The sequence below is a fragment of the Scedosporium apiospermum genome (assembly GCF_000732125.1).
Source record: "Scedosporium apiospermum strain IHEM 14462 chromosome Unknown SEQ_SAPIO_0090, whole genome shotgun sequence".
NCBI classification, from domain to species: domain Eukaryota; kingdom Fungi; phylum Ascomycota; class Sordariomycetes; order Microascales; family Microascaceae; genus Scedosporium; species Scedosporium apiospermum.
This window is the reverse complement of record NW_015971791.1, coordinates 1,030,054-1,166,567: the sequence shown is the minus strand read 5'-3', so window position 1 is coordinate 1,166,567 and position 136,514 is coordinate 1,030,054. Positions and strand designations below refer to the sequence as shown.

Below are 136,514 nucleotides of genomic sequence, written 5' to 3'. Positions count from 1 at the left end.
CATTCAAGATTCCGCAGATGATTGGAAATTGGAGGCAGCTAAGATGGCCGAAATATACTCGAAAGCGGCTGTTACTATTTCTACCCTTAATTCCGACAGGAGCACCTCGGGATTTCTCAAGCCTCGACAAACTAAGGCTGCTGTCGTGAGCTCTGAGTTCACTGTTCAAGAGCTCCTCCCTTCACTCCTCGACACTCTTGAGGATTCCTGCCTTAACACGCGAGGATGGTGCATGCAGGAGCGTCTACTGAGCATGGCATTACTTCACATCGGCGAATCCCAAGTGTTCTGGGAGTGTCGCGCTGGTTACGGGTCGGAAGTCGGCGACTTTAACACTAGCAATGATCGCGTTGGTGTGAGTTTCAACTACGCGACAAAGGAGTTCATCGAGCTTCGACAAAAGTTCAGCCCAGCTACCTTCCAAGGATGCAACACGTGGTATAACCTTGTCACGGAGTATACTGCCCGCAATCTCACCTTCACCGCTGACAAGTTTCCTGCGCTTGCCGGTGCCGCCAGAGTATTTCAGCAAGGATCTTCTACCGCCGAATATGTGGCCGGGCTTTGGAAGCAGGATTTAGCCAATGGACTTGTATGGGGAGCTCTATCTAAGCGGGCTCCCGCGCAGAAAGCCGCTGGATTTAACTTTTGCTACGACCTCGCTTCCCCTACCACGAAGCGTGCTCCGAGCTGGAGCTGGGCTAGTGTGGATGGGCCCGTGCAATTCTACGGCGGCCGCAAAGAAGACCCGGGCATTTACGAAGTTCTTGATGTTACTATGAATGGAGGTTTGGATAACCTGGAGGATCCTCCTGTTGAGGGAACTCTGAAGCTTCGAGCCCGAGTTGCTCTCATGCATTACAAGAAACCCGAATATGGCGACCACGTGGGTTCTTTGACTTTTGAAATTGGCGGTCCGCGTGTCTTTTCGTTTTGCGTGATGGACTTTGACCGGAAGACGGATAGGGAGTGCTGGGTGCTTCTCACGGGAGGTGACAAGCCAAATTGCTTGATGCTCCGGAAGATCCAGGACGATCGGTTCTCTCGGATTGGATTTGGAGTTACATATATGTCGATAGATTCTGAGTATCTCGAACGGTTTACTGTCCAGGATATTATCTTGATCTAATCACTCAACATTGGGAACATTCCCACACAAAGCACTAGGTCACATTTCTACACAATCGACGGATCCGCGTCCCCCAACACTCACTGTTGACTTCACCTAGGGTCTGTACTCTGATCGACGTACTACCAAATCCACAGAATCTTATTCAGTCACGTCAATGAGGCTCTTCAAGAACTGTGAGTTTAAGGATATTGCAAAAGAATATTTTATTCCAAAACTGCCCCGTTCTAAGCATCCTGGTCCCGTGGACCTCTAGAAAGTAACATGAGGGTTCTCTTGGAGCGATCAATTCAATACATGAATGAGATCGGTTAGGATACCCATTTAGAGAACATCATTGAGGGCAATGCAGGGGAGCCCAACGTTGATCAGACCGTTCTGGAAAACACTCTTAGTATGCAGGGAAAGAAGGTAGCGCAATGGTAGTGCATTACTTACCTGGGAGACGGTGCCAGAGTCGCAGCAGGCAGCAGTCTGCTTGCACTTGTCGTTGAGGATATCATCAAGGCCAATAACTATTAAATGATATTAGCATAAGGATATTCAAGATGAAACCGATGGATGGGAAAGGAAGTCAACGCACGGGCGGTAACGGAGAGAGAAGAGCATCCGTTGAACAAGCCCAATCCGCCGAGAAGGTTGGACAGCAAGCCCAGACCAACAATCTCCTGCTCCTCGCTGCAGCAGTTGAGTTGCTTGTTGAAAGAGCCACAAACATTCTGAGCGTGGCCGATGGTCGGGTTCTCCGCATCATTGGTGGTGGGAAGAGCGACGGCAGAAGCCATGGCGGCGAAAGCGGCGACGAGTTGGAAACGCATTTTGAAGAATGTAAGGAGGAGTGGGAACTTGGCTTTGCGCAGAGGGCTGGTGGATTGGATGTGTTGCTGGCTTGGGCTGTTGGATGAGTGAGAGAGATGGAGATGGGGTGGTGTTGACGGTGGGTGTATCGCCTGTTATATAGTTCTCTCCAGGTCCTCGTCACGGACACTTGGCGGCTTGGAAAGAACTGGAGCCTTGGGTGGTCTGGGATATCTTGCGGTGGCGCCGAGATACGGAAACGGAGATGAGTGACTGACGCAAGTCCGTCGATCTCAGCTCCAGCCCGGGAGCGCCACTTCATTCTCCCAACAAGACCCAATTCCCCAGCCTAGTGGTAGCTGAGGGGCGTCAGGTTGGCCACCCGATCCTTCCTCGGTTGTAGTGCTCATTCAAAGTTCCTGTCGATCTGGTATACGCCCGTGTTGATCATTGCCGACTACGCTCGCATACCTCAGCCTCACCCGTCGGTCTGTTGTGGAGGGCAGACTCACTCCACACTTCACAGGGGCGGTGAGATCTTAGGCATATGCGAGTGCTCATGACGAGGCTAAAAAGCCCGTCGTGGGTGTATGGTGGCTTGTGATCTTCACTCGTCTTCACCCTGTTCCATTTTAATTGAGTGCCTCTTCCACACAGATTTCTTTGCTCTCTCGAGGCTATTCTCTGCCTGAAGTGTTGTCTCGTCTCTCAAGTAGGAACTACCGAGTGGCCCCCGAGAGGTCGGGACTATTCCGGGGGTGGCAGATTATCCTTGCTAGGAATCAGGAACCTTCCGTAATAATCCAACCCGGGAAGTTGAGAAGTCGATCACTCGAGCATTGTTTCCGTCGCCCTACTCTTACCGGATATTCGTACGAAGATCTGTCTCGGACTTACTTGCGGGCGGTTGATGTAATTGGTCCTGAATCAGTATCCCACATCCATGGATGCATCACATATGCATGTATATTGAATACCGCGACAAAGGAGCTGGTACTATGCATCGAGATCTCTGCCATGCGGATAGGGACGATCTGGCCCAACAAACTGCTGAACCAGAACAAGTCGTGCCAATACAGACTACACAACCTGCCTGTAGTCTGGACCACCAAAAGGTTAGCCCAAAAATCGACTTACCTTTCCGGGAGAAGGATATAAGTCATGTCCAAAACGACTTCATTTCTTCACCCCAGTCACAAAACCTAAATCAAATCAAATGGTTGATTCTTTCAACGCCCGTAATCACCGGTGTGGCGCTGACACAATTAACGGTGGCATGACTGAAGTCTCGGTTCCTGATCCATCCCCTCTTTTCTTGCCCAAAACTTGCGCTCCTTGCTTTTTCCTGCCACCGCACCAACCCGCGGGATTTCCTGGATTACTATACAGAGGGAGGTATCCCCATTTCAGCTGAGTCGGGCTTGAGCTAACGGAACTCCTAGCATCCCCGTCGGTTGCAGTACTCAACCACCCGGACTCCCCTGAGTGCATTTCCTTCATTCCTCTTTCCCACCGAAGCAATGAGAATTTTGAGACCTGGATATTCCCTCTTTGGCCACCGCCATATGTCCTGCCACGTTTCCTTGATCCTCATTCTACACGATAGTCTTTTTTTAAAAAAAAAATTTAAAAAATTAAAATCCTAAAGGTGGCTGTACGATCATATTGCACTCGCAGGTACTTTAAGACAAACTCATTTGCAGTTGCAGTGCCGCAAGCCGTAGTGAAGGCGTCTACCAGAGATGGCAGTTTACAGTGATGGGACTTACCGATGGAGCCAGCAAGGTGACACCGTTGAGAATGTCAGACCGCCAAGGTTGGGACCGACCTGAGAGGATACATGAGATACAATATTGTAAAAATTTTCATCCCCCCAATGCACCAAGCTTGGCCATTCAAGGGATTGACCACGGCACGCCGCTGCGATTGTCGATCCGGCCTCAAAATGGACAACTATCCATTGATCTTGCCTGGGCGTTAGTAAACAACTTGACTTTTGATGAGTATTTGCGAGACTACCCGTCCAAGACTGACTCAACCTATCACACTCAAAACTCGAGTCCTGGATGGCATTGTTCCCACGTGAGTCGATCCTCATATGTCGTCTCAACATCCAAGACGAAACAAGACATTGGCTCCGCCGAGGAATTCTCCGCTTAAGGGGTAGAACGTCATGGGGTCTAGGATTAAGTCCCCGTCATTGCCCCGCTGTTTCCGATGGCAAAGCGAAGAAGAGGAAAGACATGGACGCAAAGAGGTGGTGATCTTCTTTGGACACTGAAACTGTTTGAGACAAGACCGCAGACGCTGGCAATGCAAAGTGCCGACGTAACAATACCGACCAGAATGAAAGAGAAAAAAAAGAACGTGGGGATGGAAAGAGCAAACTCGCCTACACGAACATACATGAGTACCAACGCTTTACGGTGAGGGAATTGTCCGTCCCTCTCGCTCAACCCGTGGACGTCGTATTGCGAGCGATCAACACAGAATCGCCGAGATCATCAGAAACAATTGGAAATGCCCATCTTACAATCGACAGAAAGGGATGAGGATAGAGAGATGCCAATGTTTTAAGGGAAGAGATGAGTCCTTCCCGAGGTCCGCATCCAACCAAATGATCGCCATCAAGGCAAGGCGTGTGGAGCGAATGCGCAGTGCCGTTTGGCCACCACCATGCCCTCCCAACATCTTTGGCAAATTGGGAATAAGTTGGACCCCCTACTTTCGGCCACCCCCCCCTTTCGGCCACCCTTTTCCCATACAAAATAGCGATTTGCAGGGGTCTATATCTCCACCAATCCTGTATATATAATAATAAAATTTTATATATAGCTTCTTTTCATAGCTACTAGCTAGGAAAAAAATATAAACTTGAAATTTAGCAAAAGGGTGGTGTGTAGTAGATAGTTAAAGTACGCCTATATAAATTATATATAAATTAAAACTAATATAATTATAGTAATAAGAGATATTATATAATCAAAAAATATATAATTAATTTTATAAAAAATTATCTTTTAAAAAGTATTATTTTTTATTTTATAAGTATTTTTAAGCTAGAGTATTATAGTAACTACTTTTCCCTATATAAAATTTACTAGAAAAAAAAATTACTCCCTAGAATTAAATATTAAAAAAATACTATAGCTTAGTTCTTTCTATTATATAATCTTACTTATATTATAATACTATATTATAAATTATATTATCTATAATCTATTTATTATAAAGTTATTTAAGTTTTATATTTATATATAATTTATATAGGCGTACTTTAACTATCTACTATACACTACCCTTTTACTGAATTTCATATTTGAATTTTTTTCTGCAATAGCCTTATAAGAAATAAGCTATATACAAAATTTTATTATTGTATTTAAAGAATTGGTGGAGATATAGGCCTTAAAAAACTGTAACTTTTTGCTATTTTTGGTGGGAAGTGGGGTGGCCGAAAGGGGGGGGTGGCCGAAAGTAGGGGGTCCAACTTATGGGTTATCCGGATGTAGAAGAAGCCCATTGGCCTCCTAGCACTGGCCGGCGCAAGCCTTATCCACTCCAAAATTCTAGCACTGCTTATCCGGTTTGAATTCCTCCTCGGTCCAGTCGCAAGGCATATCTTCAAAGCTTTTGGCTGCCGCTGCCATGTGAGTCGAATCAGAAACAAAGGCGGTATACTTCGTGGTATGGTTGCCTCGCTTTCCAGCCACACCGTAACGGGCCATGCATCCGTTTTCCGGTGGGTGACAATTTTCTAAGAATGGGATATCCCTGTGTGCGTGACTTCTTGGGGATACCTTGTGGCGGATGGAGATTCGGTTGTCATCATAATGAATGTAACGACCCTTACCACCATCCTTTGCGGGAAAAGTTGGAACTGGGGTCCAACGGTCATGGTATGCATCTCTATGTAGACGGGATGGCAGTTTAAGCTATAGCCCACGATGCACGCCGCTCCGGATGCAGTCTTCACTTACACTATTAGGGATTCCGCCGACTCTTCTTCGGGAATTGATGGTGTGGCTGCCTCTTGTGCTGCCATCGCATTTTGGAGATGCAATATCAGAAGCCCGAAGCTGACTAGTTTCATGGACGGCCGATTAGACATCTGTTGCATAGTTATTCTGGTCAACTATAACCGGTTAGCGAAAAGGCCCTTGACGTCTGTGCACAAGAATGAGTGAACTGGGAAAGAAGCTGTTCAGAGCTTCGATGTTGAACGGGATATCTTGCTGTTATAAATCTAGAGTATCTCATACGATTTAATACGACGCACCCTTGGGGAATGGACGCATATATATCTACGATGGTGAGCGAATCAATGATAGGGCAGAAATAGGGCATCTCTCGTATGGTAATATTGGGTGCGGCGCGGCTTGCGGGGCCTCGCCAAACCATGCAGACCGGGAGGGCTCTGCCAAGGTCTGATGATGTTTCATTCCTTCACGGCCGTAGCATCAATAAAAAATTCTGTCATTTTTTGCTGCCTGATTCGAAATTTGCAACAACCTTGTTAGAGATAGAAAAAGGTAGGACTAATGTATGGAGGTTAACGTTTTCTGATAGATATGCACACCAGCAAGGCCGCTCACTACCCCACGAGGAGTGCATTATATCGAAGGAACGAAAAGAAAAAAGAAGATAGCCCCTGGCCTTCCACCCCTCAGCTTGGTCCATATGTGTCTCTCGTCCAGTGTCGGAACGAGCTGAAAACCACGTCGATGCCAAGGGGCAGTAATATCCACATCGGCACGATCTCGGCTACTTTTGTCGGACAGAACAGCTCGCCCGCCAGTTTCAGATATGCGACGAACACCATCCAACTTCCGACGTGAGTGGCTATCGTCATAGCTATCATAAGCCAATAGATATAGACAAATGCAGGCCTTGTTGTAGCAATGTACTTCCCCCAGCATGGGTCCCAAACCAATTTCTCTAGCCAGTCGGTCGGCTCAGTATCTTCCGAGTCGTTTTTCTTCGTGCGGCGAACTGTCATGATAGATCGGGCGATTGCCTCGAGTATGGCGATGAACAGGATGAAGGCGAGGAGGAAGTTGACGCTGATGAAGCAGAACATCCAAAACAAACACCCCGACACGGTGTGCCCTTTCCCGGACCTCATGCCCCCGAATCCGCAAGCTCGGAGTAAGACGATAAAAGCTGCTAGCATGGAAGCTATCATGAATAGTACGGAAGGAAGAATCATCATTACTGAGCCGACAGACAAGTACTTCAACTTGTCCGTTGGTGCCATTGGGTTGGCCGGAGAAGTGTATTGGTGCCAGTACTCAACTGTGAGATATCCACCGCCGAAGAAAGAGATCCACAAATCGAAGCCCATATCCGCAATTCCTCTTCGTGTCCATCTAGGAGATAGGCCCATAGACCGTAGAAGAAGGCGGGGCGTGGACGAATGGCGAAAAAGACGATTTCGAGGACGAGGTCGCCCTGGCTGAAGTAGTTGGATTTGTTGAGGATGTAGACAGTCAGGTAAGCGGTCAGAAGCTCTGTAACCACAGTCTGAGCAACGGAGATCGCGTCAAGGGCCCAAATCCTTTCCTCGGTGAATTCGATATGTTCGTCTGGTGGCGGTTCTACTTGTTGCATTACCTGGTTTGGGTGTTGGTATGCTGGCGTCCCGTAATATGGGTTCATGTTGCCCGTGTGGTATCCGGGGTAGATCGGATAGTTATAGCCTGTGCTCGAGCTGGTCCTGTAGAGATCGGCGATAGGGCTGCAATGATATTGGTTACCGGGATTCTGAAAGAAGGTGTGTTCCCGCAGCATATTCATATCCTGCATTTTAATTCCGCCACCCCCTTCTCCTGGGCTCTGTACCGGCTTTTTCAAAACCATCCTAGGAGGAGGGAAAAATTTGGCAATAAACAGCGCGATCATTATGCTCTGAAGTATACGTCCTACCTGTGTGATGATCCATGTGCGCGAGCTTGCACACTTGCTAGCCCCGGTGTAGTAGTGTATTTTGGGGAGCCAGTCAACGCGGACTGCGGTGTCAACGACGCATGGCTCTATCTCGCCTGGCTTCTTCTGAATCGTGCAGCGAATATATTGGATTGCTCTGTAAAGTCAGTCTGGTCAGTATAGCGCGACTCTGAAAATAAACTCGTCGTGTACTGCGGTTCATGGGCGACTTCTTTGCCGGCGGAAACCTAACACGTACGCTTCTGTCTGACAGGTCGTGATAGCATGAACGCCCAAGGGCCTCGAACCATTTGCACATATATCATCGTTTTGACCGAGGTCAAAGGCGCAAGTCTTTCGCATGATCTGCAGTAATTGAAGAAGAATTTTATCAGCATCGAGCCTATCACGGGCCGTCTGTATGGCACAACGCATGTTGACGCACTGGTAAAAAGCTAGGAAAGCTGCAGGTATCATTGACGTCGATGAACACTGGAGCTGTGTCAAATGGATCTGAAATACCGAAGGCGGATTCCCATCTAGAATCGTCTGTTAGCGAAGATCAAAGCTGTCTGTCAAGTTTGTCAAACCTTAGAGCCATCCCAGAGGAGGCAACTTAGAGTCGAGTCAGGATTGTGTAAGGAATGGCACTAACAATCGTTGTGAGCAAGATGCCGTCTGGTTCGCAGCTACGAGTCTATGACCAGGCGTGATAGAGTTTGCAGGGCATGCTTCAAGCGCTGATATATATGGTCCGCACACGCGACTAAGCTCCTATTGCCAGATGCGATCTCGTTAGTATGGTATAGCACACCGATCGATGAAACGGTAGTGTGGAAAACCGAACCTCGTACAGAACTGGAGTAGAGAAGCTGCAATTTCTATCTGGTAGTGCTGAAAGGGCCATGGTGATTTACATGAATCTGCCGTCAAATCGGCCTGTGACAGAACGGAATGATGGTCCTCTCGGTTTGGGAAAAAGAAGGAAGGAACAAAGTATAAATGCCTTGCCTAAGCCTGGATTCGAAATACGAGTATCGACGCCATACTTGAACGAATTGGCTCCATCCCTATAAATCTCCCTCATCCCTTTAAAATATAACCATGAAAAATACTTCGTCATAACATGCCCTGGGAGCCAAGTTGTGGCTTGTGTGGTGTGTAGTCTGAGGGCCAGCGATTCTCGTATGACGACAGCAGTGCACCTCAAACAGTCGAGAAGCCAAGGCCCTGGCGAGGAAATGTGTGGCAACCAATATTTCAAGCCGAAAACGGGGGTTTGGCCAACCATACCTCTTCATTGCCCTCTGCCCCAGTCATACAAGCGCACAAAAGGGCAGGACAGGTCTCGGCAACGAACCACGCTGTCCCAGAATATGTCCCGATCGAGATTTCACGTAAACTACCGCCTCAATCATAGGGCAAGCCAGAGAGTCTGCTAGAAAAAAAATGGACAGATAGTAATACGCCAAGAGCCAAGGCAATAATAATAGCGGCGCAGCCTCGCTAGTTTTCCATGTCAGCACAGACGTCATAAACTACCAAGTAAATTTAACTGATAACCTGAGGTCCAAATGGGCAGCAAGCCGACACACCACTCCAGAATTTGGCCGGTTTCGGAACAAAGTTACTCTTTTTCCTTTCGTTATTCGTGCCGGCTGATCAACTAGAGCCTCGGTTGAGCGATGAACACTCTCAATTAATGCCTTTATAACCCGTATATAAGCACGTCTGTATGGTGTGGTTATGCAGACGATTTAGTAGACCGGCCGTGGCGGTCGTCAGGGCTGGGTTTATTTTTTGGTATATGAGAAGCATAAAAACCCAGCCAGTTATAATCAAGCCTCTTTTGCTTCTTCCTTTCTTTCTCTTTTATTCCTATTTTCCCTTCCTTTCTTCTTCTCTTCTTTATTACATGCGACCTGGTGAGTAGAGATGAGATGACAGCCAGCAAGGAATTCATTCCCAGGGAGGTGTGATAGGGTATTTTTATCAGGTTTCTGGGCATCCTTATCTTACGGGGAGTGCTCTTTCTCTCATTATACTCTATCACTCTCATTTTTGCAGGTCGTGGTACAGCGGGGCCAAAGTGATAAGTAGGATGAAGTGGGCCTGCCCAATGTTAGCCGAGTAGTAACTAGTCTTGCAAACATCCCATTCCTTACTCCTTTTCTCATGCGGATTTAACTTAACTGGGCCCTGTCGCATTTTCGGTAATGCCGAATGTCTTTCCGGTCCTCGGGAATTCCGGGTCGACGTCAAAAGAGGGGCCGACTCCGACGACGCTTCGTCGCCGGGCCCCACATGCCGAGATTTATACGGTTTCGTGATAGGCCATGCCTGGTCTAAGTACTCCGGAAGTTCAAGTTGAGGCTAGCGTCCGCGACCCAAATCCTGGCTTGTTGGAAAGGAGGGATCTGGACTAAGACCTCCTCGTCCGTCGATTCCGGTTCACTTGTCATGAGATATATTTCGGACAGGTAAGACATCCACATGCAGACCGAAGGGAAGTCATTCGTCGGAACTTCCGACTTGGGAAGATGCAATGAGGCCGCTTGCATGAGGAGAAGTGCCCCCAAAGCCATTACGATTGACCCGGTACAAGCTCTGCTCACGGTATGGGCATCAATTTTCATTAAATGCCGATGTATGTATACTTGGCGATGGCGGCGTCGATGGCATATTGCGGCCTGGTCGACGTGCTCAAGCCTGCCTCCACGGAAGTGGGTTGTATCCCAAGCGGTGAGAGAATGTTTTATGCCGCGGATCAGGGGCTCGAAAAGAGGTAGTCTAACGCGCGCTGGCACCTCTAGAGGCAAGTTCATGAGCTCCAGCGTCGCCGATACCCGTGCAGGGTCTGCTGGTAACAGGAATCTTGCTACTCGGAGTGTGATGATTGCAATTGACCCTATGCGTTAATTGGCGAAACGGCCGCAAAAAGGGATGTAAAAGAGCGTTGAGGGATGTCCGCGGATGAGTAGACAACGGAAAGGAGCTACATGTGCGTCGAGGCGGACGGAATATTCGGATGGTGCAGATATGTACCCACCCCTTAACTTCTGTCTGGGAGTAAAGCTGATGGGTCACGGAAGTACGCCTATATTTTCGGAAGGGACTTGAGATGATGCGTTGTATCCGGTGTGCGTTAGTGACCAACTTGGAATCTGGAGTTTGAATGATTGATCGATGCAAGCTCTTTTCGGGAATGCGGGGGAGCGGTGCCAAGAGACCCGGCGGGAGGAGACAAGACCAAGGTCCCGAGCCTATCGAGTGGATTGCGGGTGAGAAACCTTAATCCGGGGAAGATGCAAGTTGCTAAAGGACGCGTCAGACGGATCCTCTTTCGAGGAGACGCTTTCATGTCGCTACTTTCCGAGTCTATTCTTGAATGATGTATCCACGGTGTCTGTCGCTGCAGGAGCTATCGCGTGCATAGCGAAAACGACACCATAGGACGGTTCAGTGCTTGAGGGGCTGGTATCCCCAGGCTCGGGGGCCCACACTTACCCGACCATGGCTGTCCGAGCGTGTCATGCCGAGACTTTGTCGGGCGTTAGCGCGCGACTCGTTCCAGATCCAGAGATTCCAGACACACCAAATGGCAGCTTACCCCCGATTTCCCCAGATTTCCCCGGATTTCCCCAGATTCCAAGTCTCCGGGAACTAGCACTTAATATATTGGCCTTCGTGTATCCACAACATTGTCGCATCCCGTCGACATCGCCACCACCTTCCTTTTTCATGGGCAACACCATATTGCACTTGTGAGATTAGCGGCACAAAACGGAAGCGGCACCATGAACGAGACGCAGATCGCAGTCGCCATGGAGAAGGGAGCACAGCAACCTGTCGTCGAGAAGAGGGTGCAGACCCTCGGCACAGTCCGCTTGCGCCATCATGAAACGAACGAGATTATTCGTATTCCCGTACCTTCTAATGACCCCAACGACCCTCTGAACTGGTATGCGTCTTCTTGCGTCTGTCCCATGCTTACTGACCCTGGACTGAGCATCTCCAAGGTCTCAATCGTACAAATATGTCATGGTTGTTGTCATTTGCCTCGCTATGATGATGTCCAACTTCCTTGCTGCCGGTAAGCAAAAAAATCCCCGCAATGTTTAAACAGCACGATACATGTGTCCTGACGAGTACGTGCAAAAGGACCAACCATCGCCATTGTTCAGACTGCAATCGACTTCTTTCCCGAGCTTCCCGTCCCGAAAGCCGTCGGTCGCGTTGCCTACTTTTTCACCACGACGGCCTTGCTTCAGGGGACAAGCAACTTCTTCTGGGTCCCCCTAACGAACAAGTTTGGTCGGCGGCCGGTCTACATTACGAGCTATGCCATCTATTTTGCCGTTTGCGTGTGGCTTATTTTCGAGACGCGCTACGGCGCTTTCCTTGCTGGTCGAATTCTTTTGGGTATCGGTTCAGGTGCAGCCGAAACCATCGCGCCGCTGTCGATCGCAGATGTTTTCTTCCTTCACGAGCGCGGATTCGTCATGGCGTAAGGCTGGTCATGTCAATTTAGATTGACGCAAACGAGCGCGGGATTGCTAACGACCTTTTGCCGTGGATGTAGCCTCTACACCTCGTTCTTGTCGATTGGCGTTGCCGCTGGGATGATTGTTGATGGGTAAGTCTTTGGCAAACCCCTAAACATCCGGTGCTGGTCAGCCCGGTTCTTTCTTCTCAACTAAGCATGCCGGCGGTATAGATTCATCGTCCTCAACCACGACTGGCGTGTCATCTACCAGGTTGCCGCTGCTCTAATTGGTTTTGTTCTGCTCCTTGCAATCTTCGCGTTTCCAGAAACTGCATACATTCGACCTATAGAGGGCATAGAAGACAGCGAGACGGCCACATCTGATACCGCATCAAAGAAGAGCGCCCCACCAAGACATCTCGAACTCTCATCGGCGGCCACGCCCCCTCCCAAAGAAACATACTTTCAAAGCCTCAAAATATACCACCGTGTATGGACCGAAGAAAGTTTGGTAAAAATGTTCGTGCGGCCCCTGGGCCTCATCATCCTTCCTCCCGTGCTATGGGCTGCCTTGGTTGAGTCCGTCACCATCGGCTTCGTGGTGGCCGTGTCTTCGAACGTAGCCCCTGCCTACCAACAAGCCTACGGCTTCGAGCCTTGGAAAGTCGGTCTCTGTTTCATTGCCGCCATTATCGGCTCGCTGATGGGAATCCCTGCCGGTGGCTGGTTGGCCGATGTGGTCGCGGATATTTTTACTCGAAGGAATGGCGGAGTGCGTGTCCCAGAGATGCGACTACCAACCATGATGCTGTGCTTGATCTCGACACCACTTTCACTGGTCCTCTACGGCGTGGGCATCGAAAAGCAACTGCACTGGATATGTCCGACGATTGGACTCGGTCTGCGTAAGGAAATGAATTAACCCTCCCTGAGTTTGCTGAGGTTGAGAACGTAAAATGAGAAATTAGACACTAACATATTCAAGTCAACTTCTCCATTGCGCAAGGTACCAATGTCTGTCTAGTCTACGTCATCGACGCATATCGACCGGTTGCGGGCGAGATCACCCTGACCGTGATGGGCTTCAAATGTAAGTTCCTTCTTGATGTACACCATCCTCGGAAGTGGAAAAAGAATGTCAGTAACTAAGTTGTGCATAGCTATGTTTGGCTTCCTGCTGTCTTTCTACACCAACCCATGGGTCGAGAAGTCCGGATACATGGATGCATTCGGCGCGATGGCCGGGATCTCTGTGGCAGTCCTGATTCTCTGGATCCCGCTCTACATTTGGGGCAAGGACATTCGCCACGCCTCCTGGCGCTGGCCAATCCTTTCGTATATCCACTGGGAGGAAGATAGAGAGGTTGGTGAATGATCGAAATAAGAACATGTCGTGGCTTAGTCAGCGATGTTTCAGATCAAAAGTGTCTTATCTATTCTGTTGTGGCTCCAATTCAAGTGCTCAGCGAATTGTCTCGTCTATTCTGTAAACGAACACTGGGATTCCGACAATCGCTACACAACGGGTAGTAGACAAGCAAAAGAGCAGATTTCAATAACAGGTTCGATGAGCAATAGCAGTGGGTCGAGAAGAGCAACGCTCACCTTCCCTCTTACACTCACAACCGGGTTCTCACATGCGCATGCTTAGCGCATGGCCACGCGCACTTACACCGGGGGGGTGTTTTTACTTGACGCGTAGGGGTCATCCGACATACAGCGGACTTGCAAACTTGCACCTTCCTCGACTACCAGGGTAAATTACGACTTTCATACTCAGCACCATTACACTTGATTACAAACTGTCTAGATGATCTATAGATGTGTGTCTTACTGCCTTCTCTAGTCGGCGACCGTGCGCTCTTCCCAGCCATCTTCATCAGAGTCTCAAGATAGAAGAGCTTGAAAAATGGTGATGCCGATCTGAAAGGCTACTCTTAAGTGTACCCATGCCCTATGTCTTCACTCTCTGCTCCTTCCTTAACCTTACGTCGCGAGCCGGCGTAAGCCATTTTCCGGCCGCGTACCGCTGTGCTTGATCACAAACTCTCTAGATAATCAGGACCTCCTCATGTCAGTATACTAGAGATCTGTAGATATATGTCTCGCTTTCTCCAGTCGACGACTGTGCGCTATTCCCAGCTTCATTTTATTATATAACAGGGTACAAAGATAGAAGAGCTAGAAAAATGATGATGTCGATCTAAAAGGTCACTCTTGGGTCTACCATCTACCCAGTCTCTATATGTCCTCGCTCACTGCTCTTTCCTTAACCTCTGCCAACGCAAGCTTTAGACGCGTTGTCTAGCAAGAAAAGTCGAGAGATGTCAACAAGAGATCACAATACATCAATCGAGCCCGAAATACCCGCGTTGGACGAAATATTGACAGAGATTTGGATGCATATTATCGACCGACTTAAATTCTCGATTTATTTTAGTCTGAAAGGAACTAATATGTAGTGGTAGGAAGAAACTTTCCCTCAGACTTATGTGAGATGTGTGTGTATGCCGCCGTGGAATTGAGGAAGGAGCATCTTGCTTGACTACGATCGCGACGCGTCTCATCGCAAAAAAAAAAAAAAAAAAAAAAAAAAAAAAACCATGATTCACGACTTTTAGCTGGTGTCCATCACGTGCTGGTAAGAAATAACGTGCCCCAAATGTCTTTTCGCGTCTCTTCATGGTCACAAAAGCCTTCGGTGCCACCCTCGTCGAAATTCCAACCCACCGGCTACATCTACCCACACTTTCCTTCTGTTTTTGATCACAGAAGCCTACATCCTCTCAAAACTTCTGTCAGTCTCTTTACACTCCCCCAAGGATCATGTTGGCGATCTGGCTAGGAATTCGCCACGAATATCCGATATCAGTGAACAGTTCTGTGTCTTTGCTGCAAGGCTTCAGATGTCTCCTTTCTTAAGACCCAGCCCACTCCTATCAGGCTAGGGAAAGTGGTAGGTATCTACCTCCGCCTCGAATTCATCTGGTATCGCCCGGGAGGCTCCTGTTGTGCTCCTGCATTCGCTAACGTTTCATAGGTGTGGACGACCAATCTCTCTCGAGTTTGGCACGTTGTTTGGTATCTCCCTCTGCGCTCTCCTTGTTCTCATGCATCTGCTAATCTTCGATAGGTGTGAACCGCCATTTCTCTGTCGAGTTTGGCACGTTGTTTGGTACTCGTGCTCTCTAACTAACTCTCTACCGCCCGTCATTGCTAATGTTCCTTAGGTACGATTAAGGGCTCTGTTTGGTACCCATTACCAGTCCCGCTCGACGTCTTTGCCTCCAGCTAATTCTGAATAGCTGAGAACCTTATTCCACCTCGAGATCAACGCTCCCCACTTGTCACGGTGTGCTTTTTCCACTGGCCCAATGTGCCTTGAACGACGCTGATAGCTCCTCTAGATGACGTCTTCCGCCAAGGCAGGTTCTGCTACGGCTTGGAACAACAGAACCTTCGTCAAGGACTGTGCCGTCTTCGCTAGCGACGAGTTCAGCCCCGTCCTTGCTGCAGGGAAGCCCCTAGGCACAAACCTCCCAAAGATTGGCGCTCGAATCTTTAGCTTCAGAGCTGCCGATACGGATCCGTGGATAGGCTTTGTCCTCGAATTCCCTTTGGGGAAGAGTCAAGAAAGCAACGATGACTCTGGTTTTGGCGTCCGCTACCACTGTAAGCCTTTCGTTCTCTTTGACTCATTTCCTTTGCGTCCTACGATGTTGTCTTGCTAACGAAGGATGTGCAGTTGATCGAGCGCCCAATGCAGGTGGCAAGGACGGCCCCTCCGGACCTGGCATTCGGCAACTTGACATGCACAGGATTACCGTCAAGTTTCCTCGCGGCGATGTCGCCTTTTCCTGCCACGAAGCGAAGCCAGAGCAGCTCGCTGTCTTCCCAAACGCCAAGAATGTGAAGAAGGGCTTGACAATAGTTTCGGCCATGCTGAGAAGCCCTGCCCGAGTGGATGGATTTGGCATACCATTCGCAAATCCAGAGGACCAGGAACTCGAGGGTTGGGTAAACGACAACCAGCCCATCGTCGACGGCGTGTCGCTTCTCGACTTTCTAAGTCGAGACACCTTCCATTTCCTAGTCGACTACCAGCTTCGGGAGACGAAATGGGAGCTAAGGGAGGAACTACTCCCTCCCTCTTTCCATTACCCGTACGGCGACCAACATGATTGGAAGCCGGAAAGGTATAAGCGGCTCTTGGAGACAGCAAAGAGCGATCGGCAATTTTTGCCTGCCTATTCGTAAGTGCCTCCAATCTTCCTACAATCTCGCTTACTGACTAACGATGACGATAGATATCCTGATGACAACGCTCATCTGGCGGTAGTGACACAAGCGAACATCCAGGATATCTTCTGGCTTCACCTAGCCGCAGAGGAAATCGCAAAACGCCGATTCCCAGCCTACTTTGTGCCGATCGGATTCGCTGGTCCCTCCGACGCCAAGACCTTCTACGCTATCGTCGCTCTGACGCCGCAATTCAAGGCAAAGTATGAGGCTCCTTGGCGTCGACTGGCCAAAGGCGGGGTGTTGCGCGTCAACCTCTACGGCACCGCCGAGCAGGTAGAGCCCGAGGCCTGCTGGGACGCCATGCTGGTTGAACATCCGGAAGGTGTTCAGCTCCTAGCGGCCCATCCGACCGAAAAATATGAGGTCGTGCTCAAAGTACGACGTCCCAAGGTCGGTCCCCAGTACGCGGCCAAGACGTTCGTCGGCCGCTCAGAGGCCAACCGTTCATCGAAGGCAGGGAGCAACCACTAGAACTGCGTCTCCCTGGTCTTTGATGCCCAATTGCCTGAGCTCGAACGCAAGGTCCATGCGATCTGTGACTTTCATCCCGAGTCCAGACCTACTAATCCCGAAGCGTTCGAGGCCATGGAGGATATGTCTGCGGCGTCAATGGCCAGTTTTTATGAGCGCCACGGATACCGTATGGATCTTCATCGCGCTCTCATGAGGGGGACGGGATTTTACGAGTGGATGACCCAGGGCGGTCCCGCCGGTGGTGATGTGAAAGGTCAACACTCTATTGAGGTTGACGATTCCTCTAGTATGTCTCGCTTACCTCACATCGTGCTCCTCCACTTACTAACCTTTGATAGTCATTAATCAGGTAGCCGAAGCTTTGGATTCTCGTACACTGGGCAAGTCGAAGTCTGGAGCGCTGCGATCTCTTCCGGTAGTCAACTTTCTCAACATCCAAGGCCAGAAATACATCGAGGCCTTAATGCAGGAAGTCCTACCTGAAGATCGTAGCAGGCTTTCCAAATATCTCAGTCATAGAGCACTCGGTCTCGGCATGGTGTTGGCAGTACGTCTAATGGCCTTTTTGGGGGGGTTTCAACGTCCTTGTATTGATCCTTCTGCATGGATACTAACATTTCCGACAGGGGCCTGGTTTTGGTAAAACGACAGTGTTATCTGTCGCAACACTCGCCATGCAGGCTAGGCTCGGTCCCATCCTCGCTTCCGGCCCATCGAACATCGCGGTAGACAAGTTCGCCGAACGCCTGGACAGAGTCACCAATTCTGTGTGTGACCGCTACAGTAAGGGAAAGCCCCATGACGCTGAAGGCCAGGCACGCCGAAGGTTGGTCGTCCGCGGTTACCGTCTCGAACACGAGTACTCCGCCTTTCTGCATTTGCTCGAGAAGCCTACCGATGCCGACAATGCAGCCCCGAGCCGAGAATGGGGTAACCCGTCACAATGGAAACTCCATCTCTCCGTGGCGTTCTGGGCCCTCGTCTGCCTTCGAAGTCAGGCAACTGAAAACATTCGTCAGCTTCACCCTGACGATTGCCTAGCCTTACACAAGCTCCGTCTCAAGATGGACAAGGACGTAGAGTACGAGCGTCTGCGAGCTGTGGCATCTGGAGGCATGGCCTGGGAAGAATACCAAGGAGGACTTGGCCCGATCCAGCCGCACCTCGTCAGCCATGTCTTTGAATGGATTGTTAGCCACGCTGACATTCTATGTACCACTCCCGCCATGACAACTGTGGGCAAGGCGTACCCGCGTTTTAAGGGCGAAACGGCAAGGGGGGTGGCAGTTGACGAGGCCGCCAACATGAACCGGGCCGACCTGGCTTGCGTCTGGGGGAATACCCTACTCCCCTGTTTACTTGGCGGCGATCCGAGGCAATTGCCGCCGACTATCATGACTGGCCATGAAAAGGACTCCACCGGCCACTTCATCCACCGTCTGGCAGATGACGGCAAGATTTCACCTCTGGCATTCTTCCAGGCCACAGGAATGCCCGTATTTCGCCTACGTAAGCAATTGCGTATGGCCAAGGGCATGTTTGACTGGATTGCTGAGGAGGTTTACCCTGAGGTGAAGTTCCAGTATGGTGCAAATTGTACCATCAATCTTCCCCAGTTTAATGTCGGCAGAGATCTAGAAGCCTACATCCAGGCAAGGCATCCTGGGGTAAAGCCCTGTCCTCCCGGGCAATTGCTCCCTGTCTTCCTGCATTGCCAGGGCTCTCGTGTGTTTATCGACGACATGACCGGGTCCAAGAGATGCCCTGGCCAGGTTAAAGCTGCTCTGGACTTTGCGACAGCCTTCGTGAAATCCAAGAAGGCTGATGCAGCTCGACTTGCCATCATTGCTCCATACGCAGCCAACGTTCAACTGGTTGGGCAGATGGTCAAGCATCCCGAATACTCGGCACTCAGGGCGATGCCACCCGCATCGACAGTGGACGGCTACCAGGGCGGGGAGGCGGACATTGTTATTGTAGTGATGGGTACCACTTCGGCTTCTGGCCCGGGCTTTACGAGCGACGCGCAGCGTCTCAACGTCATGTTCACCAGACAGAGATGCGGCCTCGTGATCGTCGGAGACCTATATGTCTGCGGCCCTGTCGACAAGCCTAACTTTTCGAGGAAGGTCAAGCTAGTGGACTACGATGGGCATGAGACCTGGACCACCGCCACTCTGCTCCGGAAAATGTACAACAGACTGTACAAGGCTGGTCGGGTAGTCCGAGTGAGCAGCACCATCTAGGCAATCTGATTTTGGTTTTGAACGTGCTGGAAGAACTGGGGCCTGTATTGTGGAGTAATAGTTACTTGAAGAGCCTAAGTAGAAAATATGCAATCGCCAGTGGATTTGAGTTTGCCAGCCAGGTGTCTAACAGAATGCAAACAGAAGTTTAACTTGAATTTGCTCTGAAATCAGTGCAACAATTTTGATCAATACCGGATCGCCATGCCTCCTGGTGCTGGCTGATCCTTTCTTACATCCACTGGGAGGAGGATAGAGAGGTTGGCGAATGATCCAAATAAGGACATGTGGTGGCTTAGTGGGTCATGTTTCGGATTGCCATTTGCCAGTGTCCAGCCGCTTCGATTGCGGCTCCAATTCAAGCGCTCAGCCCATTGTCTCGTCTACTCTGTAAATAAACACTGGAATTCCTACAATCGCGATTCTCAAGGTGACTCAATCGTACGAGGTAATGTCCTTTTACGCCAATATCCTCTAAAAGACCTGTCCAGCGCCTATCACAAGCCAGATGGAGCGTAATATTCCGCCGCTAGCTGCACCGGAGAGCCTCGAACGTGACTCGGGGCCAGCCTCAGGACGGACGACCTCATTTCCCACATGGCGTTCGACCTCAAAATCCTGGCGGATTTATAAGATCGGGGGAGTGACGGTTCTGGGAAATCAAAACAATTTAACTTACATCGGTAGAGCCACACATCTACAACCAGCAGACGGTTTTCAGTTTCAAGCAGTCATGGTCCCCATTCCAATTCTACGGGATGTCTTTGAACGAATCCACCTCGAAAGTACCACATCAGAGAATGAGATGTCGCCGCGAATTCATCCTGCCACTCTGGAAACTCTCCCCGTCGAAATGGTATTCCACATCGTGAGCAGCCTAGGCCCTGTGTCCCGTGCTTCGCTAGCCCTCACCAACCGCATACTGCTCAGAGTATTAGGAACAGACACCCTAAACCTTGACGACCAAGAGCGTCTGAAATTCCTTCAGCTCCTGGAAAGGGACGGCGAGCTCCCGGACCATATTCTTTGCGCCGCATGCCTCAAATTTCACCTCCCAACCGTCCCTCGAGACTGGGCGGAAAAGAACAATGATGAGATCCTTCAGTACCACAGATTCCCCGATCAACGAGATAAATCGAGAATATGCGAGGAGAGTCCCCCAACACTACAGCCCCAGGTGCCGTTTAGCGCAGTTGCAGCTGTCATGAGATCGACACGGCATGGCTGGGACACTTATCCCTTGTCGATGCTTGATTCCACAACCCCCTTCAGCCACCCAAATGCATCAGAGGGTCAGGTGAAGGTCACCACGAAGGCTAAAATATTTGATGGACACTTGATCCTCCAACGTGAAGTGTGGATAAGCCTAGGTTTTGAGGCTCAGGAAGCGTTACAACAAGAGGCATCATTAAGAAGGCAGATTCTGCGATGTAACAGCAAGATGGGCGAATACCTACGAAAGTGTTTTCCGCTCGCATATTGCTGCCCCCATGATGAATGGTACTCGTGCTATGATTTTGTATTCAGCTGCGATTCCGCGATTGGAACATGGACCCGCCACCATCTCCGCTGCCTCTGGTTTCACCCAATCGATTGCTCCGGCGGATGCGGCTGGGTCCCTGGCATGGCTCCTTTCCCTGCCTCTTGCTCCAACTGCTATACCGCATATCACATGGAGAAAAGAGATGCCAAGGGAACAGGGCATAGAGCTCTGGTCATCACATCGTGGCATGATCTCGGCCGCGGAGAGAGTCCCTACGAGCAGGAATGGGCTCTATTTGTTGATGAGCCATCTCGGATGCCTGAGGAGATGCAAAGATGCGATGAAAGTAGAACTCGGAAGCTCCATAACATCTGGGACTCAGAGGCACGTCCCGTGGAACATGGTACATGATGCTACTAATAATAGCCCATACGTTGAGTCATGAATATCATAGTATGTTGTTAGGAATTAGCGGATAATGGATATCTGCTTATCATTAACGCTGACGTGGTGAAGCCATGAGATGTAAGTAAACAATAATATACTGGAAGAGTGAACTGTGTGGGCACTGGGGATGATAGTCAAACTTCAAAAGGATAGTTTCGACCACGATGCCGGCGTCGTGTACTTCAAGGCACCTTGTCACCTTCAACCTGTCCGAAGCAGACACCTAAGCCTCTGGTGGCCACACTCCATCTCGTCACGTCGCGTGCCGCAAAACGGAACAGAGCTTATTCACGATAAATGCCAGAACGGGTATTGAAATTCAGGCGGTGTGTACGTGGGTCCAGCGTTACGCCACTATGATGTCTACAAGAACAAAATTCCCCAAGTGAAATGAGTGCTGTCATCTTCAGTCTATTCGCCCCCACAGGCTTCCAGAATCCCCTTCTCCTTCTTCCCCTCTAGCCTAGCTACTATTCAGGGTCCCTGGGCATATTCTCTCAAAAAAGCCTGTCGCATTCTCCAGGGCCCAGAATGCCCTCCACTTCTCAGTACTATCGTGTATGTTTCTCCCGGTGCCATCCTGTCCATCCGGTTCCCCTCCCTGTCGTGATGCCAGAAGTCTTCCAGCCATGCCTCGTCTAGAAGTCTCCTCACCTTCCGGCCCGTCCGATCACCGGTTCCGGCGCACCTGTGCAATTAAGCCCCCAAGACCAGAGGCAAGGCACATCCTGATCGTGGTTCTGGGAGTATGAAGTAAACAGTTGTGAAAGTACAACCCGCAGCAACCCAACAGAATCCCATATATTCCGAACTCTTTCGACCTCAAGCACGGAACCGTCCCAAAAGGTATTGTTAAATGAACATTGATAGCCTATCTATGTTTAAATATCTACAGTGAATCTAAGCGGTACATTTATCATTAATCAATCCGTTGCCACTACATCTCCCTTTGGCTCTCCTCTTACCGTTTCGGCCGCCCGGGATTTTTCCTTTCGCCAGCTTCCCCTCCCTCTACGCAGCCCGCTCGTTCGGGGCTTAATAGTAGAAAGTAATCAATTGTATTGTAGATTGGTGCGTGGGAGGTCGTCCATGATTGGGTGGCAGAAAGAGAAAGATTGAAGAGAAGTCAAGATGTGGTGGTCAGGGATGAACTGGAGACGGCTGATGGGTCCCAACACAGCAACCAAAGTCACCGGCGTGCCTAGTGCCCATATGATTGTTGCGAAGCTCAAGGTCGCAACACCACAGCACACGGGTTCCCAAGCCCCCCAATCAACACGGAACTTTTTCTATTTCTCCTGGCGTATTCGACAGCTTCGCCGCCGAACTTGGAGGCACGCCTCACATACATCGTGGGCAACCACGACCAAAAAGCAAACCAAACTCCCCCACAGCCACTAAAACCACCAGGGTGCCCGGTGCCCACATGACCGTCGCCGAGGATAGATGCCGAAACCGCAGCGTACGGCCACCCAAGCCCCCCGTTCGACAAAAACGTTCTCTATCTGTCCTGACATCGGGGGACCCGGGCGTGTAAATTCCAGTGAACACGCCGTTCAGGCGGCGAGCGAAAGACAGGCCACTCCAACAGCCATGGCGTACCCGATGTGCCATGGCCACTTAGGATCCTCTTTTTGCCGAGGCGGCGAGAAGGTGAGAACCGCCACGCACATCCCACATCCCGAGGACTGTGGTGAAGACTTGGATGTGATGGGCGATCACCTGACGCTCTCATCGGAAATCCGGGATCTCACGTTCATGATGGCGAGCGTCGAGACTGTTAGAGTTGAGCGGCGCTGAAGCGACTTGACTGGTGGTGGCTTCAGGAGTGGGGCGTATTCCAGAGTAGTGACCGATCGACCCAATCTGACGCTCAGCATCATTATAAACCAAGAGAAGTAATGGCGTGCCATTCCGCTCTGGCGATGGCACCACGAATTGCCCTCCGCCATGTATGGTGATACCAAGGCGGATATCAAGCCCCTGAGCCTCTCCCCAATGCCCAATTACTGCAGCAAGCCGGCCCGCCGTAAATTCATTGGTATTGGTAAAGCTGAGCTCAGCATTTGCCAAGGTCTTCTGAATGAAAAGAGTTCAATAGATCATCGATAGTGGGCTGTACCAGACTCGGATATTGGGCCCATATGCTATTTATTACGGCGTAAAGCCCGCAATATAGATTCGAGGATGATGTAGGAATCGTAGCCTAGCTGTTCGGAAAGCTTTGCGCCAGAGCTGGGACTTGGGTACGCGTTCTTGTCTGGGGAGGATTTGATGTTTGGGGTAGTGCCACCAGGATCGGCACAATAGATGATATCCTCGACAACGCAGTCGGTCATTTTGCCTTGCCAGGGGGAGAACAATGTCGATAGGCAATTGGGTTAACTTAGGCAACTCGGCCGATGGGAGGCAGGATCGAAGTGCACGAGTAGCAAAAGGAGGAGCAGGATTGGATCGAGCGACGCTGGCAGGCTACCACAACAGCAATGCCAGGTGTCGAGAATCGAGAATCGAGAACCAGCAATAGAAGAACCGAAGACGGCAATCTCGACTAAATACTTTTGGCTGTAATGCACCAGGCACTCGCGTCTCTCCTTCTCCCTTTGGATGTTCACATGGCGCTGGCGCTCTTGCTCTTGCCGAAGCTCCTACACCAAGAAGGCGGGATCTTGACGCCAGGCCCTCTCTTCCTCCTTTTTCTCTGCTCCGCCTTGTACATGTTTATTGGCTCCTCAGTAGCCTCGTGGATCGCCTGGAGCTGCAGCTCCGTAGTTTGCTGCTGACCCTCCTCGCGGGGCCTCCTTTCCTCCCTCTCCTCGGGGTTGCGTTAGCAACGGGCTTTTCCATTACCGCCGTTGCGTTATTTATTTTCTTCCGCTTCATTGAGCAATCTTGTATTCTTGGGCGTATTTGGGTGCCATGTCGGTCGGGTGCTGGCACCCCGAATACCTCTCCGCCGGGGATGGTGGCACCGGGGCGGACAATAAGCCCATGCCCCTCTCCCCAGTGCCCGATTACGGCAGCAAGCTGGTCCGCCGTGAATTCATTATCGTTAGTATATATTCCTAGCCGTCCTAGCCGGCGCCCAATAATTCCGCCGTACTAAGAAGCAATTAAAGAACAACTCTACGGCGAGAGTTATTAGCTCTAAGAACAAGTCCAGACGACTTTTCTATAAGGGACTAAAAACCTCTCCTCACTGTATGTGAAATTCAGGCTGCCTTATATTCCCCCCAATTATGGGACAGTCCTAACTCGGAAAGCGTTCTGCCGCGGCAGACTCTGCACCCAACTCCCAAAGAGCTCATTCGCAACGCCTAAGTTAGCGACTAATATACTTTTTAGGCGGCGACGGACTTACTGCGAAGGTCAGACACTCGGACGCTGTGAAGCGGTCAACCCCATTAGGCAGTTTCCGAATTCTGGTTCGCCCATCCTCATCAAAGTGGACGAACCAGGTGAAAGACCGGAAACTAATACCCAGGGCCCTAGAATTAAATAACAAGACTACGTGAAATCAAATACGCTATAGGTGCTTCACTCCATTGAAACTAGCTCCTCTTGATTGTACCTTCCGTCGTGCCCGAATCACTCCACCCATTGGGCTGCCACTACCCCTGCTTTAGCTTCCACGGTGCGGAAATCCGTAGTTTTCCTGCTGCTTGGTTTGTATTAGCCAGAAGCCTGGATCACATTAGGGTCTGGACTCACGCTTACATATGGCTCAGCAGGCATCTCGTAAATCATCCTGGATGCAGGCAGCTCTCCCGGGGAGCCTGACTGGCAGGTAAGTGGTGGGGAACCGGCAAGCTCAGTCGCGGTCGGCTGCGCCGAGAGTTCTTGTGTGTGAGGTAGTGGGCTTGGTCCTAGGGATCCCAATTCGGCAGTCGGCGGGCTTCTTGCACCAAGTTCAGCAGCAGATTCGGTAGCGGGCTTCTCCTGGCCATCGATCTCGGGCTTCCCAATCTCCTCGGCTGTTTTCCCAATCCCTCCCAATTCCGACGGTCCGGTTGCGACATTCTCAACGACTGGGTTCTGCGGGACTGGGTTCTGCGGCATCCCGGGCTTGGACCGCTTCCTCAGGAACCAAAAGAGAAAAGCCGCACCGGCGAGAAGACCTATTCCGACAACGGATCCCACGACTGCACCGGCAATGACACCGGCCTTGCTAGACCCCCCGCTTCCTTCATTCCCGTCGCCGCTTGAGGACGAACCGTTGCTCTCTTCGGCAGTCGAGTCCGCTAGGGTGTGGTCGTTAGCGTAAAACTGACCTAGGAAATGGGTCCCTTACTCACAGCTTGGCTTAGAAGTAATACCGGGAAGCTGTCGATACAATGTTGCAGCGGATGTAGGTAGCCCCAACTTCTCAATGCAGGTCCTCAGAATAGCCGAAGGCGTTACATCTGGTGAGGCTTCATAAATTCTCAATACCCCACATTCACCAAAAATCTGGGCGCTAGGAGATGTCAGTAATTAACTATCCATAGATAAGACGCCATCCATCAGCATCGTTCAGAAAACTGACCATGTCGTGGATGTTGTATCAGCGTCCACTTTATCTCCATCCCTTACAGTCACAGACTCGAGAAGTGTATTGACGTTATAGCACGAGTAACCATGGGAAGCTGCGGTGTATTTCCCTAGTGAGAGGTGCACACATCCGCCTGTTCCCCCTCCTGTGCTGAAGCTTGCACTCTCGCCCGTACATTTTGCCGTGATGGCTGAAGTCTGATTGTTAGCAGTGGACGAACAGCTGAGCTGAGAAAGTGAGAGTAGGGGATAGGAATCGTCGTACTCTTGTCTCCGTCTATATAGTAACCGATTATAGACGGATCATCCACGGCTAGAGCAAGAGAGGAGAAGTAGAACACAGCGAGAAGTGGACGCATTGCAGCCAAGGATGCGTGTCGCCGCCAAGAGGCCGTTAGGCTGAAGGTGGAAAAAATTGAAGTAGTCAAGGAAGGTGTCTTTCGTCGCTGCCACATATGCAGCCTCAGAGACAGACCTCCCCTGGGGCTTGGGGAAGGAGAGTTTTCATGGACTCTTGGCAGCCCTACAGCAGAATTTAAATTGATAAGATGAGGGAATTGCCAAGAGATTGGTAGCGTTTTGTGAAGATCGTCAGCACTGCATTAACGAAGGTTCTGAGAGATCCGATTGGCCTGACGAATGTGTCAACCATACCTGGTGGAAATTAGCTCCTTAGACATAGCCCTTTTGTTCTTTGGGATCGGCGCTTTCGAAATCCCAAAAGGGTTTATTTCCGAATTTGGTGGGGGAGCACTTCCGGAACCGTGGTATCATGTCACCTTTAATCCATCCGTAGGATTGGGACTTCGCAGTCGTTTCCTACTTCGTTGACGGGTGGTATTGCAAAACGCTGCAGTGTGGTACAGAGCTCGGTACGTACGAAGTAGAGCACTATTAAATCTCTCCGGCGATTGGTCTAAAATTTCAATCCCATGAAAAGATAAGCTTGGGCAACATTTCGTCGCGGTTTTGTCGTTGCGGGTAATATTACCGCCCTGGCTGACCACACCTCTCAGATTCGGGCAAGGTTCTCCCTACGGGATCATGCGCTTCCTCCTAGCCCTGAGAGACCCGACGGAGAACGCCAACCTCGTGAGAATTGAGATCTTTCCACCGGAATGTCGCCATCAAGCACGACTTCTTGGGCGAAGGTCAACGACCAAGGTATTAACTCGAGATGCCGAGATGAAACTGACAGAAAGATCGGCTCTGATCGCTGTTACTATTATTGCACATCGAGACCTGTCAATTATCGATAACTCTCTGTGCCCGTGGAGTGGATAGAACCTTTGCTTCCTGTTGCATCAAATACTTCCAGTTCTATAGGGAAGCCCACCTACCAATCGGCTACATCGCCCTCCCCAACGGGCCGGAGATCTCGTACATGTCTTTCCCTCGGTCACCCGGCCCAACACATCCAACCAACCCCTCCTAGCACCATCTACACCTCCATGAGCTCCGCCGCTGCCCTAGCCAACGACGTCACTGTCATGTTCCTCCTCCTACACCGTCGAAGATATCGGAATTTCTCAAGCACTGGAACTCTTTCACGTAACCTCAGCTGGATTGGCGAGCACATCGCGACGCTTGACCCTGGCATTTTGGGTGGCACCTGTTAGACTGTTAGCATCGTATAACCCAGACTCTTCACGACTTACTTGTAGGTGGTCCCCTTGGTGCTTATTAGCTAGCTTACTGGATTAGATTTCGGCCGTTAACAGCCGCAGCAATGTGCTGCACTCTTCTATACTCTCGTAGCCACAGTATTGAATGACGTCACGAACCACGCTGCCTCATCAGGGCACCCGGAGGTAAAAAAAACCTCAGTGAGACCACTCGCCAATGCTACCCATTTGGGACGCTTTGTTCCAGCGTGGGAATTGTGTCTTTCGCGATTCAGCTCTGTCCGAGTCATTTCATGGTGGAGCTTCTCGGTTTCTATCTTGGTGGTGGTGAGGTTATTGTTTAGTTTGTTCACATCCGCCGGGTTCACTTAGTTCCACAGCGCCATCATAAGCGACTCTTGAGTGGTTTTTGATTGGCATCACACAAGTAGCACCGGGGCTGCCCCATTGGTGTCGTAGGTATTGCAGGTGATCGACCGCAGCGCTTTCATGTCAGCCTCTGCCTCATGAGAGAATCATTGTCTTGGCGAGCAGTCGGCGGGCAGGGGAGAATTGGCTTTCGTGTTGGGGGTTGTTTACTGCTGGGCCCCTGGGGGCCCGTCGAATTCTTGGTTCCCGCAGTCTCGCAGTCTAGAGGAGCGTCGGTGGTCGGCGAGCTCTTTTGTTCTGATGGGCCTTGTGTGTTCTCGTCTTAGGAGTGTCGAGCTTGGGGCTTGGGGTTTTGGTTCTTTGCTCGAGGGTAGCGTCACTCTGCCAGATACGTGGCGGGAGGAACAGTGGTGAAGAATTGACGTGCCGACAAATTAATGGCAGCCGGGGCTTTGGGTAGAAAGTGATGTATGGTCCATCGGTGCGTAGGAGGCTTTCTGTGATTTGATGGCAGGAAGACATGAGAAGCAGAGTTGCTAGGATCACGTCTAACGTCCGCCGCAGATTCCCGGGAACCACCCTTCCGTTGAGGTAAATCTGTCTTGCTTTGGAGTCGAAGGGCCAGGGTGGAAGGGGAAAGCGAGAAGGAACGAAGGAACAAAGAGTGGAAAGGTGAGGGGGAAATGAAGTGGAAGGTGAGAAGAGAAGATGAGTCGATGTTATTCAGCCCGTCGTGACTTCCTCCGAGAGAACGGCACAGCTCAACCACCTTCGACTCTGCTCACCAGTTTTGGGCTTCTCTTCAATCTTTCTCCCAAGCACATCTTTCTGTCGAAATTTATGTCGCCAATGTCTCGCAGGAACGCACATTCCGCGCCAAGTGACTAACTGGGCTAAAGGCACGCTGTCAATGTGAACACTGAGAAAGTGGCTGGGGGGATGATCTGGTCTTCTCCTGCTGTTTGCGGCAAATGCAGTTTTCAATAGATCGTCAAGCAGGCATGTGTAGCCTTGCAGTTGTGAGTACGATGGAGATCCAGGGGTGTGTGTGTGTGTTTTTCTATTTAACGCCATGTGAGGGTCACCGGCGCAGCCGGTCCCTGACCCCTATTGGGACATCAGGCGGTGGGCAGTGCTGCGCCCCCATGGATGGAGATCCAGTGGTGGAGGAAGGTATAGTGCGCCTTGTGTCTACGGGCAGTACACCACGAAGTATCTCGGGGGTGTCTGCCCTGGTGTAATATCGGCTCACCATTTGAGGCAAGGCGCTTCGTCTTAGCTTCGCCAATTCAAACCGGTTGTTACCTGCAACTTCATCTTATGCTGTTGCGGAGCTGGAACTCGCCCCATGTGGAGAAGGGGAAATTAAGCAAGTTGCTCTAGAACACCGTTAAGGCCGCGCATCATGACTCATGAGTGCACAACGGAACATAATTTTGAGGTTGAGTAGAAGTAGTAACTAGGCGCTATGGCTTATCCTCATATCCCGGAATCGTCTGGGCAGAATTGTCCTCCATCGCTTTCCCATCCACCACAATTGCCTCCGCTGGCTGAAGCACGTAGAGCATTCTTGCCCACGACGTTGAACTCCGATTCCTCCACGCGTGGTTGGTCCCACGCTGAATTGAGATATCACCCCTTTTCATATGTCGCGACTCGCCAGAGTCCAATATCAGGTCAATTTCCCCCTCCAAGACGACGCCGTAGTCGAGACTGATCGTTCGGTGCATTGGCGAAAGAGCGCCCGGAGGCATATCAACGACGCGGAGAACAGTACCTGAACAAGTTGCAAAATCAGACGTCCGTGATTTCTCCATTTGTCTTCATCCATGAGGGAACGAAAGGAACAATCAAAGATGTCACACCTGTTGGGATTGTTATCCCTGGGAGGTTCTCAGTGTAATGCTGGTACGTGGATACGTCTTTGTCGCCTGACAGAGAGACTGGGAATTTGTTCGTCGCGTAGCAAAGGGCGAAGCCCACGCCGTCTGGGAGAGTCTTGAATGGAGCTTCATCGGGTAGGGTGTCTGAAAATGCCGTCTTGCCCTCGTTGTCGTGGGTCGTGATGAAGCGGTTTATCTGCCTGATGTCCTTGGGAATTGTTGGTGTAGACATTTTGACTTTAACTCTATAGCTTGCCGATCTGTAGATATCAATATCGAAGGGTGTGAGACGCATTCGGGACTGCCTCCTTATGGGAGATGTAGTAGAGATCGTATTGCCGTTTATGTGACCACTTGTATGATGTCTACTACCGCCCACTTTCCGTGTTGCCACACATCCCGATGTGGGGCGTAATGTAATGGGGGTCGGACGGATCGGGTACTGAATCTCAATACGGAGTAGCTGCTCCCATGGCATGGCATCCAATAATGAAGCGAGATCTTTCGGTTAGATGCCGGCAAATGGAGGAGTCGGATGTGGGAGAGACAAATCTTGAGGCAACCTCGCCCTTTCTCATTCAACACCATGTCGCCGCGGAGAGTAGGTTAGCCATATTAAAACTTTGCCACAAAGCCCTTTGGGTCACGCAAGTTCAGGGTTTGCTGACGATTTTCTGCGCAGGTAGAGAAAAAAACAAATATTCTATTTCAGCATTGGGAGGCGCCTGCGGCAAGCGGAGGACTGCTGGAATCCAGGTATAAATTCCACCCTCCAGCATCTCTATCCTGCAATTAGAGAGGAGTGAGTGATAGGGATAGATATAGACGCAGGATAAGTAGCCAAGCAGTATTAAAATAAGGAATTCTTTAATAGCTTGACTTGCTTTATATCAAAGGAGAACAGGGCTACGATGAATTTTACTCTAGTCAATCCGCCTTGAGCTCGAGACACCTGGTACACGAGACGCTTCAACTACCTTTATGCCAAGAGCCTCGTAGATGGGCAGCCCGGCCACCCTAGGGATAACATTATACAGCGTTGGAAGAGCCTCCCAGTTCAAGGGATCCAAGGTGATGGAGGCCGTTTCTGCCTTGTACACCTTGTGTACTTGGCTTGGTACAGCCTTTCCCAAAGCGCTGCGTGTTCCACGCCCGCCGTTCCACGATCTAACCGACCCCATGGTCAGTCAGTGGACGGGAAGAGCTAGAAATGCCCAAATTCTACTGTTCGATTGACCTGTGGCGCCGCGAAGACAGCTACAGAATCCAGACAGGATGGCAAGGAGCGACGTTTGGCACTTTCCTTCTTGATGGACTCAAGGAAGTTGATCCATCCAAGGACACAAGGGAAAAATTGACGGAGAAGGCGATCAAGGGATTTTCACTTACAAGTATATCCCGCGGGTTGGAGATTTTCAAACAGGAGAGGTAAAAAAGTTCCACCCGAGACCTCTCCGTTTTTTTCTGGGCGTATCGGACCTCATACCCCGAACCGCCTAGCCGTTGCATTTTATCCAGAGTGGTAGGGGAAAATCTGGCATATGCAACAGTCCCGTGGCTCCTGAATCGGAACGACTGGGATGGGAATAGATTCTGAAGTACCGTCCGCGAAGTCTTGAACTTGATCAAAGCCGTGGTGAATGTCGAGTTGAGAGCATTCCTCGGGCTATTATTAAAAGTCTGTTGGGGACCAGACATCGGGCCAAATCGTATTGGCATTCTCCAGTAAAGATTTGGCTTTCTCGCCCAATCCCATTTCCGAAAGCATTTATTGAGTGTCCCATTCATCGTGGCTAAAGTTATAGTTAGTATATACTCCATCACTTTTTGGAACAACACAGGTCGAACTCTGATGGCGGGACGGAAGCCGTCATTAACCTACAGTATAATTTTCTTTTCCTGAGGTCTAGTCCCGCAAGTCGTGAGTACTCTTGCAAGCGATGAGCCCTCTCCTTACGGATATCCTCGTAAAGGTGGGGCCTCTCAGGCACGTCCTTAGGCCATACGCCACGCTGGAGAACAACGCCAAGGGAGGCGCCGTTCCCGATAGCATATGCAGCCCCTAGTCCCTGGTCAGCCTGTTTATAAGAATTGCCATATATATCTAGATATATTACCCTAAATAAAGCGGCAGTGGATTTCTGATTCCGTTCGCGTTCTTGAATTGAATACTTACGTGGTAGGAACAGATGAGCTGCGTCTCCAAGGAGAGCCAACCGATCCTGAACCCAGGGAGAAAGCACATCCATATCCAGAAGCTCCCAAATCTTTAGCGAGTCCGCTTCTGCTTTGCCCAAAAGCGCCAGGATCGAGGGATGAAAGTCTTGGGACACTTCCAGCGAACGATCCTTGTGCACGAAGAGATTTTATTCGCCTTCAACCGCCTCTGCCGACTGGCTTTCCTCCCTGGGATGGATACGGACAAAGTTGAGATGCCTGTTAGACTCGCAGGGATACATAACAATTTGCTGGTCTTCGCCGTACCAGATGATGAGCTGGCATCCCTGGTCGCGAAGTCTCGAGTGATGGCATCATCGAAAGCAGCCCGACGAGGCACCAGAAAGCGAAAGGCAATTTTCCCGGATGGTTTCGACCCAGTGTCCCGTCAATCAAGTTTCGACCGAGTCACAGACTAGAAGAGGCTTAAAATGAGCGCGCGAGCTCTCCTCCACTCGGACGGACACTCATTTTGGCGCCATCAGCACCCAGGGTAATATCCCCTCGCACGCGCTCGCCGCTGTCCATCGTGGCAGCCACCGGCGCAGGATCAACTTCAACAGCACAGCATGCGGTACGTAACTCCACCGGATATCCCGGGTTGTTACGAGAGGTAGCTCTTCTCTTGAGATTCTCATCCAAGTGAACACGGTGGATCAGGCTCCACTCACATTGCCCCTGAGAGATTGTCTCTGTCAGTCTAAAGACTGGAAGCATCAGATCCAGCACCTGGAATGAAAATCGCAAGAGGGATGCCTGGGCCTCTATAACTGAGCCCCTGCTGTATGAGGCTCTTGTAAGTTGACCACTGATGTGGATATCTAGTACGGTTACTGACAATAGATAGGGTGAAGCGCTACGGCTAGCAGGGCATCCCAAGACGTTATTAAATGACCTTGGCAATTTGATGGGCAACGAAGAATCTGCGCGAGCGACCATTCAAGCACGGTGACCTCGTGACCTTGTTGACGGAGGAAGATGGCCGCACTCAGGCCCGCGATGCCCGCACCGAAAATAACGACCTTCAATGGCCGAGATTCCCCTAGGGTCTGGGCACCGTTTGCCGCACCATTCATTGACATCATTTTCAAGGGATTGTATACGGATGATGACTGGGATCAAAGCCGGGGAAAAAAGTATAAACATTCACAACAGTTAACTAATCGCGTGAAAGTGGCCCGTGTTTATTAGCTGCGAAATGTAGGCATGAAGATGTAGCACAGCAGTTTAGGATTATATTATCATTGTTATCTATACCTCGTACCCCGGGCCCGGCCCCGTTGTCTCATTTTCGTCTTTAGAGATGTGCGGTCCCTCGATTTATACGCCTGCCCATTTTGGGCTGGCGCCGTTAATCGATCCGGTCCCCACCACTGCTTCGTAAACTCTCGTCGGGATGTGGGGGTTCGAGGGGGCGGGGAAATGCCGAATAGGACAAGCTAAACTCCGCTCTGCCCAAACTTACCCTCGGTATCTCTACAGAGTGAATGCAGGGAGCTTGCGTGGTCTTGGGTCCTATTTGAGCATCGCTCCTTTGAAGAGGTATTCTCTCACACCCTTTCGAGCCAGGCAAGTCTCGAGTTTTCGTCTGAATTTTCTGCCATAGGAATTGGGATATTGCAGGCCCGGTCGCATCCGACCCCGCCGACAGCCATGTCATCGCCCAAGGTTGCTCTAATCACTGCTGCCAGCACCGGGCTGGGTGCCGCGATTGCCCGCACCTTGGTAATTGAACTTGGGATGAGCGTCGTAATAAACTACCACAGAAATACTGACCGGGCAGCGAAGCTGGTCCAAGAGCTACAAGATGACTGTGGTGTAAGGTACGCGAAGTCCGGGGCTCCTGTGCCGGTCGTGAAAATGATCCAGGCAGATGTGGGCGAAAAATCAGATGTTTACCGCCTCGTCGAGAAGGCGGCAGAGGAATTTGATGGTCGGCTCGACGTGGTCATCTCCAACGTTGGCTGGACGCGCATGCGGAATTTCTCCGACTTGGAGGACGGCCTCGACGAGGAAGATTGGGACCGTTGCTTTGCTGCGAACGTCAAGTCCCATCTGTGGCTCTTCCATGCAGCCAAAAAGTACTTGGAGGAGAGTAATCAACGAGAAAGAGGTGCTGCCGTTTTTGTGAGTACGGCGAGTGTTGCAGGTGTTAAGCCTAGTGGCAGCAGCTTGGTAAGTTCCGGTTATCAACAGTCGGTGAAGTCGGTGAATGTCGCAGCTAATGAAATTTCGTTTGATCATGTAGTCTTACGCCGTTACGAAAGCCGCTCTTATCCATCTCGTTAAATCTCTTGCGACTATTTCAGCTCCTTCGATCAGAGTCAACTGTGTCTCGCCCGGTATTCTGTTAACAGTACGTCGGTCTATCCTTGTGGAGGTGTAACTATTCCGATTCTAATATCAATGGTAGGAATGGGGTCTTTCTTTTCCGGAAGAGCGACTGAATGCGGCCATAAAGGCAAACAAATTAGAAAGATTTGCTACTGTTGAGGATGTCGCCGAGCAAGTCAAGACGTTTGTTGTTTCTAAATCTGCGACTGGGCAAAACGCCATTATCGACTCCGGATTTAGTCTCTGAAACGGCAGGTCTGTAAAATAATAAAAGAGATATTGGAGGCCGGCATTTTCTGTATTGACTTTATTATTACTCCAAGCCGGCTCTCTCCGTGCCGCGAATCTCAATGCCTACTGAGAAGATGAAGGGGCCTCGGAGGTAGAGGAACAAGGAGCATCGGCGCGCGCAGACTGTAGCATTAAGAGAGGAAATGTCAAGAGATTCACAGTCAAGTAGATGGCCTATCGCCGAGACTGTTGCAACGTGTCCTCCCATCCTGTCCCCTTTCAATATGAGTAATCTTGAACCATGACATAGTGGGACATTGCTGCTTCAACCGGCACAAATACTAAATGCTCGATCTCCTGTGATAGAACTACGTAGCATGTTTTGGGATGTGCGTATGTAGCCAGACTGTCAACAGTGCATATGAGTGCTGTGGTTCGCCGAGGACGCAAACCCCCAGTTTGCGGGGGATGGCGACACCCCCCATTCCCCGCATTGCCGATGCATCCCTCCCCCGCCCCCGCCTCACAGTCGTGGGAATGACGAATGTGGGCAGCCGAAGACTAGTTGGTCGAAGGACATCGAAGTCTCCGTGGAGAAGATACGCAGCGGAGCTAATGGGTAGAACTCGTAAAGCCTTTGACTGCTGACTTGAGAAAACAGATTGTGATAGACTCATAAAAGACTCAGGCGCATTGATCGTACAGCAAGGACCGTATGTACTGTGCCTCACAAGTGCAAAGGCCAACCCACAGGTTGTAGATTGAACCTGGCATCATGGCTCCTACCTACCTCAAGGAAGCGAACCCCGCAGCAAAGGCGGCGGGCGTCAATCCTTCCCTCGATGTTACCGGCATAGTGAAAGGAGTCATCGACACGATTCGCAAGGACGGTGACGATGCCGTCCGCCGCTACAGCGAGCAGTTCGACAAATGGTCGCCACCTTCTTTCAAGCTCTCAAAAGCCGATATCGAACACGCCATCTCGCAAGTTTCCGAACAAGTCTTACGAGACATTCAAACGGTTCAGTCCAACGTCCGGAAATTCGCGCTAGCTCAAAAAGACTCTTTGAATGAGTTCGAGTTAGAGATGGCGCCGGGCGTATTTCTGGGTCAAAAACATAATCCGATCGATTCCGTGGGCACGTGAGTCAAGAATGCTCCTTACGGCAGCTACGTATGATCTAAGGTACTGACAAGCAAACCACGTACCTTTTATGAAGTTATATCCCAGGAGGCCGATACCCTCTCCTCGCTTCAGCACACATGACAATCTTAACCGCCAAGGTCGCTGGTGTTAGGAACGTCATTGGGTGCACGCCTCCCGCCGCTGGAAAGATCCCCAACGAGACCGTGGCGGCCATGCACTTCGCTGGTGCGGATGAGATATTCATCTTGGGTGGAATTCAGGCCATCGCCGCCATGGCGATCGGCACAGACTCTGTGCCGAAAGTTGACTTTATCGCAGGGCCCGGTAATGCGTTCGTTGCAGAAGCTAAACGGCAATTATTTGGCGAGATCGGGATTGACCTTTTCGCAGGTCCGACCGAAGTGCTCATCGTTGCCGACGAGACGGCTGATGCGTTCATGGTGGCTACAGATCTCCTGTCTCAGGCTGAACACGGGCCTGATAGTCCCGCGGTGCTGGCTACTACTTCGGCAGATCTTGCTCGAAAAACGATGAGCTTGTGTGATGAACTCTTGAAAGGACTGGCCACCGCGCCTATAGCTAGCGTTTCGTGGAGAGATTATGGCGAGGTGATTCTTGCGGAATCGCTCGACGAGGCGTATCATATAGCGGATGAATACGCGTCAGAGCACGTGCAGATCCTTACCTCTAGACCTAGAGATGCGCTTGAGAAGATGAAAAATTACGGCGCGCTGTTTCTGGGGCCCATGACTTGCGTGTCGTACGGTGACAAGGTAAGGTTCTCATATTCTAACTTGATGTTACTGGAACTTGAAGCTCTAACTCAGGAACAGTGCATCGGAACAAATCACGTCCTTCCTACAAAAGGCGCGGCGAGATATACAGGTGGACTTTGGGTCGGCAAATTCCTCAGGACCGTGACCTATCAGGAAGTCAGATCTGCGGAGGAGAGCGGCAAGCTTGGACGGCTTTGTGGTAGGGCCGCCCGGGTAGAGCTGTTCGAAGGCCATGCGAGGTCGGGAGACCTTAGGGCGCACTTACATCTTAAGGACGAATTTGACTGGATTAAATCTGAGTCGTGAAAGGATGGCTCTCACCACATCGAGCATGGACGTAAAGTGCAAGATAGTCTATGCCAACACCTATGATTCATCCTGAAGTAGAAGGCTGTCGGCCTGGTTGCTATATTAGATGCTACACCGAGGGACCGTCCCCCCCTTTCTCCTGCTTTTAACTGCGACCGAGATTCAGACCATCTACGGGCGTTTTTTAAATACCAACTGGCACCCATCCTATCCTCAGGGTTAGTTCATGACTGGGACAAACGTAAGAAGGGGCTAGGCCATATCGAGTCCTCACCATTGGAAACAATGTCGCGAACACCCTAATCTCCTCCGACCTGTCCGTGGCATGATGCGTCCAATCCAGCTCCAGGGCCGCTTTCCCAATCATTGCTGCCATAGAGAGCGGCACATACTTCTTGGCGAGGCAGTCATGGGCTCCCGCGCCGAACACGAGCCAATTTTTAATCTTTGATTCGGCGTCTCCGGATATCCAGCGCTCGGGATCGAATGTATCTGGGTTGGGGTAAACGTCCGGGTCATGCAAAGCCGGGTAACAGGATGGGATAATCATGGACCCTTTCGGGACGGTGTAGTTTGGCGTGACGGGGAAGTTCTTCGTTGCGAGATATGGAACGAATATGACCGGTGGTCTGTAGCGAAGGAGCTCTTTGATGACGGCCTTTGTGTAGGTGAGTGATTCCAACATGGGAAGATCAAAAGGTTTATTCCTATCACCACCACGCGCAGCTAAATTCTCCTCTCGTAGACGATCAAGAACGTCCGGCCTCTGCGCGAGGATTTGGAAGATCCATGTTGTGGCGCTACTGGACGCATCCTGAGAGGCAAAGAGGAAAGTAAAAAGTGTCTCGCCGATCTCCTCATTCGTGAATTCGCGAATTAAATTACTGGGCTTTTCCACATCTGTCTCCCCGGCAGCGATTCGGTCCCGGTATTCTTTTGACTTCATCATGTGGAGTACCCATTGATCCACGATGCATGTCGGCTTCGCACCCTTGGCCATGTTTGCCTTGCAAGCAGCAGCGCATTTCGTGAACTCGACATGGACCGCGTCAGCAACGCGCTTCCCTAGCCAGGTCTTTGTAAAGGGGATGTACATTGATAGTGGGATATTGACGAGCTCGAGTGCGGCAGTGGCAAGGTAGTAGTCGTCGGCAATCTTCTTCACAGCATCCTGGGATATATAATGGCCGAAGAAGGTGCGGCACGAAAGCGCACAGTTGATCTCGCGGAACATGGTCATGAAGGCCATCGGACGGCCCTGGTTCGCCTCGCTGGCGGCGACGAATTTGTCAAAGTACTGGGTAAATACCTCGTCCTGCACCGGGAGGTAGGTAGCTATCGCTTTGTTCGTGAATAATGGAGCCAAGCCCCGCCGATACTCAGCATGGGCTTTTCCCTGGAGGAAGACCCACGCTTTGTGGCCGATGATGTCTTTTGCGATCGGTACTAGGCAGGGCTCGGCGAAGGTGGGCGACTTGAAGACTTTGTGGGCTAGGTCCCGGTCGGAGGCGAGGACGACGAATCTGCAGGTCGAAAGAGTATGTTAGCAAAGGCAAGCAAAACGCCTCGTAAAGTTGCGGCAAGGACGGAGATGGAAAATAATACTTGTGAAACACAGAAACACAGCTCAGAGGCCCACTAGCCCACTGGGCAAGATACGCGTCGAACTTTGGATGGAGTGCTTGGTGAAATGGGCCGATGATCGGAATCTTGAATGGAGGCCCAGCAATGGAACCTTTTCTTATGATGTATGCAACTATTGCAAAACGCCGTCAGCTAGTTGGGAAATTCTGTGTTTGTCCAGCGTTCTTCACTACCTTGGTCGTAAACCACAACACCGATCAGAAAGGTGACCACGTATTGCCATATGGGCCATCCCATAAAAATAGCCGGCAGACCGCCCAGTACCTGGGGTAGCTCGGACTGGGCGCTCGAAGTGTTATTGACGAACTCGGGAGCCATCTCGAAGTCCTTGATAGGAGACGTGGACTTTTCCAACTCAGATGAGAAGAGAGGAACTTGGACACTCATTCCCTTTTATAACGAGAAAAGATCGGTGCCCTTGGCCACATATTCTCAAACTGCCCTACCCATTTTCGTAACCCCGATCAAGCCGGTATCCGTCGACTCTGGCCGGTTCTGTTTCAGTCAAAATCTCTGGTCAATGGGCAGATGCTGGCAGATTGCATTAAAAGCTGATTACCGGATTAGTACTAATCTCCGAATGTCGTACAGACCGCCAAGACTCAACCTGCAGGCCCGCGGAGTCTAGTCCTTTTCCGTTCAGGGCGCGACGCAAGGACATCCAAGTCTACAAGTAATGCCTGTCAAGCTCGATCCACCAACTCATTTTACTCCTTGCCAATTCCACACACGCCAGAACTCAACTTCTCTCTCCCCCAACATGCGCCAAACTCTTCGTAGATCATGTGCTGCATGCGCAAAATCGAAGCATAGCTGTGACCTCCGGACACCGCACTGCTCGCGGTGCATCAAGCGAAAAGTCCTCTGCGTCTATGCAAACGAGCCCCTGACAGCGCCACCGCCGCCGTCGCAGGCGGCGGTACCGGCACCGGCAGTCTCGGAATGGGGAGAAGGCGGATCAACAGGACCCCTTGCCGCATCTAGCACATTAACTCAGTACAGATTCGGGTCTCTTGATCCTTTCGATTCGTACCCGCAGACGAGGCTCCCCAGGGAACGCGTTCAACGTCTTATCCACAACTGTACGTATGTTCTGAAAGATCTTCGTCGGTCCGAACCTAGCTTACCAACTCAGTTCTACACAAGATCGCCTTCCAGTATTACCCTCTCGACCTGAACATCACCTCGAATCCGTTCCTCGTCTCCTGGTGGCCACTCGCACTGGGTGATCCAGCCCTGTTTCACGTCTCGCTTCAGACAGCATGCCTCGACGAAGAGTTGTTGGCCCAACGGGGATTTCAAACCTCCGAACTGCTCATGGCAGATTCCGTCGCCCTGCTCCGACGAAAAGTTGAAGACCCATCATTGGCTCTACAAGATGGTACCATGAATTCTGTCATCACATTGGCGGCCATTGAGGTGAGACGGTTGCTCCGTTGGATTCTGCTTCTGCGTCTATTCCTTACTGATGTTACGCTGTTCGCAGTTTGGAAAAGGTAATACCAAGGTTAGCGAGATGCATGTAGAGGGCGCGAAGAAGTTGGTCAACATGAGAGGTGGCATCAGTTCAGTGAGGCAAACCAGTCCCCTGACCGCGAGGATGGTGAGCTGGTAAGTTGCGCACTTCTCTGTCTATCAAAGGTCTGCTACTTACGTGTGGTAAAGGGTCTCGATGCTTGTAATGGGCCACCCCCAATTCCAGACGCAAGACGATATGGGTCTTGGAGATGGTATACCTCCCATTCCGGAATGGCAGTTAGACTCGACCAGTTCCCAAGAGGGTTTATTCGAGTTCCCTGGTGTTGAGGTTGATAAGACGGTTATGAACGTCTTCATTCGCCTCCGGAATGTTTTCCAGCTGACACAACGTATTCCTTTAACGCCTACACGACTTCATGACCTTACTTGTTTTGTCATTCATCGACTTCTACTCTCTGCCCCGGATGCGACTAGCGCGGACGCGTCACCGCCGATGACAGAATGCATTCGTTATGCAATAGTACTCTACATGTTCATCACTCAGGGTCCGACATACTTCTCGCACGTGGTCATATTCAATATGATTGTCAACCGATTCATGCACCATCTCGGCCGACTAGAATTAAACCGGCGTGCACATGACTCACTTGACGTTTGGCTTCTTGCAGTTGGGTTGGCGGCTTCAGCTGGCACGGCGCAGTACCCTTGGTTTACGGAGAGAGCACGGGTCATTGCATCATCCATCCCGCTTATCAGTTGGAACGAAGTGCTTGTCTACCTGAAGAGTGTATTGTGGCTGGACACTCCACAGGGCCAAGAGATCTTTCAAATGCATTGGAATGCCATTTTGAATGGACCGAACCCACTAGGGTTACCACGTCTCACAGCCTGTGTCTCGCCGGGTAGTACTGGCCCAGGTTCGATATGACACGCGATCTTTTCTGTCTCCTCACTGAGAAACAGTTTGCGTATCTGGAATGCACCCGATCCACCGCACAGATCCGTGGCTGAGAGCAAGAGGCCAACGTGGTTTGGATAGACCAACACTGGGCCGTTTGTCACGACCGATTTGAGAGAAACGCTGCACGGCCGTCTTTCGGGAACCAGACTTCCCATGAGAGTACACATTCCACTCCTTGAAAAGCTTCGTTCTCGTCACGATCTGTATTTCTCATTCTAGGATGTTACGGGGGAGCCCACCTCGATGCCCCGACGCATCATAGTTGCCAAAATATAGAAGATTCTCGTTCAGCATGGCGACAATGCCCGAGTCCACCTCTGCATTGCTGTCGGCTCGCGCAGGCATGACTACGCCATTCTCCGACACCCCCGGCCTTTGTTTTCTCGATAACCAGAGTAGTGTTGCCGCACCTTCTATTCTTGTTGGGACTGGGTGTCTTGGGAATCTTGAGATCCCGGTCAGCTCACGAAGCGCTGAAATAGACCCACGTTATGACGATCCTCTTGAAAAGTTGAGAGTCATAGCTATCAGGATTCCGCGTCCAACATTGGTTGAATGGACATAGGAGCTGATTTATCGTCAATTCAGAGAGGAGGCTCGGATGTCAGTGTAAGGGATCCCGACGTCTTTTCACACAGCTGCTAACACAATATCCCTCGCCAGTGTGATAGTTATTGAACAATTGAGCTCCAATAAGTACATGATTCAAAGCCTCTGTTACGACGATAACATGATGAGTTTACCCATCTGTGGAGGGTTTGTTTCGTTTGGCAGGCTGTATTCGCTCCGGGTCTTTCCGCATTTCGTAACTCCGCGGAAATGCAAGAATCGAAAGAGGCAGTGGGCATGAGACTCTTTATTTTATTTTGCCTGTTTTTGTCTTTTCGTTTTTTTCCCACCCTCGTTGACAATGCAATGCCATCAACTGAAGAAACACCACGACCGCAAAACATAGCTAGCAAGATCTAAGAGTAAGGAAAAGTCTATCAATTCATATCCAAATGCCATCATTGTTTATATCCCATAGTTATGCCAGTCTATACCTTTATTCTAAGAACCCAACCGCCTTTTGCAATTCTCACGACAATCCCAACCATTGCGCCGAGAAAGACCACAGAACCAGCCAAGATTTGAGCGTAGAGATAGTCACCATGACCACGCTCGATCAAAATGCCCGAGATAGACGGGCCAATCAACAAGGCAATACCAACAACGCTAAGAACCATCCCAACCCGAGTTCCCGCCTTGCTCGGATCGGGAGACATCGTCGTTGCGAGCGTGGGGAAAAGGGCTTGCAGGGCGGCTGCGACGAAGCCGTTGACGATGGCAAAGGCGTATAATCCGGCTTCGGTTGTCACCGCCGCCCAACAGTATATCAAGATGGCAGCTAGAGCGCTGAGGGGGATTGTGATGTTAAGAAGACCCGTCCACCTCTCGGCGATGATGTTCGGCACGATGCGCCCAACTATGCCGACCGCGTTGAGCACCATGATCAAGTTGGCGGGCTCAGAAGCATGGATCTTGTCCCGCGCGAACGTTCCCATGTAGAAGAAGGCAAAGTACAGCCCCCAAAAGTTGAGAAACATGCACAGCGTAAACGCAACGAATGGTACTTCCCTCAGGGCCGAATAGTCAATCCACGGCCCCGCCTTCCGCGGTGGTATGCGAGGCGTAAACCAAATAAGACAGGGAAGATAAGTGGCCAGCATGATGAAGCCCATGGCTCGCATCGCCCAGGGGAATCCGACGTCGTCGTGATTGATAAGTTGATTTATCAAGGCCGGGTAGACAAGCCCGCCGGTAGCCGCGCCGGCAGCGGCCAGCCCGACGGCAAGGGCCCGGTTCCTTTTGAAGTAGGTGGATAAGACAGCTAGCGCAGGGCAAAATGTGCAGCCGTTACCGAGGCCAAGACAAACGGCCTGTGAAAGGAAGATTTGCCAATACTGTGTGCAAAGAGAGGTCATGAATATCCCGAAAACCTGGAGGATTACACCTAGCGTGAAGGTGATCTTAAAGTACCCGGCATCGGTGGCGCGTCCCGAGACTACCCCGACTAAGAATAGAAAAAACATTTGCACGCTTCCGATCCATGAGATTGCGGACTGAGACTGGTCGAGTGTTTTTGAATAATATTCCTGGAAGATTCCGAAACCATTGGCAACTCCCCATGTATTGAAAAATACAATGTGCATCAGCAAAACTTGAACCCACGCCATCAATCCCCCGTCCGGAGGTGGAAGGGGCTGGACATCTTGGGCATCTGCCGATTGATCGTTGCCATCCGAATAGGCACTTAGTTGTTCGACAGAATTCGCCTTCTCGGGGTCCTGATTCATGATGAGGTTTGACGCAGTGGGCTGGTCACCTTGCCCTTGTATAACTTGCATGGTGTTGATTGGAGACATGTAATACCGCTAAACTTTGGTATCAAATTCGAATGAGAATATGCGATCCAAGAAATTAAAAAAAATCGTCCTGACATAAATCTCTTCGTGTGCGCTTCTCCGTATTTGTATACGCCCTTCCACTAACACGATGCCAGATCTGAGCGATCTTCCGTTCTTGCCGTACCTCCCGTCCTACCCGATCTTCCCAATTTTGCCGTCTCTCTTACGCCCGAACCCACTAAGACGTTCACTCCTTGACCATACCGAGTAATGGCAGAAGAGCTCCCCAGCTCAACATAACGAGAGTTGAAGCGCAATTTTCAATTTTTTTTTTTCGCATTATTGGCCGTTTTCCATTAGAAGATCCCAGAGTTCTGTCCAGCCCAGAACGTCCACGCCACTGGCACGTGACAAGAGTGAGACAAACTCGGACTCGCTCTTCACCACGACTCGAGTCAAGTGCCGAAGCAGCATCCGTTAGTGTCGTCGCCAAGCTTGAACCTTCAAGCTGCATATTTCCCCCATCCCCAAAAACCCCTCCAATTCCACCTCAATGTCCAGTGTGCAGAAGCGGCGACGTTCAAAGGTAGCATGCGAGACATGCCGAGTGTTCAAGAGGAAGTGCGATAGCCATCAACCCTGCGGACCCTGCATCAGGTACGAGTATGACTGCACGTATCAAGAGACCACGTCACGGGGGAAGAAGAGGCCCCGCGCCGCCGCCCCGGTCCCGCCGCCTCCGATTTACACTCCGGCGTCGTATAACAGTCCTTCCATGATTGTCAGCGACAGCGAACCGTCGCTATCGAATGCTCATAACCATCTCCGGTCCCTGGAGGCAAATTCGGGGGCAGCCTTCGCGCGGAAACTCGCTCTCAAGATCGACCCCAAAAATGCCCCGCGCATGCACTTGTTTGCGTGGAACACATTTCTTGGTGCCCGCGATGATGTCAACAGTCTTGGACCTCAACTTCAACGGCCTCAACCGATCACGGGATTATTACCGAAATCGGACATGCAGTCCCTCACAGCAGTCTATTTTGACAAGATAGACCCCGTTTATGGCTTCGTCGACCGCCAGGAACTAGAATGGCATGTCGAGAACCGATGGATGAACCCCGAGTTACATGGTCCTTACGATGGTGTTCTCTGCGGCGTTGCGGCCCTGGGGTGCCTCTACTCAAACGTGAAGCCTGGGCCCGTTGAGCGTAGTCTGGTGCAAGCAGCCAGGTCAATTCTGGAGGCGTCATTATCGGATATTCCGACGATGGCGAGTATCACGGCGTGGGCTTTACGGGTCACCTACTTAAGAATCACGGGAACGCCACACATGGCATGGATGGCCAGCTGCGTTCTCATGCACATGGTCGAGGCAGGCGGCTTACATTGCGAGCCATCCAAAGACACCGTCTTGCCCCTCGCAAGGGACGACATCGACCCGGAGGTACGCCGCAGACTCTTCGGGGTCGCCAAGCATCTCAACACGTGGATGTCCTTCGACATTGGTCGCTCGAGGGTTGTATTACACAATGCGACTACCATTGTTCCTTCCCCAAGACCGGGAGACTATACCGCCGAGCTCATGGAACTTTTGCCGTACGTTGAAATTCTCGATCCTGGAAGGGCTCCGGAGCCAGCAGAGCTGGAGGCAGCCCTGGACACCATTCTTCGCCGCACTCACACTGTCCCTCCCTCGATCCTCGCTCGTTGCAATTTGGTGCTCTGCCTTTGCCGACGCCTGAAGTCTCTGAATGCAGCCTTTACCGCACCTCTTCTCGAACAAATATTGTCAGTCACATTAGAGGGTATTCAGGCTGCCCGGAGTCTCCTGGAACAACGTGCGCCGTGGCATCACATGGCCAACATCCCGTTTCAAGTCGTGTGTATACTCCTTGCCATTGACACCTACGCATCGATATCGCAGTTAAGGGAGGCAATGGATTGCCTTAGCAATGTTGCGGCTGTATACAAGACAGAGGCTACACAGGAAGCTCTCGGAACCGCATCGTTGCTTATCCTGCTACACCAAAAACGGAAGGAGAGATGTGCATCTAGACTGAGGGAGATACTCGAACAGTATCCCGTCCCTGACGGAGAAAACGCCAGGGGTACCTCTTGCGCTCCGCAACTGGAGGATCTGGGCTGGTTGAGCGGACTGGCGGCCGAAATACCGAGTCTCCAGGACATAGACTTTGACCAATTTTTGAACCCGGATCTCTACTGGGATGTTGGGAACCAGAACCATTGAAAACGATTACCTGGACACGTTGATCCTGCTTCCGAGCCTTTCTTCTCTGTTACTAATATCGTCCTGACGAAGATTACGAGTTAGCTTTCCCACTGGTGTTTTAGTGCCTGCAACTGTTCAGTGTTGCAACTCTCAGAATGTATATACGATATTCTTCTCCAGTCAGTATCACGGCAATACTCCCGTTAGCCTTGCCCCACGCTGGCAGACTCTTTTCAGCCTTGATGAGGATCACTAGCTTCCTGATCATACATAATGCCAATCTACATACCTTGATGGACTGATTTTCCATTTGGCGTCTGTGAGTCAAGATGGTGTCGGATTCTCCGAGAATGGTCCTCCTGAGGCGGCGCGGCTGGTAGTGAGCTGCAAGCATCTCCGTGAATTCGATATGAGATAAATAGTGGTCTTGAGTGAAGTGATTCTGCGCAGTACGAACCTGGCCCGCGGGATGAGTTGTATGAAATACTATGAATCCCGTCGTTTAAACTACGCAGCTTCAAACTTTATCAGCATTCTCTTCACCAGTACACACTTCGGGTGCCCTCCAATGACGCTCATGTCTCATTACCGTCTCTGGCAGGGTCCCCTGGAACATAAAAACACGAGGAGACATATAGAGATCTATATATTATAGAGATATCTATATTTGTGAACATAGGCTCGGGAACAGAAAGATCGGTTTTACTATTGTGTGGGATGCAGTTTGTGTTGGGGTCGGAAGAGCGTCATTTTGTCCCTACGTTCACTTAAACCTACCCAACGAGCTCGGTCGATATACACAACGATATTTGATTGGCGAGCGAGGACTCATTCGTATCTTGCACTAAATCGAAAAGATTTAGGGAGTAGGTCGCTGGGCATGTATTCATCAACTTGCCTCTCGCCTAATGGCACCGATGCGATGCACTAATGCACGCAAAACGGTGTATCTAAGTCCTTAGCTTGGCCCAACAATCAACAGTAAAGCTCATCTTGGTGCCCAATTGCTAGTCCCCCCTTGTTTACTTGTTTTCTTTTTCTTGTTTTCCCACATCATTGGCAACTGCCAACATCACGTGCTTCCACAGACGTTGGGGCCAGACTTCAACCCTTGCTTCTGTAGCAGGTTGCAGCCTAGATAGAAGCTTGTGTTTCCCTCCGCCCAACCACCAGTCCCTCAATTCCTCTCTTCCCCCTTCTAGCTGCGCTGCATGTTCATCGCCTTTCTCCTCCTTTCTCCTCTTCCGTAGTCTTTGGTGGAACTTTGCTTCTGTTGTCTCTCGGCTCCGTTATTCACCAATGATACTGCAATGGCTGCCTTGGCTGAACTTCCGCAGGAGGTTCTCGACACCATCCTCTCCAGCCCAGATCTTTCTCACCATGATAGAGCCAATATCCGCCTCGTTAATCGTTTCTTCCACCGCGCCGTCTCGCCTCATGTCTTCCGCCGTATCCACATCAGTTGCCTCAAGACTGATCGCGATGCGTTCTTGGCCATTGCGAATAGCCCGCATCTCGCACCGCTCGTCAAAGAGCTTGTCTGGGACGAAGTATCTGTAGAGTACCCTCCTTCGCGGCCGCTGCCCATGGATCTGGTACCTGTCACCGACAGAGATGATGAGACGAGCATTCCGGAGGTTCTTTCGCTGATGGAGAGGACCGCACAGGAAATCCCGTGGCTGCCTTGGGTTGCTAATAACCCCCAGTCTCGCGCATCACCTGAAGAGCTCCAGGAGTTCAATCAGATTTTCGAAGAATTCCTTCCGATATTTGTCCGCGCGGTGGAAAAGTTGTCTAACCTTCGATGCATTACTTCGACCGCCATGTCTAGCGACCGGGTGCTCTGTGATGGGAGCTACCCCTTGACACTGAACAACTTCCTCATCCTTGGTGACTCGCATAGAAGGCGAGATGGTTTCTTGAAATTCGTTCTTCCCACCATAGCGCGTGGCGGCACCTCCATCGATACCCTCCGCTGGATAGACAGAGATGTCGGCCAAACCATTGCGTTAGTTGTGGATACCGATCCTACTCCAATGACGTCTCTACGTTCCATCGATCTCTGCTTTGCTTTTACCCCGTATGATAGGAACACACTCTACCCCTACAGGGAACGAGAGAATGTGGTGAAATTTTCACGATGGATGCACGCGGCCGAAGCCCTCGAAGAACTGTGTCTTTGCTTTGAAGACGAGTGGGGTAATAGCGATGAGAAAGTGACGGCGATTGTCCGGTATCTGTTGATGGCATCGAAAGACCCGCAGCTTGGGGGTTGGAAGAACCTCCGCACCCTCGCCGTCCACGGTTCATTTTCGGCGGAATGGGTCGCGCCGTTTGTTGCAGCACATGCGAGCACCATCCGCCGCGTCTTGCTCTGCGGCGTGAATGTAACTCACGGCACTATTGATGGACTATCGAAAATTGAGGACCTGCGACTCGATTATCTCGAGATCCGCCAAGAAGGTTTCAATGATGAGGATGACCTTGCCGACCGTGCGCGACTGCTAAAATATATCAACAAGGAGTCAACCGAGGTACCGTGGGAGTACTGTAGAAATCGCCCTAACGATCCCATAGCCACGGATATATGGGAGGAAAATAACAATGCGGAAGACGATATGGAATCACTGGCATCGTCTGACAGCCAAGACGCTCGCCGTGCCGAATCTCCCTATTGGTGTTGGGGCCGCTACCACACACCCGGCTCTCGGGGCTTCCAAGTGTACTACTGGCCCGTCCCGGAAAACATCGAAGGCAGCTTCCCTACGGAAGTCTGGAAATTTACTTCTCGCGACGGCACGATCCAGTACGGGGCCGAGCCATATGATTGGTTTGAGGATTGGGATACTGGCGAGGGTGATGTCGCGGAGCCGGTGCCTTACGGGCAAGACTTTCTCCAGGAACTCCGCGACTCGGCAAGGAAGGGTTATGAGATTGGCTGCTACTTCGGCGGTGCGTGGGACCAGGTCTTTGACTTGCTCAAGCCACCCGAAGGCGCGATTCTGTATAATGTGGACGAAGATCCGTTTGTCCGAAACAAAGAGTTGCGTTGGGAATTGATGTAGGATGCCTGATGTCGATATTATCTCAAAGACCATCGCAAGCTTCTTATCGGCCTCGCGAGCAAAGAATGTCTCCCCAATGGCTCTCGCTCCCAAAGGCCTCATTCAAGTCAAGGGGGCAGGGAGCTCCCCACTAAGCCCTAGAGACCGGGGAATGCGGCTACTACCCATAAACATTAGGTTAATATCCATAGCTAGACTAGGGTGCAATGACAGAATTGCCTCTTTTGGTCATGTTATCTTTTAGTCCATTTTGTAGGAACGGTCTCCAGCACTCCGGTTGGTGTGGTTTACCTGCTTCCATATCTGTCTGGTAAAAGTATAATTACTTGCAATAGTAAGGCAGTTCTAGAGAACTCTTCCGTTCTTGTTATCACCCACTCACGCCTATCCTGCCAGTAAAAGGATAGGTACACAGACATGCAGGGTAGTTCATACTTGGAGCTTGAATGAGATGGGGTGCCGGCAGAGGAAAAGGGGAAGAGCCGGTATATCAACGCTAGGGAAATTTTCCCGAGACGACGTCGAATTAAGGACGGGAGGAGGTTTGCGGAAGAGCTAATATAGGCCTAGCATCGGCTAAAAGCTCAAAAGTGTGGGTAACAGAGCAGATGCAACCAAAGATCCCTGCTGATCATCTGCTGATAATTCCAAAATCCTGAAGCTCCTTCCTTTTTGCGATTGGGGCCAAGACTTCTACAATCAAGCCAAGCCTCCTTCTTGCATTGGATTAACAAGAAATGCGACTGCGTTGACTGGAGTTCTTATCATTCATCCTTGTCACATAGGAAGCGAAGGACCTTTTGACAAACAAGTTTGATCTTCTCTCGGAGTAACTGATCAGAGGCTGCTTGGTATTAACGCCGACGCCTGCCGCTGGCACTCCCCGAATACCTTTTCCTTCGCCTGTGACCCAAAGTATCAAGAACTGCGTGCTCAGCATTCTGTATTCTGGTGGCTTCCTTCAGTAATATCTTTCCTCTTCATTTCCGCTTAGGACGATTCCCGTCCCATAGGCGTCATTGTATCCCCATCCCACCGTCCGCACAGTAGTCCGCCTTCATCCATTCTCCATGGTCGATCGTATCATTATTTCGTACCGGGGGAGCTTTGGTACCCTGATTTAATCTTATCTCCTTCGGCAAGTTCCCTTCTTGGGCTCGCCGTTTTCGCCAAGGCCGCCCATGCATATTGGTGGCTGTGAGACGCTGCGGGGAAGCCCAAAGCAGAAGCTTCTCTGTGTCCCATACGAATCAGTTACCTCATGATCGTCGACGCTCACACTCCATCCAAAGCTCTCCAGATTAAGTTTGGTTTCGAGCTTCCTTCCCAGGCCGCCAAGCTCTATTATTTACTTGACTTCATGTGACTACCAATCCCTCCGCAAAACTTCAGTTGGACTGATTTCGTGAAACCTGGTTAACTCGACATTTTTGAGCGCCCTGCTGTAACATGACTCGAGGCGATGCGACAGGACCCTGGGTAGTTCAAATATCACATGCCCCCCCTTCGTGCTGCCCGACGGGGTTTTCCACCCTTCCCTTTCTCCCCCGCCAACCAAGTACCTACTTCCTGGAAGTACTGTGTCTGCTTCTGTCCCTCTTGAGAATAGCGTTATCCTCGAACACGCAGATAATCTGCCAGACATCGTAATGGCGACCGGTGCGGATCTTGACATCGTTGAGGGAACTCAGCGCCCTGCCGGTGCCACAGTCGACCCCGAGAAAAACCGGTCTGCTGAAAAGACCGAGCCCCCACATTACGCCGATGATGCCGAGTCCTTGTCCGGCCCCAACGGCGAGGTCTATCCTACCGCCGAGGAAACGGAGACTCTTCGCCATGTTCATGGAAAAGTGAATTGGCTAATCTACACGATTGGTATCGTTGAGATGGCGGAGCGTTTCGCGTACTACGGTACCACCGCCGTCTGTAGGTCTTACCTATCAATCCCCCAAAAACCCCAGTCGCGTTAGTTCGCCACAGCTAATGCGAAGCTTTCTTCCGCCTGTACCAGTCGTCAACTTCATTGCCATGCCCCTCCCCGAGGGCTCGACGACTGGCGCCGCTGGCACCGACGGGCAAGCTGGCGCCCTGGGCCTCGGCCAGCAAGTCTCCTTCTCCGTCGTCATGTTCAATACGTTCTGGTCATATTTCATGCCTCTTCTCGGTGGGTATCTGGCGGACACTTATTGGGGCCGTTACCTGACCATCCAATATGCCATCGTCATTGCAATTATTGGTCACATTATCATCGTCGTCGCCGCCATTCCCAGTGTCATAAGCCATCCAAATGGCGCTCTCGGATGTTTCATTGTGGGCCTGCTATTCTTCGGCGCGGGTGTCGGCTGGTTCAAGGCCAACATTTCCCCGCTTGTCGCCGAGCAGTACGAGTTGACCCAGCCTCGCGCGACTGTCGAAACGCTCCCGTCTGGCGAGCGTGTAATCGTGGATCCCGTGATGACCATCTCTCGCGTCTACATGCGCTACTACTTCCTCATCAACGTCGGTGCTTTGACAGGTCAGATCTCCATGGTCTACGCCGAGAAGTACGTCGGCTTCTGGCTCGCTTACCTACTGCCGACCATTCTTTTCTTCCTCTGCCCAATTATCATGCTCATCTGCCGCAACAAGTACGCGAAACGCCCCCCGACCGGTTCCGTCCTCGGCAAGTCTATCGCCCTAGTGACCTACGGCATTAAGAAGAACGGCATTGGCGCCTTCAACAAGGATTACTTCTGGGACAGCATCCGACCCAGTCAAGTTGCTGACAAACCTTCCTTCATGACTTTCGACGACGCATGGGTTGGCGAAGTTCGCCGAGGTTTGAAAGCCTGCGCAGTGTTCCTCTGGTATCCCATATTCTGGCTCGCCTACAACCAAATGAATTCGAACCTCGTAAACCAAGCAGGAAGTATGAGGCTAGGTGGCGTGCCAAATGACGTCGTATCGAACTTGAATCCTTTCGCGCTGCTCATTCTCATTCCTGTCTGTGATAAGTTCGTATACCCGGCCATTGCCAAGACTGGGTTCCGCTTCACTCCCATCAGAAAGATCACCCTCGGCTTCTTCATTGCCGCTCTCTCCATGGCCATAGCCGCCATTATCCAGCACTTCATCTACGTGCGGTCTCCATGCGGTTACAATGCCAACGACCGGGATTGCTACGACGAACGCGGGCCCCCGGATATGAGCGTCTGGATCCAGACGCCTGCTTACGTACTCATCGCGCTTTCCGAAGTCATGGCGTCTATTACGGGTCTCGAGTACGCCTTCACCAAGGCCCCGCGGAACATGCGAGGACTCGTTAACGGCGTCTTCTGGTTCGTGCACGCCTTTTCCAGTGCGATCGCCCAGGCCTTTACTGGTCTCGCTAGGGATCCGCTACTTGTTTGGCTCTACACTACCGTTGCCATCATCTCGACCTGCGGTGGCACGGGCTTTTGGATTTGCTTCCGCAAGCTGGACAAGGAGGAGGATGCCCTTAATGCTCTGCCGGAGTCGACATATATCGGCCGGAACGTGGAAAAGGAACTGGAGAACAAGTCGGTTGCGTAGGGATCACGTGCCATTCACGTGCCATTCGCTCCTTTCAATTAATGCTTCTGGCATAAGCGGGTTCTGCTACTTAAAATGTTATGAGTCAAGATGTGCTCGGCAGGCGCCACCGGGCGAGCTGTGTCACTTCGAGCGATGCGGATCACGTTGAGTGGAGCGGACTTGCCATAAGAAACTGGCGTTCTTGTCCCAGTTCCTTTGCACGTAGTTAGGAAATATCGATAATATTTGATCTCGAGTGCTTTCGAGACTAGCCGTTGCTGATATGACCTCTGCCTTGGCCTTCAAGTAGCATGACCACTCGTACTGCCCCGTTCAACCCATACGCGACTTGGCGTCTTGCTAGCAACGATGAAAATGAGCAAAACCAGCTGAACTGATTGAGCCCTCTGACCTTGCCCGAGCTACAGAACATAGAGACCTCTTATAATTTTGACAGAGTAGACTCGTAAGAGGTGACGCAGTTACGGTCCTCTAGTGTATCTTTGTATACGAAGTATATCAAGCCGTAAATTCCGTATGCTCCTCGGCAGGCAGGTGCGGAGGGGGTGAAGTCCGACTTTAGACATTTAAAATGTCTTCACAGTCGGCGACACGACGAGTTGGCTGTCTCCCTCTTTTGGATCACAACCCCCCACCTCCTGCCTCAACTGTAACTCTTCTCCAATTCAAAACCACCTGGGACGGTAGAGGATGAGATATTCAAAATCATAAAAGCGAGGGCCAAGGTCCACTAGTCTGCAGCTAAGATGTAGGCAACAAGACATGCCTTTGGAACAATATCGGCGTCGGGCCAGGGTAAATTACCCCGAGATCGTTATCTCGTATTCTGCTATTACCTGGTAGAATTCGCTCGCCAACTTGGCTTGCCGAGCGGGGAGAGTATCCAGGTATCATGTGTCGTGTTATTTTGGCGTATCAGCTGCAGACTCGCGAGCTTGGTGGGCACGAGACAATTTCGTCCTCACCCATCGAATGAACTCCTGGAATGTCTTGATAAAGATGTGGGTTCTTCTCGTTCTCGTTAAGAAGATCCCTCAGCAGGACACGCTACCTCCATTACCTGAGCTAGCCCAGATAGTCTCTCGTTAAACTTGTCTGAGCGACGCCTGCCGCCGCTCCTCGGCTACGATGACGATTCCCTCTTTCCTCCGACCTACTCTCTGTTTTCTCACTTTCGCTCTGTCGTTTGCACGGGCAAATCCTGTTCCTCAAGAGATTTCAAGAGTCTCACCCCAGAGAACCGTCAGTTATGGTAGTGCCGAGTTTGGTGCACGCTGCAAGAAGTGTCCATACACCCTCTGCCCGATCGTTGTTGACCCAATAAGCACCCTGACCTTTACATGTTGGACTTAGTGAGCAATATTACCGGCCATCTCCGCGCCTTTCCATCCTCTTCTATTAGAGAAATCTGACGGGTGAGATGCAGCGGTGATCTGATTGGAGATACACAGCTGTGGTGTATGTCGTTTGAGTCGTTTCCGGCAGCTGGGTCTCGTCTGTGCACCCAGCCCTGACTTTCGTCCTCCCTTAGTGAAAACTACCGATGATTGCTATGTTCCAGAGTTTGATACGAAAGAATACGCCGGCGAATGTATGCGATGTCCGTGTACCAATTATTCGTCCTTCTTCGTTAACCATCTTCTTCTAGACAAGAGAGATTTGGACGCCTGCAGAGATATTCCATTGCAGATTACCACCCAAGCAGCCAAGGTCAGGTATCTCTCCGAATGCAAGTGGAGCGCCGAGACGAGAGCCGAATCGGTAGCGTACTATGGCCGGGACCGGGAGATAACATTGCTCTGTTGGGAAAACGGGACAGAAGTCCTCGGAGATTCGTGAGTTCAATACCAGCATTAGTTGGCCCATCCCAAAGGACACGCAGAGGCCGTATGCTTATAATCACTGATGTTTGGAAAAGATACTGGTACAGAGTAGGTTTTCTGATGGGTTTTCTTTCATTTGTAGGAAGGCAGACGCTAATTGGAGTTGGATATATCAGACGACAGACGATTGCGCTGTGAGTGGCAGTGGCTTATGGAGAGTGCCTGGTACGTAACTGCATCGTCGACTCATCCCATGAGCTGACTTGCACTCATCACTAGTACCCAGATCGGAGCAAATTGGACTTTTGCGGGCCACCATCCGGTTCCCGTCCATACCGAGATCAACCTCTAACAAGCACTCCAATAACCCTTCCCCAAAGCGGGTCTGCCCGAGATGAAAGACTGACCGGAGATAAGGGAGATGGCCCCGCCCTACTCTCGCGTAGATTCCTGGTAGCGGAACAGATTGGAGAGGAGTACGCCTACTGCCACAGCTGCAGGAGCATCGTTACCAACGAAACGTGCGGTATTGTGACTATCTATGAGTATAACCAAACGGCTATTAGTCAGTGTTTTCATCAGGGGATGCCGAGCGATCCTATGTCCTGGATGGTGAGGAAGTCCCGACTGCCATTTGAGCTTCTTGCGGCTAACTAAGAAGGGCACAGCTCACGACAGATTGGTGTTGGGTTAATGCAACCGAGTTCTGGGTGTTGCCCTACGATCGTGAGTATCGCAAGAACCACATGCCCAGTTTCAGTCGATGTGGCTGGCTAATCTTCAACATGGCAAGGATACGCATTCCCCAGATGTGAGCATTGGGGGTATTAGGAAATTAAGTTCGAACACATTACTGTCGTCTGAGAGCCTAGTGGATTATTCTGAAGTAGAATAGTGCCTTACGGGCGATGCATTCTCCCACGATTTGAAGAAACTGTCTATTCTTGCCATTCCGAATATGCTAATAATCATACCTCTGTAGGCGTGTTATTTCTTTCTCACCAACCCTTTGAATTCAATGTACCCACTCGATGAACCGCCATGGGCCCGAGGAAGCGCCCGATATTGACTGCCAGCGAGCTTCAGCAACCCGCTTGTGTGACCACATCGTACATCGTCGTACATCCAATGCGATTGCACACGCCCGGGTCACCATCATTGCAAGCAAAGTTTACCGTGGACGTAGGTAATGCAGCCGGGCACCCGCACGGCCGCGTAAGTCGTACGCTGGTTACGCACCCGGGTAGTAGGCAGGTCCTGCAAGCCGTGCCTGTCCTCGTGAGTGTCGGGCAAGCGGCCTGTGGAGCACACGGCAGGGTCACGGCTTGGGTTATAGTAGATGTGCGCTCGACGACTCTTTCTGTTGTGAGGGTGACGATCCGCGTCACCTCCTCTGTGACAGTCACTTCTTGGACCGAAATGATCACCGAAGTAGTGGTTTCCGTCACGCTTTGAGTTTCAGTTTTGACTTCCGTCGTAACCTGGGTCTCCGTCACGGTCTCGGTCTCGGTAATAACGTCGACATCGCTAATATTCGTCGGGTCCTGGGGGATTTCGGGCCCTGTGGTTTCCGGGCTTCCAGCGCAGGTCGAGCCCTTGCAGACAGTGGTCGGCGTGAGCGTGACGCCTTGAGCCGAAACGGCGCTATTTCAAAGTGTTAGTCTCCCGACAACTTCGCTTTCTGTATGGGGAAATGCAATGAACTCACCGAGTGAGGGCGACCAGCGCCAGAGCTAGATAGAATCGCATCGTAATCCTTCGTAGCTGTCGTCCCCCCAAGAAGGTGCGATGAAGCTGGTAACAAAGGAAGAAGAGGGGCCACGGGCCCCTCGAGATTTAACTCGGGGCATTACATCTAGTAAAGTAACGGAACGGACGGGATGTTGGTAAATATAGATGGGTATCTAAATCTACTCGGCCGCATCTGAAGTATCTAGGATTCAGCTCGTTTGGAGCCGTCTGGGCATTCCGCATCAGGATTATAGATTCACTCAATTCCTGGATATCGGAACGTTCCAGCTATCGACCCCCAAGGCACATGCCTGTTCGTTAGTGTCTAAAATAGCAAAGGGGCAAAGACAAGGAAGAGGGGCTCGCACGTCAAGGCAGAGAGATGCTAATGTCGGTAAAGTCGCGAACCAATCACGGTACCAAATTTTGATTGACATGTCAGTAATCAGTATGGCTGAATTGGCGGGCGCTGATGAGAGGAGACTGTCCATTTCCAAGGCCGCGTGTTCCCATAAAACCATAAAGGCTAATTATCATCGACCGTGTTCCGCAGCAGGGCGGAGACTTGGAGAGGGCCACAGATGCATGATTCTTACTTGTCTTTTAGCCCGAGAGACCTCGATTCTGCTTATGGGCCGTCTCCTCGGTCCCGGACTGGCGTCGCGTTTCAACCAGATACATTTATGTTTCCGCACACTTCGGAGTTCAGACGTAACCTGACCAATTCCAGACTCTCCCCTGGCTATATATAGCCCTGACCTTTTATTATTAGGACGCACAGCCGACTTTGATAGCGAGTTGTACCTCGACACCAATGAAGCAATAAGGAGTGCAGCTCTGCTACCTGTTCCCCAAAATAGCCAGCAGGGCGGGCTTAGAACTGCTCCGGAATGCATTGAAGAACACGAAGTTGATGCGGAGAAAAAACGAATCGTCTATGTCACACACGAATGCATTTCAACTTACAGGATTCGCTGGTCCCTCAAGATGGTGGTATTCGCCCTAGTTTACATCGAGTCCTTGAGCAAACCTTAACGTGGACAAACCACCTAAGGACTAAATATTACCCATAAAATCAATTTATTCATATATGCATAAGCTATTAGCTCAGTCCTTCTCAATCTTCTCAAGTGGCTGATACTTCGGCTCCCACATTTGCACTCGTATCCACTCCTCCAGCTCGGACTCGTCGCTTGGGATCCCTTCTTCCTGCGCCAGCCCGTCCTCAACAGCTGATTGAATAACAGCCTTGGCGACCCTTACACTAAGCTCCCGCACTTCCTCAACATCGGGGAGTAATGGCTTTATAAGATCATACAGAGCGGGAGCTTCAGCCGCCAGTGCTTTGGATGCGACGACCAGCATCTTCGCGGATACGAGTCGCGTGCGAGACAAAATGGCCCCGAGGCCGATGCCGGGGAAGATCGTCGAGTTATTGCACTCCGCTGTCGCCGGGATTAGCATGACGTTCATTTGGTCCGAAAAAGGGGGGGGGGGGGGGGGGGGGGGGGGGGGGGGGGAGGCGTGTCCATCTTTGCCTTACCGATCTCCTTTTGCGTGCCGTTGTACTCCACTGGGGGGAATGGACTCCCTGTCGCGATCAACGCTCGACCGTCTGACCAGTTGGTGATATCCTGAGGTTTCGCCTCGGCAAGGCGGGTTGGATTGCTCAATGGGAATATGACTGGGTGCTCAACATGTTTCGCCATTTCCCTGACTACTTCCTCCGTAAAGGCTCCGGGTTTGGTGGAGGTGCCAATCAAGATATGTGGTTTTACTTTCTTGACCACGGAAAGCAGATCGACGTTCTCGACGTCGGGCCACTCGCCAATATCCTTTGCGAATGGGACTTGGGCTGGATTGAGTTTGTCCTCTTGTGATTTAAGCAAGAGGCCCTGTTTATCAATGCACCTACAGTATTATATCCGTCAGTACCAATCCTTCTTTGCGAAGTGCGCAATTTGCTTCCCATAGGAACGTACCAGATCTGTTTCATGGCCTCGCTCTTCGGCTTTTGCGATTCGGTGGCGATTGCGTCACTAACCTGCTCCGCAATACCTGTCCCAGCTGAGCCAGCACCGAAGCAGATGACGCGAACATCACTCAACTTGACCTTGCTAACATGGAGTGCGGTGAGAATGGCTGCCAACGTCACGCATCCCGTTCCTTGAATGTCGTCGTTGAAGCAGGCAATCTCCGAGCAGTACTTGTCGAGGAGCCTCCTCGCGTTGTGTACACCAAAGTCTTCAAAATGGATGTACGCTTTGGGGAATCTTCTTCTCGCAGCCCGAATGAACTTATCCACAAACTCGAAGTATTCCTGACCCCGAACACGAGGCTGTGGGAGGCCCAAATACAATTCGTCGTTAAGGAGTTCAGAATTCTGCCGCACCCAAAGATTAGTGGTCATCTGCGTGGGCTGACATGATTTAGCTGAGCGTGACCGTGAGTTCTTACATTTGTTCCACAATCCAAAACGACGGGAAGTTGTCTCGAGGGATGAATTCCACCACAGATAGTCGCGATGGCCAGCTTAGCCATGGAAATCAAGATGGCACCCACGCCTTGATCCCCGATTCCTAGAATCTATCCTGACGAGGCCAGAGCATTAGCCGTTCCGAAGACCCACCACATACGTTAAGGTTTCAAATATTACCTGCTCCCCATCACTGACAACAATGTAGTCAATGTCGTCGGGCGTCGAAAAGTTGGAGAGACACTCCTCGATCTTATCTTGATCTCTTATGTTTAGGAAGCAGCCATCTGGGTCTCGGAAGATGCGCGAGTAATTTTGGATGGCGTCGGCTTCTGTTGGCGTGTAGATCACACTAAACATCTCCTTCAAATAAGTTTGCAGCAGCTGTAACTAGGTAGTACTGTTAGCTAGGAAGTGTCTTCTCCTCTTCAAATAGTGATTCGCATGAGATCTAGCCTTATAATAGAGCACGTCGTTTTGTGCTTTCATGCTGGCCATAAAGACATTCTTCGCCAAGTCGTCGGGGCGGCTCTTGTATTGCTGATAAGCTCTCTCCACCTGCTCGTCTAAAGTCTGTATCCTCGGCGGTACGAGACCATAGAGCTTGAAGATTTTCCGTTCATCATCGGGGAAAGCGGAGCCTTTGTTGTATCGTGCCGTCTGGAGTAGAATACTACCCTAAGCAGGCAGTCAGTAATATCGGAATCTGTACGGGTTCAGGGGGGGATTTGGGAGTACCTCGTAGGGACACTTGATAGAGGCTGGTGCTGCTCGTGGCAGATAAGAGTAGTTTGACTTTGCCATAGCTTCAGTGCTCCTCATTCGTCCTTGTTACGAGTTAGAAGATCGAAATAAGAAGACTGACGGGTTCTGGGGCATCTGGGAAGACGTCGAGAAACACGGGGCACAGTTCTATTTTAACTTTCCCGTGCTGTGGATAAACGGGGTCAGCTATGTTTAAGAACCTTCCTGATGGAAAGATGACGCACTCACGACTAGGGCCAGTCCGAAATTGGTTAGGCGGAGATCCCGGACACAACCGCTCGCGCCGAAGTTCCTAGGCACACTATGTTTTCAGAAGGGCAATGACAGGCAAATGTCCTCTACGCCAATTCAACCTATAGTCGTGCTGGCGGTTAACAACGCCTGCCCTCATCCTCGTCTGAGGTTCATACTATTAAATGGTAGTCGCAGTGAGTAACCAGCATAGGAAAGAAGCTGGGATAGATTCTACCGGCCAATGTCGGCCGTGGCGGGTGGTGGAGTTGACTTGACGTCATGCAAATCTCACGCCATGTCGAATACGAGCTATCTTCTTGTGGGGGATGAGACCCTTCTTCCGAAAATTCATCAGTCCTCACTGGAGGTCTAGACTGCTGCGCCTTTTTTCGACATCCTTAAAATATGGATCATCGGTCTTAGAACTGCGTTGAAGACATAATAAGTAACTGTGAAGCGGGACAATTCCGTAGTTAGGAACAGTCAACTATTACTATTTAGACAAAACACTGATCAGACGTAAGTTAAGATCTATAAAGGAATACAGCAGGAAGCTCTGGAAGGCACCTCACTTCCATCACATCACAACTGCTGGAGCGTGGCCTAGGAATGTGGAATTGGGGTTGAACGCCTAGAAAACCAAGTCACGCAGAGCTTGAATAATTATCAAATGGCCATTGAACTCCATCATAATGACCGTCTGGAACATTCGCTTACTTCACAGCCTCCAAGCCGAAGGCATATAGTATTTCTTCTCAGATAACCTCGTTATCGAACTGGCGGGATATAGCAATAATAAGGTAACAAGAAGATACGAGCGTGAATCCCAGGGATTAGTAGCCGCGTGTCATTCTTTGGTCAGCGACTACAGCCCGCGCCACGTCCAATAAATCGGGTCATCCGTGTCTAAATACTTCCTTGCTTGCATTACCGTAGCCTCAACCATGTCCCTTACCAGCTCATCGCTGCACCGCATCCACTGTTCCAGCAACTGTCCAGCCCTCTCATCCGTCTCTTCCTCGCTGATGCGCCCTAATATGGGAGCGCAAGCCATCTCCAGTCGTACATACCCGTTCAGGTTCACTGCTGCATTTGGGTCGGCCCCAATATGCCCAGCTAGAACCTGACACACGACACCTGCGTGGGGTGGAGTCGCGTGTCTGAGTGCAAAGAGTGGGGTGTTAGGAGTATACGGATGTTGGCCCATTAGATAGTAGGGGTGAGGTTTGCCCGAATCAACCACCATATCGATTATTCGGCCGACGTCCATGGCGAGTTGGCGAACCGTGCCCTCATCCGCCTTCGACCAATCCATTCCCACCAAGAAATTCTGCGCTCGAATCCTCAGGACGTCCGGTAGCCTGCTAGGCTCTCTGCTCGGATCTTGCACCCACTCACGAGTCTTTTTCTTCTCCACTAGCGCGATGGCATCTTCTAGCAATGGTACCACGACCTTTTCCCAGGACCTTCTAGAATAGCATCTAGACTCGAAGGTGTTGTAGTTACTCATCCGGTCCAGAAGCCAGTAACACGCCTCAACCTCCCCTTGATCCATGAATGCCTGGAGGGCTTCTAGGGTATTCCTGCCAATATCTTCGTATGTGAGCTCTTTTGGCCTTTCATCGTCTTTGTCCCATCTGTGGCACATCAGTTGTTCCGCTGCTCTGCTGAGGCCTAGATTGATGACACCGCCGCCAGGGATATCTGATGGTGGTCGATACCATATCGAGAGCCAGTGCTTTCCGCCGTTGGTATCTAGGATTTCAGAGGTCTCTCTGATCCTCTTGTTGACCTCCACAAGTCCGGGTGAAGGGTCAATTAGAGTCATGCAGTATTTGTGCATCACAGAGTACATGGCTATTGGCATGAAATGCCCATGATGATGAATAATATTTTCCAGCACCATGGGAAAAACTGGAATGGGCGGAAGGCTTCCATCTGGTAGGAATGAGTCGAGATTCCAGTGTTTGAGGAAGGCGCGCATCCAGCGGCCATTCTCATCGACGGATTTCCGGACCATTGGGAAGATGACTCTGGTTAAGAATGGAGAAGGATCCGGCCTTTCCCCATCTCTACTCGTATCGTGATGCTGAATTTCATCATCTAAGTCAGGTGTCATGCCGTCTCCCATCAGCTCTTGCGCCCAAGACAATAACTCTCTCGCCATGGCGCCATAGTCCATTGGATACCTCTCTTCACTATCCAAGTCGTGAACGAGTGGAAGATTAGCGAGGCTCCAATCCTCTTCAGTTGGTGGCATCTTTTCGTTGATAGAAGCTGCTCTCGGAACAACCACAGTCTCCAAGAGAATGAGGATCGTCTCCTCTAGGCGCTTCTCTTTATAGCATGCCTGCATGAAAATCCTTTTCAGTCCTGAAAGCACAGCCATCCAAACATCGCGATGACCTGATTCCTGAAGAAGGCGTGAGAGAATTTCCATGACCAAGGAAGGATCCAGAAAGTCCGGGTTGTCAATAAGAAGTTGCGCCACCATCTTTACGCTCGAAATTTTAACAGCGGAACTCTGCTCCGCGGTCTCTCCACCATCATCGGATGGCTCATCCCTGGCGGTCAACTTTAACTTTGACAATAGAGCAGTCGTGATGTCGTTTACCAATAGAGTAGCGGCCCTATGTGGGAGAGATCGTAGGAATCGGCGGCCGAGAATTTTTCGATGCCAGCTACTATGCTGAGGTCGGTTGAGAATTACATGCTTGACGAGTGGCAATGCGTATTGGGGAGCATCACTCCGGGCGAGTCGTTTCAGAACCATCATAAACATGTGAGGAGCGTCCGTATCTCGCGGACTCTTCGCCATCCGCTTCAGCAGAGAATTGGCAAGCCTCTCCAGAACCTGCGCTGGCATAGTTGAATTGCATTCCCTTAACAGCCGCAGTTGAGTAAATCCATAGTTGTCCTCGCATTCTAAGAAATCCCGGTCAAGGTATAAAGCTGGGAATCGCCGGTCCTTAGCCGATGGGAAAGGCTCCATTAGGAGAGATTTGTCCTCGCCGTCCCTCGCATTAATAGAGAGAATGGCCGCGGCAATTAAGGGATCTCGAGTGCGACAGGTTTGATCTCTGTACTGGGAAAGGGTGTAAAAGCCAGGGAGATCTGGCAAAGAGTGGAGAGGAGGAGGAGGCTGGGGTTCAGCGAAACCCCCTTCAGTCAATGACCGGTGATATCGATGGGCAGATTTGATGCAATCCACTATGACAGGTTCGCGATGATGAGGGCGAGAGTGACTCAGATCTGATTGCTGGTGATGGGTGATGGGATCAGGGTACCATTCGGTAGGGGTCGACAAGTTGTGGCGGTTCTCTGGAAAGGACAGATATCTGATCTCCAGCGATGGGGAAATGTCAATTTCTAGCTTGGCGTGCTCTTTGCATCGTCGAAAGATGTCTCGCCAAAACAGTGATGCTGCCAGTTCATCTTCTCCGTCCCTGACAAGTTGTGTAGTGGCGTGATTCCACGCCTTGATGAGCCGCTCTTCCTTCTCTTTTCTGTCTTTCCCAGCTATTACATAGAGCTCCAGACATGGCAAATAGCCGTGGACGTAGTAGGCAATTGCCTGCCGAGTTTCCTTATCGCTTGGCAAAGGAGCCGTTGCTATCCCATGATCCATGAAGACTACGCTCTCTGCCAATTTGTCCAAGTAAGGCAATGGGCTATGAACTCGGGGAGCTATGGGAAGCATGAACTGGAATGGCAATCCCCTCGGCCATGGCCACTGAAGTGTCGCCACTGCGGGACGCATTTTTGTACGGTACTTCTCCCAGAGTTCGCTTCTCTTCTCCACAAACTCGTTCCTCAACCTCTGCCCAGCCACTGTGATTGCTTCTTTGCCGCCACCCCATATTCTGACGATGCCTGAAGCATTCCACCTCCCAAGAGCTTTATTTTGTTCCGACAGGACATAATGTTCCTCGTGGTAAAGAAGGATGTCGAGTGTGGGCTTCATAACGGCTTCCCATGCCTGGCCGTCGCTAAGGCCGAGAAGATCTTGAACTTGGCGCATCCTTCGCAAGCGACGGGAGGGTACTAGTTCGAATAACCTGAAGATATACAGCCAGTTGTGCTTTTCCGTATGCGGTTCTCGCGCCAAAAGAGTTGCTGTTTCGGCCAAAAGTGCCAGGATGTTGTTCCCAGACTCCACGTAGGATTTGATGGTCGACACCAAATCGCACTTTGGGATTGTATTTAACGCTCGAATATCCGGTATCCCCGTGAGGAGGTGAATGTTATCTTTCTCACTCTCTAACCAGTCCCCATATATGATGGGAACGACAATGGGGTCCTTATTAAATCGACGAGCCCACTTCAACGTTTCATGGTATAAGGAGACAGAACCAGATAATACAGCACAGGCAATTGCTGTCGCCGCCCGTTCGCCCCGGTCGTGCCGATCCGATGCTTCCCTCGATTTTTGCTTCCAGATGCCAACCAACTCAGTAGCCGTTTGTACTGCGCTACTTCTGTGATTTCGGTCGGGAGATTGTGATTTCAGGGAGACAAGTAACATGTTAGCATCAGCCTTCTGCGCGAATTCATAGCCGAAGATGTTGGAACGGTCACGGGCCCAGGGATGCGCATGATCGATAATGTGGTCTTTCGGAAGGGCCTGTCCCAATCGTTCAAGGAGACCGATTGCGTCAAGACAAGGCAGCGACGTGAGAAAGAGATAAATTGCCCAGCTCTGCTTTGTTTCTTGCAGTTTTTCGTTCACTGCTTCCGTGTCTTGGTCCTGCAGTTTAATCTCGTATTGCTTCGTGTGCTCGAGGAGTATTTCCAGAAGCTTCATCCGTTTCGGAGGCCCTACGGCCTTGAGCAGCTTAAAAATTTGAATCCCGTGAAGATGTATGCTCTTCGCTGGTAGGAGGTTCACGAGCCCGCACAGGATCTTTTCTGCTTTTCCACCGTCCCCGTCATCAAATCTATTCCAGAACTTCGCAGCGTAGTAGGTCAAGCGGCCCTCATCGCCAGCAGACTCTAGGGCCAGGCCCTTCTGCTTAAGTTTGCGGAGGCAAGGGATTACAAAGCTCCAGGCTTTCTCCATTTTCGCGTGAGGCGCTTGGCGGTGGTATAACTGGCGTATGAGCGGAATAGCAATGTCGGGGATGAAGCGGGCGTAGTCTCGTTCGAGGAATTTCTCCGACTCGGACAACCGAGAAACGCAGCTGATGGCAAGGTCAAAGCTGCGTCGCATGGCATTCCGGTATTTAGCCAGGCGTTCACCGGTTCCTTCGTCGGGGAACAACTTGCCAAGGCAATGATCGTGAAAGGCCTGGGGGCGAGCCTCGAATAGTTTGTGGGCTGTGCGCGACGACATGATGACGCCGGCGAAACCGGATTCGTAATACCAATTGGCAAATTCTGGAGTGCAAGCTTGGGAGAGCTTATGATAAACGTCGATAGATCGCTTGTCGGGATTCACTGGTCCTTGGTTCGTCTCCAGAAGCGAATCGCGGCTTTCCTGATCGCCTTCGGTGGCTTGACCATCTCCTCCATCAGAAGGAAAATAGTCAAGACTCTCCAAGCATACAAGCAACTTAGTTGTCTCCGCTTCTCGTACCGGGCAGTTTGGCGTAAGGCCTGCTTTTCCAATCATCTTGCACAACCCCTTGACATCCAGTACGCTCGCCTCCGCCATGATGATCACGAAGCCCTTGACGCCGCCGACGAGCATCCAAAACTTTTCGAATTTCTCATCGCGGCGGAACCATTTGTCGAGAGCGCGGATTGCAGCTTTCCGCACCCCAGTGGAATGTGGGTATCGAAGAGCGGCCAGGAGCGCTGCAGGCGAGTCTGCTATTGAGAGGAAGATGAATAAGGTCGGGCTAGGAGGAACCGACCCGATAGAAACGGAGCGAAAAAGAGACGAAAGGATTTCTTCTGTTTCATACTTCTCCAGCAGGCTCTGAAGGTAGTCTCGGATTTTGGAATGAGCTGAGGTTCTTAGCAATTGATTGTCCAGATTTGGCGACATGATAGAGAGATAATCTACTTGAAGCGTAGCTTAGCGAATTTCCTTTCGACAACAGATCGTGTATGTGTACTTCGTAATTGAGCCACAAGCAGGAGTCATGGATGAAATCCTCAGGACGTTGATGCCTTGATGGTGTTGAAGAGGTCGAAGAATTTCTCATATCCCTCCCTATTCCCAAGACCTCGTATTCTTCCCAAAGTTCTACCTTATTTCCGAGGTTCCAAAGGAGCTCCACAGCCAACGGAGAGAGGGAAGACATTTCTCAATTCCTCCTGAGAATGACCACTAAATCCTCAAAATGAGGAGGAGGGGAGTTCGCTGCCTAGGACAAGGTTCCACAAGAAACAGTGATCTGATTTAGGCTAGCTGGTATCCTAGTTATCCTAGTGCTTGATCTCCAGCCTGATCTTATTACCTGTCGGCTACGCGCCCCGTCGAACCACGTTAAATTACACTTGAAGTGGAATCTAAGGAGATGTCGGTTCGGAATGGCTGGGGAGCATGGCAGCGTGTTTTCGTCCCGGGGCTGCAAGCACTGCCCTATGTGAGAATTCGCAGGCGGGTAAGATACTGCGCACAAATGCCGCTCAAGTTTCACCCTTCAGTAATAGTAAATGGCGCCTTACTTGCAGACTAGGCGGACTAGAGTACGCATCAGAGTCAAGAAGCGACTGATCAGGCCAACTAGCAAATATTTCGCATGACCAACCTTGTCTTTTGCATGGATTTCGTTTCAGTGCCCGGGATCAACGTATCAATAGCATTTGGCATCAGTCCCCGATGTCTCAAAATTTCTGCTGGGCTCTTGTGCCGGATACTTCTCAGGCTTCACTAGGTCCTCAAGGTAGAGTAGATTATTCGTTTCATCCACCAATATATTCTATATTTATTAACGGCCTGAGAGTACGGGATATGGTGTAGATGAAAAGGGCGGGCGGGATCTGGGGTGTGGGATCGGGGCCGAGTCCGGAAGATCAGTATACGAATGAATGATTGCTTGTCAACACCGCCCAGGTTACATGCCGTTTCTAAGATCGTGAGGACACGCAGTTCCATCGCACTATGGGGTAGTTTACAGCGCTTCGAGGTTTAACCAACAGTTTTCCTCCCTTCATTGGGATGCTCACTATGTGAAGTGGCGAATGACGTGGGCTGTTCACCACCACATGACTGAATGTAATGATGAGCCCACGCCATTGCTTTGTCCCATTGCCCAGTTTGGGTCAGGAACGCTTTTATTACTCATCCGCTGTCACATAACGTGTTCAGCCATTGAATTGTCAAGTGCAATCGTAAGTTCATGATGGACTCACAACTAGAACCTCACTTCTCAGTGTCTCTCCCCATATTATTCTCTTGAATGTCTACAGTTTGTCTGCGCGTAACTATCGACCTCCTCACTCTTCTTGTTTATGTTGCATGTGACTGACTTCAAACTTAATTTCCACTGATACTTCTCTAACTGCCATGGCCTCCGCAACGCCAGATGAGCCCTCGGCGCCCTCGCACCCAGATGCAGACACAGCCAGCGAAGAGGGCTTGCCTTCACCGCCAGTCCCAGTCAAGTTTACTTTCCAGAGCGTCCGTGACCTCTTCACTCAACTCGAAAACCATAAGCACGAAGTTCTTGAGGTACACCATGTTACTGTACCGAATTACATTGCTATCAAAGACGCAAGGAAGGAGTTGGGGAGGGAATTCAAGATTTTTCTATACCTCCCCTCAGACCAAACTCTTGTTTTGGCCATCCCTAGACCCCCGCGTGAGATTCTTGATCGGCGTTTGGGCTTCCTAGTCATCAGTCAAGCCGCAGAGATGGGGCTAGACGAAGACCTCCTCGACGTTGGCCAACTGCCAGTAAACTCCGCGAAGGGCACCTCGGATACCTCTGCCGCCGCAGGTGTGCCTGATGATGGCGAGGGAGAAGGGGACTCGGTATTTGTGCCAGTTTCGACGCGTGGCGAAGGAGCATTCCCTTCCTTGGTCATCGAAACAGCATGGTCCCAGCCATGGGCGGATCTCCACGAAAAGGCCAGGTGGTGGTTCGAAATCTCGGGTGGGGACGTTAAGACCGTACTTTTGGTCAAGTTCGAGACAGGTCATGGCCTCATCAAGCTAGAGAAGTGGAAACAGACAGAGAGCCCCGAGCGACCAGGTGCCACTCAAACCCGGGCGTACGAATCGGGCTCGATTATCCCTCAATGTGTGCACGAGATTACAATCTCTCAAGGACCGGGCATCACGCTTCATCACCCGAAAAGGTGGGAGCCTTCCTCCTACGAGGTTTCTAATGGCGACCTCACCTTCGACTTCCGGGATATATTCCTCCGGGACCCCGTACCACCGGAGAAAGATATTATTTTCGACAAGGCAACACTTCAACAGTTCGCAGTCCGTGCTTGGAGAAGTGTGTGGTACCATATTCGTCAATGACGGGTGGTGGCGAGGACAATCGCTTGGAGTGGCGTTGTGGAGCGTTTTCTCGGCCTTGAGAGTATTTCAATACATAGGTGAAGGAACATTATAAAGTAAATATTTCAACTACTGCAGCACAGCTTCCTGATTTCGCGTCATACTGGGTTCAAACCCCTTCTGCTGGATATCCGGAGGATACAGCAGACCTCGGGGAGTATGTGTTGACCCGAAAGTTGAGCAAATCCGGCATGTTCTAGGATCCGATCCCGGCCATCAATAATGTCAAGGGGCCGTGCCATCGAGTTGTTGAATCGATGAAGTATCGCCTTCGGCGGTCTGTTGGATCGTACTTCGCAAAGCAAGCACGCGGCAAGGCCTGCGCGAGTATCGAACGGAAATGCGACGAAAACCCGGTCTGCAATTAGTGTCAAACACGCCATTGTCACCAAATTCATAACATAGTCATTACCGATCTTTATTTTTCTTCGCCATCTCCTCATAGATGCCTCTTAACTACCAGCATGCCAAGTGCTACGTCCCACCGTCACGAGCATCATTAGCGGCTGCCTCAGCCGGGTCTCAGCCTTAGTGCGAACGGCTTAGTGGCAGCAGGCGAAGTTAGCATCTTAGAGCTTCAGTTCAGCTAGAAGGATCACGTGGTAGAAAGAAGGGCGCAAGAGCAAGAGCTTGTAAATGTATATAATACGTATCTGAGTGCTCTTTCCTCCCCACGCAAATAAGCACAATCTCGACAATGAAAGACGAACTCACTGCTTTCCTGTCTAGATCCCCCGACTGTCCCGTGGCCGAAGGTCGCTTCCTCCCGAGCTAAGAAGCATCTGGGCAAAGGAAGAAGAACCTGAGCTCCCAGCCGTAAGCCTAGAGATATCGAAATGGTCATCGCAAATCCCAGGCCATTCTGGATACCAAAAGTGGAAGAAAAAGTGGAAGAGGCGGCGCAGACATCAAGGGCCGATGAGGCAGTTACCGTTGCCGCCATAACCGAAAGCCCACTATGCCGCCTACCAGGGGAGCTGCTTCTCTTCGTTATGCGGTGCATGGATGGCGTCCCGCTTTTCTGTCTACGACGTACATGTCGTCAATTTATGCGTATTTTTTTTTGGCGATATAAGCTTGGCTCATTATTACGCAAGTGGAGGAGGTGCCGAAAATATGATTCAAGCCCATGACAGTCTGAGAACCGGGAAGCTATCCAAGGCCTGGGCGGTCACCTGCAGGTTCTTGAGCTTCTTAGCCGTGATAAGGTTTGCTCGGGGTGCTTGCAGCACATACCCAGCGCCGAAGCGGTACAGAACCACCACAAAATACCTAGAGTCAAATTCCTCCACTACTCCACATGCTCAGTCCAACTCGACATGGCCGAAGCGACGTGTCTGGTCCTTTGATAAGAAATTCCTAACCTCACCACCTAGGTCGGCGCTGTAACGACGGGCCAGTCTTGACCAGGGCTGACGAAATCTGACATAACCTTTTCGGTACCAGACAAGTCACGTGACAATAGGATAACTGTCACGTGGGAGGGTTTGAAATACCAAGACCGAGATGTCAAGCCAGATCGGGGATGTTCCGGGCGGCAAAATCGAGAGGAAAGTATGGTATAGTAAGTACTTAACTATGTTATGCTCGACAAGGATATCGGAGACGGATCGAGAACCCCCGCATGGCGCAAGGACGAAAAAGATGAATTTGATAACCTGTATATTGATGCCCAGAAAATTACAGCACACGACCCGGTCTTGGCGTCGGTACTCATCCATAACAGAGACAAAAAAGGTCGTGCCAGATTAATAGGGTGGGAATGCCACGCCAGACTTTTGCCAAATCTGCCGATCCATGGACACTTACAGGAGGCAGGCGATAGGGACAAGAGGGAAACTCGTTTCTACCGGTACCGGGGTTATAAAGTGCAGATACACTGATTAACTTTATATATATCAAGTCATTAAAGGCGGGGAATAGCCTGAAATTGGACAAAGAGGTTGCTCGAGTCTCCGGTTTCTTATATAGCTGCCGACCTTGGGGGAACAGACAGTCCAAGAGTTTCTCCACAATGTAAGCCACTCAACCCTCGATCGTCTAGAAACACAACACACTAGGAAGCAAAGGCCACCCCGAAAATGATGCACCTCGGACTTTCTGTCACCTACGCTCTGGCGTTGGTGGCCGGTGCTTTGGCCGTCCCATCGCAACAGCTTCACACTCGCCAGCAGCCGTGGACGTCGACACCTATCACCGACCATACTGAGCCATGGGCGATCGCCTTCCTGCCAGACGATCGCATCCTCGTCACCGAGAGACAAGGCAACCTGCGTCTCGTCGACCCGGCCACCAAGTCCAAGGGCACCATTACCGGTGTGCCCACCGTCGCATACGGCGGTCAGGGCGGTCTCCACGACGTCGCCTTGCACCCCAATTACACTGAGAACAGTATTGTGTATCTCAGCTACGCCGAGAGTGGCACTGGCGGGGCGGGTGGCGCAGTCGCGCGGGCCAAGCTGACGCTGACCGCTGACGGCGGCGCGCTGTCCGACCTCGAGGTCATCTGGCGCCATTCGCAGAGGGCCCAGGGCGGACTCCAGTTCGCCCTTCGCCTGCTCTTCGGCCCCGACGGTGCACTGTGGATCTCGTCAGGCGAGATCAACCAGATGACCCCGTCCCAGGATATGACCGGCAACCTCGGCAAGGTGATCAAGCTGTACGACAACGGCACCGCCTTCGCGGACAACCCGTTCGCAAGCCAAGGCGCTATCCAGGCGCAGATCTGGTCGCTCGGCCACCGCAACCCGCTGGGCATCGACTGGGACGCTGAGGGGCGTCTCTGGGAGGTCGAGATGGGCCCCATGGGCGGCGACGAGCTCAACTTGATCGAGCGGGGCGCCAACTACGGCTGGCCGCTTGTGTCCCAGGGCCGCCATTACGACGGCCGGACGATCCCCGATCACAGCACACGCCCCGAGTTTACCCCGCCCAAGGCCTTCTGGGTCCCGGTTATCTCCCCGGCCGGCTTGATCATCTACAAGGGCGACCTGTTTCCCGACTGGAAGGGCAATGCCATCATCACCGGTCTCAGCTCACAATCAATTGTGCGCGTGACTATCACTGGTGACACGGCGAAGGAGGCTCAGCGCTTCCCAATGGGTAAGAGAATGCGCGGTATCCGAGAGGACAAGGACGGCGCCATTTGGGTGATCGAGGATGGTCGTAACGGCCGGCTCTTGAAGCTTACCCCGAACTAAACTTACGTTAGCGAGATACTTGGGAGAGTTTGGGACCGTATGTACATAAGGTTGATTATATTTTGCTTTTACGCCTTATAAAATCGGCGCGTTTTATCTTGCAAGCTGTCGGTAGATGGCAACTCATCTTTCTTATCAGGCTTGCCAACTATTCCAAGTGCATCGTGAAGAATCGACAGGCGTGTCGTAGGTGGCGGTGGCAGAAGTCGCGGGTAGCAACAGGAGCGAGAAGGGCAGTCGCCGGCGAGCCGTCGTCAAAACGCAAATGGTCTGGCTCGCGGGGCCAGCGACCACACCTCTCGATTTCTTTAACCATGGCAGGAATTGCTGACTTGGTGGGTGGGCGGCAGCGATGGCATTCCGCCTTGACCGCCTAGAGATCAAGTTGGTGGCCGGTTTCCCCTTCGCTCTCAGCCTCGGTCTCGCGCGTGTCCTCGGGGTGCAGAACGGTTATTATAGTGTCACCTGCCATTACAGTGTCACCCTCAGTTTGTTCGTCGCCATCGTGCCCTTGCTCCTCTGGTTGTCGCGTTCTCGCCCTTTTCACATCGCCGGCAACAGGGGAAGATGGCTGGGAGTTGGAGAGCGGTCTCTTCTGAGAACCCGTTGCCTCAGTTAGGGTATGAATCTACTTCTTTGGATGACTCCGCCCTTGGAGGAGCTGCAGCTACGGATGGGGAATTGGTCCGGTCGGCTGGTTGTGCCTGTTGTGGGGCATCCGTCTGTTCTGTCTGTTCTACCATACAGCCCCTTGACTCATTAGAATTTACACCGGTGGGGTCGCTGGGGCGTAATGGGCCATCCGGGGCGAGGTGTATACGCGCCCATTGACCGGTTTCCACCACGTGGCCAAGTGTATCGCCATCACCAGGGCTTCCCGTCATAAGACTAGCACCATGAGTGGTACCATCCGGGGTAATGGGGATGTGACAGATATATCTCAGCGACCATGGTGGCGTCCTCAGGGCGATCCGGGGGAAAGAGAATTAAACTGTCGAGAAGACATTCCTTAGCTTTCCGAAGATCACTCGTGATGGCGTAAGGGGCTGACGCTCGGCCCCTGCCACCCGTCGCATACCTGCTCGCATACCTCATACAGAGCGCGGCCACCCCAAAGTCGCAGGACTAGCGGCAGAGTGTACGAAAGCCCTGCCAAAAATGGAAGACTCGCTTGGAAATGCGTTAACGAGAGCTTCGTGAGAGCGTGGCCACCGGTCTGTGATTGTTTTCATACTCGTATCCCCCCTAGCGTAGAATTAGTATATACGAGCCAGCAGCAACCATTGCAAGCTAAAGCAGATACATGGGCCTGGTTGTAGGGACTTACCGCTTCACTGCATCACTAATCCCGTCTTCAACATTGGGAAAATTATCCTCGAACTCACTCTGGAAGTTGGAGCTGAGCTTGTCGCGAAGCTCATCCGTTATGTTCTTGAAGGCCAAAATAAGTGAGTCCTGCTTCCAAGCATGGGTTTCTAGAATTTCTGCAATTTGGGATACCAAGGCCTCTGCTTGAGCCCCGTCACTGTGGCGAAGCTGGTCCAGTTGCTGGTGCCATTGGCTTATAATCTTGTGCTGGTCTCCGTAAAGCGTCTCGGCATTTCCGGTGAGTGCTGATGGTTCAGTGACTCCGTGTGTTTTCTCGGAAGTTCCCAGAGGCCCAATGGCAGAGTCGGGGCTCTCCATCGCGTCGGGGATGTCTCGGTGGATAGCTCGGTTCACATTGTATCTAAATGGTGGGATGGAAACGCGGTGATTAACACTTGTTGCGAGGCGGGTCGGTAGGGGAGGAAGAGGAAAAGGAAAAAGACTTACGGACCTTGAACGTAGCTGAAGCGTAATGTATAGAGCCTTATGAAGAGTAACGGGAGAGGAAGAGGATGAAGACCGTCATCACCGGGCTGTCGACTAATTTAAATGTTGATTAATCGAGCAGTAGCCAACGCCCTAGCGCCGCTTTTCGCGTCAAATGAAAGAAAGCACAGAGAAGATGAAGGGAAAATTGAAGGGGGACAGTATTGGAATAATGGAGAAAACGGGAAATCGGGTGCTTCGTTTAGAATCAGTGATGGTGTGGAATGAGAGTTGTGGTTTGGATCAGGGTTAGAGGTTAGAGGTTAGAGGAAGTGGCTGGAGAGAGATGAGGTTTGAAAGAGGAAAGGGCAGTTGATTGGTGTAGATAGCAGATAGCGCCTGCGCAGATGAAGGCTGTGTGTAGGATACAGGAGATGCTTGTCCTTGGGGAGGGCGTGGCCTGGGAGGAATTACTTGAAGACTCGGCATGAAATCAAAATACCAATTTAGGAATACTGGCGAATCCGGACGGAACGCTTGTAGGTCGTCAATACTGTTCACATTCGATGCTGTGGCTGCGAAATCAACCTGGGTAGGTTGCTTGTTCGACCTGTTGGCCTTTAGAATGTTGATTTTTCCCTTGCATCTGTGGATAAACTTTGGAGAGGTGCTGGTATTCTTTAGGTGTCCCTCGATAGCTGCCAATCTCACGACAGCATGGCGTTGGAGGCGAGCTTCAGGGTGTAGTAACACTTGAACATTACGGTAGTGAACGGGCGTACGGTGGCTGAACTCGAAATATTTCGTCTACAGACCACGCCCAAATCGTTGATCCCTTGACGTGTGTTTCCGAGCTGTTGGTCGGTTGGTGCTCAAAGAGAAGCATGAGCTGGAGCGAATAAACATGTCCAACCGCAGCTACGGTGGAACCCGACATGTCAGGCAGCACTTTGGAAAATTAGGCCTCTTTCGGCAAGGGATAAGAAACAGGGGCGGGGAATGGAGGAATTCCGATCCCTTCGAAATGTTTTCTCAACATTGATATATACCCCGGGTTCCTGCCGGACACAAAACTCTCCGAGAAGTCAACGAAGATCATAGTCTCAAGCAGTAAGTTCAAGCCATCTATGAGTCTTTGGGGCTAGAGAATGCCACATCTGGCCTAGATAAATAACACTCCAGCAGCATCAAAAGAACCGTGTTCTTATAATGAGCGATCAGGAAGAGTCTGACTATGATTCCTGCGGAGAGAGCTCCGACAATGAACCGGCCTACTCCCCGACAGAGATCGCCGATATGTTTCTCGACTTCTACAAATTCCTCACCACGCTGCACTTCGACCCCGCCGACCTCAAGATCCCCCCTGGGGAGGGCTGGGGCCAGCTAATCCCGGACTCCTTTGTCAACGTCAAGTCCCAAGAAGTTGTGGACGTGCTCCGTCGCCTACCGTACCTCAGGCGCGACAACCAGCCATTCTACTATTCGAGCTATCTCATCGATTACACCACCTTTGGAATAGAAGCTCTCAAATACAGGGATAGTCAAATGCAGTACCTCGAGATTTGGAGCCATGATAGGGCGGAAATCGTTGATCAGTCGCTCTGTGTCTATATTGCCTTGGGCTATGAAAGCGGCGGTCTCGACTTCGTACTCAACGTCGTTGACGCCGAAGTCACCGATGATGTGCTGGAACATAATCAGGGGAGCGAAGATGACCTCCAGAGCTTTTTTGATAGGCTGAAGGAGGAATTAACTGCTCTAAAGTATATACCTTGCGAAGGAATGGAGACGCTCGATGTATCACGGGTGCCAGAGAGGGATGAAGAGGTGCCGGACGAGGAAATATATTCTCAAACCGAGAGGACTCATTTCCCTTCGGACTTGGAATCCCAGTATATCCGCCAGCTATACCGTCGCTATGGTTGGCCCAATGCGTTCAGGAGGGCGGAATGCTTCAATGCAGTGAGGGAATGGAATAACTCTCTAAAAGAGAGAGGTCTGGATTACTGGCCTTCTGTCTTCCACACGTACGCTGGCGTTTCCTGGGCTCCGGAGCCGCAAGAGTGAACGCGTTGTTTAAGTTGATGTCTACATACGAGACTAAGACAGAGAGTTATGACTCCCGTCTACTCTCATAAGCGCAGGCATTCGCGCTATGAAAATCCCGTAGGATTCCCCAACCCGAGTGGCGACTATCCAGTGCAACAATGGTGATTAGTGAACCTACCGGTTGTTTTCTTCTCAGATTTTTTTTTCTTTCTGACAGTTCATTTACGGCCTTATTTACCCTAGTAGCCTAGCCCCTTGCAACACCTCGCAAGGCTGGAGGAAGAACGCAACCAGGCTAACTAGTAAAAGCCGAGACAACCTGGGCAGGGGGGGTCACAAACTTTTGCCATGTAGTGTATTTGTTGTCTCAGGGCTACTTCCAGAACATACCTCACACAATATAATTATAGATCCTTCGATCTGTGAACTCGACGGCAACCTCGACGTCAAGAGGGAGAGGGTCTTCATTTCCAACTTCCCCGGAATCCCGCTGACTGTGGCCTCAGCTGTTATCGTAACCTGCAGTCAGCCCAAAGAGCACCGCGCTATCACCAGGAACACAATAAAGCAGCTCATCCGATCTTTAAGCTACTTAGGCGGGAAAGGCCGATCCGGCCATCGATCTCATATCACATCAGCCTCGTCCAGCCGGCGTTGAATCTCGTATAAACTATGGAGATTCTGGGAAGCGTTCAGTAACCCGAACCCACATGTTCTTCTGAAAGAACAGGTTCTTATTGATAGTTTCAATAGGCTTCGTCGGGAAAATCAGCTGCATATCGAAGCGCCGCAGGAGCTTTCGTTTGAATCCGATCAGTCTTGCACGTTCGTAACCTCCCATCCCGGGGAAAGGGCTTACCTCGACGTATATCTTGTTCAGTTCTATGAACGCTACGGGCTTCCCGCTGCAGCCCCACCTTCCCGAGCTGAAGACCAGTTCAACGTGATGTCGCCACTGCGTCGATTGGGCCTCGTCAATATCTAGCCATCGCTCCGGCCGGAACAAATCAGCATCATCCCCGAAGATGTCTTTTGACCTTTGTACGGCAAGGAAATTTTGACCGATTCGTGTCCGCCCTGGAATGAATTGGCCATTGATCGTGTCTCCCTCTGGGGGCACCTCTTTCGAGACCAATCCAGAGAAGGGTATATTGATTCTCAGACCCTCATATATCACGGCCTGTAGCGCATCCGGTGATTAGCTGCAATGAACCAGCGTGTATAGAACTAGTAGGGGATACTTGCACATACTTGGAGATACTGCAGTTTCCGCCCTTCCTCCGCCTTCACCGGACTGGAAAGGCTTCCATTGGCAGCCGCTTCGTCGATCTCATTTTGCAATTTCCGATATGCGTGAGGCGCCGTCATAAGGTTTAGTAATGTGCCGCGGATCGCCGTTGCAGTTGTGTCGCTTCCAGCGATGATCTGAAAAAGTATTTCTGACTGGCAATCACGTCTTTCGACACCATGACGGATGAAGGCACCCTACGCCACCCGATGATCAGTTCGAGGTTTTTCATAGAAAGAAGCGTTGCAAGTTTACTGCCAGTGAACTCTTACTAGCATATCCTTTTCATCTTTCGCGCCAGGCTCGAACCGAGTGGTAGCGAGGTCTGCAGCCAGCCTATTTTCTCCAAAATCAGCGCAATCACGGTTACTAGAGGACAAGAAAGACTTCATATGCCCAATATCTCAACTTACTTTAGCATCATACCAAAGCCTTTCTTGTCAGATGGCTTAGGCCCAGCAAATTTGAGAAATGTAGGCGAAAATAATATCTTTCCTATCCAGGGTACCTCGGCGGACATGACAAGGCTGGGAACGAGAGCCTCGGTCTCCTTGATATAGTCATAGACATCGGAATCCGTCGACAAATAGCCGAAAGCATATCCATAGGCGACTTTCGTGAGCGCATCTAACGTGAAGAACTGCGCTGTTGTCGCTAAATCGATGGGCTTCAGTTCAAGGGCTGTAGAGATGTACTTGCGACGGATAAGATCTACCAAAGCCCCCAACTGGGCATCTATACCGTCCTCGAGGGAAGGGTTTTCCTTCCCGCCGTAGCCAAATGACAATTTTGCCTTTAGTTTATCGTGTGCCTGCGTGTCGCGGATGCTGAAGAGCGAGTTGTGATACGGATCCATCTTCATGGCATCGTACCAGCTAGAACGTCGGTAAGCCGGTTTGCTGCTTGTTCTTCCCATCCGGCGAATAACTTCCGGGTCGCTGGTCAGGAGGTCGTTGGGTCCAATACGAGCGAGAGGGCCATATTTATCGTTAACAGCACGGAAGTTCTCCGCCTGCTTTCCGGTGAGAGTGCTCCGTAGCAACCAGAGGTATGAGAAAGAAGCGAGTGGAGGACCTTTGATGTGACGCAATCGAGACCATGCTATTATTGAGGACAGTAGCAGGTATACCACAATAATGACCACGACAGATAGGGTGAGGTTTGCGGTCAAGAGCATGTCTAAGATCCACAAATGGAGCGCCATTCTCAGCGGCGTTTGAAGTAAGTTCGAGTATAGTTCGATCAATTGTTTGCCGGCAGTAAATTATACGGGCAAAGGCAAAGGAGAACCATCTGAACCGTCTTGGGTGTTTCCGTCATGCTGTCAGCGCCTTTATAAAGCCCGCGAGCTTGCAGTGTCACATAACCTGATAGCTACCACTTGCAAATTGAGTGTGAGAACGCCACCGGCGCAGAATTGATGACGGATGACAACTCAGTTCCTTTGATAAGGAATTACTAACTTCGCCCGCATCTGCGCTGTAACGTCGGGCTGACTGACCTCGAGGGTGTGGTTGAGGACGGGACTGAGCGCAGGTAGGAGACTTGCTCTGAATCACATGCAGTATGCCCTGTAAGCTGGGACCAAACTCCAGACTGCCATCCACTGCAGTCTCCATTAGAGAGAATAGTTTATCCATGAGAATCAAATCCAATCATCTGCATTCAAACTGCCATGGTAGTATCCGTAGCTTGCTCGGCATCACATTTCTACTCGGCGGGTCGGTTTATTTTACCTACCCCCACTTTTGCCATTTTCGGCGTGCATACCTTCGATGTTCGTCGCCGTCCGTTATCCAGAGCGGCCACGGGCATTGTTGAAAGCGAGAGAGGACGTCATTTCTAGCTGGCAGTGCATGGGTCGAGCTCACCCGTAATCACATTCGACCTTGCCACTTTACAGTAGTGGAAGGAATGTCGTAATCCTAATTGTATCCAGGCCAGTGAAGAAGCGGCATGATAATCGTCGCCATTTCGGGACACCCGTCTCGCCGTTGGATTCCCAAGTTCCACGATTTAGGCACTGCCCGCGTTTCGGCATTCCGACAGTACCGACCTCCGACCTTCCCGGACTCGCGACTACGGCGCGTTCGATGCTAGGCTCGGATCGACCGCCAATAGCACAACGGTGACATATAGTTCCCGGTTTCCTCTTCCAGAAGCAAGATACAATTTAGAAGATCACAGCGGGACTCGCCGTTAATCCGGCGTAGACGCACACACGATGGTGTATTTGTAATTGCCCCCCAATCAGGACGTGGAAGCGAAGTTTAAACTCTTCTCATTGTCATAAAACACTGTGAATAGTCCTGCGGTAGGTGGAATACCTATCATGTAGAAATCTCGTCTGGGTCACCTGCCATAAGCAGTGTGATATCTACGAACCTGCCTACTATCCAATCAACCTCCCAAAATCCTGCATTCATTGCAGCACTGCCCCCACACTCAGAGTACTTTAACATGACGCATTTGCGGCGGCTAAGCTTCTTCAGGATGCATGATCTCCTCCGAGTTCAAGCGCTACACCCAGAAATATCCGTAAGACGTGCTGGGCATCCAACTTGGCGGTAGGTAATATCCCATCCAGTGATATCCCCGCCGGCCCAGTTGAATCGCCAGTAACATCCCCCTTGCAGGTCACTTGGAAGCTGGTCGCAGCCGCTGCGTCCGCCAGTAAAGCCTCCAAGGTTTGAACCCCTGCAACCCTTAATGTTAGCGCTGACTTCAAGGGGACCGAGGACATGTGTGTACGTGAGAGCGAAAAGCTAGGGAGTTACGAAAAAAGAATGGGACCTACCAGTTATATCCGGCCCCGAACTGCCTCTCACAGCCCGAGTTAAACGGGCCTGCCCCTCCACCAGGCGTGTAGATGATCAAGTCATTCCCTCCGACGTTCCCCGCCGCCTTGCCTGGGCTGACTATCTGCACAATGATCTTTTTGCCCCTAGCTGCCCCCGAAGTCCATTCAGCTTCATAGCATTTGCAGCAGTTCGCGTTATTTCCGTTATAGTCGCCGCCAAACTGGATAGCGAAGCCATAGGAGAGGTTTGAATCGACCGGGATGGGTTGGAAATCGCGGCACATGTACGCATCTCCGCCGTCACAGCCGGTCGCGGTGGTGAGGGAAGCAAGCTGATCGAGCGCGTTGCCGCGGTTGTCGCAGGATTTCGCGACTCCTCTTTGGAAATTCAGCAGGACAGTACAAAGTTGAATAAATAAACATTTCATTTGTTTCGCGGGGACAATTAGACAACAGTCTCTTCCTTACCTGTTCTGTACGACCTGGTTGGAAACAGCTGTTGAACAGACCGGCTTGCAGCTAGACGATTTGAGATGAACAGTAAGAATCCACTACAAAATGGGATTATGAAACTCGAGTTTCTGAATAACGGCAATCTTTCCAAGTGAGAGTAGCTGCCGCCAGATATAACTTACCAATCCCAGCCGGTGTAGGACTTACCCCGCAACGTTTGCTGCGCAGGCGCGGGAACAACGAGGGAAAATAGAAAGGCTAGGACGATGATGAGAAACATTTTCGTGCCTGCTTATTAGAGAACGTATAATATCATCAGCTTTCAACAAAGGTTTGAGGCCTTCGTGGTTGGCAAGACTCTCTCACAAATGTAAAATCAACATTGAGCTCAGAGCCTCTCCTCAAAGCAGCACCCTCTTCCTCTTATATGACACCACCTCCAGTTGATTTCACCAATTTGTATATCGCCTAAGGAGAGACTAGGAAGTACTTGGGTCGTGAGAGGGCACCACATGCATCCCTGAGTTTAGCAAATGTCGACGCGGAACCCGGATAAGCAAACCCGAGTATTGTCTTGTTGGATAAATTGGCACTTTATTAACAGGCCTACCCTCACCCACGTCTAATCGGATGGCTAAACCGGATTCCCCCGTGCCTCAGCACACACGATCCGAATGGGCGACGGGCACGCAAAGATTGTCCCGACTCCGACTTGGCAGCTCGTCGCCGTTCACCTTTATCTTCACGGCATGGTGCCATGGATACCTAAAGAAACTAGGGCATCTCCTGTGGACGCGGTATGCTCTGATCTACCTCGACCGCTCGCGCATCGGAGTGCAGCTCTGCCGGCGGGCCTTGGTCGGTAATTATATTGTACAGCGTCAAACTCCCGTTAAAAAAACCAACTGCCAAAATTTTGCCGCTCCGACTGAAAGCAGCCGCCGTAGCAAATGTAGCCCCGTCCTGATTCCAGCTCAGGCGGCCCCTGTATTTTCCTGTTGCAAGGTCGGAGATATCAAGACCCGCCTCGGACCGGCACACAAGGAGTCGGCAATCTGGGGAGACGGCGAGCGGCCACAGCTCCAGGTCGCGCACGATCTCGAGGCTGTAGCTTTTGAGGTCCCCCGACTCTGGGTACCAGAGAATAACTTGCCTGCCCCAGACCGATACTATGAGCTTGCCGTTTGGCGAGATACGCAAGATGCTGGCGGGGTGCAGTGTCGATACTCTGAAGCATTTGAGCAGCTTTCCGGGATTTGGCAGGGATGTATTGACTAAACGGCCTGAGCCGTCCTTTGCAAGGCTGATAAGGCTCTTACTGTCCGGCATGAAGGCCATTTGCGTGATATCTGCGAGTTGTCCGGGGAGGCATGCCCTCCGGGGTAGTCCATCTACCTGCGCATCCAAGAGGAATATCTCGGTGGCATCCGAGACGGAGAGAGCAGCTAAGAGTGACCCATCAGGAGACCACACCAATGGTGGCTGGATCCCGATGCTGGATGCTGAAAACTTCCGCTTCATGCTAACTATGTCCACAAGTTCGAGAGAGGTTCCCAGACTGTACATATCGACCATAGCAGACAAAGAAATGTCGTGGAAGATGGCGACAAGTTCGGAGCTTTTTGACTTAGACCGCGACAGGCCGATGGCGGCGCTAAGCCTGCTACTCTGCTTTGCATCTGTGGCGGCGGGACCAAGGGCAATCCCCCTACCGCCCGTGACACGGAAGACGCCAACTGGAGCTGGGCCATGCCGAAGGCTCATAGCGGCGCGACTCTGGGCATCAAAGCCAGAAATGAAATGCCAGTTCCGTTGCGTAGCCCAAATTGTTGGCTCATGCCACGGGGAAAGGGCCATGACGAAGGTGTCGCTCGCCGAGAACTCGACGTGCACCACCTTCATGTTGCGTCCCCGTGACTGAGACGCCAGACGACTGTGGAAGGCAAGGGCCACCTCTTCATCACGAGCGTCTTTCGGGGCCATTGCGCGTTCGGCTAGATGTCTTGGTGGTAAGGGCGGAGTACGCCAGCAGTTGAGAGTTCACGTCGCGGTCCCAACATGCTCTGAGCCCAGGGGCCTGGTTAAGTAAAACTCATGGACGGGTCAAGAGCAGGGAGCAAAGTACCAATGTAGGTAGTATCTAAAGCCCTGAAAATCACAGCCACATTACATGGGCCCCCCCGCTTTGGATCCTTCCGATCCTTCAGACAAAACAGGGCACATGTAAATACCTAAAGAAACTGTAACCAGCAGCCAAACAAACACGACATCCATTTACTTGGCTGCAAAGGACTGGCCAAACCCGGGAAGTCAGTGCGGGAAGGTGTGGCCCCTAGAAACTTAGCGAGAAGGTTAAATAGGTCCCTGGTAAATTTAAATGTGACCAGTCAAGGCTCGGAGACGGGTAGAGCGAGATAGCAAGAGCAGGTGACCCCAATCTCGTCATCACTGAGAATCAGGGACAAGATCTTTTTTGAATAGAAGAGGGGCTGCACACCCTCTTGAGCGAGTAAGGAGCGATACCACATGCTGACCTGACCTATGTTGGGGATTTAATGCTCAGACCTTGTCGTATTATTCGATGGCGGCCATGTGCACCACCTACATGTACAATTCTAATAATCCAGTTAGCCGTGGTAGAACCAGCGGATTGTCCACATGTATCTGGTCCTATTCAAGACGTTGAGAGTTTGTGTGCCTTGGTACCGCTTGATTTGAGTTGTGGTCTACGTTCACGCTCAGTTTCTTTCCAGAACGGCTCTTCCTATCGTCCCCCCGGGATCTTCGATTTCTGTCACATTTGATCAACGTTCTCTTGCAAATTCTCTATGGTGATCATCGGTGTGCTTTGAATCTGATAACATTTCATTACCAAACATCGATTTCTCCCCGCCTCAGCACCGACGAGTAGTGGAAGTGAAGGCTTCACCACAGGCCTCAGCTTCAACTGTGAGAATGGCTTATGGCTTAGAACCACCTTCGCCCACAGCTTTGCGGTGCTGGTGTCCTGCAATATCTCTCACGGAGGAAAGCCAACGTGCGATGGTTGATCTGAACTTTCTTAATTTTTCCCTGTACAATGTGGCGCAGGTTGAGCGCCCTGGATATTCTCAGCAACTTCGTGTTGCGTCGCTGCCCTGTCTAGGGAAAGCCATCTCTAAACGGATATATCGGGTGGCGATGCTGTGCTTGGCAAACTCGCAGTGCGCCCACATTGTGGTGCCAGCAAATATTCCACTTCTCGAAACTGCACTGCTCCGCCACAGATGCTTCTTGGAATTAGAATTTGTCTGCCATGAGCTAACCCATGAAATGGAACTCAAGGAAGATAAGGCTACATGTGGAAAAAAACCCATGGATGCTGTCCGCAAATACAAAAACTGCGATATTATTTTTCTTCCGGACGTAATTACTGGATGTCCTCGACATAGATTCCAGCGGATGACACCCAGGCTTTTAGGATCGCAGCCAGCTCAACCAAAGACTACCCACCAATTACTTTTATCAGCCAAATGAGAAGACGGAGCGAGCGACTGAAGCAACGCAGTAGACGGAGCCAAAGACTGAGGCAGCGATCTCTCATCCCACAAGTACCAAGTAGACGGAGTCAACGACTGAGAAAACGCTCTCTAATCCGCCATCCACCAATCATGGCGCATCCAGCTCTTCAGGTGCTGCTGCTAATTCCTGAGTGCCTTGAAATGGTTCTCATGGAACTCGATCCTTCCACCCTCCTTACGTCGGCACAACGAGTCTGCAAAACCTGGCACAAAACTATCACGACATCGCAGCCCCTTCAAAGAAAACTGTTCCTGACGCCTGATGCTGGTCCTGCCAGCAAGGATCGAACCCCCAACCCCCTACTCGCCAAAACTTTCCCCGCCTTCTTCACTACCGGCCTGAGCATTGTAGGGAGGATCCCACGAGAAGAAGTCCTCCGGCAACTAGGCGACCCTCTCCAGGCACCGGCGTGGGGCCGAGAGGCTCTCCTCAGGAAGGGTGCGAGTTGGCGGCGCATGTATCCCGAGTATCCAGTCAGTTTCAAAATTGGATTCATCAACTGCCGTGGCTCGTGCGAGCTTTCATTCTACAGCGGCGTCCTAGATGTTCCAGAGGGCGTCACAATGGGGAAGTTGTTCGATGTGGCATACACAATGATGTTGGGACGGGACTACTACGGCTCATATTTCGGTGTGTACTGGAGGGAGAAAAGTAAGGACCCTCAGGTTCACGACTGGTCCTGGAAGTGTGGAGGGGAAGAAGTGCCACTATCAAAATTCCCAGAGGACGTGAAAATTGTTATCTGTCCTAAGGTGAATGACATCGCGATCGGCCATGCCAGGCCATCGGAATCAATCGACGTCTTGAACAAACTTTACATGCCGGCGGATTTGGAATTTTGTCCTGTTGCTCTGAAATTTGTATTCTCTCAGGATTGGTTTGGCTAAGGGTGGCACACTGACTTTGTGAATATGGAGGCATCCAGCTGATACCAAGGGCAGTTAGTTTCCTAACGGTCTAAATATAGGTCTTCTTAATTCCCTGTTGATTACGGAGGTGTGGTATTAAAGATGTGCAAAATGGATGGATAATACAAGCTAGATGTAGGCGTATAGACGGAAAGGCGCATCGATATAAGTGATAATGATTCCATGTCACTATAATCTACACCGAGCCCACTTTTGAAGACACCACCGGTTCTCATCTGAACAGAAACCAGACTGTAGAAATAGTATTAGAATTATAATAAGTACTTTCTAAGACCCCGTCCTCCAAACCATCATTCCTTCTACATCCAAACGATTAAATCCAAGTGAAGCACTCCTACACCCTCCAAAATAGGCATGCCGTAGGTACGTGATGAAGTGAAAAAGTCCTCCAGTGAGAGCCGGGAGGTCGGAAGAGCTGGTGCAACAACCCGGTTCCTGAGTTCAGCGGTCGTCGGAAGCGGGCCGACATCCGACTAAACGGGCAAATCGACAGGGAACTTAACCGGAAGCTTGACAGGCAAGTTGGCATCCACGACGTTCAACAAGTGATCTCCGTCGATGGGGAGACTGACGGGTAGGTCGAGGGGTAGGGCTCGCGCGGCCTTAACGGGGGGGTTGGCGGGCACGTCGGCAGGCACATCGGTGGGCAACTTGGTGGGCAGGTCGGTAGGCAGCTTGAGGGGTATATCGGAGAGTAGGTTGAGGGGTAAGTCGGGCAACTTGATAGGCAGATCTGCCGGAAGGAGGCCTGTATCAACCGGGGCAGCGGCGGCCAGAACGGTGAAGAGGAGTGCGGCGAGCGTGATCTTCATGATGGTGAAATGATAGAGGATGATAGACAAAGTCTTTGAGAGAAAGGTAGGTTGTAGACTCAGTACGGAGTAGCTGAATGATCGTCCGGCTTGTGTTTATATAGCGAGCTGTTTGCTTATTGCAGGGGTGCGAGATCTGGAGAAGCTGAGAGTGATACTAAGATAGTTCCCATTCCCTCGATGCGGTCTTGCTATGCTTTATATCCTTTTCTGCCGTCTCTTAGTATCGGATACGCGGATCTTTGAACGAGCACGCAAGTGGTGCCAGCTCTGGATGCTGAGTGAGGGAGATTGAGATCACCATTGTCGACTAAACTCCCCAAAAGCATTGGTCCATCGAAACTGGGGTCCTCACATTCGTCCAAGACATTGTTAAGGGAGTTCTGGTTGACCACCTACCGCGGAAGCCGAACTATCCGTGACGAACCACACCAACGCGAGCGGCTGAAGCTGCGAGATCAAGCGCGAGATCGCATTTCGGCCGTTCTTTCGGCTCCTTGACCTGCGCACGAACAAATTAAGCTATGACTGCAGCCATAGTAGGTTAAATGTCCCCCGACGAAGCAGGTCCGCCCCGGGTGATCTGCATTCACGCAAACCGGCAGTGGCTCAGCAGCATGTTTGGCCCTAACCCGATCCGGGAGAGGATCCAAATTGTTGACGCTTATTGCACCACACGACACCACACGACGAGACTCTCACGGCGCGACATCGAAGCCCATGCGCTGGCTGAAGATGAGCGAAATGAAACTTGTTCCCCGAAGAAATCAGGGCTGTTACCTTTGCGGTCGCCTCCTCCCTCCTCCAAAGCATCCCCGATTCACATATTCGGTTGCAACGTGCATGATGGTGATTACGATCGACATGCACAGGGGCATGTAGATCTACGATGCCCCCACGTCGTACTTGTCTCCATTCGTTCCAGAATATCGGGCATTGCCCCCACAATACCACATGGCGGAGTCGAGAGGTCACGTCATAGACCCTGGCGATGGTGCCTCTTCGCTAGTCCTCGTTATCTTGGGTCCCTCGCCCGCAAATTGACTATGTTAGTACATTGATCAGCAGCTTATCACAGCTCTCCCATATTATTTTGGCTCCGATCCGTACAGGACAGCAGCTATTATTACATGCACACAGACATTGAATTTAACGCAACCCGACTTCGCGGTGGCAGTTTCTAATGTGTCCATCGCAGCCATGATTTGCTTCTCCGAAGTCCGTCCGGTTGACTGAAGATCATTGATGATGTTATTCATCCCCTGTCATTGAGCTTGACCTCCCGGCCTGTTACCAGCCTTCTCAACCAGCATCTTAAAGGATTCCAAGAGGCTTGGGTTATTAGTTGAGGAAGGTGCAAAGCCGCCATATCGGACACTTGGTACACGTTCTAGAGACCACTCGTTGACGCAACATGTAGACATACCTCCGGTGTAGTTTAGGTAATCATGCAAAGCTTTCCGAATGGCTAGGCGACGATTCCCACATCACCAGCAAATTTATGTTGCGGGTTTTGCGCCCTCATCAACGATATAGAGATCTCTCTATATAAGTTATGGGCGCCCAGTATCCGACTGATAGTCCAGCCAAGGGTCAAGGATCTGGCCAACTCTTTTGATTCCGGGATTCCGGAGACGTGGCCAATAATGACTTCCCTGCGCACGAGATTTCTGCTATTATGAGGCAGTGGGGAGAGGGATATCGGCTTAATGTACGCCGTGGTGTCGCCATCCACGGCAATGAGGTATTCGTGGAGCGAGCACCTAACTGGGATGGCAAACGCGACAACAGTTTTGGCGCAGGTCTTTTATGAAACTCTAAGTAACCGCTTTCTAGTGGTCATTTCCAATTGGGCCCTCACATACTCTGACTGACGGGGTCAGCGCGGCGTCTAGTTGAGTTGCGCAGTTTGCCTTGCTGTTTCTCATCATGATGTGATCTTACCACCTTCAAAACTTAAACCTCAACGCTTAAAGCTCGTCCACGGAGAGAAGCGTAAGGTACAATGGAACATCTTCCGAGAGAAAGACCCTCCAAGTTCCTTCCTTCCCTGTATGAGGCCCTCTATCATATGCCTGGCTTTGTCATCAATAGCGAACATGGAAGTTAGACCCAACGAACGCTGCCATCTTTTGGCAGGTGGTTCCCTATGAGGCGCACCTGCCGTGACAATGACATCTTTATCCATCTTTGCTTCCGATATTGAATGACTTGCATCTATCTCGGGCCCTCAGATTCGGCACCGTCCGCTCTTCCTATTCATCTTGATAATTCCAAATCCAACAACCCTTGCCGTCCTCCCAAGTGAAGTACACTTCTGCCAAACATGGATCTCGAGCAATCAAAGCTGCACCTTGAGCAGTTTTTTCAAACAAATCAGGATCAGCATGAGCTCCTCACCGCTTTGGGAGCCTTCCTCAACACAGCACCTCGCAGAGTCGAACGCCCTGGCCTCTATGTGACGGAGATCGAAGAACGAATCGAAATCTTCGAAGATATCAAACGATCTGTTCATCGACAGTTTGTGGAGATTACGGCAGTGCACTGGGCTCTCTTTTTCGTTGTGCCTCTCCCTCCACTTCGCGACCTCCAACGCAGCCTGCACCACCCAGACTCCTCCATTAGCACGTCGATTTCCCTGAAAGCCATAGGGGAGCGGTCGGCACACCTGTTGAAAACTTGTCAGCCCCCCTTTTCTTAAATCATCCCATCGTCGTCGGGTCGAATTTATATCTAACGAAATCGGGTAGTTTTGGCAAAGGAAAGAGATCGATCGACCTTGGATGCTCCCCCCATCCCATCCAGAAATGAAACGGAATCAGCTAAGGTAGTACACGTACCTTGGGCCTTGCCCTGGCTCGACCTGAGGAAGGATCGTCATTTTCTCACTCTCCCTCACACTCCCCCCCTTTTTTTCGCACTTCTCGTTCACTTTTATCAAGAAATGTGATATCGCTGAGCTGACAGTACCTTCCCTCGCAGTGTCATGCTCGCGACCAAAAATGCGTTTTAACGAGGGCGATGAAACCCCAAGCTTGCCACATCTTTCCATTTAGCGCTATCAAACGTCGGGGATTACTCTCCGATGCGCTCCAGTCAATTCTCGGCATGTTCTGGACCAGTGCTCGCGGAGCGCGGCTCCAAGCTCTGATCACAGATAATGCCCATATCCTTGACACAGCCAAAAACATGATTTGTCTGACTCCGACACTACACTCTTGGTGGGCGAACGCATATTTTGCGCTAGAACCCTATGAACAGCTCCCAAACGGGGTTCGAATTAGGCTGAGATGGTTGAAAAAGACCGCGTTCGTCCCATGGCAGGCGATGCCGGAGCCTAGGACAGATCCCCGGGACTACCTTAATTGGCCCGGTGAGCAGGAGGGAATTCTGGGGATCGTTGATTTTGAGTCGGGCCACCCACTCATTGATGGGTCCCTCTTCGATCTCGTATCAGATGACGTCGACACTCAGGTCTCGTGGGACCTGATCGAGATCCAATGGGATCTTTTGAGGATGGCGGCGTTATCCGGGGCGGGTGAGGTGGCAGACGATCCCAGATGGGATAGTGATAAATACTTTGTAGAGTTGTTTGAATCCCTCCATGAAGAGGGCATGCAAGGCCCCGCGGACAACGCACCTTCAAGCAGTCGAGGTCGTTAGGAATCCCCCTCAAAGCTTCCAGAGTCGGTGCCTGGCGGTGGTCGTTCTGTTCCCACCGGGCTTATGATGAGGAGTGGACAGGAGACACTTCCAGACGGGGGCCAATCCAGCCATGCCCACCAGGAGGACCAAACCAGCCATACCCATCAGGAGGACAACAGTTCCCTGGTATCAAGGGACGGTGATGGAGGAGACGTGATTCAACCTCCGCCTCCACGTCGTCGCCGCGAGCGGGTGAGAGAATCTGCTACGGCATTTACAAGGAAGGTGTCCCGCAAGCTATCTCAGTTAACCCTACGAGGTCGGATCCCGCCAAGTTGACGGGGAGGCTGTAGCAGAACGTCAGGTCATGAACAAGGATTCAAGTGTGTACCAATATGATTAATTTATTTCCTCCGCACAAGATGTGTACCTTGTGAGGTTGTCAACTCTATCCCCTAGTCAGCTTGAAGTCGAATCTAAGTCTAGTTCTAAGTATGTTCTATCCCTCGAGAGTGTACACGCATGTATAGGCGGCGAGGTGCTGTTCTACTTCTCCTCCTCGTCCTCCTCCTCCCTAACCTCCAAAAACACAAAGACAGCTAGTATCTAGCGGTTACTCGGTTCGGAGACGCTTAGTCCCGTTGGTAGCACCGTTAGAGGTTCCATTGGCACCCTCAGGCTGGGTAGAAAAGTACTCCAAGCTCGCCTTGGGCTCAGGCTTCATGGTCTTGGCGCCCTGCATCCAGCCAGCGGGGCAGACCTCGCCGTGCTCATCTGTGAACTGGAAAGCCTGGACGAGGCGGATGGTCTCCTCGACGTTCCTGCCGACGGGCAGGTCGTTGATGGTGATCTGACGCAGCACGCCCTTGGGGTCGATGATGAAGAGACCGCGCAGCGCGATGCCCTCGTCCTCGAGAAGGACGCCGTAGCTGCGGGAGATGGCCTGGGAACGGTCGGCGACGAGGGGGAGCTGGAGGTCGGGGCCGAGGCCGCCCTGTCGACGGGGCTGGGTCTGCCAGGCGAGGTGGGAGTAGTGGGAGTCGGTGGAGACGGCGAGGACGGTGGTGTTGATGTCACGGAAGCGAGGGAGGGCGTCGTTGTACTGGATGATCTCGGTAGGGCAGACGAAGGTGAAGTCCATAGGGTAGAAGAGGAGGACGACCCTGCAGGATTGAGAAAGTAATTGTTAGTTGGGCAGGGCTGACGTGGCGTCGGTGGGTGTTTTGGGAAGGAAAAAGGTATCATACCATTGACCAAGGTAGTCCGACAGGGAAATCTCCTTGAACTCGCCGCCGGCGAAGACGGTCATGGCCTTGAAGGCAGGGGCCGGGCGCTGGATGAATGCAGAAGACATGTTTGGATAAGGTTCCGTGCGGAGCTAAGTTAGGGCCGGGATGGTGGTTGATGGGTGAAGTCTGGTAGGATTGAAGCTAGAATTGAGTCAATGAGGTGACGCGTGGTGATGGGAGAGAGAAGAGAAGAAAAGGAGACAAATTGAGACGCGCAAACGAACGCGCCGGAAAACGACGGAATTCTAGAAAAAGTAAAGTGCGGTCAGCCCCTGCTGCTTATCAATTGGGTGGACCCACCATGTTGCAATTGACAGCTGCCATTGTCCAATCCGACAGTTGAATTGAGGTTTCCGTGGAGACGACTTCCTGTCACAGAGAGAAGGATTAGTCAGGACGTATCACTTTGGGACAAAGAGCCCGATGCCGGATACAGCAAACATTTGCCAGCAGAGCTGTCGATGTTCCGAGCATCGAACCTCTTCCTCATGAGGGGACCGAGTCGGCTGGGGTCCTTGTCAGAGAATTGTGAGGTTGCAGGCTATTCGCCGAGGCTTGGTTACGTACCCGCGTGACCACGGGAACACCAGAAGGGCGGGCCGGAAAATAGGAAAATAAGGCGAAGCAAATGCCGACGCCCTCCGGCATCGGGGGCACTGGCCGGTGTCCTGGAATGACCGCATTTGAGGTCACCCGCTCCGGGGTAAAGTCTTGACTTTGCCAAGTTGTCAGTAACCGGTCAAAGTATCTCACCTAGATACCGTTGGAGTTGCACGTGTATACTTCTGACTGACGCTGGACACGGTACCGGGTCTCACCCGGCTGCGAGTGAGACACAGATAAACAGTAGGTGATCCAGACGATATGCCTTAGCAGGTACAATACAATTAGCACTTTACCAGAGAACTTTCAAGGGAGATCATCTCATTTGCATTAAGTTTACTCTACTTTAAGCCGGCTTATTCTTCTCTGTCGGCCGGAGAAGGACAAACTAGTGAGCAGAATGTGTCCAAAGATACTTGTGACCGAGTAAGTATCTGTAGTTGGGAAATATCACCAACTTTACACTCTGAGCTTGTCATTCTAGTTCGTACTCAGTAGAGATTGTATGAGTGGTGGAGATGTTGCTAGTTATCCCCTCTCATAATTTTCTCGTCGCAAGAAACAAGAGAAGACCATGTGTCACTTTGAAGAGCTAATAAACTTTGCGAATGAGTAAACTTAGCTACCACTCAGTAGACTCTATTCAACGGCACTAAATAGACACATGATTTCAACATCGCCTCGTCCATAGGCCACCCAGCAAACCATCTTAGTCCTGCTCGTCCTTAGCCGCTTTCTTCGTCACTATGATAGATTTGCTAGGTTCATAGCGGAGTGAGGGGAAGAACAACAACCCCAGTGTCATTGGAATTAGATAGAATGCAGTGATGATATCGTACGACTAGCTATGTCTTGTCTGGGGTCAATCTGGCGAGGAGGACTAAACTGGGATGTCTCCAACTCGCCCTTCACCCTCCCTTTCCAAGAAGCTCGTACCGTACCCGTTCCTGTTGAACTTCAAAATTAAAATCTTTTATATTTCCTTTGACCTCTACTTTGCTCATTCCCCATTGGATTTAACCAAATCCATGAAAATGCGTCGAGCCGAGTCCCTGCCTCCTCCATCAGGGTCCAATCTTGACCAGTTTGAACCGTCTGCGGTACCGACAGAGAACGGAGATTCCAACATGGGCCTCTCCTCCTCATGTGCCATATCGGAGGATGTCTTCGTAGGATGTCAGCCTCAGCCTGGCGGATCCGGCCCCTCAGCGTGTGAGATTGGCAACCAGGCACACAACGAGAGATCAGACAATCCTTCATACGATGTTCCTAGTTGTGCTCCAAGTGATACATCCGATGATTTGGCTGCCGTTCGGCAACGGGATCCAGCCGTGGAATACTCATCGGATTCGAGCGAGACTATGGAGGGTTCGGGCCAAATTCCACTTCCGAAGAGCACAGAGCCGCAATATAACTCATGCGAAAAGCCTCAGCTCTTAGCATCCGACCTGCCGCCAGTAAGCGAGCCGCCTGTGGGTGACTCACAATCTGTCCAGGCCTCGATATCTCCTCCACAGCAGCGCATGGACAAGTCAGAAAAGGAAACGGCCCTCGCCATCGCCCGTGGGAAGAAGCGCAAGGCAACAGACGACCCAGCCCCGGAGGACCCCCAGGAAGTCAAGAAAAGCAAAGAAACCTCCGGCTCGCAACTCGACGTCGATGCGGATATCAACTTCATCATGGCAAACGCCCGCGACATGCCGGAACTGAAAAGAGGAGAACCGACGGAAGACAAGGTTGTCGAGAGCATGATGCAGTTCGCCAGCCATTGTATGAACACGAAGGTCGCCTATCGAATGTACACCCAATTCCCGGACGGATCATGTATGAAAACGAACGGGCCGACGAAAAAGGCAGCTGGTAGCGAGGAAATTATCCTTATTCCAATGCGTCTCCTCCCCGAAGACGCTTGGATCCTTGCAGCCGTTGATGTTCGCGGACAGCGCTACCGTCTCTTCGACCCGACAAACATGCTTCTGTACGACGAGAGCGAAGGGTGTCGTCGACGTAAGCGCTACGTCAAGCGAATGCTTCATCTAAATAGCCCCATAAGCGCGCCGCACCCACTCGAGACCTATACAATCTTGCCAGGCGAGGTGGCGGAGGCACATGAAAGTGGCATTTTCATCGTTGCATATGCGCTCTATCTTTCAGCGAACATTGAGGTTCCGCCGGCGATCAATCCCGACATCTGGCGCAGTCTGATTTCCGCCCTAGTCACCCAGATTCCAGTCGGGTGCCTCTTAGGCTGGAAAAGTTCGGGTGTGAATGACTTTTGCCTCACGTCTCCAGAGATCCCCAGACAAGATTTAGGTGAGTCGGTACCAGGGAGTCTCCAGGTGTGGGAAAGCATCGCCAGGAGCGAGAGTATGCAATGGTCGCAGTCGATAGGTGAGGCTTTGGAATCGATTGATTGTCAACGGAAGTGGTTCCGCGAGTTCCTCGACTTCGTGAAGAAGATGTCCGGTGAGGTTTCGGCAATGTCGCGTCACTGCAGTCAAAACTATGCGGATACCGAATCACGTATGAAACTCGTCTCTCAAAGGTTGGCGTGGATAACTTCTTCCCTCAGCGAGATGGAGGATGAGTGGGAAGATCCGGACGAGGAGGTTATCGCCTTCATGCAGTCTAGGGCCAAGAGATACGAGCAAGCCGCCACGAACCTGACCGCCAAACTCACGGCATTCCAGCGTCTTCAAAGCCTCGCATCTAAAATGGTTGATGAAGTTGTGGCACTAGAGAATTCTAATACTAAGACCGCGTCCAAGACGGACCCTTGGGTACGGAAGCTGAAAGGCTGGAAGGAGCTACATGATGCCTGGATCAAGAATGAGACAGACTGGTACGATTGGCACGATATAAAGAAACCATGTCCTGAATAATGTGCCGAATAATTTCAAAACAAAACTTATGAATCACTAGTCGTGGCGATGACGGGGGAAGATGGCGGATACCAAATCTATTAATCAAACGATCGGGGATAATATGATATCATGTAAACTGTCCCGGGAGCTCGACCTCTCCAATACTGAATCATTGATCCGCGACCTGGAGTTCCTAGGCTTAACCAAACATCTTGTCGAGGATTTTCTCGAAAGTGTTCCTGTGTGCGAGTCAGTAATTTGTTTCCCTGGCATTACTCAAGACACGTATACATACTTCGGAGGCTGTGGAATATACTCCCTCTCGTACTCTTCAATGACGTCTAAATCCTTTCGGAGGTCAACCTCCTCAGGCTTAAAGATGCGTGTCCTGTGAACGATCTTCCAGCCAACGTAGAGTACTGGAAACGCCATGACCATGGTATACCTAATACTCATTTTCCCCTGTTAGTATTGTGCGAGGCTATCACAGGAAGATGAAACAGTGGCATGATTTGACTCACGAGAACAAGAAGTCCGGGACAGACCACATTCCTTCTATTGGTAGGAACACCGTATATCCTCCCACGAAAATCATGATAAAGGTACCAATACCACCATACCACGCCGCGTATGGCATGAGCCAAGCCTTGTAAGGCAACGTCGACCTGTCAATGCCCTGAGCCTTGAGCGCTCGGTAGAAGCACAGATACGAGACACACCCAATGCAAAAGTTCATGAGCTGCGACGCCGTAACCAGAGACACGAACCAGGAGAGCACGACGGCCGAGCTCTCCGACAGCTGCAGGAAGGAGAGCAGACCGAAGCCGAGGACGACTAGGACGCAGTAGACGGGCACTCCGGCACGGGTGCAAACGGTGAAGATTCTGGGAGCCTTGCCCTCGAGAGCGAGTCCGTAGAGAGATCGCGAGGCGCAGTAGACGTACGAGTTTCCGGCGGAGAAGGCAGCCGTGAGGATTAAAGCGTTGACGATGTGGGGCAGAACGCCAATGTCGAGGCGCCTCATGGCGATAACGTATGGCGAAGCAGCTGCTCCCGGTCTACCCTCGCTGAGGGCGCCCTGCAGCTCATCCGAGTCGTGGGGCACGAGAATGCCAACACAGAGGGCGCCGAGGATGAAAAAAGTCGTGAGGCGGTAGAAGACGGCGTTGAACGCGCGAGGCAGGACGCGTCGAGGGTTTTCCGCCTCGCCTGCCGCCATCGAGACGTAGTCGGGTCCCGAAACAGTGAAAGACGCCTGGATAAGGCATTGCAGGAAGCCTAACCATTTACCCAGGCTGCCGGTGTAGTACAGCTCGGCAAAGGACCCGGGATTCTTCCAGTACCGGAAGCCGAACCTGTCGTGATGGGGATTCCCTCCGAGCATGACAATGAAGGTGAAGATGATGAGGCCGACAATAAGCATTACTTTTCCGATAGAGGCCCAGAACTCGGTCTCACCGTACCACTTCACAGCGAGGATATTGATGAGGAGGTAGAGAATGGAAATGATGACGATGACGGCGGCGGTGGGGATGACGTCGGTCCAAAAGTGCAGGATGAGGTTGCAGGCGACAATTTCGAAGGGCACGAGCGCTGCCTCGAAGACGAAGAAGTTCCAACCTGCAGCGAAGCCGAACGCCTCGTCGACGTAGCGACCTGCGAATCGGATGAACGGTGAGGAAATAGGCAGGTAAGTCACCATCTCGGCCATGCACATGGTCACCGCCAAAATGAAGGTGCACCAAATGGCTGGTGGATATTATAGCTCGATTAGCAAATTTGAAGAATAAGAGTCGCTAAGACACAAATAGACCAGCACTCACCAAAGGCCAGAAGCAGTGAACCCGGTCCGCCATTGAGAAGACCCCGACCAATTTGAACCTAACGCCGCGTGCACGGCAAGAATGAGCAATCCTCACTAATGCCAATATTCCGAGGGGAACGGGAACAGGGGAGCGCCCGGGGAGATGGGGAGGGCGGGGCGTCTCGGTAGATAATCGTCCTTTACGCCCAGAATGTTACCCACAAACAGTGCAGTGCCAATAGTACCACCGATGCCAATGAATTGAATGTGTCGAGCCTTGAGATTGCGATGAGTGTGGTCACGCTTGAATGAAACAGAGGTTCCCGTTGGCGAGGATGACCTCACGTCGCCGGATGTCTTCTCCCGGTCCGAGGCGTACACGGGGGCCGCCGTCGCGTCGGGGCTGATGCTGAGTCCCATACTAGCGGCGGGGGTGTTAGGTATCTCTCCTAACAAGGAGCACGAGAGAGGAGGTGTTTAAGGAGGTATTTCAAAAGATCAAATTGATACGAACGGTTCCACTTGTCTAGTTTGGAATCAATAGATCTGTTTAAGAAGAAGGGAAAAGAACTCGACGACGAAATCCATAGGTCGTATATATCACTACGTGGAAGTCGCCTCAATCGGCTTGTGAGAGCGAGAAGAGCACAATGTGTCAATTCAGTTCAGCGAGGAGGATGTCCGCACAAATATGAGGGCTCTTCCTTTCGTAAAAAGAAAAAAATCAAGCAAGTGGAAAAAAGGTTTCGGGTTGATGGAGCCACCACACCTGCTTAAATGGGACTAGGACGCAACCCCATATCCCAATGCGCGTCATAAATGTCCTGCCTACCGAGGTAAGGTACTCGGCGGTTCTATGAAATCGTCCAACAAATCTAGAGTAGCATTCCAGTCAAGGCAATTAGAGAGAGACAGTATCCACCCCCGACTGTGCAGGTTCCCTAGAATCCTACAGGTAGTCTCCAGATTCCTGCCCGAGGATGAGCCCAACGATTTCGTAAAAGGCGTGGGGAACATCAAAAATGTCGCGTGCCACCTGAAATTTAAGGGGTGATTTTGAACGGCCAAGGAATCCAAACGTCCAACGGGACTGCTCATCGGCACAGGTGTGGGCTTAATACTCGTCCCAGTGCCGGCCAAACTTGTTCAGCGTCGCCTTCGCAACAGCTGAGCCCAGCTCTATGCCTGCAGAGCCGGCATAGGTAAAATGAATCTTCGGAGGCACCTACGCATCAGCCAGTTGCACATGATATTTTAGTCTTATGTTTGCTACTCACCCCACCGAGAACCCTGCTCCGAGAGTTTTCGAGAGCCGCCTCGGTTAAATTTGTGTATCGTCGAGTGATGACGCCGCGGTTATCCAAAGTCACATTGCTGCTGAGCGAAGCGTTAATTTTATCACCGCCAACGTACGCCCGTAACACTTCCGCAGCAGCACCACCAAACGTCGAGTGCGTCGAAACATAGTCGGGGTGGCTCGGCGTTGGACGGAGCAGTGGTGTCCAGTTGGGATCGGAGATGTCTTTGCCGCTGGCGAGCCAGATCCCTGGTCTCTGGATGGCAGTCACCGGTCTCCAATGGTTATGATAGTACCTAACCAGAACGGTTAGAGAGCCGTGCCATTTAGCAGAGGGAATTGCCAATTGGAGCTATGTTTACTTGGAGTCCCACGCGGCGATTGCAGCATTGGCGAGGGCGTAGCTAAATTGAGCGTAGAATCTGGCAGATGCCACAACGTCTTTGGAAAGGGAATCGCCGATAATAGCGTTGGCAAGCCTATTCCAGCCTCTGCAGTATCTATGGGTTAGTCTACACTCTACTGCACTTGCTCTCAATGTGGGGGGTAAGCCGGGATCAGTCTCACGTCACACTTGACTCTCTCCAGAAATATGCCGTGTCTGTGTCATATTCACTCCGGCTTGTCGAGTTCAAAGATCCCACATCTTTGACTTCAGCCACCCATTTCTCATAATCTTTCCCAGTTGCATTTGGCGGAGGCGGCGCCCGATATTTGGAAATGTCTCCTATACCGCCAAAAGGTCGGAGGTACGCTGCCTGCGGGGTATCGGGGAGTGGGTTACCACCGGGCGTCCGCTGGTACACGCCGGGCTCTGCAGGACCGTAGACGTAGTCAACGAAATTAGCGAGCCGATCACCGGCGCGCTTCTCGGCTACCGTAGCAGCGGCGCGGCGCCCAATGGAGGTTGCCTGACGGTACTCCTTGGATGACTGAGCAATACCAATGTCGGGCAGGATGTTTCGCAGTGCCGCATCGATGGAGTTGTACAGCCGCGTGCCTTGAAACGTCCAGGACAAGGCGTCATGTGCCGCGTGGGATACGGCCAACTGTTGAAAGCTGAGAGACTCGCCCTTGGCTTCTAGTGCCGCGGTGTAAATTGCACCATGGACTACGGCGGGGAACCAAGCGGACGGAGGTGACTGAATGCCCCCGATGATGGACCCATTGACGAAGAGCGCGGACTGGTCAACCCTTTATTGAGTGGGTTTCCCGCTGTGTTAGATTTGATCCTTTGCATACTCGAGATCCGCGGGACGCCCTTACCAGTATTGGACAATGTCCTTTGGATAAGCCGCATTGGCTGCAGTGGCGGCAAGTGCTACGAAGAGTGCCGTTGCTCTCATCTTGACTATTTGGATTATGCGTGAAGAAGATTGAGGAAGGATTGAGGTCTCCCTTTCGAACTTGGACTCATCTCACAGTCATGATTAAATTGGAAGAGGACTTCACATATATTTACTGCAGTCAAGTCGGCTGTCGCGTCAGAAGACTACACGATGGCGTCGAGTTAAAGACGCGGGGAGTAGGTGGCATTCGGTGAATTGAATTGGAATATATCCAATGTTGTGATTGTGATGGACATTCAGCTGCGGGTGAGATGCGGCCGAGCCGCACTTCGATTCGATCGTCATGGCGAGGGATGATGGTGTGCTCGTGGGGTGTTGTCCGCGGAAATGATCTTCCTCCGTGATGGCCGGGTTAATATTACTTCATCCGTGCTTCCCGAGACGAATTATATGAGGCCCCATTCGTACCAGACAGAATGTAGAGTTGTTTGCCCTCCCCAGCCATCAAATCGTGACTCCTCAAGACCATTAGAGTCATGGATTTCGTTGCAACACCCTTGTCCACCTCCTTGTAGCTTGCCGCCAGAGGAGGACAAGATCGTAGACTCATTAATAGTACGCCCGAGGTGACATGATGAATTTGTACTTCGTATGTCAATCGAATATAGGAGAATGATCCCTTTGATATATCCTTCCCTAATTGTTCTAGATTTCCCGTCCGAATTTCGCTAAGAGCACTTGGTCTGAAAGAGCAAAATGGGGTTGGCGTGACATTTCCATTCAAGACTTTGACCTTTGCATTGTAACCTCGACGCCTGGGTCTCGGCATAGACAAAATGAGTTGGAAGACACAAGACAAAGAAAATCAAGGGAAGGTATCTTCATTCGGAAAGATCCCCCACGCCGGGTCTACTCTAGAGTTAATAAGAACGTCACAATTATTATGGGACGGTGAATGCGGGGCGGGCAGAGTGACAGCCACTCCACTCCGCACACCACCAGGATCTTTGGCGAGGGCCATGAGGGATAATGGCAAAGCGGCGTTGTGGACACCAATCACCTCTTCCATCTGGGTCTTTGAGCCAACTCCGTCCTGGATTATGCGTTTTGTACCGGTATACCTTCATGTTGGTCAGCCCCGGGAGCAGATGAGAGGACTGGAGCATGAAGCTCTGAAACCCCACGGAGCATATGATCGTTAAATATTGTCGGTTAATAGCATTTCATGATTCTAGTTAGGCTCGCAGTTTAGTTGGACAGGGGAAGTCTATCTTAGGCTAGCATTGGCCACACCAACCGGGTAACTTATGGCGTCTTGTCTCATCCACTCCCAGAATCAGAAACGAAGAACAAGTTCTTCCGTAAAGTGGGAGAGTCGCGGACTGATCAACCGCAAGCGACAGCTACTCAATTTACAAGAAGGAGATGGAATTTCTTGATGTCATGTTGGGGACGTTTTGCAATGTGACGGTACCTTTCGTATAGTAGAGTAAGGCTAGCTGGGAGTGCATTTAGCGCAACATTCAACTCGACGGACCGCAAGCCTGTTTCAATATTTTATCCTTCGGCCGAGGCAGCGAGGGCAGCCACGACACCACCGTCCTTCAGCACGACCTGCACCAACTTGACGACAGCCTGAAGATTCTCGGGATATCGAGCGCCTCTCGAAATCATACCTTCCTTCCGGAGCGCTTCCGGCGCCTTATCCCGAATCTCCACGGGAAGCTTCTCTCGCAGGTCGTTGTACAAGCTGCAAGACTTCTCCTCCTCCTCTGCTCGCTCTTTAGCAGAGAGCTTCATCCTCCGCCCCATCTCATTGCGCACGCCGCCGATGACATCAAGCAAGATTACGGAATCCCGCGTCGCACCCTCTCCTTTGCCCTTGACTTCGCGCACGAGGATGAGGGTGTTCCTCGCCGTGGCTAGCTGAATGAGCTGCGCGGCCGGGGCCCCACGAACGCGGGCGGTCTGGATCAGAGTGTCCATGTATCCTATGAGACCGGCCGGGTCGTGGAGCAACGCCGTGCTTGTGAGGTCCTCACTCAGCTTGGCTAGCTCGAGGATGTCGTTGCGCAGACCCTCTTGAAGTTTGAGGTAGGTGTCCATTGCCATAAGAAGCGCGCCTTCGAGTGTGTTATTGGTTGTGTTCCAGTGCTTGATTAAGTCTTCGGGCACCATCCACTCGGAATGCTTCTCGATCGTGATGATGTATCTGGCGTTTCTATGCCTATCCCACCTACAACGCCCCTTGCACACGGTGCAGTTACCATTGTCCATAGCGGCGCAGTCGATCTTGTCGCTGTCGTCACCGTAAGCGCAGATTTCGTGACACGTAAAGTTACAGTCGAGGCAGAGCGTTGTCGCCTTGCCATCCGGGACGGACTTCTGAACAGCTCTGTCCTCGGTGACCTCAATTTTGGTTCCCGGCGCGGCTCCGACGGCGTTGGCAAGAGCATCTAGACGTGCAATGAGGTTCTGGGCGTCGTTGGCGGTGCGAAGGATCTTCTTCTCCGCGAGCTCACATTTCTGCTCGAGGTGGATGCGATTCTGCGTCACCGAGGCGCTGTTCTTGGTCGGCACCGGTGGCGTGCGCAGGAGCATCTGCATAACCTGGAACTGACCCCTAACCGACTGAAGCCAACCCTCTCGGACCACGGCGTCGTTCTCGCCACCCGTCAGCTCGATCGTGAAGGCACTGTTGTTCACCGCGATCTCGCCGTTCTCGACCGGCCATCCGAGGCTTTGAAGGGCGCCACGAGCGACGGGGTTTCCAACGTCGCTGAAGGTGTAGATGGTGCGCAAACAGCTGCGAACGTCCTTGGCAAAGAGCGAGAAGACATACGTTGACACGGGGCTGAGGAATGTAGTTCGCACCTCGCTGGCACGGCAAGTGAAGATAATGGCATTGACATGGTCGACTGTCTTGAAGAACTCACTCATTGCCGACGTTACAAATGCATCTCTCTCGACACCTCTAGAGTCTCCATAGCCGGGGGTGTCGACGACGAGTAGTGTCTTGCCCTGGAAGAGAGGTGAGAGCGGTCGGATCCGGAAGCAGGTGACGATCTGCGTTACTGATTCGGCCTGCTTCACGCCCCGATCGTCGACGACGAGGATGCGAGCTGGGTCATCGACTTCGCCGCCGAGGAGATAGGAGATAAAAGCGTTAATTTGAGTGCTTTTGCCGTGGCCGCTAGTCCCTGCGAACACGACCACGATGGTCTTCTCGCGGTCATCGATGGGGGCGGCCTTGATCTCGGGTTTAAAGTCGACGGCGACATCGACGATGCGGACGGCTACCTCATTCTCGAATCGCTTATCTGTGGCGTAACGCTTGGCTACTTCAGTAAGGGCTGGGAAGAGAGTCTTCTTGCCAATATCGGGAGCGTCCATGTCCCAGGGCTTGCTCTCCGCCGTGCGCTTTTTGGGGAGTGTGTCTCTGTTCTTGTTGAAGTAATCGATCATCTCGGAAGCCACCGAGGTTAGCTTGGCCGTGCGGTCAATGGTAAGAGGGCTCCATGGCGACGAGCCGACAATTGTTTGGAAGCTAACGGCCACTTCGTAGTCGCAGTCGTCCGACAATGAGGCAAGAACGGCCTTCGTCTCGGAAGCGGGGTACTGGACCTCCGTGACAGCCTCGTTCTCGCTCGCGCGGGGGAACGCACCGTCCTTGGCGGGGTTAAGTCGACGGCAGTACTTGACAGTGTAGCCGGTCGTGGGCATGGCAATCTTCTCGAGCCTCTCGCGCTCGTCGAACCAGGTTACAGTGATGGTTTGCCCAGCGACTGCCAATTTTGGGGCCGTCAGGGCCTTGCAGAGCATTCCGGTGACGATAAGAAGCTTGCCGTTGTTATCAAGAACGATGTCACCAACGCTGGTCTTGGTTTTCTTCGTTTTTCCTGGACGATAGGCTGCGTCGATACTCGCCACGCCGAAAGCCACGGTAACACCAGGGGCAGAGAGTAAACGCTGCTGGCGTAAGACCGCGCAAGATTGTCGAACGTTAGCGACAGTTTGTTGATCTTCAAACCACTCCTCCTCCTCATCGTCATCATCCTCGTCACTATCACCTTCTTCCTCCTCCTCCTCCTCTTCCTCTTTCTTCTCAGGACTGGGCTCAGCCTTAGACGCTGCCTCAAGGGCCTCCTGGAGTGGATGCCTGGTACGCCCAATCGATGGACCACCGAAGGACAGCAGAAATCTTGGAACACCACCCTCCACGAGTGACTGCGGCTTAAGCCCGCCGAGGTGGTCTTCGAACTTGTCATCCAGAAGTGCCGCTACTGTTCCGTGAAGAACATTGGCCTCCGTCTCCTTCCTTGAAATGAATTGCTCTGCAAATTCGGTGCGCTGCTCGAACAGGGCGATGGCCGCCTGCAGTTCAGTGACCTTGGCGTTCTCATCCGTCGTTCCATCGCGTAGTTCGGGAAGAAGGCGGCGCGCAGCCTTTTGGAACTCGGTCTCCGCCGCCGAAAAAGCCGTCTGGAAATTGGTTATTTGGGGCCTTATTCCCGGGAACTTCTTCTGGAACACTTCGTGCTCCAAGAGGTCCTTCAGCTTGAGACCTGCGGTTGCGCCTGCCTTGAGTGCCAGGGCAGTCTTGGTAACTAGGCCAGCGTCAAGGCTACGGATCAGGCGGTTCCCTTTAGTGTCAAGCACGGAAAGCGGAAGAAGGGTGTAGTGAAGCGTGTTACACTGTTTGGCCAGCTTGGTTGGCATCTCCTTGGCGATTCGACGTGCGTCCTCGAGGTTGGACACGTTTTCGGCCATGGCACCGCTGTACGAAATCCTGACGCTCTCAAACTTCTTCTCTTCCATCTCATCGAATTCAACCTTGGCACTGCCACTGACCGGAATCTTCACAATGCTGATTTTGAGCTCGCCGGTGATCTTCTTGGCTTCCTCTTTCGACGAACAAGACTGGGCGAAGCTGAGGGTCGCGTTTCCGCCCTCCACGACCTCGGCGACGAAGTGCGTGTAGCGAGGATCATCGAGGTACTTCTCATACTTCATTGATGCGAGGATCTCCTGCGGGATGCGACGAGTGCGCTTCACAACGGTGCACGACACGTCGATGCGGGCCTCGTGCGCACTCGACTTCTTGTCATTGAGGTACTTGGCCGAGCCCGTGGCGCTGAACATCTTGAGATCGAGACTCAGCGAACCCTCGATGTTGAGGGAGCTGTTGCTGCGCGCCTCCTCGAGAGAGTAGGAGAAGTTGAAGTCGGCGTTTTGGACCTTGTTTTCGTCCAGTTCCTGCTTTGCATTCACGACCTCGTTGCTCCAGAGGGAGACGCCGCCGAAGAATTGGGAGGCGCGGACGTCGTAGAGCATGCCGAGCTGGACATCCTGCCCAAGGGCGGGTTGAGAAAGGACCATGTCGTGTGAAACGCTGCCCATCGTGTCGTAGTAAAAAAAGGGGCAAGATATTAAAATTGATCAAGGCGGAGGAGGATGAACTGGGGAGTAAATGTGAGTTGATTAGTGCTGAGTGGGTTTGGTTTATTGAGAACTTGAGAGCACGGCCGGAAACGAAGACAGAGACGAGAAGAGAATTATATATTCGAGCGACGAGGACTTCGTTGGCAGAGTTCTCGTTGATCATAATATCGAAAGGAATTGACGGAGTTGACAGATCAGTTCCCGCATCATCACGATGCCAACACACCAATGCCCTTCATACCCGATTCTTTAGTCCAGCTCCGCCACTGGCCTTTGAAGAACCAGAAAGCCAGCCAACAACTTTGTTGCCCTCATCGTCCAGGCTCTTCTCGTCTAACCGAGGCTGCGTTCAGGTGATGCAACATCCTCACCAATGCTCGTTGAACCAGAGGCATATCCAGGAGTTGCGTATTCAGCTCAATTCAATCAATATGCTATTCCACTTCCAGAGGGAAACCAAAGCCAGACTCGTCAAGGTTACGATCAGGTGGACACGATCAACGACGCCGACCTTCAACTGCAGAGCTGAGAAGACGTGAACCCTGGATGCAGCCTCCAACGACTTCCAATGATGACTTCTAATAATCCATGTTTTCTATTAGGCCCATAAGACTAGAGACGCGGCTTCCTGTAGGGTGGAAGATATGTCGATTTCTAGTTGCCGTCCGTGACCGTTTTGAGGAGGGTGTGTGGGGACGGCCTCACCCGTTCAACCAAGCCGTGGCACACGCACTAACCCACGTCTACAACTTTCTTGACAATATCGGACCCCTGCTTGCATCGATAGCCACCAATAGCCAATAGTTAATAATAGCCAAGTTCTGGAAGTGGTCAAGTTCTCCGAACCCGTTGTGACAATGCAGGAGAGCCTGGGAGGGACGCCACCTCGACTCTCGACTTACCCCACAAGTTTCCAACGGCGGTCGCTTCCAAATCCATACTAAACCAATCGTGACTTGAACGTGGTAGAATATAGAATCCGGACCGGAGTGACAAGCGACATTTACGACCGGGCGTATCATATATTCATAACACAGTAATGCTGCATGTAAAGGCCTGATACCGGCGGGTCCGCAAGATACACGCCCGCCGCCCACCGTAACCACAGTACCGGCTACCTATTCGGGATCTTTTCTCAAGTTTGTACTCTTGCTCTGCCCCGCTCTGGGAGGGAATGGCATTTTCAGTTTGTGAGTAAATCTGATGGGTGATAACCAGAAACTAGCGAGGTACGCGGAATAGGAGGGTCCCTCAATTGCTCAGTAAGACCGTTGTCTACTGGCGGTGAACCGTGGCTTGCATCCAGATTCCAGAAACCGTTCGAGTGGGCCCTGCCAGGTATCCACTAGGGAGAATACTATCGAGCAGTACCCTCCGTGGTACCGGACAGAGATATCTTATGGTGGTCCACTCGACGGAGCTTTCTAGACTTCGGGGCCGTTGGGGGGGGGGGATGGTGGCGTGAAGATTGTGCCCAACTCCGCGACCAAGACTTGAGACGAAATGGCTGACTTTGGGGGTGTGAAAAGCGGGAATTCCAAGACAATACACTACCTCAGAAGATAAATTTGTCGTTCTTCTCATCGCTCGCGGCACTAATGGGTCCGAATCTGAACTATTGATTCTCGAAGAGGAAAAACGTCATGTGTATGCGGGTCTAACGGTTACCAATAATGATGAGCCCTGAATGCATCCCTGCGTGCACGGATTTCAGCAAGCCTCCTTTCAGGTGATTCTTGATAGCTCAAGCGTACTGAAGGCCGCCAATTCAAAGCCAGCCAACAAGAGCCCTACGAGCGGATTGACCGCGTTACGTGCGGGGTGGGAGAGATCTTTCCCCGTCGACTGAAACAATGGAACAATGGCGTCCCCGGCATGTTCGCCTACGAGGTACGAGAGTCATATTATGAAGTGGACACAGGAAGACTCCTGCCACGAGTACCAACCGGGCTAAGTTGAGTGGAAGTGGAGCCCTCTCCATTTCGCTTAGCTATTAGAACGCCCGTTTCTCGGTTTATTGGCCCACGGGATTCTTCATACCCCGGGTAGGCCAAGCCCTCGCGTAGTTTAAGCCTTGTCCTCAGCCCTAGAGGACTAAAATACCCTGTCAACTGAGAAACAGGGCACCGTGGAACCGGACTTCTTGCCATTTTCCTTGGATCTAGAAGACAGCGAGATGGGCGGGCTCTTATCCGAAGTATGATACTGCACTTCAACCGAAAACATGAGTGGCTCTTTGAAAATACCAACGTCGAATCCACAGCGCGACTCCTGCTCAGGCCAGTGCAGATACAACTGCAACATGTAGCTCTCATGGACCTGCTTCCGGGTGATCCAGTCCGTAGCGTTGGTGTTGTCGGTGGGGGTGGCGGTATCACTGTTATTGTCCTCCAAAGGATCTGGATCTGTAAGGTTGCCCAGGTCGTAGGTGGTGCCTCTAGGGACGTAGCCATGGGAGTACGGCATAATGCCCCAGATGAGTTCGAAATCTCGGAGCAAACGCACTGCCGTTAAATTGCGGATCGCAACGGCGATGGGGAACATGTCCGAGGAAAGGTACCTCTCTCATTACGTGGGAAGATCACGTCCACCTCAAAATGAGGGACCTCCAGGTCCGCGGCGCCGTGCATGTCAGTATTGGTGGAGAGGACCGCAAGTAGCATCGCTGCGCAGAATTGGACAAAACGCGGCGCCACGATTTCCTTTTTGGGTGTGTCGTAAAGATGCGTATCGCGAATCTTTTGTAAGAGCAAGCAAAGGTTAGGAGAGTTTCGCGGCTGGAGTCAGTGGGGAACTGAGACGAATGTGTGTAAGTTTCGGCAGAGATGATTCGCAATATTCATAAAGACCTTGGAGCATCTCACCACAGTAATCGAACGCATTCGCCTCCTGTAGTGTCGGGGAAGGGACTAGATCCACGCCCGCTTCTTGAAAGGCCACATCCCCACGCAGCAAAGGGTGCACACTGAGACAAGCATAACGTCCCTAGGGCGGCAGGATGCAGGTCCAGACGTCCTATTGCAGAAAAATGGCTATCTTACGCTGAATTAGTGGCTAGAAGTGTCTCGACTGGTGCCATGAAAATTCTATCGTGGGCCGGGAAAGGCAAATACCGTCGAAGGCTCAACGGCTCTTATAACTGAAAGGCTCCGATATCCGTTTTCCGACATATTTTTGGTTCTTCTTTGCATCGACCTATGGTACTTGGAGTATGCTGTGGGCGAAAAAGAAAGAATGCAACCTTTGGGCCAAAATTAGGTCCGTAAGTCATGGTACCGGTTGCGAGACGCTGTGCTGACACGCTGGCGGGCGTACGTTAGCCTGAGGGTGTCGGCGAATATCACCATGAATGTCGTATCTTCAGTATAACTCAAGGTTTAGGAAAGGGGGGTGGAGGTAAACTTATGCAAGACAAATGCAATAACTGCCCATAGTCCGGAGGCCCACAGCCAAGAGAAGCTGAGTTTACAGAGAAGATCCAGCAGGGCCATTTTGACACGCGTGTTAACGTATGAATACAGATTAATAAATGATAGAACCTGCCTTCAAAGGCCGAATCATCTATTTTCTCTTTCCCATCGCACTCTTGAATCCAGCCACTATTTCTTTTACAACCCCAGTTAACTGGTCAGGGATCGACATAAAAGGACTATGAGAAGCATCCAGGTCCTTGACAATCCAGCTGACTTTCGACCGCTCCACGAAAAAGTCCTGCAAATTTGGGAGGAGAGCCTTATCATCTAAACAGCGGATATAAGCTCGACACCCATCGTAAGCACTATCGCGCCAGCCGATGGCAGAAACAGTCGTATTCCATGACATTGTTGAGTGGCCCTTCAATGTGGCAGACGCGGCCGCTGCATGCTCCGGTGAGCAATCGTGATAGAAGACCTCGGAGTGTGAGTGTGCCTCAATTAATCGAGCCTCGGGCTGGCAGCATCGTTAGCCTAGACTCTCTCGTACGGGAGTAATGGGTTGGAAGGGACAGCTCACATTATCCGTCATCCACCACAGCAGGGAACCGCCAAGGAGGCTCACGAGGGTCTCTCCCTCCAAAGGAACAAACGAGGCGAGAAACACGATTCCAAGAACACCTCCTTTCTCGCCACGGGCTTTTATCCCCTTCTTATCTAAGCCGGCAATGGCGCCTGTGCCTGGAAAGCCAGCGTAGGAATGGACAATGAGGATAACGTCCTCTCCACCTTGAACAAGTGGCTCGATGACAGACTTGATGTGAGCCACGTCATCGGAAACGCTGATATCGGCATTGCCAACACTTCTGAGGGTGATGCTCTTGCTAGGAAACCCAGCTTTCTTCAAGGACTCGCAGAAGGGATCAACACATGAGGCAGGGTGCCACGCTCCAGGGACGACAACGACAGTAGGATTTCGGGACATTATAACAAGTTGTGTGGCGCAAGGTATAGCGTGGCAGATGGTTGGCTTGTTGCAAAATAATGATGATTGGGAGAGAGATGGGCAATTAATATGAACTTTCGTACCTAGTATTAATAGCTGGCTGTGTCCCAGTCTATCGGGGCCTGAACTGAGCCCATCCCCGCATCCGCACATGGACGAAAACCGGGGTCGACTTCCGCAAGTGACGAGGGGCGTCAGATATGGACCCGGACTAGCAACCACACAAGGCCATCATGTCAGACTAAACACGGTTATTAGGTTTATCAGCCCGTGGGATAACTCCTGTTATTGGTGTCTTGCGAGAGAAGCGCAAGTGTTGACCCACAAAGCGGATACTTTACCATCGGATAAGAACCTTGGCAAAACCTTCAGAAGTCGCCCAGGAGATGTCGATCGCCAGGCAAGATAGGCAGGATGTCACCCACGTACTTGTCTTAGGTGGGTGTCGGCGGTTGGGCCAGACAAGCAAATTACGGTTTGTACAAGGTCAAAGTAGATGTTCCTACAACGCAATTGATGCCGTAGACAGGAGGTGCTGCAGGGCTCTCGATTCAGTCAATTCTTAGCAAAATAATGACATTCATGGCTGCGGTGGTATTCTATGTACCAGAAACAAGTAGGTAATGAGAGAGCCATAGAAGCCTCCATTAAACAACATCGAGGCCAACTCGGACAGTTTCAACAGAGTCTTGACACGCAACGAACGTATTGTCGATCAAGGCTGTCGTTGGCCCCATTACTCCATCAAGCCACTTATAACAATGGAATGGGCCCCCCTTACGCTCATGGCCTGGTCTGACGTATTCATCTTGATCCTACTGCAGCCCCGACGCAGGCTCGTGCCAGAGGGAGATTTGACCGCCTAGACGCCCCGAAGTCGGCACAACGTAGAAATTGTAGCAGGAGCGATTGATAGTTTTAGACATGAAAAGTTTCTAGATGATCGGCCTGCGGATTGCAACCCATCTGTTCATGCGGAAAAGCATCCCACTGCGCTAGGTCAATGCCACAGGGCAAAGGATCGCAGTCGTAGCAATCAACGAGGAGCAGCTCGTTACCCTATCAGTGTCCTACAAGATCGCATGCCTCAACCCTACGCTTGTAGGGAGCTTCGAGGCGGCCCCAAACTCGAGGATGGAGAAAAGACTCGCCATGAGGAAGAGAGGCGAGCTTTTCGCAAGTAGAGGTCTTATAAGCCTAGGTCACGCCACTAGAGACCCCGGCATCAAAGCGATAGTCCATGCTAGCAGCTAAGCTAGCATACGTATCGTATGTGATAGAGCGGACCCTGCCGTCCCATTCGGCATCCCAGGCGCCTGCTAGCTTAATATCGCGCCGCGGACTGTTAGCAAGTGTAAATACAGCCGGGTTTCGTAGGCAGAATAAAGGGACAATAGTATGGATAGCAGCCAGGCGGCACATGAAATTTGCCCCGAAATAGGTCACGATTCTCGGTAGGTCTACTAACCAATAGCTAAAGGTTCTTCTATAAGAAGGAGCATGGGTAATTCCCCCTCCCAGATAACCAAACAGCTCGAGGTGCTTAGATGTCCTATCCGACAGTCCGAACCCCAAGTTAATTATGCAACGCACTCGGTCCATAAGAACATGTCATAATTGAAGATCGCAGTCAAGTTCGGCGAAAAGTCGGTCAGATAATCGATAACCCAGAGGTTCCTACTAGACAAGGGGAAGCCGTAAGCATGTAGGGTTCTCATTGCAGCCCAGGGGGAGAGAGAACTTACGTCTAAGTGAATTCCCCCTAGAAGGCGCACCACATAATTATAGACATGGTAACGGTATAGACTTGTGTCTTTCGGGATATCAAAGCCGATCCTCTTCGGGACAGATCTCCACGGCCACGCATGATTTATGGGGGGTAATCAGCCACGCTAACAAGGATGACTCAATAGCAAGCAAAGTGTAGTTCAGATATACCAGCATTCGGTGGAGGTCCGGGGTGAGGCCACGGGTACGTACGGTCCACAATTTTACCCCTCAAAAGACCTTCCACTTGTTGTAAGGGTTAGTCTGGCCAATATTTTGAGCCCTTTTAGGCGTTGTTCTGGATCTCGCGGTACTCCTCCTTGCTGTTTTAGACACCTATGCGTGACTTATCGCCGTGGGAGCAAAACTGTCCCGCCAAGTTATCTGCACATGCGCCTAGGCTATCAGTGCGTGGACTGGACCACATCGGACAAAATCAGATCTCAGCCATCGTATCTCCAATCGTCTTATCGCGCGACAGATACCCCGCATTTTAGTGGTCGGGAAAGTGCCCGGGCCGACAAGGGGGAGAACCGCCCATCTAGCGGGCGTCTTGGATAGGCTCCACCCGGAGTCTTGTCAAAGCAATACTTATGGCATGGCAGGATTTAAGTCCCAAGCCATTTGAGGAGATAGATGTAGACATCGGGATAACCAATTGCGGAGTTTGCGCTTCCAATTTCTCGGCCCTGAGTCTGGCTGTAGACCATTCCCTCTACCCAGTGTGCGCTGGCCACGAGATTGTCGGTATTATTGCTCAAGATGGTGCCGAGGCGCAGGGCGTTACCATGTTCGCGTCGGCGCTCAGAGCCTCTAGTGCTTGGTGCCCGACTGCTACGAGTGCACCCATAACGAACAGAGCTATTGCCAGAATCACCACACAGGACTCTACAGGAGTATCCTACGCAAACTACTGGTGAGGGCGGAAGAGGTTCTATCGCTTATCGGGATATCCGTCATTCTTGCTTTCTAAGAACTAGTCATAGCAATACGAGAGAGAGACAATAGAGAGTGGACACTATGGAAAGGGGATACACATATGTGTGTGCTTGTAGGCACATATATGACGCCCGCGGTACCTGTTTCGGGCAGCCGATTCAAGGAGGGGTCTCTTCGTTAGTTACGAGCCAGCCATTAATCCACATGCGAGATAATACAGAGACGCAAATGTTCATACAGGACTGAAGTAGCGACTACAAGACGTTAAGGGTCCAAGATGACAGTGATAGCACCCGTGCTCGAAGCAAAGAGTTGGATGAGTGGAGTGGAGTTGGACTTGATTTCTTTCCCTGCACAAGCTCCCCTTAAAGCACATTTCCGCTATCGCCGCTCCCGCTCCCGTTGCCTTTCTGGGCCTTTCGGCTAAGTAGCCACCCGCAATTTCCATGGCCCACTATCACGGATGCCGCCCTTGCCTTTCTCCATCCACTATAACGCCATGGCGTCGGATCCTCGATTCTGTCGAGAAGTGGATAAGGAAAGGGTTAAATACTTTCTACGGGTATCGTCAACGAATAACCGTTTTCTTACTTGCACATGCGTCTGACGAAACCTACACTCAGGTGAGCGAGGCGGAGGAGTTCCTGGGCGAGACGGCTGGACTGATTCAATTCCTTCACCTCCTTCACCTACCCCAGATCCCAACCGTAATATTTTCACCGACTCGCTTAATCGAACTTGGTGACTGGATCGAGGAGCAAACCATCAAGGAAGAGTATGTTGTAGGGACCATATTCGCCGTTTCCGATGGGAATAGGCTCCAGACTGGTCACGAGACAAGAAGCAAAACCATGAGAAGGAGCAGCCCTATTGTCCTTGCAGTCTTGATTGTCCGAACAGTGTCCTCTGAAACACTAAGCTCGCGTGTGAAAGTGCTCCAAAAGGCATCGGCCAAGGTATGGCAATCGTGATACGGGATCAAGCCTTTCCGGAGGTGGATCTCTCCTGTGAGAAACTGAATGGAATGAAGGTTCATCCCAAACGGGCGGATTTCGGCCTCAGCCCAGTCAACCACGCCAGTGAAGTGGCATACCTCATCAAGCATGACATTGCACTCTCCAAGGTCTCAGAGAAGCAGACCATGAGCATCGAAAACACCTCGTCAATTGACTGGAGGCGAGCCTGAATAGTTTGATGGAAACGATGTGGTAGAGCGGAGAGTAGACGGTTCGGATAGCTGGTGAATTCTTCCTGTAGCTGGAGGCGGCAGCCCGAGCCAACTTCTTGGGGGGCTTCCACGATATAGCAAGGAACCTGGAATTTGGTTAGAGGCGACGAGAGGAAGATCAGGTGGAATATTTTTCGGCTTACTTTGCTATGTCTTGCATTGCGTTCATTCGCCAGGAGGGGCCTTCGGGGGAGCTCATATCGTTTGCCAGTCTGAAACCCAGGTACGTGGTACCATGGACACGGCTTATCAAGTAAACCAGGTGCCGTTCTTTCTCGTCATCTTGGATATTATCCCCGAGCTGGCCGCAGAATTCCAAGCGCGGTGCCAAGGATCCGTAGACGCTACTTGCTAGCGCGTTAGTCTCGGTCTTCAGTGCCAGGGACCGAAGGCGAAACTGGATAACAAATTCGTCATTCACCCTAGGATAGGCTGAATAGCTCCAGTTAGCCTGTACCTTGACCGGGACGATCTACCCTCTAGCAAGCTGTTGTGCTTTGCCATCGCACTCTGCGCGAGTAGCAGACGTTTTAGCGAAGAAATAGGCAATAGCCGTTTCAAGATCGTACACCTGATAAATTGGCCTCATAGTCTGCCACGAGTCGAAGATGCAGCCCTAATCAAAACTATCGGGATGGTGTCAAACAATCTGCTGTGCAACTGTTTCGTGTTCGATAAACAAGGGCGATGGAGGCATCACGTGTTGCCCGAGACTCGAAGGCGGCAACTCGCAGCGACCCATGTTGATTCCGAAAAACACGAATCCTCACAACGAACGACACAAACTCAGGACAACCTAAGTCTTTGTCGGATTTCTTATATTGGGATGGACGTGGGGATCCCCGTCCCTATGATCTACAATGGACGTTTCGATCATCACTTCGACATATGGTTGCAGACCTACTCTCACGTGTCTCAGGTGGCTGAGGTGCTGTACAGACCCAATGCGGAGGTGACGGAGGGTGATGCCTTGAAGACGCTGGCCGAGGTAGAATGGACAATCAGATAGCCCTCCCGCCAAGAACTGATCTGCAGGCTCTGGCGGTATCTGTGTGGGTCATCCAGAGCGTTGTAGACGAGCCTGTCTGTTACTCTTGAGCAGCCTCTATCCCTACGAAGTGGGAGGTGCGTCTCTTGGCGTCCCTGCCCACCTCCCTTTCGCGGGCCCTTGGCAGTGAAGTGCAAACCGTGGCCGACTACAGGTTGGAGTCAAGTTGCTACTAGCGGCCGGAGAACTTCGCTGAATAAGTTTAGAGTTACGACAGGCTTCTTGTGATGTGAGGTGCCCAGCCTCCACCACAGAGGACAGGAAGCCAAACCTCATTAGGCTAGAACAAAAGTTTGTCTAGCGTATTCCTTTCGAAAACAGTAGTGTACATTCCACAACACTCGTTGTTGCAGTCGCCGGGCTGGGGCCCCAGACTCTCCGCATCCACTATCTTGGGCTTTGTTTCGTTGGGAGAGCCGTAAATGTGCACGAAGAGACTAGACTCAGCGAAGGAATCGGGGTGGGGGTGGGGGGTTCCAACCCGACCATCCATCACACAAACCAAGATCCCAAATACCCTTAAACTTTAAATGAACATTTCGGGTAGTTGCGCGAAGCATGTAAACGCTCGTTTCCGAAACCTTCGGGTAGGCACCTTTGCCTGACATTCCCTGTCTGGGCTTTCCTCAGCCCTTCAGCTAACCTCTTTTGAGGCACCCAAACCAAGACACAACTACTTGGTAGACAGCTGAAGAGGAAAGAGTCCGGTCGAGGGGGCCGAGCCGGGATCTCTTCCCGTCCTTCGATTCCACCCAGATCTAGGCCACCGCCCACGGTCTTTTAAGTTGAGGATAAATTCCCGCAAAGCAGACTCATCACCTTCTCGCTGATCCCGCATTCTTAGTGCCAGGATGTTGTGCCAATCTGCTATTTCTCTTGGACTGATGATGAAAATACATGGTCCCTCGAGACACATGCCGTCGGGAACGGGGGTGGCAGGTGCTCACTTCAACGCTACGTAGGAGTTTATCAATGCCAAGCATCAGTTCATAATGATTTGACCCAACTCCGGGACTAGGAGGCACTGGCCCGGGTGCGACGGCGGCTAGATGCCCCTGTCAGGCGCGTAGCGAACGTGTCACTGCGACCGGTACCGACTGGCATACAAATTTGGTTTCTGATGAGCTGATCACCACGCGGCTTTTGCCGGGCCACGGTGGTTTACCTTCGTACGGAACCAAAGGTCGGTTGAGTCGAGAAGGCCCGCTGCAGCGGTCAGCGCCGTGATGCAGGCGTGGAATGATTACGACTTTATTGTAATCCTGGAGGACTGTTGGCTGTCATTTTGAGAAAGGTAGCTAGGACGTTGTGTTAAATATATCTCAGACGGTCGGTTCCGAACTTTGGATGCCAAGGTCTCGACATTAAATCAAGACACATGTGCACGGTCTAGCTTCTGATAGATCGAAGGCATTGATGGCATTGTAGATTCCATGGGCCTTGCGGCGTTAGTGCCTGCATCTTCTCCCGGTCAAACGTGAACGGAGGCAGGAAGAAAATATTAGCTCCAGAGGCCGGGGAAGCGGATTTATGAGGAGGCCGACGCAAGGGCTCTGTACATTGCCAAGGCCACAGTTGGACGGAGGCCGCAACGATACCTTGTCGAGGAGGAGCTCCTCCACGAAATTGGGAGGCCGAGCGGTGCTACGAGTAGATCCCCGTCAGCTACACAGGTAAAATGAGCGAGGTGTGATTATTGGACGCCCGAGTACTCCGTACTCGGGCAAGGTTTTCCGGGATGCGTATGGAGGGTTTCATTGCAGTTGAAGGTGCGAAAATTAATTTCCCTAGCCTGATCAAGATCACCCCGAGCTAAGGACCACGAGCCAGCATCGGCAGTTTGCAACGGCTATCCCAATTTTAGCGCTCCACCAAGACAGGTATGGACCAAAGTTGAGATCTTGATGGATGGTGAACGCCACTTTCCTGGGGACGACAACGACTCGCACTGGAGTCCGCACGAAAACTAAAACAAAGAGCCACCTCCACATCCATCCCCGCGTTCATCAGTTCTCAACTGTGGGGGAAGGGATGAAACCCTACCTGGACGGGGATAGCGTTGCATGGGTGACCATCCAAAATACGAAGAAGGTATTCGGGAAGGGGATCACTGAGCAATCGGAAGTCAAGTATTAAAAATAGTGGGCAGTAGCCATGTGCGCTAGCGCCACGGAATCCTTCGGAATGCGGAGGGAATGCATCGGGAACCGGGTTTGCCCCTGTACTTCCCCCAGATCAGCAAACGACCATCCTGATTCAAAAGATCCTTCACGCCTGGTTCAGCACAAGTCTACCTTTGTCCGGTACATTGCCCTTTTATCAAAATATCAGTCAGTTAGTACAAAGATGAAGAAGGAGAAGAGTACGAAGTAGTAGTGTGCTGGAGTTTAATTCCAAGACTAGGGAAGCTGCCACGGAGTCAGATGTGGATATGTAGATATATAAACGTGCATAATTCTCGCCCACCCGGAGTGTTTTCCCTGGTTCTTTCAGCTCTCCCAGGACCTCTCAGTTCGAGCTCGATTTTTTTCAAAAGGCGTCTTCATAATCCACAGCATATTCTCTCTCTCGCCATGTCCGTTAGGAGTGACAAGGCTCAGGATGAGCGCAGTGACGGAATGAACAAGGTTCAAACGACTGGGGGAATCTCACTCTCTCCCGAGCTTTTCGAACAGCTCTACCTCGCCCCGAAGCAGAATGTTCACGGACACTTGAGGGAAAGATTCGGGAATCCCACCCCCATAGGTGAGCACACACGCGTCGGAATACTTACGAAGTTTGTAGAAGCTACTGACGACTCTGTCGAAAAGCCATTGGCGGGCTGATGCTTTGCACAACGTCTCTTGCCATGGTCCTCCTGGAATGGCAGGGTGCTGGCGGTTTCGCTGGAGCGGCGAATGTGTAAGATTCATGCACTAATCTATCGAGTTTGAACTAAAGAGATCATAGGGCATGTTACATCTACGTCGGCGGCTTACTTCTCCTACTAGGAGGAATCGGAGAATGGATTATTGGTATGGACGACCCACACTAACTTCCTAGTCTTGGACCAGATAACTAACCTAGCTTCAAATGCTGTTAGGAAACACCTTCCCTGCCGTCCTGTTCATTATCCACGGAGGATTCTGGACTGCCTTCGGTTACACGATCATCCCTAGCATCGGTGCATACGGCGCATACTCAACCACCGGCGTTGCCGCCGATGGTTTAAAAGAACCCCAATTTTTCGCCACATTTGCTTTCTCCCTGGTGGCGATGGCAATTGTGTCTACATTCTTCACCATAGCAGGCCTCCGGACTAACGTCGTCCTCTTCGTCTCTCTGGCCCTCCTAGTTCCTACTTGTAAGTCATCAGCGCGGATGTCTGACACACGCTCCTTCGGTGCTGCCCCTGGTATGCTTTTGCTGACCTCCGGAATTTTGGTTTCGCATAGTCGCGGTCATTGCGTCCTCTTTCTTTGCGATCTCACACGGTCAACTGGAGCGCGCAAGAAACCTTCAGCATGCCGGCGGAGGGCTTCTTTTTGCTGTCTCTTGCACGGGCTGGTATGTCTTCCTGTCGATGCTGCTCGCGTCGGTGGACTTCCCTATCGCGTTGCCGGTGGGAGACCTATCCACCGTCATTGTGGGGAAGTCCTCTCGGTTAGCCAGCAAGGGAGAAGTTTGAACTCGGCTGCTCAAGCCCAAGTTCCGTCGATAATGGAGGGGAGATGGATGAATCAACGATCACGATATTATTCAAGTTAGGATAGGTTGGACCAACAAGATCGAGTGCGGAATCAAGGAGTATTCAAAAATTCTCATCGACTGTCTTCTTCGGCCGAGCAGTTACAGACACAACATCTAAGATCCTCAGCCCTGACACCAGTTTCACAAAGTATAATAGTGTAATAGTTCGTGTTCTGAATGTCTCTGAGGCTAGTCTCTACAATTGCAACTAGATGCCACTCGGTCCATTGTTTCCTTTTCGTATTGTCAGAGCACGCGCGCGTAGAAGCATTCCTGTCTCCTGTCCTTACGCACAAAGTACCTGACCCCGAAACCGTCATCTACAATTTCCCGGGGTTGATGTGGGGGAACCCAAATTTGGTCCTAAACCACTTGCAGATCTAGTGTGGACTTGAAGTGGACAAACGTTGGCAAGACCCCGTTTCCGGACCTATTGTTTTCGGAAGCTGGTGAGCAACGCAAATCACGCTTCACACCCATCAGACAATCAAGGCAATCAAGGTTAGCGCTCTCTGTCGCACCTTTTCGAGAGAATTTCGGGACAGGACCAGCACAATGAACAGACAAAGAAGGAGAAAAGAAAACTAAAACTCTTTACCGATCTTTACTCTACTCAGTCCGGATCGCCATCATGTCCTCTAGGGCCTGTCCTAGAGTTTTCAGAACTTCCTCCCTGAGAGTTGATGGTACCTTGTGGGTCGGCGATGCCTTATGAGTCCGTATCGTCTTCTGTGTACGAATCTTGCCAATTCTCGTAAAAGAAATGGGCCCGTGTCAGAGGAATCAGGGCCTTCCTCAGGGTAGAGAAGAGAACCTCTCGAGTCAGCTCACCCCACGGTGGCTCGTACGGGTCGAGGCCGTCCGTTGATAGCTCGGGCTATCCAGCAGCAGAAGGAGTCTCCATCTTCATTCGCCGACTCGTCCATCCTGGATAAGTACTCCATCAAGGCATGTCCAATGTTGTCAAGCTTATTGACTATCCGCAAACGTTCTTCCTTCACGGGGTAAGGCGCCACTTCAGATCGACAAAACCTACTAGGGAGGACTTCCTGTTGGATACGGAGGCTTTAAAGATGCCTGAACCCCTTCATGGATCCAAAGTGGAAATTGTAGGAAGTATGTTCTGGTGCGTCCCAGGGAACACAATCGGTCTTGTACTAATACGTCGACCAACACCCCCCTTCCCCCGCCGTGTTTCTTTTTGCTCGCGTTTTATATCCTACCTTATTTCTTTGAACTGCTGGCGAGGGGGCTTTGCCATCACTCCGTCACTTGCCTCGGAAGCAGAAATTCGGACGGCATTCGGAGCATTCGGAAGACTACAAAAAGAAGAAGGCTACGAGAAGGGAGCAATAAAACAAGAAATCTGCAAGGATAAGGAGGGGGTCTTGTAGAAGAGATGATAAAGGAGGAGCATTAGCGTCTGCTTGAAGAGGAAAGGGGGCAGCGATTGCTGAATTCATCATCATAGATATATAATCTCAGCTCATTGCCACAGCCACAGATGGCCAAAGAGGGAAGCAGAAAAGGATAAACCATTGACCAAACAGGATAATTACAAGTGTAAAGTTCAAGACCGAGAAAGATATCTCTTCTGTGACCTCTGGTCTTAAGAACGCTTCATTTTCTGCTGCTCTTTGACCGCTCGGTTAATTCGTATCAGCTCTTCTCGTGCTCCGTCCCATTTCTTCCTCTTTCCAGGCAGGGCGCGGAAGACATGGGGGCTAAACAGCCCCCTGGCCAAAAGCCGGTACAGCTCGGGATCCTTCCACCACAGCTTCCACGCCTCCCGCCCCCAGCCGAGGTAGACATCCAGCCCCGTACCGGCGATGGGATTCGCCCACGAGATCCATTCGCTCTGGCTGAAGAACGCGGGATTCACGGGCCCGGCGTGAGCGCGCCGGCACAGCTCCGCATGCCGGCGGTCGACTTGGGCGGCCATTTCTTCTACGGAAGGAAGAGAGGACTTTCCCTTCCAAACCTGGGTAATCACCATCATCACGAGGTCGTAGATTTGGAAAGCGCCGGCCGGATAGCCGACACCGCCGAGGAAGGCCAAGCTGTCGGGTGCTTCTAGAGAGAACACGCCCTGGTAGAGCCTAGGCAGGCATCGGCCGTTGGAGAATGGTGCTTTGGCCCACTCAGGGGTCGTCTTCGCGGTGGGGTCGAATTCGCCTTGGATAATGGAAAAGTTGTTTCGGTATCCCGTGCAGAAGATGATGGTGTCGACTTCGAGAATCGTGCCGTCTTTGAGTTCCACACTACTTGGCCCGATGACGCGCTTCAGACCCGTTACTGGCAGGACGGCCTTTGATTCGAGCGCGGAGACGATCGTGTCAGATACAACAGGTATCACCCCATTTTTTAGACTTGGCGCTGGGGAGAGGCCCCACTCAGGTCTGATGGTGAAGGCTTTGTTCTGTAACTTGGCAACGAATGAGTTGAAGACGCGCTCAGAGATGGAAGGGATGTAGCGTTCCAGCAGGCCTTGGATGTTGACCATTTGAAGGGTGATAGCGTGGTCGATAGCTTTGCCGTCAATGACTCGCGGCAACTAATTTACCACCGCGCTTTAGCTCAATTCGACTACGCCTGTTCCAGAAAGCGATGGGGCAAGTTGTGCTCACCACATAGGTTCCATGGTTGAATGAGACATGTATACTTTTCGCATGGCCGATGAGGGACGTAGCCGTGTCGGCGCCCGTGTTACCGAGCCCGACAACGAGGACCCTCTTGCCAGTAAAGCGCTCTGGCCTGTGGGCTTGGTGTCAGAAAGTCGCTTTAGGTGTTGTTGGGTCAACATCAATTGCCGTGAATAGTACGAACTGTTTAAATGCGCGAGAGTGAATTGTCTCGCCCTCAAAGATGTCAATGCCCTCGACGACTGGGATATTAGGAATCTGGTTGATGCCCGTGGCAACAACTACTCTATCGAAAGACTCGATGCGTTGGCCTTCGCTATCCTCTATTTGGAGGTTCCAATTTCGTTCGTTCTCATTCCGAGAGATTTTGGTGACACGCGTTTCGAGGCGGAGCTTCGAACGGAGGCCGAAGTGGTCGACGTAACTTTCTAGGTAGCGCTCAATTTCGAGGCCATGCATGTAGCTCGGAGCATCTACGCGTTTCTTAAAAGTCCATTCATTAGATAGCCTCGTGCTTGGCGGACCTTACCTTCAGGGAACGGGAAATCTGTAAAACATCCCTACGATGGGTATACCCGTATCAGCTGTTTGTTCCAGGTCTACGCACGCCTGTGGGTAGATGCCAACACGCACGCGCTCCTTTGAGATATTGATGACAGTACCTGGATGGTCATCAGTGACTGGGGAGTCGAGAGTAAGTAGGCGAAGGGGGACAACTTCTTACTGGGAAGGACTGAGACACGATCGTCATCGGCGTAGTGCCATAAGCCCCCAACAAATGGGTTCTGGTCAAATCCGGTCACATCGAAACCCTCCTCGGCCAGATTCTTCACAGCAACAAGGCCGAGAGCCCCTATTGAAGAGAATAACGTCAGCAAACAACCATAACATCGCATGAACCGCCTATCTGAGGTGACCTACCTAGGCCAACTACAGCGACCGTATTGCCAGTCTCCATTTTTGATTCCGAGATAATTATTACGTGCGTCGGTAACATTGGGTGAGTATCCAGCTATCCTCGCGCAAAGGGGCAGGAGTCGTCCTTATGTACGGTACGATACAGACCCGGTTTGGGGAAAAAAAGAAAAAAAGGTCCGACAACGGGCATCAAGGTGCATCAGGCCACGCCATTGACGCGAAAGCGATGTGGCGCTCTGACCCGGCTACCCTTGATGTCTATTGATGGATACGAAGAACGGTGGGTGGAATGCGCCCAATAATCAATCAGATTAGATCCTTCCGCATATTATGATTGGCAGGATGCATCCTTCGGCGAAATCAGGTCCGTAGCTTACGACTGATCAAGGTGTGTAGTGGGGATTTTGGAGCAGGCCGCGAACAAGTACATCCTCATCAAGTACTATTCTTACTTAGTAAAATGCTCCAACATAGAAATTGACTTATTCCAATGTCTCTTTCAAACAGGGCCAGGGATATGGGTTATGGGGGGGTATTGAGTAAGACGGCGGGAGAGGTGGCGGAGTGGCATAGGCCCTTGTACCAGAGGGCACAAGTTGAATTGCACGAGACTAGGACCGAAGGGGAATGGAAAACGCATCGTTCAGTTTAAATAAGAAGACAAGTGTATTCGTCTCTCCTTTTCTTCAGTCTCTTCAAGGAGGAATTCTACGGGTCCCTTTTCAAGCTTAATTTTCATGAAGTACCTCCAAATTACTTTTCGTTAGAAATGAGTCTATTCTTTCAGTCTGCTGATACTAGATCTGGTGTCTACTAGAACTAACGAGGTGGCTTCCAGGAGATTTCCAGGGAGTTCCGAAGCTTGATCATGGACGAACCATAACCAACGCCAAACAATAATGCAGCATTGCAATAGTTTTCGTACAGGTCAGTCAGCGCCCACCAGGAGGCCGGTATTTTGGGGGTGATTCGCGAAAACTAGGAGTCAATCTCTTCAATCATTCAGTGACTGCCAGCAACTACTCAAATCCTAGTTTCTAGACCCAAACAACCCAGCACTTACAGCATCAAACAAGCCCAGTCTGTCTGTTGCCGTGAGGGCGAGGTTGCCGAGTGCTTCGCGCATATGAGGGCTGTTGGCAGGATAACTTACGTACAATGAGGAGCAGTGAAATATAATACTTTAAAATAATAGGATTTAAGGAACAAATCAATATATTGGCGTTCTATGGAAGCCTTGACCTTGACACTTCTTGATACACGACCTTAAAGGTACGGCTTTGATTCCGTATGAGAGAGAAAGACGCCTGCATAACCACCATCAACGGTGGCCTTATTTACGAGAGCCAAGACCGATTTGACGCTGTCATCTGGCTTCATAGGTCCCTGGAAGGTGGGTGAATATTCCTTAAACTTCCCAAACATAGCCATAGCCAACTGTCCCTCCTCCTCCGTTTCTATTAAAACGTTAGCAAAAAAAAGCATTCCATTTCCGTTGTCAAGACGGCTACTTACCAATATTAAGACTGCCGGTGTCTACAGCGCCAGGGCATATAGCCATGCAGAGGACGCCTTTCTCACGGTACACGGCGCTGAACTTGGCTATGGCCATGTTGAGAGCCGCCTTGCTCATTGCATAGGATGTGGCTTGGTAGATATCGGCTTTCAGTGTCATCTCAGGGTCCGACATGCCCGTGGAGATGGCAATCACTTTCTTTGCCCGACCTTTTAAAATCAAGGGCATGAAAGCATTAAAAAGATGAACGGCGCCGATGGTATTGACTCGGAAGTGGTCAATCAGGTCTTGTTCAAGAGCTTTCGGATCGCGGCTCCTGTGGAGGAATTAATAATCCCAAATCAACTATCCCAGGGATTTTTGTCACTCCGCCTAGAACTTACAGAGTATCAAAGCCAACCAATGCAGTCTTAGATTGAAGCGCGGCATTGGCAATGACATAGTCAAGGGCGCCATTGGTTTTCTCAGAAACATACTGAGCTGCTTTCTACGCAATCGTTGAGTTAGTTTCGACTGCGGTTTAAATGAGTTCTCGTTAGCATACCTCCAATGCCACTGGGTCCGTTGTGTCGGCCTGAATGATGTGAATATTTTTCCGGCCGATTTCAGCGGCAACCTTGGACTCGACGGCGGCTTTATCGCGAGCGAGGCCGAAGACGGTATTGGACGGGTTTTCAGAGAGCTGGCGGACGAACTCGAACTAGACGACGAAGTATGTGTGTTAGTTACACGAATCTGGTTCATGAAGCAGGGATGAGAGCGTACGCCAAGGCCACGCGAGACTCCAGTAATCACCCAGGAAGACATTGTGATGGTTGGAAACTGTATAAAAACTGGGATGAGATTGCAAGATGATTCTCAGGATGATTCTCAGAGTTGATGAACCCAGGAGAGCAGCAATAGTCCATATATTTATATATCGGCCTTGAGCCTGGTTTGCTCGCTTTTGCCGATTTTAAATCCGTCATAATCTCCCATGATACGCCGAGAAGAAAAGCAAGGATCAAACTGCCAAGACATACAAAAAAGTTGCTAGTTTTCTCAAGGCGGAAAGATAGGTGAGCATTATTGATGATTAGAAATGCATTCACTACCGTCTCTCTCCCACCATCCATCACATTGAATTTGTCATCGACATTGACCGAGTACGATGCGGACAAGACCAACTTGCTCAAAGATACTCAGGGAGTTATTGATAAAGTTCAGGCAAAAACAAAACCAGACTGGCAAACTGATGAGGGATACAGATGAAACTGCGATTTGACCATTGAAGTCAATATAAAGAAGACTTCTGTCTTCTCCAACGGTCGTTCTCTCTACTGTCGTTCTCTCTACTGTCGTTCTCTCTCTCTTCAATTGGTACAAGCTCAAATATGGCTAGCACATCTCCGGTTCTCCTCATTCTCGGATCGGGCCCTAATGTCGGCCATCATGTGGCTCGGGTCTTTATCGCAAAGGGCTACAAGGTTGCCTTGGCATCTAGGAGTGTCAAGGAAGAAAATAATGCAGACTTGGTCCGCATTTCTGCCGACCTAGCGGACCCTCATTGCGTGAAGGGCATCTTCTCGAAGGTCGAGGCATCGCTCGGTCTGCCGAGTGTTGTTGTCTACAATGGTAAGAACGTTCCTCATGGAAGCCCCTTTACCGAAACCCCGCTGACACCCTTGAAGCATCTGCCGGAGCCCCGAACAATCCAGAGGAACCCCTGTCTATTCCTTTGGCCGACTTTACTCGAGACTTGCACGTCAACACGACCAGTGCCTTTGTCGCTGCACAACAGGCGGCTTTAGGCTTCGAGAGACTCCCTGACCATCAGTCCAAGACATTCATCTACACTGGCAATATCCTCAACGAGACCACCATTGCAGGTCTTCTGGATGGCGGCGTGGGTAAATCTGCAACGGCTCACATCATCCGCTCTGCTGCTGCCGCATACTCTAATAAAGGCTTCAAGTATGCGTTCTCCTTCTTCCGCCTGGGTGGTTTTGAAATTAACGAAAAAGCAGATTCTATTATGCTGATGAGCGGAAGGCTGATGGGACTCCTGCATACTCTAAGATTAGTGGCGAGGCACATGGAAACTTCTATGCCGAGCTCGCCGAGCACAAGTCTCAGGGTCCTTGGCAGCAGACTTTTGTCAAGGACGTAGGATACAAGCACTTCCCAGCTGCTTGAGGCTTGCTTCTTTGAAATGGCGAATGCGTTTTTGGAAGCTTTCAAGTGTACCGTATATCCTCACGCGATAGGTCTCTGCTTCTCCGCTTAGGGCGCTGAGAGTATTGTGAGAGCTTGAGTGTCATTTAAAATTCTTTATAAAGATCCGATATGAAGCATGCGCAATCCATGAAGCAACATTCCCACGGAACGAATCTCCTATTATCCATCATATTCCAAATCCGAGAACTTCCTATATTAGACAAAACTCGGCATAATCCGGTAAGAAGTTATTACAGCGTCCAACATATTCATGTAGTCGACCTCATAGTCAACAGCAAGGTCATCCTGGACCCATATCTGCTGGAGAATGTTTTGTAGTCCATGCAAACTCCTCAAACTCGAGGTCTTCGTTGCTCTTCCAATATGACCTAGAATTCTCATTCTCTGCTCATCTGTCCGAGCCTCGCATCCAATGATCAGCAGTGGAAAGGCCGGATTGAAGGCCTCCAGGTCGTCGAGAAGTTCATACGCCCTCTCAACCATTGCGTCAATTTGAGGGGAGGTTCCCGAAAAGCTCCGCGATGCTCTCTTAAGGTAAATTAGAGCAGCTAATTTGAAAAGCTCTATTGTGGCTACCCAGGCTGTCCTCGGGCCGGACATGGCATCCGATATACCTTCCGGTGCCAACGGGACAATATTGGCTATCCTGCTTTCGAGGCAACGTAAGGAATTTTCGTATTCGTCGTTGTGGTACAGCGAGTCGGTCGGTTGTCGAATCATCTCGAACATAATATACAAATATCGAAGAACTTCATGTGAGCAGTACGAGACATCTTTAATCTGTCTCATGTTAGATGAATGACGGTGCGGACATGGATTTTCATATTCTTCAGCCTAACCTTTCGTAATTGGCAAGTACCCTGGTCCACAGGTACGGAATTTTTGATTCCTTTCATAGGCTCTTCATTTATATACCAGTGTCGGATGCTAAACCGGCTCATGACAACATGATACTCCACCCAGCCTAGAAGTCTGGAAAATTCGCCTTGAAAATATCGGCTGTCAACGTCTGCGTTGTCGATTAAATATTTAGCTCCACTCAAATGACCTAGAATGCAAAATCCAGTTAGCGATGTCTTTTGAAGAAACAGGCCACATGTCTCATGACAAGGCAGCACAAGATCTAACACCGTAGACCGGGTGAATCGTCCTTGGCTAAGCCGACGCAAAGTGAATAGACCGCACATCACTTACAGAACCACAGGGAAACTGTATTTGGCATTCCGAGCATCTTGAGCGTTGGTAAGTGTTTGGTCAAAAAAGATAAAGAGCCAGGCAGCCGAACATACCTCAAGGTGGCACAGTATCATGCAAGCCGCAATATGTTGAACTATGGTGGGGCTTTCAACATAGGGAGAGCAAGATGTGACCAGTGTACGGAGAGCGCGCGCTTTCAACCAAAAAACATCTGCTCGCAGACCATGCCGGTGGAACGACGAGAGCGCCAAGGCCGATTGTAGCACAGCCATCGAAGACGATGAGCTATCTAAAAGAGCTAGACGCACCAAAAGACCCAAGAATTCGTTCTTGTCGGGTTCGAAAATAGCTAGTGTGGACGACGCCGTACATATGACTAACAAGTATTAGCTTGGCCAAATTCACAAAATACTAGTATTATACTTACAGTGGTCAAGGAGTTCTCTTTCCTCATAACCTAGGTCGATTGGGAGCCATGATGGCGCCATCGGCAGATCGAGTGTTTGAAAGGCAAACCCCTCACGAATACCAAGTCCTAGTTCTGGAGCATTAGTTGGGTGATAGGCATGATAGCAAATTCCGTGAGAGAGCCAACCTTGATTCATCCGTAGGTAATGGTGGAGCTGGATATCCCATGACGTCGCATTTACAAAACTCGTTTGGGAGACACTTTTTGCAGTCCCAAATCCATCCGGAATGAAATGGGAATGGGTCAAGCTCCGCTTCGTATTGGAAGCCCTTGGCCAAGATAGCCGCAACCCATACTGGCACGGTCGATTAGACTTGGCGCACCTGGAACAACGTGGGCGTGCGCGGTTGCAGACGGCCCTGGAATCTGTTGCGCTCGAGTAAGTAGGGCACTCACTCAAACGACATGGGGATGGGGGACAGGACAGTACCTCTGCAAGCCCAGCACTCATTCGCATGCATTGTGGACTGGATTCCTTGACTGTGTTAAAGTTGCCTTTTTTCTCTTTTCTCTCTCTATTTTTCTCTCTCTTAAATACGCTGGACCGCGTGGAGAGGCAATGGTCGTGAATGCGTTTCTGATTATTAATGCTCACATTCTTACCTGTCCGCTTTGGGAAAACAGGCAACTTTTTTGTGTCTTGGCAATTTAAAGTTGACCTGCTTTGAACATAGCTCGTGCGTTGCTCAGGAGCTGTGGCAAGTCAAGGTCATCGGCTCTCTCGGCACAAGACGCACTATTGCGACGCAGCGTAGTTTTCCGCGCCACGCTGTCGCCAAGAGTGTGTTGGAATTCATCTCCGCCTGCGACAGCGTCCGTCACTTACTTTTTCCCCAGGCGGTGACAGAGGAACGCCCACTGGAGGCAAGCTGTGCTCGATCTCAAGTAAAATGTTTCGAAGTACTTCGTACTCCAGTATCCTTTCGGTGGCCAAGCAATGACTTCGGGCGGGTCCGAACGCCGCACAGCTTACGGCTGGCCGAAAATGTCCAGGCCCGCCTTGAATTGAAAAGAGTGAAATATTGTCTTGGCCAAACACGGCGTGTTCACGTCAAGGAATTGCATTCTATTCAAAGCCTTTAGGTCTAAGTTTCTAACCGCCCACCATTTTATCAATCTAAGCCTTCTTTTCTGTAATTGTCACCTGCTCCCTTTCCACACTCTCCCTCCCGTCAATAGTCTCTGCCTCCGTCTCACCCTTCCTAAGTAGCTGGATAACGTTCCAAATCTGCTGCCGTCCATCAATAATAGGATAAAATCCAGTGATAAACATCGTTCCCCAGACCCAGATAATCGCAACGACAAGCCACGCCACGTAAAAGCCCTTCTCAAAGATGTATTTGGCAGCATACATGGGAAGAGGCCAGAGCACCCAGTGCCCGAAGAACGTGGCGAGCGACCAGATGACGGCGATGCGGCCCCACCGCTTGAGAAGAGCCTTGTTGGCCTTGTACTTGGAGACATCCTCGTCCGTCGAGTTGGCGGCCGAGTCGTCGTTGCTGCTGTCCTCGAGCGCGAGGTTCTCCTTGCCAAAGTCGGCCCAGTTGTAGTTTGCTGGCTTGATGAGGGAGATGATGATGGAGTACACGGCTGGGCTGAGGGCTGAGATGGCGGTACCCCAGGTGCAGGGGACTGCCTGGCCGGTAGAGGCGACGCTGACTTCTCCGTAGAAGTGGTAGGCCGTGCCAATCCAGACGGCAAGACCAGTTAGCATGCCGAGGATGGGAGAGATGACGGCGGCTGCAGTCGACTGTTTCTTCCAGAGGATGGCGAAGGTGGTGGGGAAAATACCGGGACAGGTCAAAACACCGAGCATGTACAGCGTCCAACCGAGGTCGACTTTGCCGTAGTGGAGGATGGTCGAGAAGCAGGCGGAGAATAGACCGAAGAAAATCACCCCTATGTGGCTCCACTTGATGACGTCCCTATCGCTGGCGGTCTTGTTGATGTACTGACGGTAAATGTCAAAGCTAATGATGGAAGATACGGCGATGACTTGAGCGGACAAGGTGGAGGTAACCGCCATGAACGTGATGATGAGGATGGCCGCCGCACCACCCTTGCCGGCAATGGCAATGGCCGCGTAAGGCAGCACAAGACCGTTGGACACTTCCACGGGAGACATGCGTCTGGGATATGTGGGGAAGATGGGATTATCCTCAAGACCCAGCGCGACGCTGCTCATGAGCGTTCCCAGGCACCAGGGGATGGCGAAGTAGGCGAGGCCGCCAACAATGTATCCAGGGACAACCGCTTCCACCTTGGCACTGAAGGCCTTGACGAAGAAGCCGGTGTCCATGATGACGAGACCAAAGTTTGCCAAGATGTGGATAATTCCAAATAGCATTGCCTATAAAGATCATACTGTTAGGACGGGTAGTGTTTTCGGGGAGGGATGTCAAATATGTGCTTACATCGTGGCTGGCCATGGTCAAATATGATCCCTCATGGTTACCGGCGACAGGATGGGCTTTGCCAGCCGCTACCACGAGGTCGTAGAGGTGAGCTGGAGAGGAGATCTCCTCTGTGATGAACGCCTTGATCGTGAAGAAGCAGATGATGATGGTGATGACAAAGGTGTGGAAATAGTCAGTCAAGAAGGTAGATTTAATGCCACCAATGTACGTGTACACCACGACACCGACTGGGAGGAGGAACGTCGCCGCAATGACGTGCATTCCGGATCTATTATCCCCATGGTCAGAGAAGGAGACAGCAACGGCGGAGCCAGGATAGCGAAACTTACACTGCAGAGATCGCAGCACTGGCACCAAGGAGCATGTTGGCAACGGCAATGATGTTGTTGATCAGGCAGAGGATAATCCAGACAATGTGACCAACGGTGCCGTATCGAATGCGGATAATCTCCAGCAAGGTGTGGGCCTGCGGGACCCTAAGCTTGCAGGCAATGCCCAGAACGGAGAAGAAGACAATCATGGGGGAGCATCTAGACCATCATTGTTAGCACTGCGGAGCAGTTTTAGACGTCAATTGTGATGAATATGTGGATCAGTGGATTAGTACTCACCCCGCAGCAAACCAGAAGGGTCCAGCAACGCCAAAGTTGTATCCAACGAGCGTGCTTCCCAACATGGCAGTACTCCAAAGCCACGAAGAGATGACAGCGGAGCTTGTGAGACCGGTCTTGATGGTTCTGTTTGCCGTGATGAACATTTCAGTCTTGCGGTTGTCTTCTCCGATGGTTCTCTTCAGGACGCGTGTGATGCCGATCATGACGAGGGCGATAACAAAACCTACACCCGCGACGACCGCGCTTGAGAAAAATAGAGATGTTAGTATTATCAACCATCCATTGGTGCATATTACTGCACACAGCACACAGCTTGGAAAAAAAATTCAACACATACTACGCCGCGCCTTGAGGCAAGGCCGGTGCCACAACGGCGTTGCCAGCGCTCGCGCCAGCATCTTCACCACCACCAGCCATTGAAGGTTGTCTACTTGCTCAAAGTGGAGAGGGGGAAACTGTCAAAACTGCAAAGAGTCCAATTGCACGTTCGAGGCAGAGGCAGAAAAGAAATTGCAGAAAATTAGATGCAAGGCAAGCCACGCAGCGTCGAGCTCTCATGCCATTGTGTCGATCCCGCCGGGGTGGCTCCGAGCTCTTAAAGCTCCCCTCGAGGCGTCGCACCGATATCGTCCGCCATGCAAGATTCGACAGGTCGAGGCCGGTTACCGGCTCGTCGGGTTCCATTGCGCATGCAAAATCTGGTGTTGGTTGCATGGCAGGAGGGATGAGAAAATTCCAATCAAAATGTCGTGATAATGCCGAGAGCGCGCCACACCAGGATTAGTGATAGTAATAATAATAATAAAATGTCCGCCCGGCAGGGCTCGAAATGGCAGGGCTCGAAAATGTGACTGATATCGACCGGGAGTGGGAAACGGGAGGGCGAGAACGAGATCAACCCGGCCGATACTAAACTAGGAAACCTCACTATCCCCAATAGCTTCAACCTATCTCGCAAAGTATATTAGTCCACAGTCCACCTCCCATGCAGCTGCAGCGAGCCCCCCGGTCCCCATTATCGATTACATATTCGATAATCCATCCAGGAAATGTCGAGCTCGGTTCCGTCCAAGCGGGTTTGGCACTTTGTGGGAGTTGTTTCGTCGTTGATTGGATGGCGCCGAGCAGGATAAACGTCGCCACTTGCACTATTCTCGCGTCATCGCGACTCGGGCAAGGGGCCAACCCAGCCGCGCCCCAGCCCAGCCCAGGACAACCGCACCGCAAGGGTCGATCTGTTTCGTTATCTGCAGCCATCCCGCGAAACGCCATCTGGAAAGTGGCACGAGAAGTGCGCTGCGTCGTGTGTCAATTAAACCCGCAACCCCACGTTGGCGTTTCGGAGACGAGCGTTGCTTTGGGTCGGCTTTTTTTTTTCTTCTTTTCGTTGGTTTTCAATGGCTTGTCTGAGCAGACTGGCCGCGAATAAAAACTCGCCCTTAAACCACAAGAGATATGCTCCGAAGGGAGACTTAGATTTCCGGGAAACCTTGAACCCTTCAACTTCTCTGCGAGCCGGCATTTTGTGTAAGTACTGAGTACTCCCGAAAACCCAATTGCGTTATCTTTCGCTGCGGCTAGAAAGGAAAAAAGAAAGAGAAAAGAGACTACCAGGGAAACAATGTCCGAAACCGCCTCCGCAACTACGGGCCAGGCTGCTGCCCCCAAGAAGAAGCTTATCCTCAATGCTTTTGTGGAGAGCTGCTCGGGCCATCAGTCCCCCGGTCTTTGGCAGCACCCTGACGACCATTCTGCCGATTTCAACAACGTAAAGCACTGGGTCAAGCTTGCCCAGCTCCTCGAGAAGGGCGGGTTTCATGGCATGTTCATTGCCGATGTACTTGTATGTATTCTCCGATCCCTGTGTCTTTCTGGCTTCCCTCCAAGGCTCCCTGGCCTGTGTTCCCCGGCCACTTGTTTCTTTCTCTCCACTCTCTCCCATCCTCTTCGCCAGTCCGAGCTCTGAGACTGCCGAATCTGGATGCCAGCCTCCACGTGTCGGAGCAACCTTAATCTAACACAGAGATAAGGGCGCATATGACGTGTACAAGGGACCCAAGAACCCCGATCCCTCTATCATCTCCGGCGCCCAATGGCCTGTCAACGAGCCCCTGGGCCCAATCTCAGCCATGGCCGCTGCCACGGAGAGCCTAGGCTTCGGGGTTACGGTGGCGACTACCTATGAACAGCCCTACCACCTAGCCCGACGGCTAAGTACCATTGACCACTTGTCGGGTGGCCGTGTCGCCTGGAATGTTGTCACCGGTTACCTCGACTCTGCCGCCCGTAACCTCGGACACACTGCCCAGCCCGAGCATGATGACCGCTATGCCATGGCTGAGGAGTACATCGAGGTCATGTACAAGCTTTGGTATGCCAAACAAATGAACATGCAACATGGTCTCCGATCCTATCGTAGTCATCCATAGTAACTAACGAACGCTTCTGGGATACAGGCAATCATCCTGGAGGGACGATGCCGTTAAGCTTGACCGCAAGACGGGTGTCTTCATCGACCCCAAGCTCGTCCGCACCATCGACCACGTCGGAAAATTCTACCAAGTTCCCGGCCCCCACATCTGCCAGCCCTCTCCCCAGCGTACCCCCGTCATCTTCCAAGCCGGCACCTCTCGTGCCGGCAAGGCCTTCGCGTCCAAGCACGCTGAGGCCATCTTCGTAGCCGGACATTCTCCTTCCACCGTTGCCAAGAATATTGCGGACATTCGCGCCCAGGCTCGCGAGTTCGGTCGTGATCCTGCCTCGATCAAGTTCTTGGCCATGCTCTGTCCCATCATTGGGAAGACCACCGAAGAGGCTCAGGTATGATTGACTCCCCTTGTAGCTCCTTAGAAATTAATTTACCTCTTGGATGAACGCAATGAAGCTCACATTTTCCATAGGCTAAGTACCAGGAATACCTGAGCTACGGCTCTGAGGACGGTGCTCTGGCGCTCTTCGGCGGCTGGACTGGCATCGACCTCGCTCAGTACGGCGATGACGAAGAGCTGAGGCACGTCGAGTCGAACGCCATCCGCTCAGCCGTCGAGTCCTGGAGTAAGGCTAGCCCGACAGTAGCCAAGTGGACGAAGCACACAGTGGCAAATCACATCAAGGTTGGCGGCCTCGGTGCTACCGTTATCGGTACCGCCGAGGAGGTCGCCGATGAGATGGAGAGGTGGATCGCCGAGGCCGATATTGACGGCTTCAATCTGGCCTATGCGCTTATGCCTAGGACTTTCGAGGAAGTCATTGAGCATCTTGTTCCCGTGTTGCGGAAGAGGGGTCTTCTTCAGGATGGACCAGTGGTGCCTGGAGGTACCTTCCGAGAGAATTTGTATGGACAGCCAGGTCTTGCGAGGCCACCGGCGGACCACCCGGCCGCTAAATATCACTGGAAGGCCGAGTGAAGTCCCTGCGTCCTGAAGTCTTAGTCCCACAAACTACGGAAGTAGTAAATTAAAGCTAAACAGTTCTACTGCAGGTCCGCCTCCTCCTAATAGTAACCTTAGCACATATCTATCTGGAGAGTTCATGTTGCGTGTGTCCAACGTCATTCCCCGTTAGCCAACGAGTCTGACGTTTGCCAGTACTTACTGGAGCTGTGAAGCGGCTTCCGGTAAGAACTAGTACATCCTCATTCGCAACCAACCGTCGTTCCATTCCTTGTCCCCATCATCCATTCTGGCGTCAAAAGCTGCACAAGGCCTTCCTCTTCTGTATTTCTCGCTTGCGTCTTTGCTTTTCGCTGTGTATTTTGTAGCAGGATTCCACCGATTAGTACTCGATTTTCCCAGCATCGAGTTGTTCGACCGTCACAATTGAGCAAGCAATGAAGTTGGTGAGAGTCTATATATTAAGGCTAACTCTCGATTTTATATCTATATGCCCACCCCGTCCTGAACGTCTAATCCGGTCTCACGCCAAATCACAATCCCAGTAAAGCCTCCCTCATCCTCTCACCCGAAGTGATTACGCTAGAAACCACTCCCTGAAGTTAGCTTATAACTTTATATTATCGAGTAGTGACCGTACCTAGTCCTTCAGAACGCTACGTTCTGTGAAGGTTCTTAAATAGGGGAGCACTTGTAATCGTCACCACCAGGGCAGAGACCTATTCCTGTATTCAGTGTCTTGCACGCGTATATAACATCAATTGGTATCTCCCTTAACGCAGAGGTATGAGCTTGTTTCACTGACGTCTACACTTCCCTTTTTCGAGTTGCCTTCTTCCCTTCAAGACTTCTCATATCAAAACGAAAGAGGATGCTTACATTCGCACTCTAGCAGGCAAGGCAGATTTCGTATTCCCTTGAACCACCCAATAAAAAGGGAGCGACCAATTCAGACTTGGTCACCGCACTACTCTCCGAAACATTTTCTGTCAATTAGCTCTTCCCTTGGACAAGTTTCGAGATGCGAAGCGGGAGAAATGGTTACTTATACGAACACCCGAGGTACTGACGAAAAATAGTAGTAAGAAATAATATCTATAGCCGAACATCTGACAGGCGACTAATTAAGGACCTTGAAACTAGAATACAGAACCTCCAGGCTTATCCTCGTCGGGGTAACAACTTAGGGTCGATATACTCTATAGCTTTGAGAAGTATCACTATTGAGATTTTGCGAACGACAATGGGATCAGCGTTAGATGCCGGAAAGGGGAAATGACCAAATCCTGATCCTCTTCTGATTCTCGGGCTCCTCAAGGCCGGAGGCTTTGAGTAGGACAGAGTCGCACTAAGGTGAGGCGACTTGCTTAGCCTTGCAGGGGCTTCGGGTCTGGGCGTTTGCGTCGGAAAATCAGCATCGCGGAGCTTCCCGTGAGATGTACATTTTGATGATGCCGTACATGGGAGGAGCCCGCTTAACGGCTCACAATCCTTGTAGATTGCTTGACCGCTGTGCTTGAGGGCCTTGAGGAACCGGTGACTCTCACGCTCCTAGCCCTCCCACTATGGTCCTTCGACTCTTCAGCATACTCGTCGAAGCGCAGGGCATCAGCAGTCAAGATATCGAGGAACTCCTCGCTCATGGTGTCCAAACTGAGGGAAGCCCTCCCGTACTAGGAATTTTAGTCTCACAAACGACGTCAGCAGAAATAGCAACACGGAACAGATCGTAGCCATATCTGCCTCCTACTCCTAACCTCGAAGGTTGAAAGGCCGAAACACAAATTCTGTGACTACAACGTGGAATACCCGCTCTACCAGTCAGTAACTTCAGCTGTAAACTAGGTTTGAGTATGTAGATGCATGGACAAGGGGTCCCCACGTTGCACATGTAGATCATGGCAGTTCCGCACGCACATCAACCTTTCGGTCTCTTTGGAAGTTAGGAGACCGCCCGTTTTGCTAGAAAATGGAACTAAAACGAGAATTTTACGTTGTCAAAGTTGATACGATCGCGGTACCGCTTGTCGCAGCAAGAAAAAAAGAAAAAAAGGAAAAAAAAAAAAAAAAAAAGAGCGCTTTGTCCATCGTCGTAAATGTCACCTAGTCGAACCAGCCGATCACCAGGGCTTCTAGGTGAATGGGGGCTGGAGGCAATGAACACCGTATCAGCTGAATCTGTTTGTGGCTTTTCAATCGCGGGGCCAGTGCCATCAAAAAGGAGTCATATTGATATCAGGATTTAGAGTCAGGCATAATTCGTTGATGGATGAACTAGAGAAGTAACCTTGGGGTGACCGATCTCTGCCTCCACCTCATCTATTATTCCCCAAAAAGGCGTAAACGTCGCTCTCCTCTTATAAAAGAAAGACTGAAAAAAGTAGTTTAAAAAAGAATTATAGAGAAAACTTGATTTCAGTTAAAATTACTAAAAATAATAATTAGAAGAATTGCTCGAGACTGGACAAAAAGAAAGGGAAGAAAATAAAACGCGGGGAGAAGGGAAAAAAAAAGGGAGTCGAATTCGACAAAGGCATGATTCGAACATGCGCGGCCGAAGCCATGTGATTTCTAGTCACACCCATTAACCACTCTGGCACTTTGCCCGATTCATTGGATGATGGTCGCTAACTTATTCGCCATAATGTCCCGCCTCCACCCAGCAACACATTCATCCCAGATTATTTCGAGTCGTCGACTGAATTAGGATTAGCTTACCAGCCAGCTCTGGGTTGAGATGGGACAGTCCACTCACTTCACATTATAATTATTACTTCATAACGTCCGTGTCGGTCGGCTTCGCCCCCCCCCCCAGTGGATTCATCGTTTCGCATCTGCCCGTGCTTCATAGCATAGAACAAAATGTGATCTCCGTCTCCGATGCCCCCCCATTCGAGATCCTATTGCTCTTCCATAAAGGGCCGAATAGCGATGAAATGATAGTGTGTGTCGTTCTGAGGATTGTAGGCGCAGGATTCCAGACTTCCATGGAAATGGGAAGAGCCAACAGGCAGGAAGTTGTACCTGATTTAAAGAGTAGCTAAAATATGAAGATAGTTCAGAGGCTGGAACTGCCACTACTGGACATAAACACAGGGTAATGTTGGGTTTGCCGTCGCCCAAGACCAGTTTTCATCCATTTGGAACATCCAATATCTATTGACTGCCGTTGCTAGATGAGCGCTATCATACAGTCATATGTATCCCAATTCCCTTAATGCATCAAATTCAGAGGTCAAACGAGCTGAACATTTGCGGTTAAAACGACTTTCGGCCGCCGGCTTAACCATGCAACTCATACATATCACGTCGTAATGTTCTGCACACGTGGCAGCTAATGTCGATGCCGTTGTCGTAGACGGGAACAAACTCGGCATCGCTTAGAAGTCCTCGGCGCTTGCAACCTGGCGAACTTCAATGGTGGCTCCATCCTTGAACGGCGCCTTGCGGGCCCAGTCGAGAGCCTCAGCGAGGTCGTTGGCCTGGATAATCCAGTAGCCGGAAATGACGGTATTGACGTCGAAGGGGCCCGACGCAACGCTCGAGTTGCCGGCGGAGTCGAACGAAACGCGTGCGCCACGGGAAGAGGCGAGGAGGCCGTTTCCGGAGAGCAAGATGCCAGCATCGACGAGGCTCTTGTTGTAGGTCATCATGAGGGTCATGCGCTCGGCAGTAGGAGGGGTTCCGGACTCGGCCTCCTTGGAGGAGCGGACCTGGAACATAAACTTAGGCATGGCGGAGAGAGTATAGAATGATCTTAGTTCAAGGTGATGAGGTAAGGATTTCGGGATTGTCGAGTTAGATGAGGGAGGATGAGTGGGTGAAATGTCGAGGAGAACGATGCTCGGTCAACTGCTGTGGACAGAGACGAGCTTAAATAGCTAGCTAGCTACCTGCCTTTCCAACGGAAACAGCAAGCTGTCCATAAATTGCACCACTAATTTCGCACCGCAAATGTGTTATCCGGGCATTATGCCGGACTTGCATACACAGCAATAGCCGTTTCAATTTTCAGTCTCTTACTTACTGGTTTCCCGATATAGCTTGATCCACCCAATCCCGCCGCCTTCTACGGGCTTCATGCGGGGTAAGTCTGGGAACGGAGGGCCAGGAGCTCTTTTTCCAAACATGCGGCACGGCTCCGTGGTGATCGGCACGCTGCAGATGGACTGACAAGCTTATTTGACACCTATCCACCGGAAAACAGGAAGTTTCAATTCGCTGTCATAGCCAGTGAGTAAACAATCGAACTTCTTTTGATATAAACAGTCAAAAGAGCGAACTCTCTCCCCTGGTAAATTTCTGAGGCAACCACTTGTGTTGTCGTCCTGTTTTCATTTGGCTTTAGCCGATGGTTACGCGTCGCAATTTGACCACTGAGATAAAATATACCCGTTGTCTGGCCATATTTAGGTGCCAATAGATCCTTGCAAGAAGTTAAATCTAACCAACCATGAGCCTCGCCAGAAGATTGGGCCCGCAAGGATGCCTCCCGGCCTATTTGGAAACTCTCTTCCGAGAGTCGATTTCTGTCAGTATTCGAGCGTGCTATAGGCTGATGACATATCATACTCCTAGCCCTGTCAGTCCTCGTCTCCGTTTAGTGTTTGCAACACTCTGTCGATTAATAAACCTAGGGGGAAGAATACGATGGAGGCAATTTAGGTATCTTGTGATATGTAAGCCTCACTGTTCAGATGTCTTTAATTGCACACTAAAACAACTTCTCATCATCATGCTTCCTCGATCCCTTAACGGAACTCCCCAGAGAGTGAAACGTGGAATGTGAAATGTGAAATGGTTAGAATCTAGGCTTTGGGAGTAGACTTTTGCAGTGCTGAAGACAGGAATTGGGCGGCATCCCAGGCAGTCTTCTTATTCTAATTGCCTTTGCTGAGGGATGCCAATCGGGACATTCCTTGCAGTCTCATCAATCATTACCATTCCTCTTCCTGTTACAACCTTTCAGGAGCATCAGGACCCTAGACACACTTCCTAGCTGGTAATAAAAGACTCCCCGAGAGGAAAACTCAAAGGTATACGAAAGAGGTCAATGACATCTCCAACGAGTTTCCATCGCGGTGCAGGAAGTGGAACATAGTTTCCCACAGTCTTGAGGCGTTGTCCAACCTGTTCTGTTAACCCCAGAAATGAAAACCAGGGCCGATGGTCTAGTGGTATGATTCTCGCTTAGGGTAACACCCTCTGCTTAGTTGCGAGAGGTCCCGGGTTCAATCCCCGGTTGGCCCCCATTCCTATTTTCAAAACAAATTTTTCTTTCTTTTTTAGTATTCATCAGTCTTTCCTTCTTTTTGTATCTCCCTCTTCTGTCAATCTCTCTCTCTCTCTCTTTTTTTCAAT

The 136,514-nt window shown here is 51.2% G+C and overlaps 27 protein-coding genes and 15 pseudogenes across 27 annotated transcripts; 18 read left to right on the top strand and 24 right to left on the bottom strand.

Moving 5' to 3' along the window:
• The window catches only part of SAPIO_CDS4170, a pseudogene marked incomplete at both ends in the record, with an annotated part of 1,971 nt that extends 842 nt beyond the window's left edge, over nucleotides 1-1,129 (top strand).
• A 324-nt stretch (nucleotides 1,130-1,453) lies between these two features.
• SAPIO_CDS4169 (uncharacterized protein) lies at nucleotides 1,454-1,947 on the bottom strand (the record flags this gene model as incomplete). Its single annotated transcript, XM_016786786.1, has 3 exons — nucleotides 1,454-1,507; nucleotides 1,568-1,644; nucleotides 1,713-1,947. The coding sequence occupies 3 exons, from the start codon at nucleotides 1,945-1,947 to the stop codon at nucleotides 1,454-1,456; spliced, it is 366 nt and encodes a 121-aa protein (XP_016643762.1).
• Nucleotides 1,948-7,162: 5,215 nt separating this feature from the next.
• SAPIO_CDS4168 lies at nucleotides 7,163-7,828 on the bottom strand (annotated as a pseudogene; the record flags this gene model as incomplete).
• A 3,848-nt stretch (nucleotides 7,829-11,676) lies between these two features.
• Nucleotides 11,677-13,713, top strand: SAPIO_CDS4167 (uncharacterized protein; the record flags this gene model as incomplete). Its single annotated transcript, XM_016786785.1, has 7 exons — nucleotides 11,677-11,813; nucleotides 11,872-11,945; nucleotides 12,014-12,359; nucleotides 12,435-12,488; nucleotides 12,570-13,243; nucleotides 13,324-13,428; nucleotides 13,499-13,713. The coding sequence occupies 7 exons, from the start codon at nucleotides 11,677-11,679 to the stop codon at nucleotides 13,711-13,713; spliced, it is 1,605 nt and encodes a 534-aa protein (XP_016643761.1).
• Nucleotides 13,714-15,745: 2,032 nt separating this feature from the next.
• Nucleotides 15,746-19,360, top strand: SAPIO_CDS4166 (uncharacterized protein; the record flags this gene model as incomplete). Its single annotated transcript, XM_016786784.1, has 6 exons — nucleotides 15,746-16,010; nucleotides 16,084-16,591; nucleotides 16,646-17,056; nucleotides 17,198-17,400; nucleotides 17,453-17,661; nucleotides 17,741-19,360. The coding sequence occupies 6 exons, from the start codon at nucleotides 15,746-15,748 to the stop codon at nucleotides 19,358-19,360; spliced, it is 3,216 nt and encodes a 1,071-aa protein (XP_016643760.1).
• A 4,541-nt stretch (nucleotides 19,361-23,901) lies between these two features.
• SAPIO_CDS4165 (uncharacterized protein) lies at nucleotides 23,902-25,818 on the bottom strand (the record flags this gene model as incomplete). The annotated part of the gene is made up of 4 exons (XM_016786783.1): nucleotides 23,902-24,105; nucleotides 25,008-25,531; nucleotides 25,586-25,739; nucleotides 25,816-25,818. The coding sequence occupies 4 exons, from the start codon at nucleotides 25,816-25,818 to the stop codon at nucleotides 23,902-23,904; spliced, it is 885 nt and encodes a 294-aa protein (XP_016643759.1).
• Nucleotides 25,819-29,280: 3,462 nt separating this feature from the next.
• SAPIO_CDS4164 (uncharacterized protein) lies at nucleotides 29,281-29,929 on the bottom strand (the record flags this gene model as incomplete). The annotated part of the gene is made up of 2 exons (XM_016786782.1): nucleotides 29,281-29,591; nucleotides 29,680-29,929. The coding sequence occupies 2 exons, from the start codon at nucleotides 29,927-29,929 to the stop codon at nucleotides 29,281-29,283; spliced, it is 561 nt and encodes a 186-aa protein (XP_016643758.1).
• Nucleotides 29,930-33,567: 3,638 nt separating this feature from the next.
• On the top strand, nucleotides 33,568-34,495 carry SAPIO_CDS4163 (putative short chain protein; the record flags this gene model as incomplete). The annotated part of the gene is made up of 3 exons (XM_016786781.1): nucleotides 33,568-34,089; nucleotides 34,163-34,270; nucleotides 34,328-34,495. 3 exons carry the CDS (start codon nucleotides 33,568-33,570, stop codon nucleotides 34,493-34,495), a joined length of 798 nt encoding a protein of 265 aa, XP_016643757.1.
• A 759-nt stretch (nucleotides 34,496-35,254) lies between these two features.
• Nucleotides 35,255-36,708, top strand: SAPIO_CDS4162 (Histidinol dehydrogenase 1; the record flags this gene model as incomplete). Its single annotated transcript, XM_016786780.1, has 3 exons — nucleotides 35,255-35,622; nucleotides 35,700-36,399; nucleotides 36,460-36,708. 3 exons carry the CDS (start codon nucleotides 35,255-35,257, stop codon nucleotides 36,706-36,708), a joined length of 1,317 nt encoding a protein of 438 aa, XP_016643756.1.
• A 187-nt stretch (nucleotides 36,709-36,895) lies between these two features.
• Nucleotides 36,896-38,742, bottom strand: SAPIO_CDS4161 (Cytochrome P450; the record flags this gene model as incomplete). The annotated part of the gene is made up of 3 exons (XM_016786779.1): nucleotides 36,896-38,234; nucleotides 38,359-38,467; nucleotides 38,529-38,742. The coding sequence occupies 3 exons, from the start codon at nucleotides 38,740-38,742 to the stop codon at nucleotides 36,896-36,898; spliced, it is 1,662 nt and encodes a 553-aa protein (XP_016643755.1).
• A 373-nt stretch (nucleotides 38,743-39,115) lies between these two features.
• SAPIO_CDS4160 lies at nucleotides 39,116-40,115 on the top strand (annotated as a pseudogene; the record flags this gene model as incomplete).
• A 1,717-nt stretch (nucleotides 40,116-41,832) lies between these two features.
• Nucleotides 41,833-43,182, bottom strand: SAPIO_CDS4159 (Uncharacterized protein; the record flags this gene model as incomplete). Its single annotated transcript, XM_016786778.1, has 2 exons — nucleotides 41,833-42,848; nucleotides 42,948-43,182. 2 exons carry the CDS (start codon nucleotides 43,180-43,182, stop codon nucleotides 41,833-41,835), a joined length of 1,251 nt encoding a protein of 416 aa, XP_016643754.1.
• A 553-nt stretch (nucleotides 43,183-43,735) lies between these two features.
• SAPIO_CDS4158 lies at nucleotides 43,736-45,430 on the top strand (annotated as a pseudogene; the record flags this gene model as incomplete).
• A 1,292-nt stretch (nucleotides 45,431-46,722) lies between these two features.
• Nucleotides 46,723-48,477, top strand: SAPIO_CDS4157 (annotated as a pseudogene; the record flags this gene model as incomplete).
• A 1,649-nt stretch (nucleotides 48,478-50,126) lies between these two features.
• On the top strand, nucleotides 50,127-52,029 carry SAPIO_CDS4156 (putative peptide transporter ptr2; the record flags this gene model as incomplete). The annotated part of the gene is made up of 2 exons (XM_016786777.1): nucleotides 50,127-50,403; nucleotides 50,489-52,029. The coding sequence occupies 2 exons, from the start codon at nucleotides 50,127-50,129 to the stop codon at nucleotides 52,027-52,029; spliced, it is 1,818 nt and encodes a 605-aa protein (XP_016643753.1).
• A 2,258-nt stretch (nucleotides 52,030-54,287) lies between these two features.
• SAPIO_CDS4155 (uncharacterized protein) lies at nucleotides 54,288-55,604 on the bottom strand (the record flags this gene model as incomplete). The annotated part of the gene is made up of 3 exons (XM_016786776.1): nucleotides 54,288-54,390; nucleotides 55,095-55,499; nucleotides 55,564-55,604. The coding sequence occupies 3 exons, from the start codon at nucleotides 55,602-55,604 to the stop codon at nucleotides 54,288-54,290; spliced, it is 549 nt and encodes a 182-aa protein (XP_016643752.1).
• A 1,089-nt stretch (nucleotides 55,605-56,693) lies between these two features.
• Nucleotides 56,694-58,866, bottom strand: SAPIO_CDS4154 (uncharacterized protein; the record flags this gene model as incomplete). Its single annotated transcript, XM_016786775.1, has 7 exons — nucleotides 56,694-57,031; nucleotides 57,130-57,497; nucleotides 57,569-57,969; nucleotides 58,044-58,172; nucleotides 58,243-58,452; nucleotides 58,567-58,740; nucleotides 58,801-58,866. The coding sequence occupies 7 exons, from the start codon at nucleotides 58,864-58,866 to the stop codon at nucleotides 56,694-56,696; spliced, it is 1,686 nt and encodes a 561-aa protein (XP_016643751.1).
• A 1,060-nt stretch (nucleotides 58,867-59,926) lies between these two features.
• SAPIO_CDS4153 lies at nucleotides 59,927-65,050 on the bottom strand (annotated as a pseudogene; the record flags this gene model as incomplete).
• Nucleotides 65,051-66,517: 1,467 nt separating this feature from the next.
• Nucleotides 66,518-67,483, top strand: SAPIO_CDS4152 (annotated as a pseudogene; the record flags this gene model as incomplete).
• Nucleotides 67,484-69,603: 2,120 nt separating this feature from the next.
• On the top strand, nucleotides 69,604-70,722 carry SAPIO_CDS4151 (annotated as a pseudogene; the record flags this gene model as incomplete).
• A 373-nt stretch (nucleotides 70,723-71,095) lies between these two features.
• On the bottom strand, nucleotides 71,096-72,408 carry SAPIO_CDS4150 (uncharacterized protein; the record flags this gene model as incomplete). Its single annotated transcript, XM_016786774.1, has 3 exons — nucleotides 71,096-71,317; nucleotides 71,493-71,610; nucleotides 72,050-72,408. 3 exons carry the CDS (start codon nucleotides 72,406-72,408, stop codon nucleotides 71,096-71,098), a joined length of 699 nt encoding a protein of 232 aa, XP_016643750.1.
• A 1,317-nt stretch (nucleotides 72,409-73,725) lies between these two features.
• SAPIO_CDS4149 lies at nucleotides 73,726-74,583 on the top strand (annotated as a pseudogene; the record flags this gene model as incomplete).
• A 652-nt stretch (nucleotides 74,584-75,235) lies between these two features.
• Nucleotides 75,236-77,030, bottom strand: SAPIO_CDS4148 (uncharacterized protein; the record flags this gene model as incomplete). The annotated part of the gene is made up of 5 exons (XM_016786773.1): nucleotides 75,236-75,745; nucleotides 75,817-75,990; nucleotides 76,126-76,189; nucleotides 76,267-76,865; nucleotides 76,983-77,030. The coding sequence occupies 5 exons, from the start codon at nucleotides 77,028-77,030 to the stop codon at nucleotides 75,236-75,238; spliced, it is 1,395 nt and encodes a 464-aa protein (XP_016643749.1).
• Nucleotides 77,031-78,646: 1,616 nt separating this feature from the next.
• Nucleotides 78,647-79,386, bottom strand: SAPIO_CDS4147 (uncharacterized protein; the record flags this gene model as incomplete). Its single annotated transcript, XM_016786772.1, has 2 exons — nucleotides 78,647-79,029; nucleotides 79,314-79,386. 2 exons carry the CDS (start codon nucleotides 79,384-79,386, stop codon nucleotides 78,647-78,649), a joined length of 456 nt encoding a protein of 151 aa, XP_016643748.1.
• A 494-nt stretch (nucleotides 79,387-79,880) lies between these two features.
• Nucleotides 79,881-81,089, bottom strand: SAPIO_CDS4146 (annotated as a pseudogene; the record flags this gene model as incomplete).
• Nucleotides 81,090-82,756: 1,667 nt separating this feature from the next.
• Nucleotides 82,757-83,554, top strand: SAPIO_CDS4145 (annotated as a pseudogene; the record flags this gene model as incomplete).
• Nucleotides 83,555-84,069: 515 nt separating this feature from the next.
• SAPIO_CDS4144 lies at nucleotides 84,070-84,408 on the bottom strand (annotated as a pseudogene; the record flags this gene model as incomplete).
• A 2,326-nt stretch (nucleotides 84,409-86,734) lies between these two features.
• Nucleotides 86,735-88,071, top strand: SAPIO_CDS4143 (uncharacterized protein; the record flags this gene model as incomplete). Its single annotated transcript, XM_016786771.1, has 2 exons — nucleotides 86,735-86,928; nucleotides 87,465-88,071. 2 exons carry the CDS (start codon nucleotides 86,735-86,737, stop codon nucleotides 88,069-88,071), a joined length of 801 nt encoding a protein of 266 aa, XP_016643747.1.
• A 595-nt stretch (nucleotides 88,072-88,666) lies between these two features.
• SAPIO_CDS4142 (Peroxiredoxin-1) lies at nucleotides 88,667-89,407 on the bottom strand (the record flags this gene model as incomplete). Its single annotated transcript, XM_016786770.1, has 2 exons — nucleotides 88,667-89,216; nucleotides 89,301-89,407. The coding sequence occupies 2 exons, from the start codon at nucleotides 89,405-89,407 to the stop codon at nucleotides 88,667-88,669; spliced, it is 657 nt and encodes a 218-aa protein (XP_016643746.1).
• A 1,572-nt stretch (nucleotides 89,408-90,979) lies between these two features.
• SAPIO_CDS4141 lies at nucleotides 90,980-92,827 on the top strand (annotated as a pseudogene; the record flags this gene model as incomplete).
• Nucleotides 92,828-93,008: 181 nt separating this feature from the next.
• On the bottom strand, nucleotides 93,009-95,033 carry SAPIO_CDS4140 (uncharacterized protein; the record flags this gene model as incomplete). The annotated part of the gene is made up of 4 exons (XM_016786769.1): nucleotides 93,009-93,048; nucleotides 93,105-93,254; nucleotides 93,331-94,558; nucleotides 94,832-95,033. The coding sequence occupies 4 exons, from the start codon at nucleotides 95,031-95,033 to the stop codon at nucleotides 93,009-93,011; spliced, it is 1,620 nt and encodes a 539-aa protein (XP_016643745.1).
• A 694-nt stretch (nucleotides 95,034-95,727) lies between these two features.
• On the bottom strand, nucleotides 95,728-97,256 carry SAPIO_CDS4139 (uncharacterized protein; the record flags this gene model as incomplete). The annotated part of the gene is made up of 5 exons (XM_016786768.1): nucleotides 95,728-95,838; nucleotides 95,891-96,206; nucleotides 96,273-96,401; nucleotides 96,478-97,104; nucleotides 97,177-97,256. The coding sequence occupies 5 exons, from the start codon at nucleotides 97,254-97,256 to the stop codon at nucleotides 95,728-95,730; spliced, it is 1,263 nt and encodes a 420-aa protein (XP_016643744.1).
• Nucleotides 97,257-98,756: 1,500 nt separating this feature from the next.
• Nucleotides 98,757-102,599, bottom strand: SAPIO_CDS4138 (annotated as a pseudogene; the record flags this gene model as incomplete).
• Nucleotides 102,600-104,735: 2,136 nt separating this feature from the next.
• SAPIO_CDS4137 (uncharacterized protein) lies at nucleotides 104,736-107,039 on the bottom strand (the record flags this gene model as incomplete). The annotated part of the gene is made up of 3 exons (XM_016786767.1): nucleotides 104,736-105,145; nucleotides 105,214-105,379; nucleotides 106,635-107,039. The coding sequence occupies 3 exons, from the start codon at nucleotides 107,037-107,039 to the stop codon at nucleotides 104,736-104,738; spliced, it is 981 nt and encodes a 326-aa protein (XP_016643743.1).
• Nucleotides 107,040-114,615: 7,576 nt separating this feature from the next.
• SAPIO_CDS4136 (uncharacterized protein) lies at nucleotides 114,616-115,709 on the top strand (the record flags this gene model as incomplete). The annotated part of the gene is made up of 5 exons (XM_016786766.1): nucleotides 114,616-114,787; nucleotides 114,853-114,943; nucleotides 114,992-115,056; nucleotides 115,125-115,385; nucleotides 115,477-115,709. 5 exons carry the CDS (start codon nucleotides 114,616-114,618, stop codon nucleotides 115,707-115,709), a joined length of 822 nt encoding a protein of 273 aa, XP_016643742.1.
• A 1,671-nt stretch (nucleotides 115,710-117,380) lies between these two features.
• Nucleotides 117,381-119,371, bottom strand: SAPIO_CDS4135 (uncharacterized protein; the record flags this gene model as incomplete). Its single annotated transcript, XM_016786765.1, has 6 exons — nucleotides 117,381-118,325; nucleotides 118,399-118,525; nucleotides 118,598-118,886; nucleotides 118,989-119,075; nucleotides 119,138-119,266; nucleotides 119,335-119,371. The coding sequence occupies 6 exons, from the start codon at nucleotides 119,369-119,371 to the stop codon at nucleotides 117,381-117,383; spliced, it is 1,614 nt and encodes a 537-aa protein (XP_016643741.1).
• A 1,226-nt stretch (nucleotides 119,372-120,597) lies between these two features.
• On the bottom strand, nucleotides 120,598-121,654 carry SAPIO_CDS4134 (uncharacterized protein; the record flags this gene model as incomplete). Its single annotated transcript, XM_016786764.1, has 5 exons — nucleotides 120,598-120,788; nucleotides 120,847-121,163; nucleotides 121,231-121,334; nucleotides 121,392-121,547; nucleotides 121,613-121,654. 5 exons carry the CDS (start codon nucleotides 121,652-121,654, stop codon nucleotides 120,598-120,600), a joined length of 810 nt encoding a protein of 269 aa, XP_016643740.1.
• A 566-nt stretch (nucleotides 121,655-122,220) lies between these two features.
• Nucleotides 122,221-123,022, top strand: SAPIO_CDS4133 (putative Short-chain dehydrogenase; the record flags this gene model as incomplete). Its single annotated transcript, XM_016786763.1, has 3 exons — nucleotides 122,221-122,461; nucleotides 122,518-122,800; nucleotides 122,854-123,022. 3 exons carry the CDS (start codon nucleotides 122,221-122,223, stop codon nucleotides 123,020-123,022), a joined length of 693 nt encoding a protein of 230 aa, XP_016643739.1.
• A 2,825-nt stretch (nucleotides 123,023-125,847) lies between these two features.
• SAPIO_CDS4132 (putative urea active transporter 1) lies at nucleotides 125,848-127,964 on the bottom strand (the record flags this gene model as incomplete). Its single annotated transcript, XM_016786762.1, has 4 exons — nucleotides 125,848-127,080; nucleotides 127,145-127,415; nucleotides 127,477-127,677; nucleotides 127,759-127,964. 4 exons carry the CDS (start codon nucleotides 127,962-127,964, stop codon nucleotides 125,848-125,850), a joined length of 1,911 nt encoding a protein of 636 aa, XP_016643738.1.
• A 1,418-nt stretch (nucleotides 127,965-129,382) lies between these two features.
• On the top strand, nucleotides 129,383-131,168 carry SAPIO_CDS4131 (Dimethyl-sulfide monooxygenase; the record flags this gene model as incomplete). The annotated part of the gene is made up of 4 exons (XM_016786761.1): nucleotides 129,383-129,604; nucleotides 129,792-130,132; nucleotides 130,218-130,581; nucleotides 130,662-131,168. 4 exons carry the CDS (start codon nucleotides 129,383-129,385, stop codon nucleotides 131,166-131,168), a joined length of 1,434 nt encoding a protein of 477 aa, XP_016643737.1.
• A 1,240-nt stretch (nucleotides 131,169-132,408) lies between these two features.
• Nucleotides 132,409-132,796, bottom strand: SAPIO_CDS4130 (uncharacterized protein; the record flags this gene model as incomplete). Its single annotated transcript, XM_016786760.1, has 2 exons — nucleotides 132,409-132,501; nucleotides 132,641-132,796. The coding sequence occupies 2 exons, from the start codon at nucleotides 132,794-132,796 to the stop codon at nucleotides 132,409-132,411; spliced, it is 249 nt and encodes an 82-aa protein (XP_016643736.1).
• A 1,737-nt stretch (nucleotides 132,797-134,533) lies between these two features.
• Nucleotides 134,534-134,887, bottom strand: SAPIO_CDS4129 (annotated as a pseudogene; the record flags this gene model as incomplete).
• Nucleotides 134,888-136,514: the final 1,627 nt, after the last annotated feature.